At 60.1% G+C, this 133,944-nt stretch overlaps 6 protein-coding genes across 17 annotated transcripts; 3 read left to right on the forward strand and 3 right to left on the reverse strand.

Moving 5' to 3' along the window:
* Positions 1 to 34,343: 34,343 nt before the first annotated feature.
* On the forward strand, positions 34,344 to 50,506 carry TTC34 (tetratricopeptide repeat domain 34). 2 transcript variants are annotated; one of them, XM_047728153.1, is made up of 9 exons: positions 34,344 to 34,403; positions 35,117 to 35,942; positions 38,807 to 39,665; positions 41,067 to 41,292; positions 42,569 to 42,773; positions 43,957 to 44,123; positions 44,942 to 45,212; positions 45,993 to 46,207; positions 49,499 to 50,361. In XM_047728153.1, the coding sequence occupies exons 2-9, from the start codon at positions 35,162 to 35,164 to the stop codon at positions 50,024 to 50,026; spliced, it is 3,252 nt and encodes a 1,083-aa protein (XP_047584109.1). In that variant the 5' UTR covers positions 34,344 to 34,403; positions 35,117 to 35,161; the 3' UTR covers positions 50,027 to 50,361. The 2 variants fall into 2 exon arrangements, with proteins under 2 accessions (XP_047584109.1, XP_047584108.1); XM_047728152.1 differs by lacking the exon at positions 34,344 to 34,403 and having other exon boundaries at positions 34,914 to 35,942; positions 49,499 to 49,981; positions 50,224 to 50,506.
* Positions 50,507 to 54,825: 4,319 nt separating this feature from the next.
* MMEL1 (membrane metalloendopeptidase like 1) lies at positions 54,826 to 84,891 on the forward strand. 3 transcript variants are annotated; one of them, XM_047728027.1, is made up of 24 exons: positions 54,828 to 55,002; positions 56,959 to 57,125; positions 68,234 to 68,311; positions 68,986 to 69,045; positions 70,023 to 70,184; positions 70,442 to 70,522; positions 71,830 to 71,925; positions 72,268 to 72,386; positions 72,923 to 72,988; positions 74,354 to 74,488; positions 74,579 to 74,668; positions 77,759 to 77,895; positions 78,270 to 78,363; positions 79,604 to 79,732; positions 80,191 to 80,289; positions 80,772 to 80,855; positions 81,172 to 81,275; positions 81,553 to 81,611; positions 82,010 to 82,129; positions 83,026 to 83,159; positions 83,279 to 83,344; positions 83,877 to 83,972; positions 84,379 to 84,455; positions 84,543 to 84,888. In XM_047728027.1, exons 2-24 carry the CDS (start codon positions 56,969 to 56,971, stop codon positions 84,640 to 84,642), a joined length of 2,343 nt encoding a protein of 780 aa, XP_047583983.1. In that variant the 5' UTR covers positions 54,828 to 55,002; positions 56,959 to 56,968; the 3' UTR covers positions 84,643 to 84,888. The 3 variants fall into 3 exon arrangements, with proteins under 3 accessions (XP_047583982.1, XP_047583981.1, XP_047583983.1); XM_047728025.1 differs by having other exon boundaries at positions 54,827 to 55,002; positions 84,379 to 84,890; XM_047728026.1 differs by lacking the exon at positions 68,234 to 68,311 and having other exon boundaries at positions 54,826 to 55,002; positions 84,379 to 84,891.
* Positions 65,314 to 66,682, reverse strand: LOC125098842 (calpain small subunit 1-like). Its single transcript, XM_047728028.1, has one exon. It carries the CDS (start codon positions 66,614 to 66,616, stop codon positions 65,861 to 65,863), a length of 756 nt encoding a protein of 251 aa, XP_047583984.1. The 5' UTR covers positions 66,617 to 66,682; the 3' UTR covers positions 65,314 to 65,860.
* Positions 84,892 to 85,988: 1,097 nt separating the features above from the next.
* Positions 85,989 to 88,943, reverse strand: PRXL2B (peroxiredoxin like 2B). Of its 2 annotated transcripts, XM_047728235.1 has the most exons (7): positions 88,793 to 88,943; positions 88,419 to 88,623; positions 87,801 to 87,852; positions 87,225 to 87,288; positions 87,065 to 87,140; positions 86,668 to 86,786; positions 85,989 to 86,166 (listed from the first exon to the last, which is right to left on the reverse strand). In XM_047728235.1, the coding sequence occupies exons 1-7, from the start codon at positions 88,853 to 88,855 to the stop codon at positions 86,140 to 86,142; spliced, it is 606 nt and encodes a 201-aa protein (XP_047584191.1). In that variant the 5' UTR covers positions 88,856 to 88,943; the 3' UTR covers positions 85,989 to 86,139. The 2 variants fall into 2 exon arrangements, with proteins under 2 accessions (XP_047584191.1, XP_047584192.1); XM_047728236.1 differs by lacking the exon at positions 85,989 to 86,166 and having other exon boundaries at positions 86,678 to 86,754.
* Positions 88,944 to 102,191: 13,248 nt separating this feature from the next.
* TNFRSF14 (TNF receptor superfamily member 14) lies at positions 102,192 to 108,563 on the reverse strand. 8 transcript variants are annotated; one of them, XM_047727061.1, is made up of 8 exons: positions 107,875 to 108,558; positions 107,095 to 107,203; positions 106,554 to 106,679; positions 105,153 to 105,308; positions 104,875 to 104,965; positions 103,973 to 104,133; positions 102,920 to 103,097; positions 102,192 to 102,699 (listed from the first exon to the last, which is right to left on the reverse strand). In XM_047727061.1, exons 1-8 carry the CDS (start codon positions 107,941 to 107,943, stop codon positions 102,561 to 102,563), a joined length of 1,029 nt encoding a protein of 342 aa, XP_047583017.1. In that variant the 5' UTR covers positions 107,944 to 108,558; the 3' UTR covers positions 102,192 to 102,560. The 8 variants fall into 8 exon arrangements, with proteins under 8 accessions (XP_047583017.1, XP_047583019.1, XP_047583016.1 ...); XM_047727063.1 differs by having other exon boundaries at positions 102,954 to 103,097; positions 107,095 to 107,445; positions 107,875 to 108,556; XM_047727060.1 differs by having other exon boundaries at positions 102,954 to 103,097; positions 107,875 to 108,555.
* Positions 108,564 to 131,122: 22,559 nt separating this feature from the next.
* HES5 (hes family bHLH transcription factor 5) lies at positions 131,123 to 132,552 on the forward strand. Its single transcript, XM_047727353.1, has 3 exons — positions 131,123 to 131,241; positions 131,323 to 131,488; positions 131,569 to 132,552. Exons 1-3 carry the CDS (start codon positions 131,188 to 131,190, stop codon positions 131,847 to 131,849), a joined length of 501 nt encoding a protein of 166 aa, XP_047583309.1. The 5' UTR covers positions 131,123 to 131,187; the 3' UTR covers positions 131,850 to 132,552.
* Positions 132,553 to 133,944: the final 1,392 nt, after the last annotated feature.

Genomic DNA, 133,944 nt, shown 5'->3' on the forward strand with positions numbered 1-133,944 from the left:
TCACATGGTCCCAATTACAGCCACACCGGCCCCTTTTATTCCCGTCCGCGTCTCCCTCTGCCAGCCTCCTTTTTTGAAAGTCTGCATTATTAACTCCATGCTTGCGAGTTCCTGCCTGTCACAGGGCCGCGAGATGCTATCGCGGGCTGCCACGGATAAGGTTACCACGAAAGCATTTTATGGATTACATTTCGCACAAAGGCGATAGAGGGCATGATAGCGCAGAACCGGTGAGCTCCGCGGGCTGGAGGGGGCGGAGGTGGCTGGCTGGGGGCCCGGGCTCTCCCACTGGCAGCCCGAGGGCCGGAGTCGAGGGGGAATCGGGAAGCTTCTGGGGGGCAGAGAGGAACAGAAGGGGAGCAGCTGCGCAGCCTCAGCTGACCCCCGACGAGGGCGGCCCCGAGCGGGAGATGGGGGCCCTGGAGCCAGCCTCTGTAGGGCCACAAGCCAAACGGAAATCCTACATTTCCAGGCTGTCGAGAACGTCAAGTTTCCGTGCTCGGAGCAGGAAGCCCATCGCCGTGTGGGCACTCTGGTTACTGTGGCCCATCAGACCTCGGTCTGGCAAAAGGGATGTCGCTGATTAGGGTTTTTTTTAAGAGAAACTAAAATAATCACTAGTTAAAGAAAGCAGTGTTGTGGGGTTTTGTTTTTGTTTTTTTTTAAGTCTCCAAACCCGGAGACGGCGGTGCGGGGGGGGGGGGGGGGGTCAGGGACACAAGGACAAGGCGTCCCCAAGTTCTGCCCACTGCCTTGCAGGGTCTCTGGCAAGGGTCTGTCATCCTTGACCTTGACTTAGGGCCTGCTGCTAGTTTGGGGCTGAAAGCTAGAGATGCGTGAATCACTCACCCACCTTCATCTCCATCCTGCACACTGGCCAGCAGCCACAGCTTTTCTAGAATAGTCCATGGACAGGGAAGAAACTCTCCATGGGGAAGTCCCAACCAAGGCACCACTGGGTGGGACCCTCCCAGCACACATGCTCCCCAGAACCTCCACACGTCTCTGTCCCCTGAGGCAGGATGCAGATGCCTGGGTTATAGGTGGCTGTGGGCCCATCCCTCAAATTTCTGGCTCGTGGGCTGAGCTGTAGGACAGCCACAAGGTGAGCCCCAGCCAGGCCGCACACCCAGAAGCAGAAACCTTTCTCAGTCTCAGGCACCCGCTGTGCAGCCCCCATAGGCCCTGGACCCCAGCCCCAGCCAGCTGGCTCTGCCCGATGTCACCTTCCTGCAGCCTCTTCTCCGGAAGTCCCCAGGCCCACCCAGACATCGGCTCCAGGTCTGGCTTTCCCACCTGCGGTGTGAACTGTCCCTCTCAACCCAGAAAGGTGAGAGCGAGATCAGAGAGGGTCTGCCATGCCACCGAGCCCTGGGCCTGAGCCGGATGTGTGTTGTCCCAAAGAAGTCACTCCCCTCCTCCAATGTCTGTCAGAGACCTTTGCTGAATTTGGGCTCAGCATCCTGCCTGCCTCCTCCGGGCAGCCCCTCAAGAAGGAGTGGGAGTCCAGCCCCCAGCCGGGAGTGAGCCCCCAGCAGCCGGACCAGACCCCCAGCTCAGGCTGTGTCTCAGGCCCCGGCCTTCAGCATGGAGCAGACACTGCCCGGACTTAGCACAGAGCCTCCCCGGGCCTGGAAGGGTGGGAGGGGGTGGGGAGGGTGGCGAGGAGGCCGGACGAGGAGGCGCAGGAAGGCACAGTGGTCCTGGTCAAAAGCAGAAGCACGGAATAAAGGGACACAATGTGACATCAGGATGGCCGACGGGAAAGGCTGAGGATGCCGGTGCCGGCGAGGGTGGGGAGCATCTGCGGTTCAGCGCGGCGGGGCAGCCATTCTGGAAAATGCTTGGGGGTTTCCTTTAAAGTTAAACCTAAACGTGCCACAGACCCCGCCATTCCACTTGTAGGTGTCTCCCCAAGAAACGAACACGTGTGTCCACCCAGAGACACGTCAGTCAACGTCCCGAGCAACTGAGGTCATGTAACCCCACAGAGCAAGGCGCCCAGAAGCCCGTCCCCGGGGACCGAATCAGTGCCCCCGAGTCCCGCCCCCCCACAGCTGACCCTGAACGACGGGGCTGTGAACTGTGCGGATCCACTTAGATGCGGGGTTTTTTCTGTAAATACAGTGCAGTCCTAGAATGTACTTTCTCTTCCTTGTGATTTTCTCAGTAACACTTTCTTTCCTCTAGCTTACTTTATCGTAAGATTACAGTATATCACACGCACTACATAGAAAACACGTGTTAACCGACTATATTCCCATTAAGGCTTTTGGCAACAGTAGGCTGTAAGTTTTCGGGGGAGTCCAAAGTCATACACAGATCTCCACCATGCAGGAGGCATGTGCCCCCCAACCCCTGCCTGGTTCAAGGGTCAACTGCAACGATATAATGTATTAATATTCCCAGTGGACATGTGCAGTGGATACAATGTAGCATTGTCTACTCTGGTGTTGTGATAGAAACGATATGTCAGTATTCACCAGCTATGTGCGATGGATACAACGTAGTAATGTCTACAATGGACACGTGCTGGATACAATGCATGGATACATTCAGCCGCCAACTAGCCAGCAGAGCAAAAGGCGGACATGGGACACAAAGTTAATAGGCCAAGGGAAAGAAGCCAGATGGAAAAGGACGCGACTGTACTACACTCACCGATGGTGATAGGAATCAGACCTTTGCCTTGGAGGCTGAGGGGCGTTGTCTGCAAAGGATGGGAGAGAACTTTCCGGGGTGGCGCTGTGCTCTAACATGACCTGGCCAGGTGCTCATATGGTTATACATTTGTCAAAACTCATCTAACTGGACACCTCGACTGGGTACATTTTCTTTTCTTTTCTTTTTTTTTTTAAGATTTACTTATTTATTTTGAGAGAGAGAACGTGTGCGTGTGTATCCGCAGCGGCGGGGGACAGGGAGAGGGAGAATCTCAAGCAGATCCCTGGACAAGCGCAGGGCCCAATGTGGGGCTCAATCCCGCAACCCTGAGATCATGACCTGAGCTAAAACCCAGAGTTGGGCGCTTAACTGACTGAGGCCCCAGGCGCCCCTAACTGGGTACATTTTCTAATTGCGCTAAAATATACACAACTTAGAATCTACTATTTAAACCATTTTAAGTGTACAGTTCAGTGGCATTAAGCACATACAACTTAGGCGAACACCCCTGCAGTCCATATCCAGAACTTTCCACCTCCCCAAACGGAAACTCTGTCCCCGTTAAACACTAACCTCCATTCTCCTCCCCCAGCCCGAGGCGCCCTCTTCTACTGTCTGTTTCTATGAATTTGATGACTCCAGGGACCTTGTGAGAATAGAATCCTATAGGATTTGTCTTTTTGGGACTGATTGGTTTCACTCAGTGTGATTGTCCTCAAGGTTCACCCACACTGTGGCCCGCGTCCAGGTTTCCTTCCCGCTGAGGGATAAGCAGCAGCCGTTGTACGGGAAGCCCCCATGGGCTTAGCCGTTCATCAGTCAGGGAGCGCTTCACTTGTTCCCTCGTTCTAACTCCCGCGGGCCACGCTGCTGTGAACACGGGTGTGCAAGCGTCTGTCCCAGTGTCTGCTTTCGGCCACTGAGTGTCCACCCAGAAGTGGATGTGCTGGGTCACGTGGCAATCCCACCTCAAACGTCTTCGGAGGAGGCGCTATGCCGCCCTGACGGCTCTGTTCTACGTTCCCACTGGCGCGCGCACGAGCCATCCAGCTTCTCCACATCCCCGCCAGTACTTGCTCTGCGTCATTCTAGAACAGCCATCCTAATAAAACGCATCCTGATGGGCCCGTTCTAGCAGACGCAAGCTACGCCTCATGATCTAAAATTTGTAAAATGAAAGAGACACGACGAAACCACTGTCTTCTGTCCCTGCGCACCAAGAGGAGGGTGGGTGTCTGAATGCGCAGGTCGCATGGGAAGCCCGGGACCCTCAGGACGCAGAGGAGCGGGGATGTCTAGGCGCCACCGTGGGCATCTTCCTCAGAGAAGCTGGGCGGCCCGGCTGCCTCCTCTGGGTCCCCTTCTTCCTTTCAACACTCAGCCCTGTCGAGACTTTTCTCTGGGAACCACCCCCGCCAGTGCTCAGAGGAGACTTTCTAGTGGGACTGGGTAGGGAGCTGCAGAAATGAGGCTGACATGGCACTCTGTGCCCGTCCGTGTCGGACCATGGGGCCCTACATTCAAGACCACCGCCAGGCACAGCTCGGCTCGGCAGATGGGGGTGGGGGGGCTGCTCTGATGGAGAGACCCCTCCTCCGCACCAGAGACATGGGGCAAAGAGCAGCACCCAGGGGGATGGGGACAGCACCTTGGACCCCACAGCATTTGAAATAGAGGATTGCGGAGTTCCCAAACATATCTCCTCCTAAATTAACAATGAAGTCCCTCGGTTATGCGTACCCCACTGTGTGCCAACAAGGCTGCTGTTCTACAGAAGTCGTGAGCCGTGTCCTGAAGAAGCCTCACTCGGCCAGGTGTCCCTGGAGGGGACCAGCGCATCTGCGGGAGGTAAGACCACAGCAGCAAGTTGGCGCCACAGCTCTGCCCCAGGGAAACACAGGGCCTGCGACCACCTGCCTGCTTCCTGTTTTTAAGAATGAAACCGTCCCAAGGGTGCGATGAAGCAAGTTTTGGGAGCGCCCAATCCTGCACAAGGCTGTGGAGGCTCCAGGCAGGAGACGGCAGGACCCAGGCGTCCCACTAGTAGGATCCCAGGGTTCCTGTGTTTAAGATCTCTTTCGTAATGAACAATGTCTACGGCTTTTTTTTTTTTCAGTTGTAGAACAGACAAAAGCATGACATGTATTCCATAATGCTGCCACTGAGATCATGTACTCTGACGGCTGTGCTGTGTTCCTGATGTGTGTTGTTAGCCTGCTAAGGCATCACAGCCAAGAACCCAGATGGAGAGGCTTAGACAACAGACATTTCTTCTCTCACACTCGGGAGGCTGGACGTCCAAGACCCAGGTGTGGGCAGGGCTGGTCTCTCCTGAGGCCTCTCTCCTTGGCCTGTGGATGGTTGTCCCCTCTCTGTGTCCTCACACCATTGTCCCTCGGTATGTGCCTGTGTCCTGATTGCATCTCCTTTTTTCTTTGGAGAGAGAGAGAGTGAGCCCGTGGCAGGGTCGGAGCAGGCGGGGGGCAGAGGGAAAGGGAGAGAGAGAACACCAAGCAGGCTCTTCGCCCAACATGGAGCCCAATGCAGGGTTCAATCTCATGACCCTAAGATCATGATCTGAGCTGAAATCAAGAGTCGGACACTCAACCATCAGAGCCACCAGGCGCCCCACCAATCCCTCCCGCTCATAAGGACCCCTGTCCTATTGGATTATGACCCATCCTGACGACCCCATTTTAACGTAATGACCCCTTGTAAAGACCCCGTCTCCAAACACAACCCCATAAAGAGGTGCTGGGGGTCGGGACTCCAACATAGGAGTGTGGGGCGGAGGCCACCGTTCAGCGCCCACCTCGATGATTATGGTTTTTCTCTTTCTTCCTGGAACCTAGAAACACACTCTCTTGCCTCCTCTGCCCATTTGTATCATTGTAGCAGAGCAGCCCTTTCTGTGTTAAAAAGCCCAAAGCAAAAAATGGCAGAAACCACCACCAAACCTCCCATCCTGGGACCCCCGTCTCCCAGCCCACGTGCCAGGCCGGTCACACGACTGGGTTGATAGAAACCCAAGAGGCATGAGATCGTTGAGAGCCAGTGACATCTCTGCTGCCCTTCTCTGGACCACCCCTGGAAGCCTCATGCCTGGGTCCTGTGTTGCAGAAGGAAGCAGCCTGGGTCCCTGAGACACCCCCTGGGGACACCCATTAAGGGCCCCTCTGCCCCCCCCCCCAGATCTCATAAGACTGAGACATGAACGAGAAACAAACCTCGCCTGTGGTAAGCCATGAGAGTTTAGGGCTTACTTTGTTCATCTTCTATAGCCAGCTGGTCCAGAATGATACCCAAACTTAAACTTTACATAAAAAAAAAGAAAGAAAGAAATATTAAGGGATTCTTCCCAACCAGCTCTGAGATTAGACCCTAGATGCCACTCCCCTGTCCCAGACATTTCTGAAAGCATCGTGGTGGAGAATCTGGGTATCGTCAGCTCAGGCTGAAAAGAAAGAAACTGGCCTGTGTGAGCGAAAACCAAGCCCCACGTGGGACCCTCTCCGGGGATTCTGTTTCAGCTCTGTTCTCCATGATACAAACTCCCGATGGACCCTGATTAAGTCTATGTCTAGACCTTAAAGCTCCCATGTGGTCGAAACTATTGCTAAGGTAGAATGATAAGTGAGAGGTGAAGTCATTAGTGGAGCAGGTGCGGAGGGGGGAGGCGGGGAGGGGTGGTCAGCTGGGGGCAGTTCAGCAAGAGCTGGTGGCGTGGAGCGCATGGGAGATATTGCTAGGGTATGCCCAGCACGGCCTGGACGGAGGCACGCCTCAGGGCCTTACAAGGTTTCTGACTTTATTTCCACGAAATCAGAAATTCGTTTTCAGGCTGCCGGTCATCAGGATTGATAGCTGGTGGTTCTGAAGGAAAGTTCTGGATTTTCAGACAAAAAGAAGACCTAGAATTTTGCTGAAACTGCCGGCTAGCTTTTACAGGGCACTTCCCAAGTGTGGAGACCCTGTTCTACAAAGGTCTTGCATACACTCAACTCCCACAAGAGCCCTGAGAAGCAGGACTGTTGTCATTCCCAGCTCAGAGCTGAGGAGGCAGAAGCCCAGTCAGTCATGCAGGAGAGGCCATGGCATCCAGACCCCGCGGCCCCACTGTGAGTGCCTGCATCTCACTGTGCATGATGTGACGTTTGAAAGAGGTAGGTGAAACCGTTCGCAACTCTCCCTCCGCCCCAAGGCTCTGAGCGTGTCTCTCCACGCACTGCCTCGGGTCGTAGACGCGTTCGTAAAACACACCAGGAACCTTTTGTCAACTTAGTCCTCAGACAACTAACGATACGGGAGATCGACCTTTGGTACTTGCATTGTTTGTACCACAGCTCAATTTTGTAAATGACTATTTCATACTCAGCATTAAAGTACTTTTAATTTTGCTAGACTGTTACTGTGTATTACGGTACATCCCCCCTTCCTAGTAGCTTCAGCAAACCAATCCCCCCGGCCCTGGAACTGAAAACTTCAGTGTGTATATTTGAGATGCCCAAGAAGGTGAGGCGTGGACATGACCATGATCGGAGATTGGAGACATGTGGCCACAAACCAAAGAAAGCTGAAGGAGGCAAGGAAAGAAATCCCCCCAGAGCCTCTGGAGAAATGGGCCCTGCCGACACCTTGGCTTGGGGCTTCTGATTTCCCAAACAAAGGCTCTGCTCCCGTAAGCCCCAGTTCATGGTGATTTGTGACACTAAGATGTTAGGCCGCCCAAAGAGGAAAAGTAAGCACAGACCATAGAAACAGACCCACAGAGGATCCAGACGCCAGCGTTCTTAGGGAAGGCTAAACAAAGGCATATTTCAGAAAATAGAAAGTTTCACCAGAAATTTGAAATCTGTGAAAAATAATCAATGGGAATTTCAGAACTGAAAAAAAAAGTCTTCAAAAGAGCAGTAATACGGACACTGCATTTCTCAACAGATGTGACAGAAGCCGAGACATCGAGATGTTCTCTCTCATGGGTCGGAATGAAGGAACAGTCGACTAGAATTCGGACGCAAGGGGAAAACTTCAAACATGAAGACCAGTGGTTCCTCAAAATGTGAAACGCAGATCATGTACGTGACCAAAAATTCCACTCCTAGGTATACTCCCAAGAGAAATGAAAACATTTGTCCACGGGAGAATTTATACACAAATGTTTATAGCAGCTTTATACCCAAAAGCCAAAAAGAAGGGACAACCCAAATGTCCATCGATTGCTGAATGATGAATAAATGTGGTCTCTCTAGACAGAGGAATATTAAGCCATAAAAGTGCCAGTTCATGTACAAAATGGATAAACCTCAAAAACCGTACTGAAAAAGCCAGACACAAAAGAACACATATCATTGTACAAAATGTCCAAACCGTCGAATGTATAGAGACACAACGTAGATTAGTAGTTGCCTAAGGCTGGGGTGGGAAAGGAGGAGGGACTTTAAACAGGCAGGAGGTCTCTTTTTTGGGTGATGGAAATATTCTAAAATTAGACTGTGGTGGTGGTAGAGGTTGTATAATCCTGCAAAATATACCAAAACCCAGTCACACCATGAATTTAATAGTATGTAAATAAAGCTTAATAAAGTTGTCTTTAATGAAGGCCAAAAAAAAATTTGCAGACAAATAAAAACTAAGAAAACTGACACGGCAGCAACACACACACACCAACGCACACACACAACACATCACACACCATGATACATAGCATCACACACACACACACACATCACACACACAATCATAGAACTAACACACAACCACACACCATCACATACACACCAGCATACATACACACACACATAGATATTAAAAAGAGTTCTCAAGCAGAAAGAAAATTGATCCAAACTGAAGAAATGAAATTAAGTACAGAGACAATTAAATACAGAGAAAAGATAACCAGGTGAATAAATATACATGATTCTTGACTATATAAAACCACAATAGCATTTTATGGGGCTTTGTATATATGGTAGGATTAACATGTATCACAGCAAAAACACAAAACCAAGAGGGGATAAATGGAATAAGTTGTTTATTCTAAGATGTTTCCATGGTCTTAGGAGTGAGAAGTACTCAACTGTGGCAGATTTAACAAATCAAACATGCATGTTTTAATCTTTAGGGTAAAAACTAAAAGGAGAAGAAAACATCTATATCTAACAAAGTAATAGAGAGGGAAAAGAAGGAAACAACAGGAAATAAAAAGGAAAGAGAAAAACAGATTTGCTCCATAGAAAAACAACATAGTCACACGGTAGAATTTAAACCCCAAAATATAAGTAACTATATGTAAAAGTACTAAGTGTTCCAATTAAAAAATAAAGAATGCCATACTCTATTTAAAAAAAAAAAAAGCTGCATGCTGCTTGTGATACACTTTAACTATAAAGACTTGCAAATATTGAAACAAAAAGGATGGAAAAGGGGCACCTGGGTGGCTCAGTGGGTTAAGCCGCTGCCTTCGGCTCAGGTCATGATCTCAGGGTCCTGGGATCGAGCCCCGCATCAGGCTCTCTGCTCAGCGGGGAGCCTGCTTCCTCCTCTCTCTGCCTGCCTCTCTGCCTGCTTGTGATCTCTGTCTGTCAAATAAATAAATAAAATCTTTTTTAAAAAGGGGGGGGGATGGATAAATCTGTGACTTATAAAACTAGCCAAAAGTAAATTCAAGTTTTGATACAATAATATCAAACAAGGCAGCTCCAGAGAGAAGCAGCTGTGCTAGAAATCAAGGAGACGGTCAGTGAAGGTAAAACGGTCCCCCTTTCAGGAAAATACAATAATTTCAAATTTATATGCATCTAATAATATAACTTCAAAGCATATAAGGGAACATTGACAGATATAAGGGAGAAATGAACAAAATTTTAATGATAATGGGAAATTTTTTACCTACCTCAGCCTGAAACAGAAAGAACCAATAGGCAGAAATTCATGAAGAATGTATGAGTCTGAAAATGTAATTAAAATGAGGCTTCACAGATATACACCACCATACCCAAGAACTGCATGATACACATTCTTTTCAAGCACATAAAGAATATTAACCAAAGTTTATCATATTCGGAGAGAAAAGAGACCTCACAAGTATCAAGGCAGGGCCAGGATGAGGATAACAAAGACAAAAAAGATGAGGAGACATCGACTCCTGGTTTCTTGCAAGTACAGAGTGGGCACTGGTCCATGGAATTAAGCTGGAAATCAATTTATGAAGATATTAGAATACAGGGAAAAAATTATTATAAGGAAAAAATTCTCAGAAAATAATAGAAGGGGCTTCCTTAGTCTGACAGAGAGCAAAAAGCTTAGATCGTATATTAGGGAAGCACTGGCGAGGCACTGAAAGTTTTTCCCCAGAGATTAGAAATGAAACAGACATCTGCTCCTCCTGCCCTGCACGGAGATCCTAGCCAGTGTAATACGGCAAGAAAAAAAAATAAGATGCATCTGATTGGAAAGGAGGAAATAAAACTTCCATTATTTGCAGACAACATGACTTAATGTATAAAACATCTCTAAGAATCCACAGGGAAAAAAATATTTTAATGATCAAATAAATTCAGTCTGGTGTCTGGATACAAGGTCGATACATGAAAGTTGATCACATTCCCGTATGCTTGCATTGTGGTCAGCACGCGATTAGAAATGAGACGGATCACCCCACCCCACGTAAAACCTTGTTCAGATGTCCATACTGATTACCACCTACACACACACACAAGAGAATACGAGGTTTACGACTCCCATAATGAGGCTCTGCAGAGAGAGGTCCTGGCTCAGCTGTCTGAAAATGGCTGAAGGGGCTTGGAGAGGAGATGGGTCCAGATCTCTATGGTGGTTTGGCAGTGGGAGGGGGAAGAGCTCCCACATATGGCCTGGGGGTCACATGGACAAAGAGCAGTTACACAGTAAAACAACGAAAAGTGGAATGATATCAGTGACTTTAAAAAAACCAAATACCTAAGAGCAAGTTTAAAATGTGCACTACCTCTCACAGAACACTAGAAGACCCTACTTTACAAAGGTCACACGGAACCTAAAGAAACAGGATTATGCCGTGTTAGTGTGAAATACAGCATCGTCAAGCGTCTCTGAATTAATCAAGGATTCAATATTAATTTTTTATTTGCAACAGGCTTTTATTGGTGGAAGGTGACAAGCCAGGTTTTTTTAAGATTTCATTTATTTATTTGAGAGCAAGAGAGCACAAGCCAGAGGAGGGAGAGGAACACGACTCCAAACTGAGCCTCCGACCCACCGCCCTGAGATCATGACCCGAGCTAAAATCAAGAGTTGGATGCTCAGCCGAGTGAGCCCCCAGGTGTCCCGGCGACAAGCCAGACTTAAAGCGTACATGAAAACGGGCCAGGATCAGGAATAGCCAAGACAATCTTACAGGAGAACAAAGAAAAAGGACCTGCCCCACCAGACACCAACGTTTATTATGAAGCTCCAGTAAGTCAGGGGCAGTGACATTGGCACAAGGACAGACAAACGGACCCATGAAATAGACACATGAACAGTCACTTGGTGTAGGTCCAACACCATATTGCAGGGCAGCAGGGGAATATCGCTTCTTGGAGGAATGGTGCTGTGTCATCTGGATACGGAGAAGAAACCCGGACCTCCACACCGCACCACCCATAAGCATCGGCTCCTAGGACAACGTGAGCTCTAAATGTGAGAGGTGAGACCATCAAACTCCTAGGAGGGAGCACAGGAGGAAATCTGTGTGCTTCCGAGGCAGGCCGGTATTTCCTGAACAGAATACACAAACACCGACCACAAGGCAAACCGTGGACTGAAAGCAAACATAGCAAGTAGCAGACTCATATCCAGAACGTACACGGGTCATCTACAAACCAGCAAGAGCCAAAGGCAGCCTAGTAATTAAATAATTAAAGTGTGAGTAGGACTTGAACATGTTTTTCATAAACTCCCCCGTGTTGGTGAGCACTCCAGCCTGCGGCGCCCCAGAAGGCGCATACAGCAGCGTCCAAGTAGCACGACCGGCTGCAGCCCCAGGGCGGGGGGGCGGGGGCGCCATCCAAATGCCCATTAGCAGTAGATGCTAAGCCGTGGTCTAGAACGACGTGATACCGCGTAGCAGGAAGGGCGGCAGATCACAGCTCCGCGGGCTGTGGGTCTATGTCACAAACAACGCTGAGCACGAGGGTCCAGACACAGAGAGGCCACACCTGGGACTCCGTGTATATCAGGTTCAGAAAGAGGCTGCTCCAGGGTGTGCTGGGGGAGGTCAAGTGGTGTCTGCTCTGGGGAGGAACGTGGGGAAGTGACTGGGAGTGGACACTGGGGCCAGGTTGGGAGGTGGGGGTGCTCCGTCTCCTGATTTGGGTGGCGGTGTCTCCAGTGAGGCAATGGCAGCAACACTGGGGCAGCTCTGGGCATGCGCCAGGGCCTCGGTTTACACTAACAGACGTGGGGACGAAAGTCGTCATTTTTTACCCTCATGAAAAGGTCCGTCGAGCCCCATTCTAGGACCGTGGAAACCAGATTTATTTACATGAGTGGTGTCACATACCCCTGTCCCACCCTCAGTCCACGCAGACCCCGTGATTCCTCCCCGTGCGGGCGACTGCATGCCGTGTGCACCTTGTGTCTCCGAGTGTCCGGCCAAGAAGGTACCCGCCTTATTGCCGCGCGTGGTCACGTTTGGGTTTTTCAAATGCATCTTCAACTCTGCAGAGAGGCCAGACGGGCTGCTGCCTCTCTCCTCCGCACACAAACCAACGTGTCCACCAGGTTCCAGGGCTGCCTCTGGCCTCTGCCCGGGGGCACCCGAAACTGACTGGTCCAATAGCGGCATTTCCAGAACGACAAGGAATAAGGGAGCCCCTCCCGCCGGCGACGCCAAGGCTTTGGCCACAAGAGCACAGACAGAGGTAAGGAAGTCTCTGGACAATGCTGGCCGGCACCAGTGCAGGGCGAGGCCACCCCGGGGAGGCTCGTGCACGGGAGCCCCTCAGCACGTGCCTTGGACGGCGCTAATGGTAGCTCTGGGCTTTGTCCCATGACCGCCTTGCCAATAAGGCAGTGGACTTATTTTGTGCAGTTTTGATCTCTTCTCAGCCTTCAGCAACAAATACTTCCGCTTAAGTCCACAAACGCTTTCTGCAGTCATTCTAGGACAAGAAGCACACGCGAACACACGGTTTTATCCAGAGGTCCCTGAGCTTTCTTTGGAAAAGGTGCAAAGGCAGTTGGGCTCCAAGCCTGTATTTGACAAAGTCTCATAAAGATAGTGCCCTGGGGGTTGTGGAGACGGATCTCTGGGCCCCGCAGTCCTCCAGGCCCCTGTAGAACAAAATGATTATTATTTGCATAATGGGATTTCTGTGGAAATCATAATTAATCTTAAACTTCATAGAAGCAAATGTTTGTGGACCGTTTGCTCCCCCACTGTTTCCTGCAATGCCACGTCGCCGCCTGAAGGCCCTTTGAGGGGTGGGGCTGTGCGTGGCCCATGGCCAGGCCCCCAGGGAGCCCCCGGGAGAGGCCGGTGGGGCCCAGGGAAGGGCGCCAGTGGTTTTTCCATGCAGGACCCAGGCTGGCAGAACCCACGCTGGGGCTTCCGCGTGGCCCAGGCTGGCAGGGCGGCCGCCGGGCCAGGTGTGGGACCACAGCGGAAGGACCTGTGTTGGAGCGCGGACCTGGAAAGTACCTCCTGATGTCTCACGCCCTGAGGGAACATTTAAAGGGCTAAGGGAGCTGAACCCATCCTGGATAGGGCCGCTTGATTTTTCCCAGATGACCTCACAGATGGGGACTCGCCGGGTCCACCACCTCCGCCACAGTCCAGCTCCAGCTCCGTCCTCCTCCCTCACCCAACAGTCAGGCCCCCTGGGGCTCAGCCCTAAAACCTGGACTCCAAACCCTCAAGTTTGGAAATCGGAGCCCCCAGATCTCCCAGGCCGCACATCCCAGTCGCACAGCCCAGCCCCGGCCAGGAGGCCAAGCTTCTGGAAGGCTCCGGGTGGTGGAAGGCAGGGTGGGAGCCGCGTGCTGTCAGGGCGGTGCCCGGTTCGGGGAGAGGGCAGTGCGCACAAAGCCTCCATTCTCCTCGCCCGCTGCCCTCCCCAGCCAGAGAAGGGAGAGCCAGGCCAGATTTCCCGTGAAGGTTTCTGTCACTGCTTGGGCACCTCCCCCCAGCAAAGCCTCTTTGTCCCCCTGCTTCCTGGCCGGCCTCCATCTCTATAAACACCTCAAGCCCCCGAGGTCTGCGGTCCTTCCCCAGCCAGCACCAGCCTTCAGGCCTGGGGCGGGGGCGCCTCCTCCCGCTCTCTCTACCCAGGACAGGAGGGCATTTGGGGGAAGCAGAAACAAATCAGGCTTGGGAGGGTGGTGCAAGGACATGGACTTGACCCCTCCGTCCCTGCCCAGGGGCCTCACCTCTAAGACAGAATCAAAGTGTCTCCCTGGAGGCCATTGGAGGGTCCCGGAGGCTGTTCCCGGAGGCGTCCAGTTGGGGGCTTTGACTGACTCTGCTGGACAACCGTCCCTCCCTGGTGTGTGCGTCCCGTCACCCACACGCGGCGGCCACACTCAGCGCACAGGGGGCCGTCTGAACGCGGCGAACCACGGCGGAGAACCACACGGCGCTGAACGTTCCACAGCGGAGACCGCGCCCACCATCTGAGCAGAAGCAGGCAACGCGCTCCCAGCCGCCTGCTCACTCTGAGTGCCCACGGAGTTCCACGAGTACCGGTTTGGTGGCCACGGGAGCTGTCAGCAAGGAGGTGAACTCGCCAACAGAGCGTCCGTGTACAATGACGGTCGGCTGCGCTAAGAACCACTGGCTCGTCCACTCGAAACGGTGGATTGTATCCGAGGAGACTTCCATCTTGATACAGGACAACCAAAGGAAAAGAAAGCCGTGTCTGGGAGAAAGGAAACCTCCCCGTGGCGAGAATGCTCATGCTGGCGGCACGGGTCCCACAGCACCTGCCGGTCACCCCAGACCCTCAGACTTCAGGGAGGTCCTCCTCCTAGACGGCCCCATGGACACGCACTATCCCAGCCAACATCGAAGGGGGCCCTGCCCTCTCAGGACCGTCCCAGTCTGGACAAACCGTTATCAGTACCCTCTCGCGTGGACAGCAGGTCACAGCCCAGCATGGCGACGGTGCAGGAGGGGATGGGCACAGGGGTCTTTTCTCAGAAGGTGGACTTTGGCACAGACGCCACCTCGCTCCGCACCAGAGGCCACTGCTGTGCTCACAAAGGCCGAGCTGTGCCACGCTGCTCGCCAAGCGTCCAGCGGAAAGCCGGAAGGAGCTTGGTGCTGCGAGGGGAGAGAGGGGCCAGGGTCGCCCGTGGAGCTGCCCCTGGGCCCTGCCCCCACGCCCAGCTGGGCAGGGAGAGCGCGGAGGACGGTCACCCAGGGGCCATCTTCCTGCTGGCTCGCCGCAGCCTCGGCTGGCTCTATTAGGGAAAGTATGTTTTATTAATATTGGATATTAAAGTTTAATAGTGTGATTACAGCGGAAAAATGGGACTTCACCTTCGAGGAGTATTAGAGGATCCCGAGGAGAGCCTGCGTGTGAGAGGGACATCCGTCACGGCCTCACAGGACGGCTGCCTCCATCCATCACGCCCCGGGCGCCCCTCCACAGCTGGTCTGCTGGCCGCGCCGTGACTGCCCCGTGGTACCAGCTTCCACCCCAGGGGCTCTGAGACCCCCAGGGATGGCCGGAGGGCAATGCAGGCTCCCCAAGGCCCCCAAAGAAGGGGGTCCTGCTCAGCACCCTGCTCCTTGCTGCCCACCCTGGCCACCCTCCCAGACACCCCTCCTCCGCTTTCTCTGTGCGGAAAAAAACCGGCGCAACACGGGGGCCTCTTCTTTAGGGCTCCTTGCACAGGTGTGAGGACCAGAGGGCACGGGGAGTGCTGGGCCTGCTGACGGAGGATTCTGGGAAGTGGAGGGCACTGCTGAGCCCCAGGATCCCTCCCGCCACCACACCCAGGGCAGAGGCGTCCGGATGCGGACCCCAGGCCAGGCTCAGAGGCTGGTCAGCACAGCGCCGCCTGGACCCAGCAGCCCCCTTCTGCTTCCATGCTCTCCACACCTGCTGTGACACCTGCTCCTCTCCGCCTGGCACCATGGCGGTCCCACCCACCTGTCCCTCTCCTGGACTCCAGGCACCCAGCCCCACCCCCGACGCGCACCCAGCTTCCTTCTGCACAAGATGCTGCTGGATGCATGTTGAGGGGAGGGGGAAATTAATGAACACTTTGGGAAGACGCTGCAGGTGATCGACAGATCTGGTGACCAGGGACTGGCCTGGAGGTGGGGGTCCCAGCAGTACCTACACTCCCCAACTGAACACACAAGGGCCGAGAGGGCTAGGAAATGGCCGCGTGGCAGAGGGCAGACCCCAGCCCCTGGTGCTCACTCTCCAGCCCGCGTGGACATCACTAACTGACTGTCCGTCCCCGGCCATCCTTGCTGCACCCAACCTGAGCAACCAAGAGTGATCAGAGCGGCGTTTGAAGGAAATGTGGTCCGCAGCGCAGGGTGGGGCAGCCTGGAGTCCCCGGGTCCCCCCAGAAAGGAGAGAATGCAGATTTCACTCACCACCCTGCTCTTGGCTGAGCTCAGGGTTTAGCACAGGGCTGGCGCAGAGCAAGGGTTTAATACATGATCTTGAAAGACCACTCTGAACCAGAAAGGCCCCTTTGGGCTCAGGACCCAAGAGAACAAAGAAAAGTGGCTGCAGTAAGGATCCCACCAGGCCTCCCTGGCGAGCTGAGGTCACCTCGGGGCAGGAGCAGCTCATCCTGGCTCCTCTGGGGAGGGCTGGACAGAGCTGCTGAGAAGCCGCCCAGTAGCCTCCCAGGCAGGAACCATTTGCGCGGCTGCCGGGCCCTCCTGGGAAGGAGTTAGTGTAAAAAGTGGCAGAAGCAGTGACTGGAAACAGATCCTCCTGACAAAGTGCCCCGGGCAGTGACCTCACCCAGAAGTAACCACTTGGCGACGGTGCGTGGAGAGGTGGAGACCCCACCAGGCGCCCATCTTGTGCCCCGCTGGGGAGGGTCCTGAGAGCCTGGACCCCCAAGGGCAGAGCCAAGATGGGGCAGGGGAGGGGGCAAGTGTAAGGATGGGTACAACTGGAGTCACCCTCCAAGGAGTCCGGGGCGGGTGTCGCAGGGCTCACCCCAGCAGCTTTCCACTACACAGCAGCCCTGGGCCTCGGTCAGCCCTAGGGGGGACTCCGCAGCCCCGGAGCCCAGAGGCAGACAGAATGGGGGGCATATGCCCAGGAATGCCTGGAGAAACCCCGCGAGGCCTCAGACTGTGCCACCGCTCCTGGGTGCACCCCCGCGGGAGGTAACAGGGACGCACGGGAAGATGTTAGCTGACCGCGTGGCTCTTCTGTCACTGGGGGCCCCGCGGCCGTAGTACAGGAGGACTAGACCCAGGGGCACCTGCATCCCTGCTTTGTGACTCTTGGGGATTAAGGGGGACTCAGGGCTGGGGAGTGGCTGGCGGCCAGGCGGGGGGGACCTTGTCTCTTCCCGGATACTGTCGTAGATTCTGAACTTCATATTAGGTTAAAATTTTCCAATCAAAGGTAAATATCTTCACACATGTCTGACCATATCTGTCTCTGGCCCAAGAACGCTGTTCTCCCCCAAAACGGAGGAGGGCATGTGCGTTGCAGAGACACGGGGGTGGGGGTTCCTCTCTGGGTGGAAAATTGTATCGGACTCATGAGGATGTCACGAGAATTTCAAACACTGCAGTGCAACATGGTAGCCACTAGCCGGAAGGACAATTTCAATTTAAATAAATTAAAATAAATAAAATTTAGAATCCAGCTCCCAAGTCACACTAGCTACATCTCAAATGCTCAACACGCACACGGGACCACCCCCGGACCACGCAGCTGTGGGACACTCCCGGCATCGCAGAGTGCTCCGAGGCAGGGCTCCAGACACCCTCAGCCACCGAGGCAGTCTGTGCGTGCTATGGCCTCCAGCCGGCTCTCCTAGGGCTCTCCCACGCACAGTAGGACTTCAATAAATGCTCAGAGAACTGCATCCTCATTTGTACCCAGAGCTGGGCACAGTGGGATGTGGGAAGGAGGGGCTGGTCAGGGAGGGCTTCCTGGAAGAAGTGGAGCGTCAGGCAGCAGGGTGAGCAGGGGACTTGAGGAAGGACTAGAGAGGACAGTGAAGGCACCGGGTCAAGGGCCACAGCACAAACCTTGGAGGAGGTGGGAGCCCTCCTAGAGGACAGCACGGATGACGTTGGTGGTGACACAGACCCGGGGGGTGCAGGCACTCAGGAGAGGTCTCCGCGCCCCACGCTTCCCTGCCGGCAGCCTTCCCGAGGGTTCTGATGAGCAGAAACCCTTTCTTCAGGGAGGCTTGGACCCCACGGAAGTTGGAGGGGAGGGGTCGGTGCCGGACACAGCAGTCCGGGCCTCGTGGGGCCGCGCGTGCAGCATGGCCCTGGTGGGGGCGGGGGATCTTGGGGCCTTGGGGTCTCATGCCGCCACACTTCCTCCGCCCCGAGACCCCGGGCACAACTCCCCCCCGCCAGAGTCTAGTGACGGTTACTTAAAGCTCGAGGAGAAAATAATGCACCCAAAGAAACTCCTTTCCTCATGTTGTGTTTTTTATTTAATTTTCCAACGAACACCCTCTTTTATCATCCAAAACCGTGAAAGTAAATTAAGAAGAAATGGGTTTCTTTCAATTAGGCTCAGCGTTGCTTTGAGTAACTGCCTATAATTCTATTTAATGAAAAAATAAAATCATTATTCCACGTCTCCCCCTGCCCTGTCACAAGCCCACAGACGGGCTCCATTAGCGTGCACCGTAGATTTATTTAATTAGAAAAATATTTTGTTTTCTCTGATACTTTGGGAAAAGAAAAAAAAAAAAAACCCTCCAGGCACAAAATTAATCAAATCTGTTACCTGGTGGTTAATGGCTCCCGCCCGGGCATCTCTCTGTCCACGCAGCAGCTCCCACCCCTAGGTCTCCCCCCAATCTGGCCGCATACCACCCACGGGTCCCACCACGCCTGCCTGGCTGTGTCTGGCAAACTCTGACTCCAAGACCGTTGCCGCAGGGTGGGGAGCCCCCCCCATGGCGGTCACACGGGGAAAGGAGCCAAATTCTGCAGTCGCCGAACGCCAGTCCTCTGGGCGAGCGCACGGCGCGCAGGAAGCCAGAGCCCGGACAAACACGTGCTGCTCATTAAACCAGGGCCCCTGTGACCGCCCCGTCCCAGCCTGGCCCACCAGAGGCTCATCCGGTCCCCGGGGGCCCACACGGCGTCCAGAGCCGCCAGAGGAGCAGGGACAGGGACCAGCCAACCATACACAAGAACCTCCCACTCCAGGAGACTAATGACCCCACAGGGTGACCCCACCCACACCTCAGTGCCCTCGACTGCCCAGCAGGAGTGTATCCTGCGGGACATGTCCCTCTCCCTGAGGCAGGCCAGCACCTGTGTCCCTGAGGCCTCGGGGCCCCCTGACCTCTGTCTAGGCTCTCGTGCCCTCACAGGGCTCTAGCTTCTCACGACTCACATGCTAGGTCCCCTGCCCAGCCCGTGGGGCCACCTCTTGGGCTCTGTCCATCCTGAGTGGACAAGAGGCGGCCTACTCACAGGTCACGCAGTGCAGAGCCCGACTTTGGAGCACTGGTTCCTGCAGGAGAGACCTATGTGATCAGAACGAGGTGGCACAGAAAACCCAGCTCTCTGCGGTTTGTAGCCAGACCCTCCCCATCCCAACCCCCACACTTAGAACCGGCCGGGGCTGCCAGTTCGGGCTCCTGTCCAAGACCAGGGGAGCAGCAAGCTGTGTGGCCCTTTGCCCCGCCTACCTGCCTCAGTCTCCCCTCCCACACTACGGAGCAGCTTGAGGGGGCCCAAATACCTCGGTGTACATCGGCCCCCCGCCCAAGCTCAGGAGAACCAAGCGTAGATGCGAGGAAGGCAGCTAGCGGGGAAAGCAGGGCGGGCAGCCCGTCACCCACAGCCCTCACCCCTGTCCACGATGACATTCTCAGAGCCCAAGCCCAGATCCCCACCTCCCAGGCCCTGCAGATGGCTGAGACCCTGCCACCGCGAGCCTGAGGGCTCCAGCACCCCCGCCCTCCCGGACACACCTGGGAGGGGGCCTCCCCTGCGGAAGAGCAGGCTGTGCGTGGAACGCGGCCTCCCTCTGCTGGCGGCTGCACGCAATGACCACAGGAGGTAATCCCGGGAGGCCACTCTCAGGACCGCTGGGGATCCCGGCGCCCACAGGCCGGGAGGGTGAGGGCTGTGGGGGTTGAGGAAGCAGGCGGTCTCCACCCTCCCTACAAGGACCTGCGCTGGCTGTGGCAGGCAGAGCCGGCACCCGCTGAGCAGGCAGGCCCTGGGCTGCCCCAGAGGACAGTCTCCCTGATCCGCAGCAGCCCAAATCACTGGGAAGGAGACTGAGGCCCAGACAAGGTCAGTGATCTGTAGGTGAGGTCATGCTCGGGGAAGAGCCCTGCCTCTCCGTAGGTCACTCTCCGCCCCCGAACAGAGTCTTCCCCCACTGGCCAGACGGGGAAGCTGAGACATGAAGAACCAGGGTCCTCACTGGCCTTTCCTGCCCCCCTTTGCTCGGCAGGCTGCCCAGGGCCGGGCTGTCTCGACGGCGGTGCCCCAGAGGGCAGTGCCTGGCAATGGAAGGGGCTGAGGTGGACCTCAGACGCAGGGGCTGCAGTGCAGCCCTCCCAGCCCACAAGACCTCCTTCCAAAGCAGCTGGGGCAGGAGGCCGGGAGGGGTGGTGAGCGAGAGTCTCCAGGTGCAGGCATCTGGGGTTGGACCCGGCCCAGGGGTCCTCCGTCCTGCACACTGCTGGGCACCCCCCTTCACTGCTGCTCCCCACCCTGCTCACCCTTCATCAGCTCAAGGCCTGACTTCACCAGCGGCCCGTGTCCACACCCCCAACTTACACACTCCCACACCTGGCCTCTGGCCCCCAACAGCACCCCTTCCCTGGTGCCCCAGGGCCTGGCCATTCTATCCTGGAGCTGAAGGCCAAGCCTGGCTCAGAGGTTACAGCTTCTGGGTCCCACCGCACCGCCCCCACTCTGCCGCGCGGCCCCCTCCCCGCCCTGGGCAGGACCCAGAGCCCGCGCAGATGAAGGGCTTCTCTCCTCACCCCGTGAGCGGCTCCCCCTCCAGGGCCCGCCGCCGTCTCGGCAGGAATAAACAGCAGCCTGACTGTTTCTCTGTGCTGACGGCAAAGGCTGGGACATTTCTGCCCACTGGGCCGCTGTTCCCGGGAGGCTGGGGGCTGTAGCAGGAAGCTGGCTGGAGCTGGGCCAGACTCCGAACCCAAGGCAGAGCTCACCGCCACCCCGCCCAGCTGGCTGGGAGCGGGGGTCGCCACCCCTGCAGGCCTCCTGACCCAGACCCACAGCCCCACAGTCCCCGGGAGAGAACGACCCTCGGGGAGGAGACGGTCCCAGGCATCACCGACACCCCCGGGGAAAGCCAGGTGGGGCGGTGGCGGCAGCAGTTGGCGCAGAGCACGGCCTCTCCTGGTGACCCCGCGCCACCCCTGGACTCCCCGGCCTCAGCTCCGCAACTGGGAGTAGGGGCAGGAGGGGGGGTCCAGGCTTTGCCGGCCCAAAGCTTCTCCATGTGCGCTCCACGTGGGAAGAAAGACTAGAGAAGGAGGCACAGTGTGTGGGGGGACCCGCAGGCTCGAAGGGCCGCACACCTGCCAGCGCGTGGGCAGGACTGGACAGGCCCCAGCTCTTACTGCATGCCTGGGGCACACGCCTGCGCACGTATGACACACATGTGCGCCCGCGTGTCAACACGGGGATGTGCGTTGCACATACCATCCAAATGCTTCACATGCGTGTGCACACAAACCTTAGTGTGCACCGACACACCGAAGCGTGTGAGCACTCCCCCCACACACACGCACACACTCCCACACGTGGCGTGTGCACACACACACAGACGGGCACACGCACACACACTCACGGGAGCTCCTGTATTTCCAACGCTCTGAGAAGCTCAGGGCATCCCGGCTAGGAGGCAGGAAGGGGCTCATGGGATGGGGGCTGTGGGGTCAGAGCCTGCTGGAGGCAGTGCCCGTCTCCCCCAGGGCACCCCGGGAGGGAGGGCAGCACAGAGGCTTGGTGGGTGGGCCTGGGTCTCTGCAGTCTTTGCTGTGAACAGGAGCCCCTCGGCCCACAGCCCGGGGTTGGGCAGAGCAGGAGGGCTGCAGCAGGTGTGGCCCCACCGCTGCGCACACCCCTCACTCGTCTCGTGAAGGGCCTGGATGCCAGAGGGCCTTCGGCGACAGCTCCGAGGGAGGGAGGCCCAGGGAAGACACCGAGTCCCCCGCCAGCCCAGATGAGGTCGAAGAGGTGGTTTTGTTTGAGTCCAAGAATAAAAGGCAATCGGATGATTCTGATGCTCCCCAGTGTTGTGGGGTCAAGGTTAGAGCGCCGGCAGCTGGCCAGGGGCCCTCAATGCGGAGTGTGTGCCCTGTCCCTGGGGTCATGGGAAGGAATGGGATGGGGCTTCTCAGGGAGGCAACAGCTCACAGAATGGGGGCTTCAGGAACCCACAGACTCTGGCCAAGCAAGGCAACCCCGCTTTCCAGGACTCCCATACCCTGGCACCCATGACATCCCAGTATCTTTAGCTTCGACCTTGGAAGGGCTCCAGCGTACCGCCACGATACCAGCATTTTTTTAAATCCAGACCTCACCATTGACATCCTGAGATAGGGTCAGTGATTCCTTCGCTTGGTTCATCCAGAAAGACAGACCCACGTGCCGTTGCCTGGAGTCTGGGCTGCCCGCCGGCGCGAGCCACGGCCCCAGCCACGGCCCCAGCCACGGCCACAGCCACAGCTGCAGACGCTTCTCCCCAGGAGCAACTCCACCCCCGCTCCATGGATTTCCAGAAAGACGAACATGCTCTAGATGGCAGGGGGCTGAGAAGTCTGTCCTCACACTAGAAACCAGGGACAGCCCGCGACCAAGGCAAACCGGGCGGTCCCTCAACAAATAATTTAGAAAGAGCCCCTCACAGAGCAGTGATGAATCCTTCGCCCCTCGGTCCACGGTGCTGTCTGTGAGGCGGCGTCGCAAGACGGAAGGATGGGGTCTCTGAATCTGGGCTCTGAATCTGGGCTGACCGGCGCAATCCAGCAGCTGCAGCCCCGGGGGCCGGGGTGTTCCGTGCTTCGTCTCCGAACAAACTTGGCCTGCCTGTGGCAGGGTGAGACCTGGGTGCCCTGGCCTGCAGCCAGCCAGGCCCCGGACATGGAAGACCCCGCGGGACCTGCAGCCACCGCCCCCCCAGGCCCACGGCTGCGCAAGGACGTGCGAACCACCGACCGACCGGATCGTTTCAAGCTTCTGAGGTGGTTTGTTGTGTGGCTGTAGCTCCCGGTGCCGAGGGGATCTCCACGAGACAGAGCAGCCGGAGGCAGATATTCGGGGACGAGAATGCCCTCGCTACTTTCTAAAATACTGAGACTCAGAACAGCTTTTATGTTATTCTATGACATTTCACTTTTTTTCTTACTATACTCTTTCTGGAGTTCATTTATCTGCTTATACCTCGTTTTAGGATAATGGTGTATGTTTTTGCTCACTTTTGTAATATGCATGAACATTTCTAGATCTCAAATGTGGGAAATATTTCATCCCTTTGATTTTCCTATACATGAAACGGAGACGCAGTTCAGCACTACGCTGTCTCGGCGTTGCAGGGAATAAAAACGAGGCCCGCAGGACGGCCCTTCGGCTGTGGCTTTGCAGCCGCTGCTCTCGCGACCCCGACAACCCTCCAGACCGAGAGCAAATCCCTGGTGATGCTCTGCCCGACCCAGGCCCCGTCCTCCCGCCGGGCCTGGGGGCACGGGCTGCCCCAGGATCCCTCAGGTCCGAGCTACGTGATCCGACCCATTCATCTGACCTCTGGGCAGAGACCGAAGCCCAGGATAGGCCGGCAAGAGAAGGATCACCATGTCCTTCATTCCAGGGCGCCGGGGGCAACCAGGCTCCGGGTAGAGACACCTGCCACCGCTTCCCTGACTCAGAAAACCCGTCTCCCTCATGCTGCCCCCGGGTCCCACTTGCTTCCAAGGGGTCTTGCCTCTTATAAAGTTAAAAACCGGATCTTCCTCAAGCTGTTGATAACACAGAAACCACACTATTCTTTTCCTTCTTTTAAAATTGCAACCATCCTTTTTTAAAGAAGGAAGAGTCATTAAATTCATTTCAACATTTTAGACATTTATAAGGAACTGAATTTTATTTCCTTTTTAAGTTCTTCCACTCTCTGATGAAACAAACCTCCCGAGTACTTGTTAAGCTCTCACAATTCTAATGAATTAAACTGACGAAAACTGACAGAAAAATCTTGAAATTATCTTCAAATTCCAGGGCTGCTCACACACTCAGGAAAGTCCCACTCAACTCAAAGTTCCAACTCTGGATCATCCGTTAACATGTTCACACGAGAGGCATGAGGCCAGTCTGTTGGATCCCGTAATGTGCCGAACTCTCTTAAATTTGCAAGTACTTAAAATACCAAACACAGAACGCCGATTTCTAAATTCAGCAACATGACGTGCACAGGACAGCCTTGTTTCCGGTGTCATCTCTTCGCTTGATACCCATTCTCAAGGGGACAGAGATTGTCACTCCGCAGGGAAAGACGACTGGTGGGACCCCTCCTCCCTGCCAGTGACCTTTCTCATGACCCACACAACCGAGCTTTTTATAACCGCCAAGCAATGGACGTCAAACCTAAAAAGGGCTGCTCTCACAGTCGGAGCCCATGGGTTTAAATCGGTCAGCACTGAGTGCCCCTCGGAAAACCGGCCACCCTCATTCAGGCACGAGCCGCAGAGCCCAGCAGAGCTGCTGTCACGCTCTGGACCTCATGCACATTGGCCAAGAGATGAGTGGTGGTCGTAAGCCCCCAAGATTCTGGGTTTGGTTGTTCCAGCCCCGAATGCTTATTAGCACACTTCTCTTTGCTGGAAACGTCCTCCCAGCTGGCGCCGCGGATGCTTAATGCCGTCCGTGCTGTGGGTCAGCCCCGTGCGACTCTCAGACGTGGGTCCTTCCCGTCTTCCCTCTGTGGGATAGGACCGTGGCCCCTATGGGTAGCAGGACAGCTTCGAATCCTGCCTCTGCCCTCGGCTTAGAGTCCTGCTAACCGTGGCCGGGCAAACTCCCAGCGACAGGCGGTCGTTTCAACAACCGCACACTGTACGTGACAGCAGGGTCTCCCATACAGGATCCAGAGCACGGAGATCTAGAAGTCGGGGACAGGAGGTGTCTGGGATGGGCTGGGCTCAGGAATCCCAGCACCCCCACTTTGTCAAATGACGAGCACGGGACGGGGTATTTGACCCTGTGTGCCTCCCAAACTGGTCACACTGTTTCCGTGCAGCCGTTGCTGAGGACCTTAGCATCTCACCACAACCCTCCCCAAGCCCCGCAGCAGGCAGAGCTTCTCCAGCCTCCCGACGTTGGTTCAGCCGGTGGAACGGTGGGCCGTGCTCGGGCGAGGGCGGCCTCTGCCCGCCAGCTCCAGCAGAGCCCGCCAGCTGCGACCACAAGTGACCAGCGGCTGCGACACAGAGATGCTGGGCTTGTTGGCTCCTGCAGCAAAAGCTGTCCGACACGGACAGGTCCCGCTCCAGCCAGGACGGCCTTGGGACATTGGCTTTGGGGGAGAGAAAGCTCCCAGGAGGCTAGAAGCGTGGGACCCATGTCGCAACACAGCACAGTATTTCCTAAAACGATGGCTGAGACGACTGGGAAGGCAGATTTGCTTCGAAGGAACATGCGTCTCTGCGGGAGGAGGGTCCTTGGTGGCCCTGGCTGGCTACGTGTGCCCCGAGAACCCGTGGTCTGTTCACGAGCGGGCAGGGTGGGGACAGGGCATCCAGAGATCCTCGGACGGCAAGGTCAAAAGATGCAACCCTTCCTCAGGGGTAGAAGTAGGAGACTTCAGATGAAGACCCAGCTGGGGACACAGACCAAGTCGGGGAAGGGGCTTCGCGCCTTTGGTGAGGCACGCTGGCGGGTGCAGGCGGCCGCGGCTAGCTCTACGGAGGGAACGCATCAGGAAGGGAATGTGGGTGAGGCTTCCGGAACGGGGAGCTACCTCGACTCGGAACACAGTCCTCTTAAAGACTTAAGACAGAAGGATTGGCCAGAAGGCCACCAGCCTGGACTGACTGTTAAGGATAAAATATAACCACAGGCTTATATTATATATACCAGGCAAGCCAGTCTCCGTGGCCGCCAAAGAGGTGATCCTCTCAGGTTCCCTCGGACGTGGGCCTGGGCGCCCGGCTGGCTCGGCCCTTAGCCTCCGACTTTGGTGCAGGGCCCTGGCGTCCAGTGCCTCACTCGCTGGGGGTCTGCTTCTCCCTCTCCCTCTGCCCTCCGCCCCACTCGTGCTCGCGAGCTCACTCGCAAGTAAATAAAACCTTTTTAACAATGAATACAAAATTAAAAAATTATTTTAAAAACAGGGCCCTGTCCCCGGGGAGGGAGCAAGGGCCCAGCACATACCAGGCCCGTCTCGGTCGGGAGCCATAGCCAGACACAAGGCTCATCCTGAGATCTTGCTTGACGGCTTTCAGGGGTGGGAGAGAGAAGCAAACATTTCTGACCAAACATGACCAAACACCATGGCTGGCTCCCTCCTACGCACACCCCACGCCCATGGGAGAGCCTCCCGGCCCAGACCGCGGGTGCAGCCACGTGACCTGGGGGGTGGAGCACACCTGCCCCCCCAGCCCCAGTGGCTCCCCTCTGGTATCCCCCCACCCCACCCCCCTTTATCAGTCTCCGGGAGCTGCCGCAAAAAATGGTCACAAACATAATGGCTTAAAACAATCAAAATTCATTCTTACACTCTTGCGGAGGTCCGCAGTCCAAAACGGGTCTCACTGGGCTAAAATCAAGATACCGTCGGGGCCGGCTCCTTCCTGAGCTCCGGGGCAAGTCTGGGCCTCGCCTCCCCCACATCCAGAAGGGTGTGTGTCCGTTGGCTTGTGGGCCCGCCTCCATCACCACGGGCGGCCACATCTCTCTTCTCAGACTCTGACCCTGCTGCCCCCTGAAGACCTTGTCATGACCTTGGCCCACCTGTAACCAGGATGTCCCTCCTCTCGAGGTCCTTCGCCCGATGCCAAATGCAAAGTCCCCTTTGCCATGGAAGGGCACACACTTGCCGGTTCTGGGGAGCGGCCTGCGGACATGTTTGGGGCTCTCCACTCTGCCCGCTGCACCTCACGGGAAATCATCATGGCCCGGGAGGAGGCCACACCTTCTGCCTGGGGTCTGGGGTGAGAAGGCCGGGAGCTGCCCCTGGCTGAGCTGAGCTGACCCCAGAAGAGCGCAGAAGAGCCGTAGGCACAGGGCAGCCATTCGTCTACGGCGTCTGTTCCCGCAGGAGAAGCTGGCTGGTACGTCACAGCCACACGGTGAGCTGAAGAAATGCTACTATTTTAAAATATTGTTAAATGTTGAAGTTCTTTGAGCAGAAATCCCACATCATAGAACATTACACCCCACAGTCCCCTCCTGACATCCAGGAAAGGGGCTTAAGAAGAACCCCAAGGCCTCTCCCCACCTCCCCAGAGGCCCATGGTGATGACAGTCCCAAAGATGACTCTGTCATTAATGGGGCAGGCCCCTCACATGAGTCAGACCAGAAGGCTAGGGTCCCCGTGTCCTGGGGGGAGGGCAAGGGCTGTCTGCACGCCACCCACCAGTGACTGCAGCCCCCAGATCGCCACCTGTCCAGCTCTCCGGAGGGAACCTCCTCTGTTCTCCCCAGTTCTGGAGAGCTTAGAGCTGGAGCTGGGCCCTGGGCCGGGAGGCTGGGTCTGGCCTAGAGACTTCTGGCAGGGGCCTTGGATCCCCTGCGGGGTCTGAGGCTCTGAGCCACACTTGTCCCATGGCTGTACCCTCCCTGGCCTGCGAGGAGTGGGAGCCCACACCCACCCACCCTGCTCGAGACCAGGTGCTTCTCCTCAGTCCTGATGAGCCCACCCCTCTGGGCTGGAGAAGTGGGCACAGAACTTGTCTCCAGGGCCCGTGGGGACCCACAGTGGCCCTTACAGGAGGAGGGTGATCTGCCCAGCAGAGCAGAGGACGGGGAGGCTATGCAGAGGTGGGGCCTGGGACCCATCTGGGCCTCCAAGGGTTTCAGGTAGGAGGACAGGGACAGCTCGGGGTTTGGTGAGAAGCAAAGGGAGGGGTCTCCAGGTGGGCCCCATGTCTTACAGGACCCCTGACCGGCATGCCCATGTGGTGTCCTCCCCAGTGGGAGCCAGAAGTGTGCAAGATCTAGCTGGAAATGGTGAGCCTCCCTAAATTCATCAAAAAGCCCCCTCAAATATATTGTGTAGCTTTTTACTGGAAACCATCAGATTCTAAAATTCATATGGAAAAGAAAACCTGAAAGACAGGCCAACTCTGGTCCAGCAGGTCATGCGACCATGAGCTAACAACGGTTTCTTCAGCTCGTAATGGTTGGAAACTATCAAAAGACTAGAATTTTGTGACACGTGGAAATGATGAGATGTAACTGTCAGTGGCCATAAATAAAGCTTTATCGGCACACGGCCACGCCCACTGATTCCCTCCCCTTGGTCTTGAGCCCGTGGGACAGAGCCAGGCTGGCCGGCAATGTGAGCTCTTACTCTTGGGGTTCCCCCTTGCTTTGGACCAGCACACGACCAGACTTCGCCCGCTCCCCGGGGCTTGCTGGGTCCTGCTGTGCGCTGGGCTTCTCCCAGCACCGGGAAAACGGTGGTCAAGGGGATGTATCCCTTCCCTGGCGAGCTGACAATCCAGAAGGGGGTCAGACAGGAAAGTGCATGACCGGGTGGGCTTGGGATGGGTGGCCAGAGAGCCCCTCTGAAGGGCAGACTCCAGACACAGAGCTGAGTTCACTTGCCAGGCACGCCAGTCCTGGAGGGAAGGCACTTCGGGAGGTGGGAGGGGCAGATGCCAAGCCCCCCGGGACAGAAAACCCCTGGAGTCCAGTGCAGTCTAGAGGGGACCCAGGGCTCAGCAGCCAGCATGTTGCCGCCTCCCAGGGCCATTCTGCAGGAGCGGGGAGGGAGAAGGTGGGAGAAGCTAGCGCCGGGCATAGCACAAGACATGACAGGCGACAGGCGCTGGATGGATGTCGCTTCTTGTGAGCAGCGAGGCGGTCCGGGGGTGGGGCAGTGCAGGCCCAGAGGGTCCAGGGCAGGGCAGGTGCTGGCACCAGTGCTCTGCGTGGCGGTGACAGGCTCCTTGACCCGCCATCAGTCAGGCTCCCGTGGCCTTCCTCTGCACTGGCCTCGTCCCTGGAGCCTGCCCTCAGCCTGCACGGTGCCGGGGCCCGAGCAAGACCCCCTGCCCCTGCTGTCTCCTCTCACTCATCATCTGCCCCATGAGCGCCCCAGCCCTGTCCCTTGCTGTCCACCAGCCTCGTCCGGGCTGTGCGCACACCTGCCGGGATCTCTCTCCCCCGCCACAGGAGTCCGGAATAAAGGCTTCCTCGCCGTGTTAACAGTGCGGAATGATTTTGCTCTAACAGTGACCCGGGTCTCGCCCAGCCAGGCCAGACTCGCTCTTCCCGTCCATCCCGAGACCACTGTCTGAGCGGGAGGGGGAGGCTCTCTCCCCAGACGGCACTGGGCGGCCTGAGTCTTCAGCCTCACGGGGGGATGGCTCTCTGGGCACGCCGCCCATCTGCCACACGGCATGAAGGCACGCGGCGACCCCTACTAGCGTCCTGCTGGCCGACGTCACCCAGGCCACGGAGGCCGCTGCGTGGCGGGCACCCCTGCCCCAGGAGGGGCAGCTCCGGCTGACTCATTAATCTGACGCTGGCTCACGTGTCAAAGTGCACGCGATTTCTTGTAAAAATGATCTGGCTGCTAATTAGGCTGTTTATAACTTGTTCCCTGGTCACTAATGATAATTAACATGCAAATTAGCTCGGGGAGGGGAGGCTCTCGGGCCCCAGTTCATTACCCCGTTAATTACTGTTTGCATACTTAAACATCACAGATATAAATGGCAGCATTTAGTGTAATGGGCAGGATGATAATTATACCAACGACATTTCGAAAAGTCATTTCACTGTGTTATTTTTCTGTGTGATTAATGATTCTGTGCCTGGTTGATAAACTTCGTTGGTTCAAACCAATACAGGCTCTGTACACAAACCAGCCGGCAGGCTCGGCCCATTCATCTCCGCGCTCCTCCCTGTTGGCTCCAAAGTTTCAGAAGAAGGGAGAGGCAAAGGAGAAAGTTGGGCTGCTTTGGGGAAAGAAACTTTCCAAACTTCTCCTTCCCTCCCTCTACCTTCCTCCCTTCCTTCCTTCCTCCCCTCCCTGTCAAGTTCCCTCTGGACAACGGCAACCCAGCCCAACCCTGCTCTCCTGGAGCCAACATCCCAAAGAAAAAAGCCAACAACAGACAGGTGCGCGACGCCGGCTAGTGAAGCAGGTGAAGAGGCAGAGAAAACCGGGGAGCCGTTTTCGATGAGGGGGGTAAGTGAAGGTCTCTCTAGGGAGGGACCAGTGAGCTCAAACTTGAAGTGAGGGAGGAAGGCTAGGGGAAGAGGGGCCGGCTGTGCAAAGGCCCTGGGGCAGGAACAGGCTTGTGGAGGAACGGGTGGGGTTGGGTACAGCAAGGGGGCCAGGATGGCTGGGCTGAGGGATGGGGCAGAAACTGTTCATTTATGGACACCCCAGCAGTGTCCGTGAGAACATCTGAGGAAGAACCATTTCCATTGGCATATCTCAAATGTGCTCCTCCCTAAACCAAAGCTTCCCGCACAATAGCACCCCCAATGCAGGGTGGCCCTGGGCAAGCCACCACGTCTGCACCTGAGATTAAAGCAACCTAGGGCGACAGGTGGGCAGATGGGTGACAGGAATGGCAGGAGCGCTCCTCCCCTCCCCCGCCCTGTTGCATTATTGATCAGGAGATCCAATAGGAGGAGCCAGCCCGGTGACAGGTGTGGCGCCTGCCTGCCAGGTTAAGGGAGGGGTCCAGGCCTGTGGGTGGTCCGCAGCGAGGAGGAAGGTCCCTGAGAGGAGGGGGCCTCCCCACACAGCCTCCAGGCTCCAGAGGACGGCACAACTCCATCAAGTCCTGCCTGTCTGGCCACAGGGACAAGAGGCTGATATTTCACCTGGTGACAACCAGCTCCCCAGCCACCGCCGTCCCGGATCCCTGCCACTGTCTGGCTCCTGCTGCCACAGGTGAGCCTCGTGGAGTGAGGGAGGGGATCCTCAGAGTCCCGAGGGTGTCCCAGGCCCGGCAGCCAGGGGACTCTGCGTGGGCTCCCACACCCTGGGGGTGACAGGATGGTGGGTGGATGCTGATCCCGGAGAAGTGACCAGAGCCTTGAATGGCTGCCCAGCCAGGAGGCACCCTGGACAGAGCCCACAGTCACCTTTGGGGGGCATTAGGTATCGTCACAGGCTGTTGCTAAGGGATTTCCCTCTCTAATTGGGATTGGCTGAGACAGAATGTGTCTGCCTTCCGGCTGGGCACCTGGGGAAGGAGTAAGGGTCAGCCGGCCCCAGGGAACCCCAGGGGGACAGTGCCACCACTGAGTGGATGCTTGGGCCTGGCCGTGTTGGCCTCTCCACCCTCGTGTGCCAGGAGAGCAAGGCCTAGCCAGCTTGCCTCCAGGGTCATGCCAAGGGTCATGCCAAGGGTCCCCACCTGGGACCCCTGTGCTGGGCTCTGGCTGTGGTGGCAGCTCCTGGGCACCTGGGAAGCCCAGACTTCTCTCCTCACTGGGAGGGAGCAGCCTTCCAAGGCCACAGCAGGGTCTGCAGCCAGGGCCGCAGGGGTGAGGCAGCAGGACAGGGCATGGTCCCCACTTTCTGCACTGGGACCTCCCCTGGGGGAGCACTTGGATCTCTGGAGGGCAGGGGATGGGCAAGCCGTGAGTAAAGCACACCTTTTACGAAGAGGACTCCGAGCCTCGGGGCCTTTGTGGCCCAGAAAACATCCTGGGCAAAAGGTTTGCGAAGTTTCCTAATGAATTCGCCGCCTGCCGCAGCTGGGAGAACAGACAGTGGGAGCCGAATGGGAGACCTCGCGGCCGCGCCGCCCACAGACAGGGCGCAGGGATGCCCCGCCAACCCCGCCTCCCACGAGGCGAAGGTCACAACACTGTAGGGTCAGTGCCAAGGCTGAAGCCGACAGTCCACATCCCTAAACTCCTTCTGTTTCCAACTTCCCTGTCATCCTTTGGCTCAAACCCAAGAAAATTCTGGTAAGGCCTCAGAGCTTCCTTTCCAGCTGGTGGGGCTTCAGCCCAGAGTTGGGAGTGACTGGGATGACATCTAGAGCAGGACCCTGTGCTCCTGCTGGGGCCACGACACGGGTGCTCAGGTCCCTTAGAGCTCCCACTCCATGGCTGTATCGGGCTGCACAAGGAGTCCCGCAGGGGCACGCCTCTCCCTCCCTAAACCCAGCCAGGTCTGACAGCATAAACCAGAGCTACCTCTGGGGTGGGAGGACCAGCCCCCGAGGGCCCAGGCTTCACATGCAGCGGTTGTGGGTTATACCACAGGGAGACCCTATTTCCCCTAAAGCTGTGGATAAGACATGGACTCCCCCGACAAAGACCACCTGTGCTGTCCCGTCAAGGTCTGCTGGGCACAGCAGCCCGAAGGCACCATTCAGCACCACCGCCACCTGATACGGCTCAGAAACGGCAAGAAACCCTTTGTATAGGAAGTCTGCTTCCTTTTGAATTGGGATCACACCAAGGCCTCAGCAACACACGTCTGTGTACATGAGACCTACTCGTGGTCCTGCATCCTGAAACGTCCACCCTGTGGCAGGAAGCAGGCACCCTGGGGTTACCTGCGTCTGCCTGTGCTGTGCTCAGGTGGGGCCCGGGATCACAGGTGGTGACCCACTGAGAGCACCAGCCCATCTGGCCTGCGCTGCGGGTCTGTGGGCACCGTGTGCAGGGCACAGAGGCGGGGGGGCCCATCAGGGCTAATGTGATGCCAATGTCAGGCAGCCCTCCCTCCTGCATGCCCTGGGCCTCCCTACAGCCCCGTGGGGCAGCCCTGCTCCATTATGGCTTTTGCCTAATTAGGGTTTTTAAGTGAAAGTAATCAGTGAAAGTAATCAGAACCATGGGGGAGCTCTTAATAAACTGTCACCACCACGTTCACCGCTCGGGTGTTGTGCCCTTGTGAAAGTCAGGGAGCCCGGGCCTGCCCCCTGCACACCTGGATCCCAGACTCTGCCTCTGTGCCTGGTGCCCCCCAATGGGCCAACTGGCCACAGTCCGCGTCCCAGGAGACCTGGACCCTAGGAAGGACATTGGAGATGCAGCGGCCCTTACTGCTGGAGCCCCCCCACCCTGTCTCACGGCACCTGTGTTGCCCCCACTCTGCCACCAGCCACCCCCCCCCCCCCCGTTTCCCTGAGCCCTGCAGAAGGATGAGGGCTTACTGGGCATCTGGGCGCCTTGGCAGCTTGAACTGGAAGGGGCACTCCCCCAAGGCAAGACCATCTCTCCAGGGACATGCGTCGACCTTGCCCAGCGTCCCCCACTCCCACTCGCTGCCTGTGCGAGGCTCAGCATCTCAGCCCTAAGGGCAAAGCCCCTGCCCGCTGAGGCCTCCAGCCGCCTTTGCTTCTCACTGCTGCTGCTTTGGTGGGGGTGGCAGGAGATGGGGGGGTTCCCAAAACAGTCACCAGACGCTGCACCCTTCCTTGGCTACAGTGAGGGTGACCCCCCGCCTGCAGTCTCAAGTCACAGCCCCTCAGAGCCACCTTCTGGGCCGTGTCCCGAGGAGGTCCAGCCTCGGCTCCACACAGGTCGCCTGGGCCGGAGTGAGCAAGTCAGCAGGAAGAGGCTTGACGTGTGGAAACGTCCCCCTGCCGGGGTGTGGGCAGGAGCCCGTGTCGGGAGGCGACCCACGGGGGGGGGGGGGGGGGGGTCGGAGAGACCCACAGGAGCCCGGGCGGAGGGGTGGCCCGGGGCGGCCAGTTTCCCCGGAAGCAACCGACAGGTTGCACAGGAAGAGGGCTGGCGAGGAAGGGCCCCGAGAAGGCAGAGCTCAGGAAGGGCCGGGCCCAGGGGCTTCTCCCCCGCGGAGCTCCCTCCTCATCTGTGCGGGTGCGGAGAGGATGCGGTGAGGGCTGTCCTCGGCCGGGAGCGGCCCCGAGACCCCCGCAAACTCGGGGTCTCTCTTCCTTGCAGCTCCGCCTTCTTCCTCCCCGACCCTTCCCCAGCGAGGGCCTGCGGGAGGTAGGGCGGGATCTGGACGGGGCGGGGGCGGGGTCTGGGGCGGGGTCCGGGGCGGGGCTGGGGCGGAGGCCGGCCGGGGCGGGGTCCGGGGAGGGGGCGGGATCCGGGACGGGACAGGGCGGGGACGGGGCGGGGGCCGCACGGGGCGGGGGCCGGGTCGGGGTGGGGAGGGGGGGGGACGGGATTCGGGACGGAGCGGGGCCAGGGGCGGGATCCGGGACGGGGCGGAGACGGGACGGGGACGGGACGGGACGGGACGGGGACGGACGGCGCAGAGTCCGCACGCGGCGGGACCGGGGCGGGGCGGGGGCGGAGCCCGGCGGGGTGTTGACGCTCTCCCGGGAAACCGACCCCGGGCGGAGCTGCACCCACCGCCGCTCCCCACCGCCCGCCGCGCGCACCCCGCACGGCCTCGGAGCACAGGCGAGTGCGCGTGTCTGAGTGCACAGGCGTGCGTGTGTGTGGGCGTGTGCGCCCGCGTGCGTGTGCAGGCGTGGGCCGTCTCAGGGCGCTGGTGCGGGCGTCTGTCTCACGGGGCGTGCACTGGGCGGGGCTTGGGTGCCGGCACTTCGGGACCCTACAGAGACTGTCCCCGAGCGGGGCAGTTCATACTTCAGATCCGGTTTGGGAAGCGGGGAGGGGAGTGGCAGGGGCTGGTCCCCAGAACCAATCTCAGCGATCCCCTGACCTGGGCCTACGAGGCTCCCCACCCCCGGCCAAGAGCCAGGCAAGGGCGCCGACGTCGCCGCAGCCCCGCGCTTCCCCCGGAACGGCGGGCGGTGGGAGGTGGGCAGAGGCCGGGCCCTGACTTTGCGCGGGTCTCTAGAGCCTCGGAGCTCGGAGAAGGCGGCCTGTGTGACTTGGACAGGGGGCGGGTGGGTGGGGGCGTCCCACGTTCCCGTGGAGTCCTCTGCTGGAGGTGGTGTGGGGAGCAAGGGCCTGGACCCCCTGACCCCGCAGGCCACCCGGCTCCTCGCGTGGGCCGCCCAGCAGGGTAAGGGTCGCGTTCTGCAGAGGAGCCTGGCAGATGCGCCAGCCCCACGCGGCTCTTCCCGCCAGGGCGCTCTGCGCTGGCTGGGGTCTCCGTGGGGAGAGGTGGGGACTAACCAGCCCCCCCCCCCCCCCCGCCGCCCCAGGTGCCCGCGAGGACGAGACCTGGGCGGGTCAGGGGCGCAGCCGTAATGTCGGCGCGGGAGCTTGTGGCCTGCCTCTGCCGGGAAGGAGACCAGCGCCTGGCCCTGGGAGAGCTCCCCTTGGCCACCGCCTTCTACCTGGCGGCCTTCAGCTGCCACGCCCCCTCGGCCGTGCGGAGCGTCAGAACCGCCCTGGCTGAGGCCCGAGGGGTACCCGTGCTGGCCACCCTGGAGGCCTGGTGCCGCGGTGACAGCCAGATCCCCGCCATCCACTGGGACGGCATGGCGGTTGTCTCCCTGACCGGGACCCTGGCCTCCGCGTTCCTGGCCACCCTCTGCCCCGACCACCCCGCCGCGGTCCTGCACTCCCTGGCCAGTCTGCTGGCTCAGGGGCGCCACCAGGAGGTGGCTCAGCGCTGCAGCACCTTGCTGGATGCACGCTCCCAGCAAGCCCTGGAGCTCCAGCTGACCCGCGCCCTGGCCCGCGTGCTGTCCGGGGTGCAGGTGGACGCTGGCGTGGCAGACTATGTGCAGGCCTTTGCCTCCAGTGCAGACCGGACCGTGGCCTTCGTTCGCACCCACCAGCAGCCCCATCTCCCCATGCTGATAAGCACCCTGCAGGACCATATCTCAGGGCGCCGGGAGGCTGAGGACAGCATCCGCCAGCAGGAGGCTGGCTGCCAGGGACTCTTGGCAGCCCTGGACCCCGAAGGCACCTGGAGCGATGCCCTGTCACCAGAAGCCCTGCTCCGCAGTGGCCGGTATGAGGACTGCCGGGTGGTGTGCAGCCGGGCCCTTGAGTCTGACCTGACAGGCAGCAGACTCCCAGGTAAGAGTGAGGCCAGGGTGAACGTCGCTCCCGTCGTGCCTTCACAGCATGCTTAAGTCCTGGTTATGGTAGGGTGGGGGGTTGTTCCTGGGCTGGGGACACCACAGTGACAAGATGGACAAGCCCTGTCCTTACAGAGCACCCAAGAAAAGGAACAAACAAAATATGTGCTTTGAAAAATGGACCCTGCCAGGTGCTGCTCTAGCTGGGTGGTCAGGGAAGACTTCTTGGAGGAGGTGTCACTTGAGTTAAGGCTAAATGATTCCCAGCAGCAGAAACAGAACACAGGGTGCTGACAAGAGCCAGAAGATGCAGGTGCTCGCAAGAGGCTGAGGCACGCGATGCCACGTGCATGACAAGAGGACAGACAGTGTCTGTTTTCTGTGCACATGGGGTTTGCTGGTGACCCCAGTGTTTGTGTGTTGGGGAGGCAGGGATCAGACAGAGAGAACTAACAAGTGAGTGGGAAAATTTGTTTCTGGAAATAAGCTAGATCAGAAGGCCGAAGTCCTCCTACTATAAAAGGTACAAATAGGCTCAGCAGAGTCACCAAGAATCCTGAGCTCATGAGAAAGTAGGGTACCCTCTATGCCCAAAGCATAAACGTGCAGTGTCCTGTGAGCGGGGATACTGAGACTAGGACATCAGCAACTCCCGGGGGGGGGGGGGGGGAGGGTCTTCCACCAGAATGACCGGCAGAGACCCCCATGGAGACCGGAACTCCCAAGGCTACAACCTCAGGGAGCCAGTGTGCTGGGTAAGCCCTACCCGCCCCGCCCCCCAACTCCAGGAAGCTTGTCTGGGCTGCCTTGGCTCCGCAGCGGACAGGCCCACCCTCCCTAAGAGTCGCTGCATTAATTAGACCTAAATCACTTTTGTCACAGGGAGTCACCTTATCGCCACCATCAGCACAAACGTGGCTCACAACATGAATAAGTAAAGCCCTCTAACCGACTTTTTACAAACACAATTTCCTGTAACAAGTGTGTTCTAATCCCAGGGTTACTTATAAGGGTCCTTGAAAACACGGAAGAAACCCCGTGTATTTGAGAAAGTGCTCTGCCCTTCTCCGCAAGCAGACATTCAGGGACACTCTGTATGAAGACAAGAATAAGTACAATTTTAACTCGCATCTCCCATGGGTAAGCGTCCAGGCACCACGGCTCTCTCGGCGCCCGGGACAGCCATATCTCCTTCATTCAAGGTGCTTCATTAAGAGCTACTGCCGTAGGTGGAAATCATGGCCCTGGTCGTTTTAGGATCCTTCCAGCAAGGGGGCAAACTGGCTTGGCCTCCAGACATGCTGGGATCAATGAAATAGTGGGGTAGGCGTGATGCCGTGTGATCCTGAATTAAAAATTGTGACAGATATGGGAGGACACAAAATGTTATCCCATTGTTCCACTGTTGTTTTAATTTTAATTTTCCTGATTACTAGTGAGGCCAAGTTATTGAATTAAATTAATTTTAAAAATTTTTCCAATCTGGTGGGTGGAAAGTGGTATCTCGTTTTAATTTGCATTTGCATCATTACTATGATGCTGAACATTTGTCACGTTTCTTTGCCATCCGTGTTTTCTCTTATGGGAAATGCTTTTGCCAATTCTCCTATTGGATTTTTTTTTATTGATATGTAGGAATTCTTCAAATGCTCTGGGTATTAATCTTTTGCCCATTGTATATTTGGCATATATTTTCTACGTATTTGCTCTACCAGTTGTTACAAAGCTATACTACCCAATGCAGAAGGCTGCTGACTTAAGGGATTGATAGGAAGACCAATAAAACAAATTAGAAAGGCCGGAAACAGATCCATAGGCATCCAGAACTTAATATGTGAGAGAGAGCATCACAGATCTGTAGCGAAAGAAAAGGACCATTATTCAGTGGATGGTGCTGATTCTGGGAGAAAAAAAATAATTCCAAGTGGATTGTGTGATAGTTAAGTTTTATAGTTTCTAAAGAAAATATGAGAGAATCTCACTGAGATTTCTACGGACAGCCGGACTTCTTAAGATACAAAAAGTGGAAAGAGTAAAGGGAAATTTGTAGTATTTAATGAAATTAAAATTTTTAGACTTCCATTTCACCCATATCCAGAGAAAGCCCCCATCCTCACAAGCACACTCAGACAGCAAATAGGAGGAGGTGGGGTGGCGCTGTTGCTGATGGGAACCTCCCTGAGTAAAAACCCCCAGGCCCTGTTCCAAGCACTAAATGAGCATTAATCCATTTCATCCTCATGGCCATGTGAGTGCAGACCATTTTAAACCGCATTATAAAACAGAAAAGGAAACTGAGGCACAGTGAGATCCGGTAACCGGCCCAAGCCCCCGTCGTGTAAGCAGCAGTGGGTGTGCCTTTCCGGCTTTCCTGTACCTGCGGGCGTTCCCTGTTTCAGAGGCTAGCGTTGGGCCCCAACTTTGCCCCAAGAAGGCCAGAAGCAAAGATGCTGGAGTAGCAACCAGCCCCTCCCAAGGTCACAGGGTCAGAACCTCTGCACTGACCTGGGGGCACTGATCCCAGAAGAGGAAACTCACTCCGCAAATCCATCATTAAAGAGTAAGGAGGTTTCGTAACTAAATTTCCTTGTTGGCCAATCGGTGAGGTTGACTTTAAACCCATGGGACATAACACTGTTGGGTAGGTATGTGTACCACACCCACCCAGCTGTCCCTCCTGGTTCTGCTCTGTCGCTGAAGGTCTAGCATCACGATACAATGTCCTGGGCTACCGGGACACTCTAGGAAGATGCCCTGAGATGCTTCAGAGGGTCTAAAGCGCTGGACCGTCAGCAGCTGCTGGTGGCACCAGGGAGAATGTGGGCCTAGAGGCAGGACCGGAGCCTCTGTTTCTCTCCCCAGGTGAGCGTCGGGCTGCTCTGCTGGTCACCCGCGCAGCTGCGGCCTTATTTCTGGACAGTGGGGCCCAGAACCTGCTTCGGGACCTGCACGAGGCCTTCCACCAGAGCCCGTCAGAGGCGCGGAAGCAGTTTGAGGCAGTGCTCTCGGCAGGGGACCGGGAGCGCGTGCTGGCCCAGGCACAGGAAGCAGCGGACACGGGCTTCGCCCACTTCCAGGAGGCGGTGAGGAGCCGCGCTGAGCTCCGCGAAGACTCGGGCCGCGAGCTGCTGGCCCCAGTGACCCGCGCACTCCGTGTCCTGCTGCGCGCTGCACCGCCCGGGGTGCGCCCGGCGCTGGGCACTCGCTTGGCCGAGTGCCTGCTGCTGGCTGGGGACGCAGCGGGCGCCCGGGCGCTGTGCGAGCGCTTGCTGCGGCCTGCGCGTCCTGGGCACCGCGTGGACTACCGCGTCGGGGCCCACACCAGCGACCGCGCGCCCATTTTGGTGCTGCGCGGCTTTTGCGCGCTGCACGCCAGCGACGCAGGGCGCGCCCGGGAGGACTTCCAGGAGGTGGTGGAGCGCGGGCCGCCTCACCTGGGCAGCTGCGTGCGCGCTCTGTGTGGCCGGGGGCTGCTGAGGGTGCTGGAGGGTAGCGCGTTCCTGGGAGCGCTGGACTATGTCACCGCCTGCCGGCTGCAGCCCGAGGAGGCACTGCTCATCGCCAAGGCCTACGTCCCCTGGAACCAGAGGGGCCTCCTGCTGACCGTGCTGCGAGAAGAGGGCCGCAGGATGCTGCAGCGGAGGCCGGACCTGGGACTCACGGGCGCACCGGGCCGCCGGAGTAAGGCCGTGGAGATGGACAGCCCCGAGGCGCAGGAAGGGTAAAAACTAGCCCCATGCACCCCTGGGGCCACTGCTTCATCCTGGTCTCCCGTGAGGTAGCTAGGGGTGCGTGTCTTCCTTTTTTACAGAGAAGTAAACTGAGGCAGGAAACAGCTGGGATATTTCCCTGAATCATGGACAGCAGGTTTAGCACTGGAGCCTGCTTCTTAGGCCTCTCAATCACAAACAATGTGATGCTTTGTGGGCCTAATTATCATAGAAAATTAAGAACTTAAAAAGGAATGAAAAAATACAACCTTCCCATCGCCCCATAGGTAACGTTCCCTTCTGGTTGTTTCTCTCTGCACATGGGAGCTAAAATGGGTGTGAGCTCTATGGGCAACGTATGGCCCACTCTTTTCACTCAGTAGATCACAAACATTTCCTTTGCCTCTGGATTCCTCCTCGGGCAGCACAATCTATAGCCTGCCTAGCGAACCTGCCATCATTCCTTGTCCATTCCGAGAGCCTTGCCCTCTGTTAGAGCAGGAACGCCTCCACGATATTGTGTCCTGAGTGTGGACACAGAGGTGGGGTTTCCGGGTCATGGAGCACAGGCCTCTGTTAGGTCCTTGACTTCCTGACATGTCCGTATGCATGTCTAGCTACACGCCCAACCCTGATGTTCACTGGAATTTCTCTCGCAGCCTGATGGGTGCCCCTGTTTGGATTTGCATTTCTCTGGCTGCCAAGAGGTGACAGGAAGGTGTTTTAGCAAAGTTCAAAGCACTGAAAGGGGCGGGGGGGGGTGTGTTTGACGTCAGCTCCCCACCCTGCATGCAGGCGCGTGCAAACACACACACACACACACACACACACACACACACACACACACTTCCTCTGCCTGCAGGTCCGGCGATTCAAATTGCTTTGATGTGCTGGTGAGGAGGATTTCGTGTGCGAGATGGGTTCCTTTCTACTTTTGCCTCCGGGAATTGTCATTCCTGGAGGCTCCAGTCCCTCTCCCAGTGGGAGCTCGTTTGCACTCCCAGCGCACGGGGAGCATCCAAGTGAGGCCAGTGTGTTCTCTAACTCGGCCTACAACACACCCCTGAACCCTGCAAGGCCAACACTCTTGTCCCATTTCTACAGAAAGGGAAACTGAGGCAGGGTTGGCCTGTGGCCAGCCCACAGCTTCCACCTCCAACTGCAAAATGGTTGCCACACGGGTGGTGGGAGGATGCGGTGGGGAGCGAGGGCCAAGGGATCAATGTCAGAGAAGGCAGCTGTGGCTTCTGGAGACGGCATGTGCGAGGGTCCTTCCAGCAGACCCCAGGGCTCTGTGGCTAGATGGGAAGGAGCTGCCCGGACCAGGTGCCCGGGGATAGAACCTTCCTGGGCAGCTGAAAGGGGTGCAGACAGGGGCCAGGCTGGTTATCCCCCAGCTACTCTCTCCACAGGGATGCCCACGGTGTGTACCAGCTGGCCATGCTCCTGATGGAACTGGACCGGGAAGATGAGGCTTCAGGCCTCCTGGCAGCTGATGCCCTGTACCGCCTAGGCCGTCTGGAGGACACCCACAAGGCCCTGCTGCTGGCCCTCTCCCGGAGGCCCCAGGCAGCCCCTGTGCTCGTGCGACTGGCCCTGCTGCAGCTGCGGAGGGGCTTCCTCTATGACGCAAACCAGGTGAGGAGACCAGGGGGGTGGGGGGGGGTGCAGCATGGCAGGTGATGGGCCACAGCCCTGTGGAGGGCACAGGCCTCTGGGCCCCTCACTCTGCACCCCACAGTCTGGACTTTGGAGCAAGTCAATCATGTCCCAGCCCCAGGCTCTGCCACCTCCAGCAAGGCGCCCCTCACTTCCCTGACCCTCAGTCTCTTCGTCTGTGCCCTGCCCTTGTGGGCTGTCCTGAACTAGCTGGAGCAGGTATCCCAGGACCCAGCAGGTCTCCAGCATGCAGTAATTCCTTCATATTTGCTTTCAATATGTTATGAAGGAAAAGGGCCAAAAGTCAGGTGAGGACTGAGCTCTGTCCCAAATCTCTCAGTAAACTAGGCTTGGAGGGGACCCTGCCCAGGAAGGGTGGATGGCAGAGGGGTCCCCCGGTCCTCAAGTCCTGCTCGCCTCACCTCTCTCCAAGACCACTCTGCTCCCAGGAAAAGCAGAACTTCAACCGGATGTTAGGAGACCATCCGGTTGGAACCCGGGTCAGAAGGTTATGTTCCAGGGGAAGATGTCGGGCTTTGGGGCCTGTCAGCTTCTTCTGCTGTGCTCGGATTTGGGTTCCCGGTCTCCCTGCGCAAGGCCGCGCAGGTGGGAGAGGGGAGGATGCCCGGAACCCGCCGGTCCTTCTGCTCTGGGACCCGTGTCTTCAACGAGGGGCCAGCAGGGGCAGCATCGGGTCCCTGTGGGACCGAGCCGCTCGGAGAGCCGAGGGTGTGTCCCCCCCCCACCCCGAGTCTCGCTCCACCCAGACCAGCCACTGGTCCCAGCGCATTTGCTCCTCGCGCGGTGCCCTCGACCTCCCTACAATTTGAAAGCCCTCTTCCCCCGCGCTTCTCGTTGGATCTGCCGTGTGCAGGCCGGCGAAGCGAGATCTCCACCTCCATGCCACAGAGGAGGTCCTCCGGCTCGGGGACACTGGGATCCCCCACCCCAGGCCACCCCCAGCCCAGACGAGGGGCCCAGCTGCCCGACGCAAGCTCATACCTCCCGCCCTCAGCCTTCCCGGGGTTCAGCGCCCGCGACGCGCAATCCCTGTCCCAGAGCACCGCCCCCCAAGCTCCGCCCCCGAGCACCGCCCATGAGCCCCACCCCTGAGCCCCGCCCCTGAGCCCCGCCCCCGGACGCCCAGCTCGTGGGCCACGCCCCGTGAGCTACGCCCCCTCAAGGGGGAATGAGGGTGGGATGGTCTGGGGGTCCTGCACAGGGAGGAACCGGGTGACTGCCCTGCCCCTTGCAGCTGGTGAAGAAGGTGGTCCAGTCCGGGGACACGGCGTGCCTCCAGCCCACCTTGGACGTGTTCCGCCACGAGGACCGGCAGCTACTGCGGGGCCACTGCCACGCTCGGGCCCTGGCCATCCTGCGGGCGAGGCCCAGTGGGGCCGAGGGCACAGCCCACACCAGGGAGGCCATCGCTTACCTCTCTCTGGCCATCTTCGCTGCAGGTAGGAGCTGCCCGCCCGCCTCCGGGGTTCCCACCCTGTGCCAGGTACCTAGGGGCAAGAGAAGCCATGTGGGGCTCAAGCCCACTCTCGGTTCACGGGAGTGTGCGTGCTCTGGGGCCCCTCGAGGAGTACGCCTTGCCCCGAGCGAGGCCCTTGCTGTCCAGGTGAGCATGCTAAAGCGTGGGAGAGGGGTCAGACCGGCTGGGACCTGAACTGGGATCCTCCTGGCACCCTGGCCTGCCATCCCACAGCCCCTGGGCCCTGTGGGTAGGAGGGCCACACTTGACTATGGCCTCTCCTAGCTTGGCCCCCTCCACCCAGGAGAGGCTATGGTTCCCCTAAACCCTTTCTGGAAATAGTGGGGTGTCTCTGCATGGTGTCCCCATGTGCCCAGCAGACCCCCCCAGCACCATCCTGGGTGACAGAGCCTCTTGGAGTTGGGCCTTCTTAGCATGGGGTCATAGGGCACCCAGCTGGAGGGAAGGGACTTTCCCAAGGACGCACCCCGATTTCCTGGGGTGCATGGAGATTCAGAGTGCGGGCTTCAGATGGAGACACCAGGTGGACTCCTGGCTCCCCACCTTTCTCCTCGCTCACCTTTCTCAAAGCGGGTGACAGAGACGCCGGCGAGGGGTGGGAGTGAGGATCCCCTGAGCTAGTTCACGGACAACGCAAGGCTCGTGCCTGGGGCGGAGCTCATGCCTGCACACATTAGTGGGGAGGCGGGCATGACCCAGAGTGTGCGCTGTCCTGTCCGTCACTGGACAGACACCGGAGGGAGCGGGGTGGCGCTGTCCTTGGGGAGGGGCCTCTGTGCCCAGCATTCAGAGGGCTCCTCCCGGCCCACCTGGAAACTTCCCACCTTCAGCTGTTCCCTGTCCAGCCCCAAGGAACCGGCCCCCTCCCGGCCCCTCCTCGGCCTCACCTCAGATGTCGCTGCAGCGGCCCCTTCTCTTGGGACCCCTCTCTGACTGCCCACCAGCCTAGATGCCACCCTCACTGTTGGACTCCCTGTTTCCCATGGCCAGTGCCCCCAGGCAAACCCCAGCTGCCCTCCAAGGCTGTGTCTTGGCTTGTCTGTGAGCTCCCTGAGGTGGCCTCGAATGCTGAATGAGGGCAGATGCACCTCACCCACCGAGGCCCAGCAGCGGTCACGTCCCAATGCCACACCCCCTTCCTCCAGGGAGTCAGGCAGTTGAGTCCCTGCTCACCCGTGCCCGCTGTTACGCGCTCCTGGGCCAGAAGAAGACAGCCATGTTCGACTTCAACTCCGTGCTGCGGGCTGAGCCCAAGAACGCACAGGCGCTGTGCGGTCGGGCGCTTCTGCACCTGGCCCTGGGCCAGCAGAAGGTACCGGGGCCGCCCGCCCACCTGGGATGGGCAAGGGGGTTAGGGGAGGAACCAGCACGGCCTCCTTCCTTCTCAGCCGAAGCACAGAGAGAGCCGGGCCGGGCCGTCCTGAGTGTGGGACCCATTAAAACCTTTTCTGCTCAGACCTTTCATGGAAGAGGCCCGCTGCTTCCCGGACTCGGCACGGACTGTGCAAACCCTGGGGGCTACTAGACGCCCCCCTCCCCCCACTTAAGAAGACCTCAGCTGCCTTTTGGGTACGACACCCAGAGCTCTCTGCACAGAGCTGGTGGACTCACGCAGTCGGCTTGCAGGGACAGGGGTGGGAGGGGACCCGCGCTGTCCAGCCCCAGGCAGGTGCTTTTCACAGAGCAGGCAACCACAGCTGCACAGCTGCACAGGGGCCTTTCTCAGCCAAGAGCAAGGTCACAGGCGAGTGGCTGAAGCTGAGTGTCTGCCCTGAGGCCCTGCGCACAGAGGTGACCTGCCTGCCCGGTTTCTTAATGACGTAAGGGCCGGAGTGCAAGGGAGTGAGGACAAGCGGTCGCGGGAGCTGCTGAGGCGGGCGGCGGCTGCGGGCGCCGGCGGCCTCGTTTGTCCCGGCCCGTCGTGGGCTCTTTCTCAGTGAGAGCCCTTGGGTGCGGCCAGTGCTCCCTCCCCACAGCTCCAGCACCCTGGCCGCACACAGCTCACCAGGCTGTGCCTCCTGTCATAGAGGACAAGAACTGGGCCATCTGCCTCTTCTGGTGTCCCCAGCACCCGGGCAGATGCCCAGCGGGGACGATTCTGCCGCCCACCCTGCCCTCCTCCCCCCGCAGGAGGCTGTGGACGACATCCTCTCAGCTCTGAAGCTCGACCCTGGGACGGTGGTCCCTGAGGTTCGCTCTCTGAAGCCAGAGGCCCAGGCCCTCATCACCCAGGGCCTCTGGTCCCGCTGCCAGGCCCTGCTGAGCCAGCCGCTGGACACCGGGGCCACCCTCAGCGACGAGGACGCCCGGGGCCTCCTAGCTGTGGGGGAAGCGCTGATCAAAATCGAAGGTGGACAGCTGAGCGGACATATCCTGCAGGCAGACGTGCTCACTGCCATGGGTATGCCCGGCCCGGGTGTGGGGAATGTGGGTGTCTGCCCCAGCCCATCTCACTCTTGATTCTGTCCTGTAAAATGGAAGAGAGACACCCTGGATTCAGTGCCCCCTGGTGTCCTTTCCATCCCAAGTGCTGGTCCCTGTGACCTGGTCCCGGTGTGGGGCCGGGGGTGCCAGTGTTTTGAGCTTTCGTCCACCTGTGTACTTTTGCTTGCAGGGAAGACAGATAAAGGAGCAACTTGGGGGTTCATAAAAGGCCCAGACGCTTGGGGCTTCTCATAAACTCATGCATTTACTCAACAGCCGTTTACAGAAGGCCTGTGGACACCAGGCCAGGTTGTAGGTGGGCTTGTGTCAAGCCCCCGTGTGCCAAAACCCTGAGAAAATCCCAGTACTAATGTGAAAGGGGAGGGCTCTGGGCAGCCTGCAGTTCCCTGACCTGTCCCCGTCACCTCCAAGCCTGCGGAGCGCCCCTGGCAAGGCCTACAACTGCCCAGCGGCCGAGTACATGTTCACGCAGATGCTCAGGGCAGCCCCTCGTGGTGACCACAGTGAGTGTGCTCAGAGTCGTGCTGCTCAACCTGGGGTCATGCAGCTTAGGGACCCCCCCATGACGGGGTCAGCAGGCAAGCTGGGACTGGCGTGGTGTCACCATGTCCATCTCCCTGAGCCAACACCGAGCAATAGCGGCTCTGGCCGGCTTCCCAGCACGGTGGCCAGCGTCCCACCTCTCCTGCTGCCCGCCCCAGCAGCCCCCTGACTGTCCTTCCCGGATCATGGACAGGCAGCTACGAGGAAGCTGGAGACTGCCTGCAGAACGCCCCACAGACCACCCCGGGGTCGGAGGCGGCCCGCGCCCGGCGAGGCCTGCTCTGCCTCAAGAAGGGAGACGCGGCCGCCGCCGCGCGGGACCTGCAGCGCCTGGCCGAGACGGACGCGCAGGACCTCTGCCTCCTGCTGCCGCGCCTGGAGGCCTCTGAGCGGCAGCGCCTCAGCCAGGTGTGCTCCCCGGGCCCCGCGGCGCTCAGGGCTGCTCCGCCCTCCCGGATGCCCTGGTTTCAGTTGCGCGTCAGGGGGACAAGCCAGTCTGGCCATCCTAAACCCCAGCAACCTCTTGGCTTCTTTGCAGGAGGCATCCCACAGGTGACAGGGCCTGGGAGACAGGGCGGACCCCTCCTCAGACCTGGCTGAGCCAGCTGGGGGTACCTGCCCTTGCAGGAAGCCCACGCCCACCCCCAGGTCGGGCAGAGAGGGGCACCCACCGCCCCCCAGCGAGAGCGCGGCAGGAAGGCAGTGGGCTGAGGGAGGCATCAGGCCGGGCTGCTGCCTCTGGCTGGCTGCTCCATCGTTCCGCTGTCTGTTCAACAAGAACATACTGGCCACCTTCCACCACCCACTGGGGAGCTGCTGCCCCAGCCTGTGGGCCTCGTATCAGGGCAGACAGGGTGAGGGTGTCCTTCTGAGTGTCCTGGTATCGAGAAGACCCTAAATCAGGGCAGTAAGGAAACGAGGTGGCACTCGAGGCGAAACCATGAGGGACAGACAGGCCAAGGTGAAGGCCTGAGGGAGGAAGAGAGTTCAGAAAGTTCAAGAAACAGGCAGAACGTCGGTGCGGCTGGTGTGGATGGAGGAGGGGGTGGGACGGGTGACAGAGGCCTCTGGGCCCCATAGGACAGACCAGGAGGAGGAGGGGAGGAGGACAGAGGGCAGGAGCTCCAGCAGGTGGGGAGGAGAGGGGATTCCCCTGAAGTGGCTGCATTTCACCTGTGTGGAGGGCCGGGAAAGGACCAGCAGGAAGAGGTGGCCACCAGCACAAACCCACCTCGGAGTGGGGGCGGCTCAGAATCAAACCCCCTGTGGTGTTGGGCAGGCCCCCTACCTCCTCCCGCTAGCATGTGCCCAGGACTCTAGGGGGTTCTCTGGGGACCCCCCGCAGAACAGAAACCACACTGGTGTTCCAGCCACGGAGCTTAATAGAGCAGGTGGCTGCGCAGGCCTTGGACAGAAAGAGCCAGGACAGCCCTGGGCGATGCAGGGGGAACGGCTGCCACCAGGGGAATGAATGGGTCATCAGGACCTGGTGCTCAGAGGAGTAGAGCCCTGGGGAGGGGACTGGCTGGGGTCTCAGCACGGAGACTGGATGGTCTGGTTCCCAGGACCACTTCGGTAGAGTCTCTGAGCCCTTATGACGGGGCGGGGCGGGGGTCCGAGACAGGAGGAGGGGTGCGGGGCGGCGGACCGAGACAGGAGGAGGGGTGCGGGGCGGGGGTCCGAGACAGGAGGAGGGGTGCGGGGCGGGGGGCCGAGACAGGAGGAGGGGTGCGGGGCGGGGGTCCGAGACAGGAGGAGGGGTGCGGGGCGGGGGTCCGAGACAGGAGGAGGGGTGCGGGGCGGGGGTCCGAGACAGGAGGAGGGGTGCGGGGCGGGGGTCCGAGACAGGAGGAGGGGTGCGGGGCGGCGGACCGAGACAGGAGGAGGGGTGCGGGGCGGGGGTCCGAGACAGGAGGAGGGGTGCGGGGCGGGCGTCCGAGACAGGAGGAGGGGTGCGGGGCGGGGGTCCGAGACAGGAGGAGGGGGGCGGGGGGGGGGTCCGAGACAGGAGGAGGGGTGCGGGGCGGGGGTCCGAGACAGGAGGAGGGGTGCGGGGCGGGGGTCCGAGACAGGAGGAGGGGTGCGGGGCGGGGGTCCGAGACAGGAGGAGGGGTGCGGGGCGGGGGTCCGAGACAGGAGGAGGGGTGCGGGGCGGGGGTCCGAGACAGGAGGAGGGGTGCGGGGCGGGGGTCCGAGACAGGAGGAGGGGTGCGGGGCGGGGGTCCGAGACAGGAGGAGGGGTGCGGGGCGGGGGTCCGAGACAGGAGGAGGGGTGCGGGGCGGGGGTCCGAGACAGGAGGAGGGGTGCGGGGCGGGGGTCCGAGACAGGAGGAGGGGTGCGGGGCGGGGGTCCGAGACAGGAGGAGGGGTGCGGGGCGGGGGTCCGAGACAGGAGGAGGGGTGCGGGGCGGCGGACCGAGACAGGAGGAGGGGTGCGGGGCGGCGGACCGAGACAGGAGGAGGAGGCGGACGGGGTTCTCCGAGCGGAGAGGAAGGACCCGGCGGGAACGCGGGCTTAGCCGGGGCGGCGCGCAGGGTGGTTTCCACGGCGGTTGAGACCCGCTGGGCCGTTGCCGGGCGACGCGGGCCGACCCGGAAGTCAACCGGAGAGGTCACGCACCGCTTCCGGCGCGCGCCCCGCCCCTCCGGCTTCACTGCGCTTGCTCCGCGGCGGTCCTTCCGAGATCCGGGCGGCGCTCGGAGGTCCAAGGGGCTTGGGGCTCCGCTCGCTGCCGGCGCCCGAGGCTCGGCCCTCCTGCTGGCGACCGCGAGTGTGACCCGCCGCAGGGCGGAGGGACAGGGACAGCGGGGAAGGCCGGCCCCGGGACCCTCGTCCGGCAGCGGGGAGCCAGTGCGGGCTCTGGAGGAGAGCAGGCGCCGGAGACACGAGGGGACGGCCTGTGGTGGGCTGGGGGAGGGGACGACCACCATCCCCGGGAGAGGAAGTGAGCCTGGGGCAGAGGAGGCCTGTTGGCTGGGCCGCGCCGACGGGGGTCCGGCAGCCCCCAGGGAGGGAAGGGCGAGGTCGGACGGTGCCCGCTGACCTCGGACTCCGCCCTGCGGCATCCTCGGAGGTCGGGACTGGGTGGCGCCCCCCACAGCCCTCGGCACCACGCTCCAGTCCGGGGCGCGAGCACAGCGAACCCCAAGCCCTGGAGGTCGTGCCGGCAGATGCTAGGGCGGTGGCCCGTCGGCGGCGCAGCCTCTCCCCGCCGACTCGGCTCTGCAGGGTCTTCCACTCCCTGCACTGAGAAACCCAGCCATGCTCCGCGGACCCTGCCCTCCGGACTTCGGGCAGAGGAGAGGGTCCAGGGACCGAGCTGGGCAGAGGCGGTGCGGGCTCCTGCCCTCAGGGCCAGGGCAGCCTTGGCAGCTGCCCATCCGTGGGCCTCTGGGGAAGGCAACCGCAGAGAAGGGCTGAGACAGGGAGGAAGGAGGGAGCAGCTCACCGGATGACAAGCAGTAGGGCTGGGGGTGGGGGGACAGTGAGGAGGAGAGGGGAGTCCAGAGGGACCCCATCAGAGCTGGGCTTCCAGGGTGGTGGGGTTGCAGGACGTGCCCTCTACCCTGTACTTCCACTCCCTCGGAGGAAGTGGGCAGCGCTCTGCACAGGTCAGGAACAGAGGCCAGCTGGGCAGGGGAGGGGCCTGTGTCTCTCCGGGCTGTCCCACACTGCCTCCCTCTGTCCCCTCTGTGCAGGCTGCAGCCCAGGAAGCCAACACCCTCCTGAAATCGGGGCAGCCAGAGCAAGCACTGGGCTACTGCTCACTGGCAGTCCTCGCCGGGAGCAGCAGTGCCCATCACCTGCGCCTGAGGGCCACCTGCCTGGCTGAGCTGCAGGAGTTTGACCGGGCACTGGAGGACCTGAACCATGTCCTCCAGGGGGATGTGCAGGACCGTGACCTCCCGACGAAGGTGGAGGACCTGTGCTCCCAGGGCCGCCTGCTGCTGAGCCTGGGGGATGGGGCCAGGGCTGCAGGGGCCTTTGCCCAGGCTCTCAAGCTGGCACCCACCCTAGCCCAGAGCAGCCTGTGGGAGCGGCCAGGTCGGGGCCCCACTGCCAAGGCATTTCTGTGCCATGGCCAGACCTGCCTAGAGGAGCAGCGCTATGCAGAGGCCTGGACGGCAGTGGAGAGTGGCCTGCTGGCAGACCCCGAGCACAGTGGCCTGAGGAGGCTGAAGGTCAGACTCCGGAGGGAGGCATCCTTGGGGTGCCGGCTCCACTGACCCCATGCTCTCGAGGCCTGGATGTGGGCCCCTCCGGCCATTCCACCCTGGATGGGCTCCTGAGCCACGGGATACAGTGGGCCTAACTGATGTAGCTCAGACTCCGTGGAGGAGAGAGACACCCAGAAACGCTGATGATAGTGTATAGATGGTGTTACCTCATCTCATGGCAACAAAGCTATAAATCAACCTTTTAGAGTTCCCTGCGTGTGAAACGGCTCTGGGGTCCAAGAGGAGATCACAGCTGGTCAAAGAAAGTTGAAGAACTAATCATAACAAAACCCGTGCAGAGGAGCACTTGTGGGATGCTGCCCTGGCAGGCCGGGGGAAGTCCGGCCCCAAGCAAATTACCAAGCGATGGGAAGAAAGCGAAGTACATGTTCAGTTCAAGAAGTTGGAGAAAGACAATAAAACTAAAGAAATCAGGAGATAGGAATTAAGGATAAAAGCAGAGATTAATAAATTAGGAACAAAAGAAGAATAAATACAAACTCTGGTTCTTCAGAAATAAAGTAGATGAACCAACAGCAGCTCTATTGAGAAAGACGGAGGAAGCACAGGGGCCATCGAGTTCACGGCAGTGAGCCCCGTGCACCTCCTGACAGGCAGATGGCGCGGCTGTGCCGGCTCTCAGGGCAGCCGGTGCCCTGGGAAAAAGGTCTACACTCCCACGTCTGGAGGTCCCCAGCGGGCTCGGGGCCACATAGCCCCGTGGCAGGACAGACCATGAACCTGGCGTTCAGCCTTTAGTAGGGTCTCAGGGTGGGCTCTCTGGGGTTTCGTGGGTCACTCATTATTGGCTAGTTTGAAGCAGAAGAGTGGGAATGGGGTCTCCGGAGACTAGAGGCAGGGTCATACAAGCAGTCAGTTACCGAGATAGCCGAGGGCTTCCTGAGGGGGCACCCCACGGATGTGAGCAGCCCACTTCCTTCTCTGGTCGTTTTGCTAACAGCCGTGTCCTACAGCTGGCAACACACGTTTTCCAGATGGGATGTTGTTTGAAACGGACACCCTGGCAATTAAAAGCTTGATGTCAGGCACAGCAGAGACACACAATTTTAAAGTGACAAGGACAAAGTAACAAACAGAGGAAATTAAAAACATCATAAGAAATTATGTTTCTCAGAGCAAATAAATTTTGAGGCCTGGATGAAATGAATTGGTTCCTAGACAAATATTTAATTAAACTCATCAGAATAGGCCTAGGGCTTCTGCAGGACAGTTGCCAAGGAGGAAAAGAGAAGGTTGTCCAGGAGCTTCCCCTAAAGCAGCCTCAGTTCCAGATGGAAAAACCTGTCAACCTTTAAGGAACAGTCAATTCCAAATGTCTCTAAACCCCTCCAGGCCAAGAAAAAGAAGCTTCTAAGTTCTTTGTGGAAGAAAGCATAATCCCAACCAAAAGGAAGCTACAAACCAGTCTACCCGGGTCAGGCAGCATGTTAGTAACACACCCAGAGCAGCACACACAGGAATGCAGGGATGGCTCAGGAGCAGGACGCACAGCCCTACAGCTCATCACGACCAGAGCCTGGAGAAAAGAAGTCCCGTGATCCCTCTTGGGGACTGCGGGGGAGGGGGGCGGTGCACGATCACATGCGAGAAGTCCTCCCTGCACCTTTGAGTGCCTGCTTGGTTCTGCTAGGGAGGTTCTGGCATCTCAAGTTCGTTAACGGTAGACCCCAGTGCAGAGGGCACACAGCCACGTGGCCTGGTGGCATCACTGCCAGCCGCTGGTGTACGCCTACTCGTTAGCTCCGGCGTCCGTGGTGGGCATACCCCCAGCAGTAGGGCCAGCCCAGCCCAGAGCTGTACCCCCTCCACTGTGGCCCGACCCCCTGACTGCATTCCCACACACAATTCGCAGGTCCCAGTGCGGATTAGCGGAATCCTGCAGTTATGGGGGTGCATGTGCCAGATCCTGCAGGACCAAGTTCGCACCTGAGCCCCACACCCCAAAGATGCTGAGATGAGATCCCTTCTGTGGGTCTAGAGTCAATGGGTGAAGGAGGGGGTAGTGGAGGTTGAACAGAGCCAGCGTTCTCCCTAAGACCATGAGGCTCTCAGGATTTATAGAGAAAGAAAAGGCAAGTCACCCACTGGGGAGCCCAGCTGCATCCACTGCAAAGGGGCTTGGAGGACTTGGCGGTTCCAGGTTCTCCACTTCCTCTGAGCCCCTCCGAGGTCCAGGGTCCCATTTCAGTGCCCCAGTTTTTCATTAGAAAGTTGGTGAGGCTCTAAGTGCAGCCGACATCGTCACTGCACAGCTCACAGTTAAATGCCGTGTTTGAGCCCTCACTACAGCCCTGTGCCTGTCGCAGGGGCTTCTCGGGGGCCACGGAGCCCTCCGACTCCCGGGCCGTGACCCAAGCTCGTCGTTCTCTTCCTGTGTGTGCTCCAGGACGTTTGGGAGAGGCTGCCCCATGCCACAGCCCCTGTGGCCACTGCCACTGCCTGAACAGCCATGTGCGGTGGCACCTGAGCTCCCACAGCCCCTGATTTGGTGGGCACACCACAGCCCCCGTGGGGAGATCACCCCACACCATGACTCTCCCTTCCCAACTAACACAGCCCTGCAGTCAGACCCCAGATCCATCTTTGAGCGTGTGGTGATGGGGACCGCTCTTGGTACCAACATATGCATCAGTCAGGGGCGCTTTGGAGACAGACCACACCAGTGATTGACATAGTGAGGGTTTAATAGACTCACTCGTTAGCCATGAAGGTGTCAGTTAGGTACCTGGTAGAAGGAACTCCAGGGACCATGGAAGTAGCAACTACAGAGTTGGAAGTCGGATGACCCAGCCTCTCCAGACACTGTCGCTGACGGCCCTCAGCTTGGTGACCATTGCCCCACGTCGTACTTCCTGGCCACACCTTTGTGCCTGGCATTGTGCCTCCCTCCTCTCATCTGACTGGGGTTGGCTTGGGGGCTCAGGGACAGTCAGACCACCCCAGCCCCTTCCCTCCTGGCCAGGATACCCAAGGCCCAACATCAGGAAGCAGGTGTGTAGAAGGGGTGTAGAAGGGAGACTCCCCCGGACAGGACTCTCACCCCAGCTCTCTGAGTGCTCCAGAAATGCCCAACTTCCTCCAGCCTTTCCCTTCTCTGAGCCGGGCCCCCCATGCCTGCCTGCCGCACGGATGGGCAGACCCAAGGAGAGATCTGAATCCTGCCCTATAGAGGCCCAGAGACAGCTGCCAGATGGGGCTGGCCTCCATGCAGAGGACAGCAGATGGCCCACAACTGTCCTGCCTGGCGGTGGGGGGGCGGTGTGTAGCAGGAGAGGGCTGGGCCCAGCAGTCAGGGGCAGGTGTCTGCTGGGCCTGAGAAGAGCTCCCTGCCCATAGCAGCAGTGACCGGGGCTAACTCCTAGACCTGCCCTGGTCCCAAGGTTGTTAAGGGAGGTGGTAACCCCCTCCCCACTCCCGTGGTGGGCTGGGCCTCCAACTTCACATCTCACATCTTTCGTCCAAGCGACAGGGAGGGGTGAGCAGGGAGCGTCCACCAGCCCTGAGCTCACCCAGGAGGAAAGATTAAAATCCACCCTCCAGAGTGTCCCAGTCAGCAGTGGGACTGGGACTCACTGCATCCAGGGACCTGGCTGGGGCTGGATGTCTGGAGCTCCTTTGCTGGTTTCTCTTGGCTGCCAGGTCCCTGAGCACTGTCTTGCTTGCCCCCCACCCCCCGAATGGACAAGCTCAGCACCTCGGCTCGCCGGACTCTCGCTTGCTCACAGCGTGCCTTTCGCTGACAGAGCTGCAGATGGAACTCCTGAGCAGGGCTGGGGTGGGAGAAGCGGGCTGAGCTCCAGCCCTCCGCCAGCATCTGCATCTGGGCAGGCTTGTGGCGGCATAAGGAGAGGCGCTCTGGCAGGGCTGAGCTGCCTGCGGAGTCGAGGGCCACCACGCCCCACGAAGCAGTTTCTGGCTGGCCAGGCTGGTCCCTGGCCTGCCCCAAGCGCCCCAGGAAGAGCCGTCCTGGCCTCTTACTCCCCCAACCTCAACTTCCTCCCGTTCCAGGACAGCAGCCCAGGCAGCCTCCAGGCCAGGCTACCAGCTCCTCGCTCTGGGTGGGGTTCCCAACCTTCGGATGGGGTGGGTGCCAGGAGGCAGACAGTGGGCTGAGTAGAGCCTTGCCTGGGCTCTGGGGGTCCTGTCTGGTAACCGCCCCCGCAGAGCTGTCTTCCTCCCAGGGTGGGGCCAAAAGGAGAGGCTGCCTGAGCAGGGTCTGGGCACCGACGACCCTACCCTGTCACCCTTCCAGAGCCCCAAGGGCCTGGGGGGACCATTTGTTCCATGGGATTCTGAAACAGAAGCAGAACTGTGCTGATACTCAAGCCGGGCCTGAAGAATGGAAACCTGGCTTCTGGCGGGACCTGCTCTGCCCAGAGTCCCCAGCCCCCATCAGCAGGGCACCTGATTCACTCCCAGAAGCACTGGGATGCTTCTGTGTCCAGAAGGTTCTCTCCCGACCCTCACCTCTTCCAAAACTTCCACCAGTCATGGCCCCTGGAGCCCACCAGTCTCACTAGAGAGAGAAGTGATGAGATCCCCTAGCAGGGGCTTTGCAACCCCTGTGGCCAGTGTAGCTCTCTGGTCCCTGGGTCTCGGGCAGGGTGGGGAGAAGGGTCTAACCCTAACCCTTGTGGCCCCTTTGGACTGTAGAACCGAGGAGGGAGGAGGGGTCAGGACCGCAGGGAGCCCTGTGCTCCCTGAGTGGCCCTCTGCCCCCTCCCCCGACACCAAACCCAGATGGAACGCCCCACCTGTGCTTGGAGTTGTTCCCTGTCTCCAGGGACCCACGTCTGCATCACAAAGGAGGCCGGAAGCCTCAGTGGGGCCCCGCCTGAAGCCACTGCTCTCCGGCCCCTGGGAGCCCTCCCACCTGGCCCCTGCTCACCGAAGCACTAGGCCATCCCGACCCAGCCTTCTGAGACCTGCCCGTGGGAGGGCGGCCGTTCCTGAGTGACCTGGAGGTGAGCCAAGTGTGGGTCCAGCCCACAGGCCAGCTTCCCTAGGCAGCACCCGGGTGCTCCCGACAAGCACCCAGCCTGTCCCCCGGGGGCCGGGCAGAGTGTTTTCCGCGCAGCCCGGACCCTGGGGCAGGCATCCCCACACACACGGCGTTTTCCTCCCCGAAGGAACCCCCTTTCCCTGGCCAGCCACCACAGACCCCTTTCCTGATTCTCTAGCGCTGGGCTGGGCGCTCAGCCCTTGGGAGGAGACTTAGTGCGTGCACCTCTCGGCCTTAGCGGGTCCCTGGAAGCCCACAGGACAGGAGTGAGGGAGTTCACTAGTTCTGATGGGAGAAAGACCACACTGGTAGACCGGGCCGCGGATGGCCGGGCCAAGGCTCAGACCCGTCCAGCTGAATTGATTCAGCCAGCAGATGGTGGTGGACGGCTCGCGGGCACCACTCTGGGTGCTGGGGGCCCAGGAAGGCCAAGCCCCCCGCCCCCATGGCCCAGACATTCCCCTCGGGGAGGGGGACAACGGGGACAGAATAGGCACAGAGGCTGAATTGCCCATCCAGTGGCAAAACCGCCATCAGGCCTGGGGTCAGCCTGGCTCCAGTGAATACGGACCCAGGGAAGGCTTCACTGGGATGGTGACCTTGAGCAAGGACTTTTGGAGAGTGAGGGGAGAGCAGACAGGAATCTGGGGGAAGGACAAAACCCCTGAGGCGGGGTCTGTCTGGGGGTGTGGTGGGGAGGACCAGAGTGGGTGCAGAGAGAGGTGACTAGGTCCCCGGGGATCCTGAGATCAGAGCCGGCCCAGCTTCTCTGCTCAGTCAGGTCATGGGCCTGGTGACCCCTGGTGTTGGCAGGGAGGAAACTCTCCCCCTCCCGCTCCCAGGCAGGACTAGGGTTGCCTTCCTCAGGCGTCTCCCCAACTCCCCACCCAGCCTGGTGCAGGGTAGGCGCTGGGACTCCATAGCAGAGGTGTGGTGGGCGTCGAGGACCCGGAGTCTGCCTCGGGGAGGGGCAGCCCTCTATCCTCCGCCCCAGACGCAGCTGTCCGGGGCGGGGCTCTGCACACGCACACACACGTGTGTGCATCCTCACACATGCACACACAGAAGGCCCACGCATGCACACACTTACGTAAGGGAGAACACCCAGACCCCAGAGCCTGTGCCACAAGCAGCATGCCCCCTCTGCACACCGTGGCAGCCCCGAGTGTCCACCACCAACGCCCACCTCCTGGCGTGGTCCCTCAAAGGACCAGGCAGGGTCCTTTGAGGAAGGGAGGCACGGGAGCGGCACACCCCCCAGGTGACCGTTAGAGCTGGTCTGCCTGTTCCTGCCTGGCCTTCTGGTCACTGCCTGCTTGGGCGCAGGTCCTTCTGGTCTCCCCCACCCCCCATTCCTGGGCTCTAGGCAGGAAAGGTGGGCAGGGGGCCCAGAGGCTCTCACCACCTCCCAGAGGGTTTTCCTGACCCGGTGTCCAGGCCCGTTGATCCAGGACTCCCTCTCCCAGCCCCCGGCAGGCTCCATAGCAGTAGCCATGGGAGCTGGGCTGGCTGGGTCCCTAGGGTCCCCCTGCAGCTGTGAGCAGAGGGTCCCCTGGGCCTCCCCTTCAGAGAGCGGGCGTGGAGAAACTGACCTTGGCAAAAGCTGCCACCATGGCTGGCGCGCTGGGCACCTGCCCCCCCGTTGCCTCGGGCACTCAGGACTCTGGCCCAGGGTAGGTGCTGCAAGCCAGAGACACGGGCTGCGCCCGAATGTCCTCGGGTGTGGACTTGGCAATGGGAAAGCCAACGTCCTCCAAGGACCAGCACCTGCTCCCAGCTAGGATCAGGCCTCCCAGGCTCGGGCAGGGCATCAGGGGCTCCTCACACATCTCCCCTGCCCTGGTGTCCCCACCCTGGCCAGACACAGCCCCGGCCCTTGGCCTTGGGGTTTCTCAGCTGTGCACTTTCCCCTGGCTAGAGACTTGGTGATGGGGAAGCCTGAAAGCCCAGTAGGGGTGGTGGAGATTGCCGGCTGTTCGGGACAGAAGCACCGAGGCTTCCTGGAGGGGGGGCTGCTGCTGCTGCTGCTGCTGGTGACAGGCGCCCTGGTGGCCCTGGGCCTCCTCTACGCCGCCAACAGCAGAGGTAAGTGAAGGCGCCCCCCCACCGCTACCTCCCCCAACCCTGATGAGCCAGTCTTGTCAAACTGGGCAGGGGGGTTCTGCCCTGGGCGCTGACAGGCAGGGGTCGGGCAGCCCCTACCAGAAGGCCCTGTCCAGGGCGGGCTGGCGCTGGCGAGTTCTGCAGGCTCTGCGCTGCGGGTGCTGCGGGACTCCTGAGATGCACAGACCAGGTCTCCCGCACCGTCCGCGCAGCCCCCTCCCCTCCCGCAGTCATCGACCGCGCCCCACAGGTCACAGTCGGCCCAGCCCAGCGCAGGACTCTGTGGACACCCCACCCCCGGCCCATCCCCTCGGCTCACCTGTGTCTCGGCCGCTGGTCGGGAAGGACCTGCTGGGATTCCAACCCCCACCCCCACCCCCACGCCCACTGGCTGAGGGTTGCGGCCTCCCGGACCGGCTCTGCTTACTGTGAGATGGTGGGAGGGGTCAGCCTGGGGTCCCAGAACGACGGGGCGTGGCCAACACTGCCTCTTCTGCTCCCCTCCCCGGCCCAGCCCCCCGCCCCCTCCCCGCGTGGTGGCCGTGGAGGGGCTGTGCCTGGCTTGGGTTGGGGGAGGGGCGTGCAAGCCACGCCCCCTGCTGCCTTCGGGCACCACCTCAGGCGGTGCACTCCGGGGTTCACGGGACTCAGGAGAGGTGCTCCCCTGGCACTCTCAACAGTTGGGTGTCACAGCCTCTATCCCTAGAACGTTCCCCCACTGGCTGGGCCAGGGCTGTCTGCTCTGCGGTGGACCCTGCGTCCATTGCTAGTCTGTGGGTGTGACCGACGTCCCAGCCAGGGCCACTCCCAGCCTGTGCACGTGCCTGCGGGCCCCTGTCAGCTGCTCTGGTCTCTGGCCCGTCAAGGTCTCCTGCAGGGTAGATGGGCTCTGCTGCATGGGCAGGGGACAGGGAAAGGTCCGCTGGCTGCACGGAGCCTCGGGGAGCCCAGACCTCCAGGAGCCTTTGTTCAGGGCTCACTGGGCTGGAAACACCTTGGTTGGAGGCTTCCAGAGGACGGCCCCGACCCCTACCCAGTCTGCCTTCTTCTCCTTGTGGTCTCCTAAGTACAAATGGGGACTCAGCCGGGGCTCCTCCCTCCAAACCCCGTGCCCCCACCCGCAGACGTGACCTGCCAGCTCATCTCGCCCGGCCCTGGTGTCCACGGGGGGTTTACACGCAGCATTGCTGTTTATGTTCAAGCGCTTTCTCACTCCCATGAGGATCTTTTCCACTGACTCATGAGTTATTTCAAAAAATTTTTTTAATCAAGATGCATGGAGATCTTCCTAGTTACCCTTTTTTTTATTGGTTTCTGCGTTAACTGCGCTGTTGTCGGAAACCGTGGTTTATGGGGCACTGACTCCTCGGTATTTGCTGAGTCGCTGCAGGACTAACCCATGGTCCCCGCTGCCAGCATCCGCACGAGTGGGGGAGGACGCCTGACTGTGACAGTTAGATGAAGCCGGAGATGCAGGTCCCTCCGTGACACCAGTCAGGTCTTCTCCCTGTTTGGGATTTTTGTGTGTTAAGTCTTGTGCTAGAGAACCGTGCTGGGTAGCCATTTGCCCACGTTGAGGCTACGCTGTTGTGAGTACAAATCTAGAATTCACGTATCTTCCAAGACCCCGCATGGCATAATGACCCTTTCTACCTTGATGCCGTTTGCCTCAAATTCTGTTTCATCTGGTACAAGCCTGACTCCCTGGGCCCGCTCGCTTAGCCGGTTTTCTTCCATTTTTCTTTCGAACGTTGTGTGTCTCCTGCTTTCGCTGTGTCTCTTGCAACAATGCATAGCTGAACTGGGGTCCTTGTCTCTTCCCTGAAGCAGAGTCTCTGTGCGTTCACCATGATTACTGCAGAGTCTGGTTTTTCTGTTGTGTTCTTTCATGCTTCTCACACCGCTATTAGTTTGTTCTCTGCTCTCCCAACGCCAGCTCGCAGGTTTTCGATCCTTGTCCTTTAAGGGGTTATCTTAGATTTTTTTGTTGTTGTTTAAATAGTTGTTATTTTAAAAGTCAGAGATGAAGCCTTTTCAGAACATCAAACGTTTTTATAGAAATTACAGTGGGCGATAGAGCCCCTCCTGGAATCCTGCTCCCACGGGCAGCGACAATCACTGTCCAGCACAGAGGCCAGCAAACCACGGCCCGTTTGGCAAATAAAGCTTTATTAGAACACAGCTGTGCCCACTTATTCATGTACTGTCTTTGGGTATTTTCTTGCTATAATTAAGTTACATAGGTGAGACAGGGTCTTTATGTGACTCACAAAGCCTAAAATACTGATTACTTGGCCCTTCACAGAAAAAATACTGCCCACTCCTGGATGCGTGTGTCTTCCCGTCCAAGCCTTGACTATGAAACTTTTACTGTTGCCGCGGGATGGCGAGGAGGCATTATAAGGTTGTGAACACCCAGGCGTGCCGGCTGCCCCAAATCTCCCTGTGTGACCTTGGCAGGTTTCCTTCATGCCTCTGTGCCTCAGTTTCCCTACCTGTAAAGTGGAACATAGCATAGTACATACGTTAGAGGCTTCCTTGAGGGCCCCGGGTTTAATACATCAATAACACTTAGAAAAATGTCTACGTCTGTCATGCTGTTCGCGATCAGATGTCATAGCAAAATGGTGCATTTGGTCATTTCCCAGGGTGGTGGTTGACATGCTGAAGGGAAGGCAGATTGATTTCCCTACGCCAGCGAGGTCCTGCCTGCCCAACAGCGGTGCATCTGTGCTTTGGGGTAAAGCCACCGGCATCGTTTACGGTTTTCTCCTGAATATTATTCACAGCTAAGCTCTCTGCCAGGGTCCAGTTTCCTCGGCATGAGCAGCCGCCCTGTTCAAGAGGTTTCCTCTTTTACCGTCAAATTATCTCATTACGAGCCTGTCTTTACCCGTCTCCAGTATCAACCTCTTGCTCATAAGATAGATTTTTAGCTCGTTGTGGGACGCGGCTTGAGGGCAAAGTAGTAATAGCTCAGCAACAGCGCTCACTGCTGACTCCCGTCCGCGCGAGTCTGTTCCAAATGACATTTCTCAATCTCGGAGTTCTTTTCCGAACCTCTCTGGTCTTTTCTCCAAATAATTCCTGAGAAGTGACCAGCTTCTACTGTCGCACAAGTAGTGACACTCGCTGTCTCTGTCCCGAAATCTTCATCTGGTGAACTTCCCGTCCCTCTGAGCTCTGTTTTCTCTGTCTTTGGTATTATTCACTCTGACCGTTGAGGCATCAGGCTGTGAAAATTCATGGTGTTCATTCGGCTCTAGAGAGGCTGCGCTCCCCGAATCTCAGCCGGGATGCCCCATGTTTACCGTGGGAAGCGGCACACGATCTTTCTGAATGTTGGGTCTCTCCCTCTCTCCCATTGTCAAATTCTGATTCTGTGCGTCCTCGATCCCCCGTCCCATCCCCTGTGTCTCTGGAGAGTTTCCATCTCTGACTTTATCCTTCTGAGTCAGTCACTCTGAAGCACATTCCATCTCCCTAAACCTCTCTTCCCCCATATTCTATCTGCAGAAAATTTCCCCCAAAACCCTGCGATAACTTGGAACCCATACACTTTAGGACACTGCCTTTTCTCACACGTATGAATTAAAATGTTGATTGTGCTTTTGCAAAATGTCAATTCTTCAAAAATACATCTGAATATTTCTGTACCGCAGTGCAGGCAAGGTTTAGACAAAACGCCGTAATCAGAGGGGTAAGCTGTCACTCCGGTTTCAACCAGCAAAGGAAACTGCAGCTCAGGGGAAAAATCCACTTTGGGTTTTTTTTTTTTTTTTTTATTTAATCTCAGTGGGGGCACTGGGTGGCTCAGTGGGTTGAGCCTCCGACTACTGGTTTCAGCTCAGGTCATGATCTCAGGGTTGTGGGATGGAGACCTGCCATGGGCTCCCTGCTGAGCGCAGAGTCTAAGAGTCTTCCTGTCTCCCTCTCCCTCCTCTTCTGCTCCTCCCCCCACTCATGGGCACTCCGTGTGTTTGTGTGTGTGTGTGTGTGTGTGTGTGTGTGTGTGTGTGTGTCTCTATCTCCCTAAAAAAAACAAATAAATGGGGGCTCCTGGGTGGCTCAGTGGGTTAAAGCCGCTGCCTTCAGCTCAGGTCATGATCTCAGGGTCCTGGGATCGAGCCCCACATCGGGCTCTCTGCTCAGCAGGGAGCCTGCTTCCTCCTCTCTCTCTCTGCCTACCTCTCTGCCTGCTTGTGATCTCTCTCTGTCAAATAAATAAATAAAAGCTTAAAATAAATAAATAAGACGTATTTAAAATGCGTTAATATCAAAAGTAAGCAGGTGCAAAATTAAAATTTGATAAATAAATAAATAAATAAATAAATGGAATCCTTAAAAAATTTAACCTCAGCTACTACATTCTTCTGTGTTTCTAGAATTTATAATTTATTCTTTCACAAACTTATTCTTTTTAATGTTTCACAACCTTGTTTTCAATGTTTTCTTTTACTTCTTCAATATACTTGGAATATTTTCTGCGTCAGGGAGGTATTGCTGCCGCACAAGCACCCAGCACCCAGGAATGAGAACAGCCCTCGTCTGTGGGGACAGCCCTGCACACCCGGGGGGGCGGCAGTCAGCTGCGCCGGGTTGGGCGACTCTGTTCCACATGAACTGACACCCACCCCACACCCCTGCCCCAAGCACCAGCAAGCAGGCCTGGGCAGGTGCCTCTGCTGGCAGAAGTCTGAGAGGACAGCGGGAAGCACGCAGGCCTCCTGGGGTCTAGACCCAGAACTGGAATAGTGTCCAGGAGCACCACTGCCACCTCATTCTGTGGCCAAAGCAAGCCGTGCGGCCAACCCACGGGCAAGAGAGGGAGAAGATGTCCTCTGGCAAAGGCATGGGGCAGAGCGGGGTCTGGATTTGGGGCCATCATGCCCCATACCTTCGGATCAGAGTCCCCAAATATAAAATCCTTGGGGATCACGGTTCCGTGTCTGTTTTGCTCTTGTGGGAGCTTGTCTTGGCGTCAGCGTGAATCCATGCTCGCCCTGGCTGCCTCTGTGGGGACCCTGTCTCTCGGGCCAGCAAACTTCCCTCGAGAGAACTTGTGTGTTTGTTTCCATCGAGCACCTGGGGAGGCCCCCAGCCTGCGCCTGCTGGAGCTAAGTGTCTCACCCTGAGGTTTCCTTGGCCACACAGTGCTGTGCTGTCGCACCCACAGCCACATGACAACCAGCCCACCTTCCCCAGGGAGGAGGCTCTTTTCCACCTGTCGGAGATTTCTGCCGCCTTCTTTTTTGAGAGACATGAAGAAGAGACAGAGGGAACATAAATTATTCATGTCAAGGCCAGAAGAGCAAAACTTGCAGAAAAAATGTCAAAAAAATTTTTTTCAAAAGATTTTTTTTAACATAGAGAGTCTATGTGAAAATAATTCACGTATTACAGAAGTTATGGGAACAGAGAGAACGAAGAGTGGATTCTGTGTCAGTGGGCATTAAGGACAGCTGCTCCCATCTGGACTTACAAAGTAGGAGGACATCCTTCTTGGGGCTTCCTCTGCCGTCTTTCCCACTGATCCCATGTTAGCACCATAGGAAGCTTCATTTCTATTCGGCCTTTGTGTCAGAAGGGCCTTGCTGTTTTGCATCCCAGTTAATAATTGGGGTGTCTGGGTGGCTCAGTCAGTTAGGCATCCGACCCTTGATCTCAGCTCAGGTCACAATCTCGGGATCGTGAGAGGGAGCCCTGTGTCAGGCTGTGTCTGTACTGGGCGTAGATCCTGCTTAACGTTCTCTCTCCCTCTAGCTCTGCCCCTTCCTCCCTAATAATAATAATAATAATGTCCCACAGGTCCTATATTCTGTGTTCCAGTGGTTTTAAAAGTAATTTAAAAGCTTCTTAGAATAGCTTCAGGCTCAGGCAATATTACAAAGATGGCACAGTGCGGTATGACCACTCCAGCATCCCCTGTTAACATGTGCTCTGCTCACTGAGATACATTGTTGCAAGTAATGAACTACCATCACTATCTGACAATTAATTAAGGCTACATTTTGTTCTGATTTCCTCTGTTCATCCCTCACACCATCCTGTCCCAGGATCCTGCGGGACGGCACATGACATCATTCATTAAGTCTCCTTAGGCTACTCTTGGCCATGATGGTTTCTCAGACTTCCCTTATTCATGATCTTGATAGTTTTGAGGGGTCCTGGCCTTGTATTTTGTGGAATGTCCCTCGGGAATTGCCTGATGGTTCTCTCCATGATTAGACTGGGGTGATGTGTTTTGGGGAGGAAGCCCGGAAGTCAGGCATTTTGGGGAGGAAGCCAGGAAGTCAGGCGGCCACACTTCCGGTGACTGATCACTGTTGCTGACCACAAAGCCTTCATTCGGTTTCTCCACTTCCCCCCTTTCCATTCTGTCTCCTCGGAAAGGAAGCCAGCGGGGGCAGCTGGCTCCCAAGGGGTGGGGAGTTAGAACCACGCCCCTAGACGCAGGGCACCTACGGACACTCTTTGGAATTCTTCTGTATGGGGAAATCTATCAATTTCCCCCACTTCTTTATTTATTCAATGATTTATTTGTGTCGGCATGGACTCATGGACGTGTATTTTATGCTGTGGATTATAATCCAATACTAGTGTATTTTGTCGTGCAGATGGTTGCAGCTTTGGCCACTGGGGGTTCTGACCCACCCCCATCACAGTGGCTTGGGGATTTCGGAGGGGAGGGGAGCACTTCCTTGGTTTCTAGCCATTGAGATGTTCCAGGCTCGTCTTGTATGCTTTCTGCCCACCGTTTCTCCAAGGATCCCTGGTTCCTTTTATAGGGTAACAGTGTTAGAAGCCACACTCGGGTTACTAGGTGTGATCATCACTACCGGGTCACTGCGGGCAGCCACTCTCAGCTGACAGTGGGAGGACGTGTGTGTGTGCACACGCACGCTAACCCACGTGTACACACATCATCTGTAGCGCTTCTCTGTGCAACCCTCTGTGTCTACATCAGTCTACACAGGGGCTTCTAACCCATTGTCACGGGCATCATCCCAGCCTCCCGCCCTGACTGGTCCAACCTCCCGCTGCAGTGGTGAGGAGTCTGGCCATCTGCCTGCCACTTCACACTCCCTCAATCCTAGTGCTCATGCCTGGCATTCCCAAGGGACCAAGTCCACCAACGACCGTACAGCGTGGCTGGACAGCTCCCCTGCCTTGGGTCTTATGTGCCATTCAGGGCCAAGGTGACTTGGGTCAGTACCCTATCCTCACCCCTTTCTGCTGAGTTACTGCATACACGTGGGATGCACTTTGGTTCTTGTGTTCCGTTCCGTCCTGGGACCCGAGACCACCTCAGTGATTTTCACACTTGTGTACATTAAGCTTCTCTCTCTGCGCTGCAGTTGTGTGGGCTTTTGCAGATACTCCAGACACCTTATCCCACTCCCTGTGGCCCCACAAAACAGCGCACTGCCCGGGAATACCCCTCATGCTCCCCGTTCTCTGTCCACCACCCCTACCCCTCACCCCTGCCAAATGCCTGGCGATCATTGTTTATCGCCTCCGTAATTTTGCTCTTTCAGAATGTCGTCTACTTGGAATCACACTATGCAGCATTTTGGGGTGGCCTCTGCACTTAATAGTACACACATAGGATCTATCCGTTCATTGTTTTGTGGCTTGATGGTTTCTCTCTTGTGATTGCTCAATAACAATGCCATCGTGCGGATGTAATGCAGTTTACTCATTCACTCCTCCATTGAAGGACATCATGGTGTCTTCTAGTTTTTTGGGATTGCAAACAAAAATTCTATAAAATTCACACTCAGGTTTCAATATGGACGTAAGTTTTTGAACCAGTTGGGGAAACACTTAGGAGCGGAATTGCAGGACTGTTTGGTTCTGTAAGAAGCTTCCACACTGACTTTTGGCGGGGGAGGGCTGCATTGTTTGGGGATTTGGGGATGTTTTCCTCTGTTTTGTCTTTTTCCTTTGTGCCGTGGTCTGGATCACCCACGGTGACACGGATTCTTTCTTGTTCGGTGTGTTGTGAAGCCTATAAAACTAATTCTTCCATTTATCTGGGCAGATCCGCTTCCCGTCTTCTGTACCAGACCCTTTACTGAACTGTCATAAGCACTGAACGTTTTGTCTGCTATCTGACATCTGGTCACCGGAGTCCACGTCTTCAGACTATCTAGGGCTTTTCTTTTTTTTCTTTTTTTTTTTTTTTTTTCAGAGAGAGCAGCAATCAGGATGCTTTTATTTCCTCCTGGGCCTGGAAGGCTGAGAGCAGAGTACAAATAAAGGCACGGGGGCGCCCGGGCCTGTTCCGGCCTAGTGTTTGGCTGCCAGGGTGGTGACTCTGAGCAGGTGTGCCAGAGTGTGTAGAGTGACCCTCCCGGAACCAAGAGAATGGCCCCTAGGGTGTGGAAGCAACGTAAGGGTTGGGTTTAGCACAGGTGCATGAGAGGGGTTATGGAGTGGGTGTGGGATGGGTATGTCAGGGATGGGGTGACCCTCGGGACAGGGTGTGATAGTCTCAGAGCCATGGGTAACTCGGGGCATGGCACGTTGGGGCATGTTGGGTCCTGGCCATTGACTGAGAAGCCAAGTGCCAAGGGCTGGGGGAACCAAAAGACCTGCGGGTCAGCAGGATCCATGAAGACGAGACTGCAGCCTGGCTCAGCCCTGGGAGAGACGGAGGAATCCGAGGTGACTCCCATAGCAAGGCGATGAGGGGGCAAGTCTGGGGTTCCCGTTCAGGAATACATTGTCAGCTGCAGCCACTCCTGGATGTTCACCTGAATTTGTCCAGTGCCATCCTTGTCAAGAGATTTGAAGGCCCGGAACATGGCGTCCAGCCTGACCAGGCAGCTGATGAAGTTGTCAAAATCCATGTTCCCTCCTTCATCCGAGTAGCGTCGGATGATCATGTTGTAGAGATGTTCATTCAGGTGGAACACTGCTGCCTCAAAGGCCCCTGGGAGTTCACTGCTGCAGATGGTACCTGAACGTTCAATGTCAAACTGTTTGTAGATGGCCTGCCACTTTTTAATGTTGTTCCATAAGTACTTGAATTCTTGGAAGCCCAACTTGCCGGTGGTGTCTCTATCCATCACGGCCACCATGCTGCGACACGTGTCAATGCCAAAGCCATCAGCTTTCAGATCAGGGTGTCGGGTTACGACCTTATTGAGAATGTTCATGAGTTCTGTGGCGCTGACTTCCATGTCATCTCCAGCAAGCTGGGCAAAGAGCCTCCGGAACTGCCGGACCTCCTCGCTCTCATTGGCCTCAATGTTGGAGTAATGGGTGCATGGAGGCGGAGGCTCTGGGTTGTACTGTGCAGCTGCCTCACTGATGGCACTAATGACCCCGCCCAGAATGCGCATGGCAGTTCCGCCACCGCCACCGCCTCCTCCTCCTGCTCCGCTGATCAGGCCTTCGATCACATTCCCCAGGCCCCCGCCTCCTCCTTCACCGCCTCCCTTCAAGAATGAGTTAACCAGGAACATGGCTGCAAATTAAGATTCCGATCCTCCGGTTGGTCGGTCCGTCCGTCCTGCTCCCCGGCCTCTGCCCGCGTCTATCTAGGGCTTTTCTGATGATGGGTCACATTTGCTTGCTTCCTCTTGTGGGGAGATATCTCTCGGCTTTCCTGCCCCACCTGTGCCCTCAAGGAAGGTCCTGTGAGGAGGACCTGGCAGGTGGGGATGCCGCGTGGAGCCCCACCCCCGGTGCCAGCTCACAGCCTCTGCCCTCACAGGCTCCTTGCCCAGGGGAAGGCTGCCACAGGCCACTGTCTCTGGGGAGCGCACCTCCCTGTCTGGAATTTGGCTCTGTGGGTTTCCTGCGCACCGCGCTCCGGCAGGTCGGCAAACCTCCCTTTTTCGCATCCGCAGCTTGTTCCCCTCCCTGAGGAGGGAGCCACAGTCTCCTCCAACTGTCCTTATCCTGATCAGAAGCAAAAATCCCTTCTCCTCCTCATCATGTCTGTGGCCAGAGCTCAGACGTCCTGTCCTTCCTGTTCACTGTCCTTCCTGTCCACTGTCCCTGAGGGGGTGGCCCTTTGGGGTCCAAGGTCTAGTTCTTGTCCCAGGGCTCTGGGTTAACGAGCCTGACAAACACCTGTGGGACAGCCATGCCTTGGCACCGACTGACCACTTCATTTCCGGTTGCGATCAGCACTGTTCTCCTGTGTCCGCGGGGCTGGGCTCCCTGAGGCAGGACCCGGGTCGGACTCTGTATCTTCAGTGCCTGGCACTGGGGTTGGTAATCGACAAATGTGGGACTGACGGATGAACGATGGTGCGTGGAAAGAGCAGTAACAACGGGCAGGGGAGAAATGCCCACCCCGCTCAGACCCCATGTTTCATAAGCATTCCTTCCGAAGGCCAGGACCCCGGCGAGTGTCCCCAACATTTAGGCAGCTCCCTGCACCCTCTGCAGTCTCTGACCTGCGTGAGGCCCTGTTCCTTCCTTCCCACCAGGTCTCCGTGTGCCTCCCTAGTGGAGGAAATCATCCACAAGCCAGGTCTGTAGGTGGCTAGGCCAGGCATGCCCTCTCCCCAGACCTGCTTCTCCCCGTCCCTCCCCGTCACCCCTTCCCCACCCCCACTCCAGGTAGAATTGACAACCACTCAGAAGATCCTGATGCTGACCAGGCAATGCCCCGATCCTGTGCAGGGGAGGGATGGAGGGAAGGTGGCCAATGGGTCAGAAAGTGAAAGTGACCTCCTTTCCCCGGAAATGAGCCTGTTGTTCCTGCCTCGATAGGACTCCAAGACTGTCCACCTTGCACGGTGTGGCCCGTGGCCCCGAGATAGAAGAGGAAGTCAGAGGGGAAGGAGGTCCTGCCTCAGGAACCCTCTGGCCCCTGGCAGATAAGGGTGGGGCGGGCTGGGTGGGTTGGCTCTGGAGAGCAATGGGGTGGGCAAGCCAGCAGGGCCCCCTCCCCCACATGTGTTCTGCTGGGTGACCCTGGTGACCAGGCCAGGCTACAAGGAGGCAGGCAGCAATCAGAGCACCTGGACCCCAGCCCCGCAGCAAGATGCCAGGCCCGCCCCCAGCAAGCCCCAAGGTACCCCGTGGTGGGGCTGGAGGCCAGAGCTGAGTGCTGTGTTTTTCCCTAGGGAAGCAGCTGACACTCTTTCCTAGCCGGCTTTGCTTCTCAAAGGAAGAGAAGACCATTGTAAAACGAAAACCCCGAGGTAGCTTTGCCTTCCCTATCAAAACACGGCCCCAGCAGGTGGGCTGGAAACTGGGCCTCCTGTGGGCTGGGCCGCTCCGCAGTCCAAGGTGTGCAGCTGGGGAGTGGGAGTTAGAGTCCCAGGGCCTCCAGAGTCCCATAGAAAGATGGGACAAGACAGGGGCACAACCATGAGCTGGATGCAAGGTGTTCCCTGGGCTCCAGGAAACCAGCATGAGTTACCCCCAGGCTTGGGGTGTCATCCCTGAGACTGCACAGGTGCCCCTTTATACAAACAGCTAGCCCCACATAGGGGGTGTCAGGGGACCACAATGTGCAGAGATGAGCTGCACGGGCAGGGTGCCTGGAGGAGGTGACGGGTGAGAGATGGCTGGCAGAGAGACAGGAGGGCAGAAGGGCCAGCTGCAGTCCTGGGGATCCAGAGAAGCTTTGGGGTCAGTGGAGGCAGAAGGTGTCAAGAGGCTCCCAGTTCCCAGCAGGACTGACACCGGCATGAGGCTCACCTCACTCTAGGCCCCGTCCTGGGCCACCTGGGAGGACTCAGGTCGTAGGTTGGACTGACCCTGGGGGGTAGGGGTGGTCTGAAGCCTGGCCCTGCCCGCCCCAGCAGACTGACCCCGCCTCGCCCCGTCCTGCTCTGCCTCCCCTCTTGCTCACCACGCGTCCTGCCCACAGCCATCCAGCGGCCCAAGGAGATGAGCGAAATCTGCACCAGCCCCGGTTGTGTGACAGCAGGTGAGCACCCTTCCTCCCACCTTCCACAGCTTTGCCCGGGGTCGGGGGCTTCCCATGATGCTGGCACAGGCCCCCCAAAGGCCCAGCAGAGCCACCTCCAGATGTGGCACGGGGGCTGGCAGGCGGACCCTGGTCCTGCTTGCCGGTGGGGCCCCTGCAGTGGGCTAGGAAAAGAGGGGTACTCCCACTTCCCATCCCCGCACCCCCAGAAGCCGCCTGACCCCTCCGAGGCCCCCGTGATGGGGTGGGAGGTCGTGCTGGGCTGGGTCTTCTTGTGGTTACAGAAAGAAAGGTCACATGAACATACGAGTTTCCTCCCACAAATTTGTTGTCAAATTGGAGTCCATACGCTGCTATTTGCAGACTGAAAAGAGTGAAAATGGCCAGAGGAAACAGCAATGAAAACTCAGAAATGAGATTTTTCTGACCACGTTGGGGGCGTGGACAGGCACTCAAGCTGGTGCTTCCTGCCAGGCTCCAGAAGGGACAGAACGCAAGGGACAGTCCCAGATTCGGGGAGCCGTGGGGGGAATCCAGTCTGGCCGCCTCCGCTGAGAGCCTGCCACCGGGAGCCCCAGACCCCACCTACCCCACACACTCGGGCTGCTAGAGGCCAAGCCGTCTCCTCTAACCGCAGACAACCCCGAGTGGTGGGTAAGAGCCCCCGCCCCCACAGACACACCGGTGAGTGAGGGGGCTCCAGGACCAGGGCCCCCAGCAGAGCACCTCCTGGGCGCCCAGACTGCGGGTGTCCCAGGTTTGCAAATGTGGACATGAGGAGCAGAAAAGTCCCAGGGTCCCAAGTCATGTGATTAATAAGTCGTCGCCTAGAACTTGAATTCCTGCTTCCGAACTCACGGAGGCTCAGAGAGGGCGACGGACACTCCCGGGGGCACACAGCCAGGATCAATTACCCAACAGTCCACCAGCCACCTGTAACCAGGTGCCCCCTCCCTCCCCACCGTCTCCACGAGTAGCTGCCAGGATCCTCCAGAACATGGACCCGTCCAGGGAGCCCTGTGACGACTTCTACCAGTACGCGTGCGGAGGCTGGCTGCGGCGCCACGTGATCCCCGAGACCAATTCCCGATACAGCGTCTTTGACATCCTTCGAGACGAGCTGGAGGTCATCCTCAAAGGTGAGAGCAGCTGCAACCTTGGGCCTGGAGCTGGGGTGAGGCTGGGCATCTGCCCCACTCTAGGGTGGCCATGGGGCCAGTGGGACCAGCTGCTGGGCCTGCCTTGGTCCTGCGGGCACAGGGAGAAGAAATCCCCCTGGATAAAGGCCTGCAGGGACAGATGGACCACCTGTCACTGAATGGGGGGAGGGGGCACTGCGACCTTTGACCTGGCTCTCCCTGCAGCCGCCTCCACCATCTTCCTCCTCTGCCCACAGGAGTGCTGGAGAATTCCACCAGCAAGGACAGGCCAGCTGTGCAGAAGGCCAAGATGCTGTACCGCTCCTGCATGAACGAGAGTGAGTGGGGGACAGAGGGGTTGCAGGGTAGGGGAGGTGCTCCGGGACCCACAACCCCTGTAGCACAGCATGAAGGGGGGCACACCACTCAGGAGTCATGCCAGAGGGGCTGTGCCCCCCATCGACCACTGGGTCCAAGCTCCCCTGAGGACACAGCCTTGCTACCAACTGCCTGTGACCCTGTCTACACCCTGACCCCAGCCTAGGGCCACACCACCCAGGCAGGGGGAAAACAGTGAGGGGCCCACCTAGAAGCCCCGGGGAAGGTGCACACACGTGCACACGGATGTGTGTGTGCGCGCACGGGGGTGCATGCGCATGGATGTGTCTGCGTGTGTGTGTGTGCTTGTGAACTTGTGCATGAGTGTGTGTGCATGTGGACATGTGTGTGCGTGTGCATTCATTCACGTGGGTGTGTGTGCGTGTGGTTGTGTGTGCACATGTGCATTCGTTCACATGGATGTGTGTGCGTGTGCGCGCGCACATGGATGTGTCTGCATGTGTGTGCATGTGGACGTGTGTGTGCATTCATTCACGTGGGTGTGTGTGCATGTGGGTGTGTGTGCACGTGTGCATTCATTCACATGGTTGCATGCGTGCACACGCTCACTGGTAAAGAATTAGCACGATACTTGTGAAGGATGGTGAGGCGGACTTTATTTGGGGCCGTCCAGATGGGCGCAGGGCCCACCACGGTGGGATTTTCCCTGGGGAAACAGTGTGGGGATTTCTAGTCCAGGGGCAGGGAGGGGTCTGTGGACAGAAAATTACTAGAATGGGAAGTTGGGGTGGGGGCCTCTGGCTAAGCTGGCCTACAGGACTGCTGCTGAAGGCGGGTCAGGGAGAGGAGACATCACCTGACCTGCCCCGAGGCCCCTGCGAGCGTCCCCACCTCCATCTCCTGTGTGACGGAAGTTCCCAAGCTCCCAGCCAAACCCTCGCTGCCCCGGAGAACTTGTTCACAGCCTGTGTTCCATGGGCCGTGCTGCTGGGACTCCCCAGGGGCCCCCACCCAGGCCACAGTGCCCAGGACTGCCCATGGGGCACCTCTGGGGGCACTCCCGGGCCACAGGGCCTCCCCCAGGCTGGCTCGTCCACCCACGACCCTCATCCTGCCTGCCTGCCCGCCTGCTCTCACCGAGCCCCGGGCGCCAGTCGCAGCTGTGTCCATCAGGGCCCTCTGTGTCCGACGCTGCACCATCTGACGGGGACCAGGCGCAGTGCCAGGGAGGCGGTGTCCCCGCGGGCCCATGAGAAGGCACACCCCCGCTGCGCGTTTGGGTGAGTGACCCCTCCTCGCCTCTCAGGCATCATAGAGAAACGAGACTCACAGCCCTTGCTGAACATCCTGGACCTGATGGGCGGCTGGCCGGTGACCATGGAGAGGTGGAACGAGAGCACAGGTAAGGCCAGGGCCGGGCGACTACGCCCGGGGCTGCTCATAGCTGAGCCCCTCCAGGCTCCTGCAGGCCAGCGTGCCCCGGGCCAGTCGTGCCCCCCCTGCCCAACCCCTCAGGAGCCCTCCCCTCCCTGCACAGGGGCCCAGCTATTCTCTGGGCCCCGTTGAGGGAAGCAGGTCCCTTGAGTTCCTCCGCCCCCCGGTGCCACAGCGTCCTTGCCACCACAAGCCAGGCAGGAGCTTAGGAGGCTGGTCCCGACGGGATCCGGGACCCGGAGTCCAACAAGGGCCTGGCTGGGACCCCAGGAGCCCAGCCAGGATCCAGCCCGAGGTGCTGACCCCCCAGGCCCCAGGTGGGAGCTGGAGCAGCAGCTGGCGCTGATGAACGCGCAGTTCAACAGACGCGTCCTCATCGACCTCTTCATCTGGAACGACGACCAGAACTCCAGCCGGCACATCATCTACGTATGATCCGTGCGGGGGGCCGGGGAAGGCTGGGGCCCTCGTGCCTGTCTGGGGCATGCTCAGGGCCGTGGGGAGCCTGCCGGGGCTGGCTCTGGGGAGCGGGTGAGCTCCAGGGGTATTCCCGAGCCCTGCTCCTGTCCGTGTCCTGCTCGGGCCCTGGTCAGGGAAGCTGGCCTGTGTGCCAAGCCATTTCTTGGGGCCATCTGTCTGGGGCTCTGGCACCGGGGCTGGAAGGCTGAACTCAGAAAGCCCCCATGGGCCACAGCTGGGCCACAGTGCTCCAGGAGGGCAAGGGTGTCATGGGGCCACCTCTGGGCCCACCTTGCCGTCCAGCCCCCGCCGCCCTCCACCCATCCCCCGAAGGGCAGGGCTGGGACCTCAGGGCCCACACACACACCAGCATGACCCCGTCCTGGAGGACCCCGTGTTTCCACCGGGCCCAGTTCAGGGGGAGCGGAGGGAGCTGCTGTCCTCCTCAGCCAGGCTGTGGAGGGACCCCAGCTCCTCGCCCAGCTTCACCCCCTCTGTGCCTCCAGATAGACCAGCCCACCTTGGGCATGCCGTCCCGAGAGTACTATTTCAACGAGGGCAGCAACCGGAAGGTGAGTCAGGCTGACTCCCGGCTCCCCCGGCTCTTTCCTGCAGGTCCCTCTGCCCTCCCACCCATCACTTCAGAGCCCACCGTGTTTGGGCTTCCCCTCGTGACCCCTTGACCCTCGCCACCCACATCCCCTGTGAGCGCCTGCAGGGGGCTCTGAGGCCTGTGCACAAGCTAAGCTCTACCTATGGCGTCATCAAAGGGACAGTCCCCAGGCATGCCCTGCCATATGTGGGGACAAGCTCAGCTTGGCCCATAACCCCGCGGGTCACACCCCGCGTGCCTGTCGCACAGTGCAGGGCTGCGGCCGCACTGCGGATCTGCTGCGAGAGCCCACTGAGATCTGAACACCAGCTACCCCAGCCCAGGCCTGCCCCTTAGGCGCTCAGCTCCTGAGTCAGGGGAGGAGGGAGACGAAGAGCCAAAGAGGGTAGAAGGAAGAGCCAGGCAGCAGCCTGTGACAGGCAGAAGTTGCAAAATGACCCACGGTGGGGAAGCGGTACAGTGCGCTTCCTGGTGGAGGGTCCTATGAGCTAGGCTGGGAAGGATGGGCCCAGCCAGGAGAAAGGCTGAGCGTGGCTGAGAGAAGAGCCCTGGGGTGGGGCAGTGGCGCTGAGAGAACCAGACCAGGCGGCTGGAGCAGGGGCAGGGCATCCAGACGGCCTCGTGCCGGGCAGCACGGACTGGACAAGGCAGCTACACTGGCCTTCTGCCAGAGGACGTGCCCCGTGGCTCCTCTGTGGGATCAGGGAAGCCCCTCCCAGGATGGGGTCCCAAGAAAGCAGGTCCAGGAGGGGCGTCCATCCTCAGTACCCACTTTGTGACCCTAGGGCTGAGCCTAGAGAGGGAAGCCCAGTCAACAGCCCTGGGCCAGCCCCAGGCCTTCATTAAGCACCTGTTGTGTGCCCAGCACTTTACACACAGCCACGAAGCCAGACAGAATAGGTCCCTGGTCCTGCGGGAGCCCAGGGGCCCGAGGTTGTCGGGCTGGCAGGGGTGGACAGGGGTGGAGCTGGAGGGCGCTCCGAGTAGGCAGGGCGTGGGCTCCGTGTGCCGGCGACTGTGCAGGTGCAGGGAGAAGGTCCGCTCCCACGGGCCTCCAGCTCCCGCTCAGCCAATTCTGGGAGCGTGAGCAGCAGCAGAGGCCCGGCCTGGGGGACGGGGCAGGGGCTGGGGCTTGCGGGGGGCAGACAGTCCGGAGACCCTCATCCCGGGGCTCACGGGCCCTGCTGTCACTGCCAGCTGAGCTTGGCCCCTCGAGCCTCCCGGGGGCCTGCTTCCTGTCATACGCCCACCCCCACCCCACAGAGAGCCCCTCGGGGGCCAAGGCGGCGAGGCCGCCGGGCTCCGTTCCGGTCCTTTGGCGCAGGTGCGGGAGGCCTACCTGCAGTTCATGGTGTCGGTGGCCTCGATGCTGCGGGCAGACATGAACCTCCCGGAGAACAGCTACCTGGTGCGCGAGGACATGGCGCAGGTGCTGGAGCTGGAGACGCGGCTGGCGAACGTGAGGCCGCGGCCCGGCATGGGGCTGGGGGGGGTGGGTGGGCCCAGCTGCCCCGCCCCAGCATGACCGCCTGCCCCCCCCACCGTGCAGGCCACAGCCCCCCAGGAGGAGAGGCATGACGTCACCACCCTGTACCACCGGATGAGCCTGGAGGACCTCCAGAACAAGTTTGGCCTGAAGGTACGTTCCCGTCCCCCCACGGCCCCCCATCCGCTAAGCCTCAGAAGGATCCCGCTGGCACACACGCCAGGGGCGTGCTCACACTGGGACAGCAGGTGGCAGCTGGGCTGTCCAGGGCCACAGGGCCCCCATCTATGAGACGACTGCAGCAATGACTCCACTTTTCTGAGCAGGAAACGAGCCTGGGAGCATTGCTGATTAACCCGAGCCAGGGAGACACCCACCCAGAGGTCTCGGTGCCCCACCGACCCGCCCACCCCAGACTGAAGGCTGCCCCACACCACCACACCCTCAAGCCCTCCCTCCCTGCTGGCCAGGCTGGGAGCTGGGAAGAGCCAGAGCGAGGGGAACACCCCACCCAACCCCAGACTCTGCTGGCTGGCCACCCTGAGCCCCCAGCTTGTCCAGCAGCCCCCCTCAGGAGGGGCAGAAGTGCGATGCTAGCCATCGCCGACCTTATGGTGGAGGCCAAGTCAAAGGGTGGAGAGGGTGGGTGAGGACAGAGCCGAAGTCAGAGGGCAGAGGGCCTGAGCAGGGATGGAGCCAAAGTCAGAGGGAAGAGACGACGGGGTGGGGGCAGGGATAGAAACCAAAGCGCCTAACTCCTGATCAGAAAATGCCGTGTTTAGAGCCACAGAACAGAACAGGAAAACTCAGGGGACTCCTGCCCGGGGCTCATGGCACTTGGTGTTCCGGAAGGCTCCATGGTCCCCGGATCCTGCCCTCTTCCTTGGCACGGGCTCCCAGTGAGGACCTGCTGTGGCCACCCCCTCAAGACAGCCCAATAACTGGCCCACCCCCCAGCGGGCACTTTGGGGGGCCAGGCCCTGCCCTGGCACCGGCCACATCCAGGAACCGTGCAAGCAACCCCCCCACCTTGCACCCGCGCTGCCGTGCAGGCCGGGAGCGAGAAAGAGCAGGACTGGCAGGTGTCAGAAAGCAGGGAGAGGGTGGGACAACGGCAGCCAGGAGGGGCCACAACAGGCACCTGAGCAGTCTTGGAGGAGGGACCATCTGGGACATGCAGCCCAAACAAGGGGCAGCAAAGACCAAGGTCCTGAGGCGGGAGCCGCAAGGCCGCTGGAGGGCAGATGAGGCCCAGGAGGTGACAGGGTGCACCAGGCCAGACTTCCAGGGCACTGGCCTTGATGCTGCGGGAGAGGGGTCTGGGGCACCAACTTGACTGACACTGAGGACCAGCCTGCGGCATGGCCCGGGCAGGAAATGGGGGCTGCTGGGCCAACTGTTCGCAGACACGGCAAGAGGGGGGCTGCTGGAGCCATATCAAAGGTGAACCCCGCAGGGTTTGCAACTGTGCTAAATGTGGGGAGTGAAGAAAGAGAACTCCAACGGCCCGCAGGTGCCATGCCATGGAGATGGCATGGGAGCAGCCCCGGGGATGTTCTGGGAGCCAGGCCTTGGGGCGTCTGGTGCACGATGCACTTATAATGTTTAGACTTGCCTCCCGTGAGCATGTGCACACAGGCCTTACTCAGATCAGAACCACCACAGACACCCCTCCTCTTGGCCCTGCCCCTGCCCTTCCCCGAAGCAGCCACCATCAAAACTTCTCCCACCACAAGAACCAACATCAGAACCAGGCAAGTTGGCTCATTTGCACAAGGCCTCTCTCGCCCTGCGTTTTATAGGTGAGCCTCGCCGTCCTTATACCCCATGTCACTGGGCATCAGGCAAGTTTCCCTCATCCTGGCTGCTGTGTGATCCATTCTGGGAAGGCGCAATTACGCCCCTGCTGTACTCTTTTTAGACCTCTGGGTCAGATCCCATTCTGCGCTCTTCTGAGTAAAGTGGCCATGCTCATTCTAGTGCATGTCTTTTGGGGTGCACATGCGTGCCCTGCTGTCAGGTGTCCACCTAGGAATGAGATGGCCAGGTCGCAGAACACGCGTACGTCCATCTTCAGCAGACCGCGCCAAACTTTCCCCCTGCGTGCAGAGTTGCTGTCCCCAACAGCAGTGTATGGAATGTCCTCGTAAGATGCCTTACACATCTCTCGTCAGATTTACTCTTAGCCGTTTGGTTTTTTTTATACTGTAATGAAGGGCCTCATTTTGTAACATATCTTCGTATTTTTTGTCGTTGGCATACAGAGATTCTGACCGTACACACGGTGGTTTTACTCAGTGCACTCACGAGTTCTGACAGTGATAGTGATGGTGCGCATCTTATTTCCTTCCTAAGAGAAGAACCTGCCCCAGTCCGCCGTCTTCCTGTTGGCCGCGGACACGTTTGTTTCTGTGTCGCAGCTGTCGCACGCAGATCCCCTTCATCAGATTAGTGAACTTACCTTCTGCTTCTAGTCCACTAAGAGTTTCTATCCTGAATTGATGTGACATTTAACAAATATCTTCCTTTCTGCATCCATCAAAATTAGGGTGGGATTTTCCTGCTTTATGTCATCATCAGAGTGAGTTACAGGATTCAATTTTCAAATATGACACCAAACTTGAAGTGCTCGATTAAATGGAATTTGACTGTGATGTATTCTCCATTTCATGTAGGTACAGATAAGTCCTAATTCCTAAGATTTTCCTTAAGGCTTTTGTATCTATGATCATAAGTGATACAGCCAGTTACCTTCTTTTTGTGATATCCTTATTCTAGTATTAAGTTACTCTTGGCTTCATCATTCCAACAGAGAAGAGTTTTCTCTTCCCCTCTCTCTTCTGGGAAGTTCCGGGAGGATTGGCAGTATGTCTCCTTTAAACGTCAGATAGCATCCCCTGGAAGAGCCGGATGAGTATGGAAATGTCTACATGGGAGTATTTCAAATTAAAGATCCATTTATTACATATAAGACTGTATTGGCTACTCTGTGGTCATTTTGCTAAGTTGTGGGCTTTTTTCAGGAATTTTCCCACCACACTGAAGTTGTTAAATACATCGGCATAGTCTCTTGTCACAGTCTGTAGGCGCTGTGCTAATGTCACCCACCCTTCCCCTGATTCTGATCATCTGTGCCTTCTCTCTTGTTCTCTGAATATTCTTTGGTGGGAGCTGGATTTTCTGGATGCCCAGGAGCTATGTCTACCTCTCTGTCTCTCCCTCTTCTCTGCCCGCCTTCCGCAGGGGTTTAACTGGACGCTCTTCATTCAATCTGTGCTGTCCTCTGTCAAAATCAAGCTGCTACCAGATGAAGAAGTAGTGGTCTACGGCATCCCCTACCTCCAGAACCTTGAAGACATCATCGACGTCTACTCAGCCAGGTGAGGACCCAGGGAAGGGCCCAGAGGCTTCAGCATCCCCGCCTCTGTCCCCCCCGCCCCGCCCCTGCAGCTTCTCCTGACAGGAGAGGACTCCCGGGGGCATTTACTCAGGGAGTGAGGGACAGGAGCGGGTCAATGTTCGTGGCCGACAGAGCCTTAGAGAGAGATGCGAACCCTCCTCGAGGTGTCTCAAGCGCCCGGGAGCAGATAGGCTGGATCTGGGGCTTGTCCTCGAGGCTGTCCCCACCACCCTGCTTGCGGCGAGCTCTCTGCTTGGCTCAGAACCTGTCGACCAAGAGCCCATAAGACCAGTAATCTCTCTGGGCACATAGCATGCCCCTGTTCCATACCCACGCTCTGCCCCCCACCCTCAGGACTGTGCAGAACTACCTGGTCTGGCGTCTGGTGCTGGACCGCATCAGCAGCCTGAGCCAGCGATTCAAGGAGGCACGGGCCAACTACCGCAAGGTGAGACCCCGCAGAGGCAGCTCCTGCTCTGTCCTGCCACTGGCTCGCTCGGTTTACGGTACGGAGCGCCCGCTGTGGGCCAAACACCAACGTCCCCCCTGGGGTCAGAGCCATGAAAGAGCCTAACGAGGTACCTGCCCTCTGGGGACCGTCGACAAACTAGAAGTCCGCTCCTTCAAAAGCGCAAGTAGAACAGCAGGAGAAGGGACAGGACAGAAGAGCCTCTCTGTGAAGGTGACGCTGGAGACCTTGAGAAGAGAGTGATGGGGGCAGATCCCCAAGGCAGGGAACACCGCGGGGCCACGTGAGGGAAAGGACAATGAGGTCAGGGAGAGAGATGGGGCCAGCAATCACGGGACCGATGCAGGGGTTCCCCACGCCCTGAAAGTTGCCGAGGCGGTAACAGTGGCACCCACAAGCTGGTGTCCTGCCGGCACGGTCATTCCGGCTGCTCTAGAGGTGGAGTAGGGTACAGTCAGGGCAGAGCAGGGGACCCACTGGGAAGCCCTGTGGTCTCGGTGGCTCTTCTGGGACAATGATCCGAGGGGGCATGGAATCAGAGTGGAGACAGGTGCCATCATCCAGGTGGGGTGACAGGTTGGACCAGGACATCAGCAGCAGACAGAGGGGCCTACGGCAGACAGTTGAGGTACAAATGGGGGAGGGGGCAAGGGAGTCAGGGGGACTCTGGTTCTTTGCTAGAGAATGGGATGGGCAGAAGTCCTCCAGCGCATCAGGAAAACATGGCAGAGCAGTTGGGGGCAAGTCTGGACCCCTGCTTGTCATGCTGGGTTGGAGACATGACTGACTAAGCATCTCCTCTCTGGTCATGGGAAAACTGGGGGCCGCAGAGCTGGGGGGCTTGCAGCTGAGCTGGATCAGGCCCCCAGGACCTCCAGCGTCAACACGACCCTGTGCTTTCGGGTGGGGCTAGAGTCCTTGTGGTCAGAATCTGGCCAGACAGCCAGGCCAGGGTGGCAAGACCAGGGGCGAGGAGGCACTGGGGGCTGAGTCGGGCCCTACCACGCCCCAGGATAAAGGCACAACCCAGAGCCTGGGTCGGGAGCCTCCCCCGAAAACTGCGGGCTCCGTCCTGCCCACACCTGTGGCTAGCCCTCAGAGGGGGCTCTGAGTTCCTCTGTGCCCCCACTGGCTCCTGGGCTCCCCGAGGCTGAGGACAGGGAAGCAGGTGCTGGTAAAGGCAGCAGAGAGTGAGTGTGACTGTGACCGGCCGCCGCAGGCGCTGTACGGCACGACGGTGGAGGAGGTACGCTGGCGGGAGTGTGTCAGCTACGTCAACAGCAACATGGAGAGCGCCGTGGGCTCCCTCTACGTCAGGGAGGCCTTCCCCGGAGACAGCAAGGACTCGGTGGGTGCTCCGTCCCTGTCCATGGTCCATGGCCCGGGTCCAGGTGCTTCTCCCCGCAGGGACGCTGACCCACTGTGGCGGGGGGGGGTGTCCCAGCCCCACGTGGTGACTCCTGGCTCCCGGGGTGGTCAGCCCAAGGGCCCCCCAGATGCCCGTGTGTGCTCAGGGATCTTAGGAGCTCACATGTGCCCGGCGCCCCTCCCATGGGGAGGCCAGAGGCCCTACCCCCAACCTTATAGGCCTGTCGGGGAAAAGGAATGGATCCTACAGGCTCGGAGTCCAGGGGTGGGCAGGTCCCAGGCCCACCCAGGTGAAATATCGACAGCCATGACCCCTGCCCCATGGGGATCATCCCTCATCCCCACCCCAATGCCACAGCAGGGACGGGGCTCTGGACCCGACTCCTGCAGAGACCCCAAAGCTGGTTGTGCAGGACAAGGGCCATGCACTCCCCCCAGGTCAGAGAGCTCATCAACAAGGTGCGGGCGGTGTTTGTGGAGACCCTGGACGAGCTGGGCTGGATGGACGAGGCATCCAAGAAGAAGGCCCAGGAGAAGGTGGGCGGGTGGCTGGAGCCCCGAGGACTTCCCGCCAGGAGAGGGCAGCCCCAGCGTGGGCTCCCAGGGTGACCATCATCACACCCGCTTCATAGATGAAGACACCGAGGCTAGGTGTGGCTTGCCCAGAAAGAGGCTGTGGGCAGAGGCGGGACCCGAAGCCAACTATGGGAGACCCCCCGCAGCACCCCGGGAACAGGGGTGGGTGGCCATGGCCTCGGAGCAGAAGCCCCTCTGGGCCAGTGTGACAAAGGGAAGCTGAGCCCCTCTGCCCAGCCCTCACCCCGTCACACCCTGGCTGGCTGTCAGGCAGACCTTCTGCCTGGCGCTGAGTTGGTCCACATCTGTCCCCATTAAACCTCCCCACAGCTGGCATGGAGGGCCACGTCCCTGAGCCCCTTGCCCACAGGGCAGTGCAGCGAGGGGCAGAGCCAGGGTCCCTGTGGTGGGGCAGGCACAGACTGGCCGGATGTCCTCCCCAGGCCATGCACATCCGGGAGCAGATCGGGTACCCAGACTACATCCTGGAGGAGGGGAACAAGCATCTCGACGACGAGTACTCCAATGTGCGCCCCGCCTGCGGGCCCAGGGGCCTTCAGAGCCTCCCTGTCCCCTCACCCCACCCCTATGGGCCCCCGACCCAGTCCTGCGAACCAGGAGTCTCCAGGGCCCCCGCAGGCGGTGCCGGCACTAACCCGGCCCCTCCCTGGGTGGGCCCCTCCGGAGTCAGACGGGGAGACCCAAGCCACCAAAGGCCCCCTCCCCCACCCGCACCCAGAGCCCGCTGGCCTCGCAGGGGACTACCGGGCCAGCGCCACGGCCTGTCCCCAGCCACTCTTGGCCCCTCCCTCAGCCCCAGCCGTGACCACCCCTCTCCCATAGCTGAACTTCTCTGAGGACCAGTACTTTGAAAATGGTCTTCAGAACCTCAAGGCTGGAGCCCAGCGGAGCCTCAAGAGGCTGCGGGAGAAAGTGGACCAGAACCTGTGAGTGGGGACGGCACACGGGAGCCAGTGGGCTGAGGATGGGGCCAGCTCGGGGCGGGGCGGTGCTGGGTCCGACTCAGAGCCCACCGTGCCTTTGCTTTGGGGCTCGGGGAGGATTCGGATCTGTGGACTGCCCAGACCCCACCCTGGCTGTGGGCGACGCTGGTCTCATGGCACAGCCACTGTGACACGGGCCCAAAGCGAGGCTGAAGCCAGCAGGGGGGCTGGAGGGAGGGCTCGGAGACACGGGCTCCAGGAGACCGCCTGTTCATCACAGCTGGATCATCGGGGCGGCCGTGGTTAACGCGTTCTACTCCCCAAACCGAAACCAGATAGGTACGTTCATGCCCTCTGACCGACCCAGCCCCTCCTTCTGGGGGGAACCTCCAGCCCGTGCCCGGAAGGAGAGAACCTCTCCCCACCGTAGGAACATCACCCATCACCCCAGCTGTGGGGACGTTCCTCTCCTTTGTCTGTGAGCGGTGGGGGGTTCTGAGAGGGGGCTGCGCACCCCGCCCCAAAGGCAGCCGAGAACCATGGGAAGAGTCTGGATCTGCTGCGCACAGGCCCTGGCCCCTCGGCTCCAGGCCCTGACTTTCTTGTCTGGAACGTGGGCCTGTTTGGAGCCCCGCCTCCTGGGCCACGGGGTCCCAAGGCAGGAACCCCAGGAGGGCCGCCCCAAGCTGGCCCATGGGGGTGCGCGCGCTCAGGGCTACCCCCCTGTCCCCGAGCAGTGTTCCCCGCTGGGATTCTGCAGCCTCCTTTCTTCAGCAAGGAGCAGCCCCAGGCCCTGAACTTCGGGGGCATTGGGATGGTGATTGGGCACGAGATCACTCACGGCTTTGACGACAATGGTAGGGAAGCTGCGTGGGGTGCTCAGAGCGACGCGCCAAGTCACACACCCACGCACTCCTCCCCTCTGCACCGAGCCGCAGTCCCGGGAGGGGACTGAGGGACAGGGCCCTTGGGCCATCCAATCAAGCCCTTTAGGATTCAGATGGGGACACTGAAGCCCAGGGCATGGGAAGGACTCGCCAGGTCCCCAGGGGAGCTGTACTGGCAGGACAGGTCTTGAATGGCAGGTCCCAGTTGGGCCTCTTGCTCTAGGCAGAGCCATGGAGGAAGGCACAAGGGCCTGACCCTGCACCCACCTCACTCACTGGCCCTCCCTGCACCTGTGACATGGAGACAGGGACACCATCGCCCAGGTAGCTCGAAGCCGTAGGTCCTGCCCTGGAGCCTGACCGGTGTCATTCCTGGACAGCCAGCATCCTCCAGCCTAGAGATGTACTGACCTGATGTTCCTGCCCCGCACCATGGGCTCGGGACACCTGCCTGGATCTAGTGGCCTGTGACTGTGCACACAGGCTCCCGCTGCAGCCCAACAAGGCTTTCCCACCGGACTTGACCACTTGACCTTTTGAGGGCAGCCTCTTGTCCCCCGCAGGACCACATGCTCCCCTTACCTGGGGTCCAGACAGTTTGGACACCCCAGCAAGGATCTTAAACCCTGAGACCAGACAGCCCAGGCCCTGACCTCGGGGGTGGCACGGGAGACTCCCAAAGCCCCCCTCCCAGGCCCAAGCAGCCCGGTGACATCGAGCTGACCTTTCAAGCAGGCCAGTGTCCTTCCGGGGCCCGCTCCCTGCTCACACGCGCGCTCTAGCTACCGGGGCTCCCCGGAGCACGTGTGGGGAGGCTGGCCCTGGGCAGGGACGGCCGTGTGGGCAGCCCACCTGTGCCCACCCAGGCCGGAACTTCGACAAGAATGGCAACATGCTGGACTGGTGGAGCAACTTCTCGGCCCAGCACTTCCGGAAGCAGTCGGAGTGCATGGTGCGCCAGTACGGGAACTACTCCTGGGATCTGGCGGACAACCAAAACGTGAGCGAGCCCCGGCCGTGCCGCCACCCCCGGAGGACCCCCACCCCAGCCCTGGGCCCCGGGGGAGGCAAGGCGGCTCCGGCCACCACCCCCTCTGCCATCCCGGGTCCTGTGCACAGGTGAACGGCTTCAGCACGCTCGGGGAAAACATCGCCGACAACGGAGGGGTGCGGCAGGCATACAAGGTGGGTCCAAGCAGGGGCCCCTCAAGGACCGGTGCCTCGGTGAGGCAGAGACGGTGCCCTGCCCAAGCCATCGGTCCTGGGAGGCAGCGGGGCCCAGCGGGAGCTGGCCTGGCCACAGGCAGGCAGGCACCTGGCTGTTCTGCCCACTTTTCGCCCCGAACTTAGAGGAGCCTTTGACCTCTGAGGAAGCCGCTGTCCATCTCCATGTGAGACAGTGACACTCCCCACATACCCACCGGCCGCGGCAGCACCCCTACCCCTGCAGCCCCAGGCCCTGGGCCTCGGGAGCTCATTCCGGGTGGGTCCTGCATGGCCGTCTGCCCAAGCCCAGCCAGCGGAGCCTGAGATGACCTCGAGGCCATTAAGGAAGGAGTGACCGTCTCTGGGGGTGCTCAAAGGGCCATAAGCGGCAGAAGCAGGACCTCCACCAGGAGTAGTAGGCCTTGGCGCCGGGACTCCAGAGTCCCTACGGGCCGGTGTGCCCCCGGGAGCGAGGGCAGGCCTGGGCCCAGCTCCTGTCTGGCACCTGCAGGCTTACCTAAAGTGGATGGCAGAAGGTGGCAAGGACCGGCAGCTGCCAGGACTGGAACTCAGCTACGCCCAGCTGTTCTTCATCAACTACGCGCAGGTAGCAGCAGCCCCAGTCCCCACCCGCCGGCCTCCGTGCCCCCCGGGGAACCAGTCGGAGGGCCTCCACTATAGGATGCTTCCAGGGGTGTGGAGAGCGGGCAAGCCAGGCAGAACCAGAACTTACAAGCCTGGAAAGGTTCCTAGAGGAAAAGGATGGCGGGGATTGGAGCCCCGGGGGTTCGGATGGAGCTGGGGTTCCCTTCCCCGCACCCGAGAAGGGGCAGCCTGGGACAGGCGGGATGCCCTCATGCCTAGAAAGAAATGAGACCACAGGCCCGGCCCTGCCACCCCAGGCCCGCCCCAACTGCTCCTGGATCCCCTCAGGGCCCCCTTATTCCTCCGTCCCATCCCCCCAGGGCTGCCTTTCCCCCAAGCCCGCAGCCACGCCCTTCCTGCGCCCACAGGTGTGGTGCGGGTCCTACCGGCCCGAGTTTGCCATACAGTCCATCAAGACCGATGTGCACAGCCCCCTGAAGTACAGGCAAGTAGCCCCCGCTACCCGCGGGCAGACCCCCACCCCCAGCCCGCGCACCCAGGGAGGCCGGCTCAGGCCCCCGGTCGCCCTCAGGGTGCTGGGCTCGCTGCAGAACCTGGCGGCCTTCGCGGAAGCCTTCCACTGCGCCCAGGGCACCCACATGCACCCGCAAGAGCGCTGCCGCGTCTGGTAGCCATGGGCGAGCCACACTGCGTGGCCCAAGCGCACCCGCCGCCCGAGGCCGGGCGTCCCTTCCGTGCGCCGCCGGAGCAGCGGGCGAGGCCAGCACGCATCCCGCCCCGCGCCCAGAGCGCAGCCGCGGCCCCCGGGAGAGCGGCGCGTCCGGGGCCCTCCGCACTGGAGGCCAGGGCTGCTGCGCCCGGCCCCGTAGACCTGTTTAACTGTCCGCACCCGCTCTCCGAAGCGACCTTGTCAGCTGTCCATGCGCTTCAGCCTTGAGCTAAGTAAACGCTTCAAAGAAGTCAGTGGCCTTGTCTGTTCAGGAGGGCCCCGGAGGCAGTCAGGGTGGCAGTCCCCCAGGCCAGAAGCACTGGCTGCTCGTGGCCTAAGTTGTGGCCTCGGGCAGAGCAGCAGCCAGGAGGGGAAACAGCAGGGTACCATGTGGACGGGGTACCACTCCTGCTGACCGTCCCCGGGGCCCCGGGCTGTGGGCACAGCAGTGACCAGGATATCTCCAAATACTGGCCCTCTGCAATCCCCCTTTCAGAGGGGAGGAAGGGCTGCTGAGGTTGGCAGGTGGGCCAAGGGGACTAGGGAGCCACAGCTCAGAACTGAGACCAGCTTTTATGTAACTAGAGGCCAGTGGAGGAGTTAAACCTCACAGGGACATTGTCACCTGCCCTGGGTGTTTAAATGACCCCCCAAGAGAAGGACTGAATGGGCAGGGGGGATAAAGTGGGAGGAAGCTGGGAGGCCAGCTAGGAGGTCACTGTGGTCACCAAGGCCAGGCCAGGGGGGACGGGAGGTGCTGAGACGGTCATCTGAACCCACCAGACGGGAGAGCCCCTGACAAGGGTGGCGGGGGCAGGTTTCCACTCTGGACACGTTAGGCTCCAGTGCCTGTTGCACGTGCCAAGGAGTGGCACTGGGGGAGCCAGGTGAACCAGCTGGGCCAAGACTCCCCCCGGCCCGCCACCCCCAGCAGGGGGCAAATGACCCATGCCATCAGGGAAGGTTCTTCGTCTCCCTAAGTCCCACTGTCCACCACGCCCCAGCAGCTGGACGAGACCACCTCCTCCCCGGAACCCAGCAGACATGAGCACTGAGCCCGACCCCTCCAGGCTGGGCTCTCTCCTGGGGAGTTCCCGATCCCACCCTTAGCTCCCGCACCCCAGGCCTGTCCTCAGATCCCTGACTCTCCTGTGCCACAGGCCTTACATCACCAGGGAGGCTGCAGGGGCATTTCCAGCACTCCCCACGTCCTCCCAGGGAAGCCTGCGGACCACTGACCGCCCTGCTGGCCGAGGGGGTGGCGGGAATCAACAGAGATAGAGGAGTCAAGGACTCGGGGCTCAGAGCCAACGAGGAAACCTGGTTTAATGCTCACGGCCATCCTGGGACCCAGCAGAGCTTAGTGCCCCAGTCCAGCCGTCCCGGGAAGACTCTTCACATCCGCTCCCAGCATGCCTGAGCCAGCAGCTGCCTCGAGATCCCCAGAGGCCTCAGGGGTTCACCCTGTGCACACTTCTTCGTCACACTGTGGAGCAGCAGAGGCCCCGTCAGGCCGGCCAGCCATCCCGGAGTCAAGGGCAGCTGCTCCCACCCACCAGCTGTCTGGGGCCCAAGTGCTGGACACTTCCCTCATTCGGGCACAGGAGGCCAGCCCCCAGGACCTCACTGATGCTGGCTATGGTCACCTGGGATGAGCCCTGCCCCCCCCCCCCCCCGCCACTGAGGCTTAGAGGACAGGCGGCTTGTCTGCCCCGCACCCCTGGGTAGACGACTGTCGTCTGGGGAGGACCCTGCTGTGCCCACGGGTCCAGCCAGCCTGCCCCCGGTTCCCCAGTGCTCTTAGCCTATTACCCCTCTGCAGACTGGGGTGACAGTGACATCCTGGGCTGCCACGAGCGCAAAATGACCTGAAGCCTGCAAGGTCCAGCCTAACACCTGGCCACACCCAGCGCTCAACCCAGGGAAGGTGGGTGTGCGTAACGGGCTGTTCTCAGCAGGCAGTGCCCGCCCCCAGGCCCAAGCTCACCTGGGGCAACTCACTGGCACAGCCCTCCGCAGAGAGGCCCAGGGCCTGCAGGATGCGCTCCTGGGGAACATAGTCGCCTGGGGACTTCTGAACGAAGTGTAGCAACACTCTGTCACCACCTACAGCAGTGGGAGGCAGTCAGGGTACCCCTGCAGGCCAGGAGGACAGGGCAGCCCTCGTTGTCCGTGACCCCACCTGGCTGTCCTGACCAATGGGCCATTCTGACCACGCCCCACCCAGCTAAGCCAAGAACCTCGTCACCCCACAGAGAAGACTGGACAAGAGAAACAAAGCCGAGGAAGGGAGGAGGAGGGTCAGGGCACATGGCCAACTTCAGCAAGGCCTTCCCACCCCGTGGGACCAGGCACTGGTCTCTGACACCCCTTCCCCAGCCCACCTTTGGTAACTACCAACAGCCCTCCGCTCTGTAGCAGGTCCCCAGACAGGTTCCCCTGGATGCCGACAGCTTTGGCCTGGAGGGAGGGAAGCAGGTCCAGGTCAGCCCTAGAGGGAAGTCCCACCACCCCAAGTCCCACCCAGCCTTGGCGGGCACAAACCTTGAGGGCCACATCACGCACGGGCTTCCCCAGGGCAGCCGGCACGATGCTCAAGCTGTTGTACCTGCGAAGGGACAGCTGGCTTGTTCAGGCTCTGGCTCCTCTCTGAAGCCCCAGCGCCTGTCCCCAGACTCTACACGGTGCACAGACCACTTCACGCAAGCGAGCTTCACCTCATCTCACCAGGGACTCAGGGGCCCTGGGGCAGCCAGGCCAGCAACCGGCCAGAGCTGGAGGGCACCCAGCCCGGGGTCAGCAGGTCTGGGGCCCCACAGAAGATCTGGGGAGGGTGGCCTGGCCCCCAGGCTGGGCGAGCGGGGAGGAGGTGGCTCAGCTTGTGCCACTAATCAGGCAGAGTGACAAGCATATGACCCAGGCACTGGAGGGGCTCTGATGGCTCCAGGCCCCCTCTGCAGCCTGCCCGGGCTTGATCTTGGGTGAGAAGCCGAACCCACAGTACTAACAGCCCCCAGGAGACAGCCCTGCAGGACCAGCTGAGCAGTGGATGCCACCAGAGCTGCATGCCCGGGAAGAGGCCAGCAGGGAGAGGGTGAGGAGGCAGTGTCCCCCACTCACCGCCTGAAGCCCAGCTCCTTGTAGAACTGCTTGCTCTCATCCAGGTAGAGCTCTGGAAAGCAAAGGCCCCAGGGGTGCTCTCAGGCCCAGCCACCACCTGGCCCACCCTCCTGCACCCGGCCCACGTCTGCCTTCTTGCCCAGCCGGGACAGGGAGGAGGAGAGAGGAGCAGAGGGGAGCTGAGTGTCCCCAATGCTAGAGAAGGGATGGAGACCCAGAGGGACAGAGAAAGGGAGGAGCGGGACTCATCTGGACCTTGCCCCTTGACCCAGAGCTCTGGGAGGGCAAATCCTGAGAGCCAGGGAAAGGAGGCTAGCTGTGTGGGAGTGTGGGGGCAAGCAGCAGCCTTGTCCCAGCTGCTGCTTCAGGCTCCTGGGGAGGAGGTGAGTACCCAAGGCCAGCGTCAGCACCAGGCTGTGCCACTGTGCCCAGCGGAAGGGGCGTCATGGTTGGAGGAGCGGGTAAGGGCAGCAGGTGGAGAAACAGGGAAAGACGACTGGAGGTCCTGGAGCAGGAAGGGCCAGGGCTGGGCAAGGAGGGGATGGCCAATGCCCGAGCTTGAGGGGGCGTCTAGGGCAGCTGGCCGGCTCCAGCTGTGGGAGAGGAGAGCACAGGCACCTCCTGAGAAGTAGCCCCCGTCCAGAAACTCCTGCAGGCCCAGGGCCTCGGGCCCCACGCCCACCAGGCGCACGCCGTGCCGGTCCAGTAGCCCCCTGAGGCTGCTGAGGTCCCGGGCGATCCAGCGACACACGGAGCAGCCGAAGCGCCGCAGGCCGGCCACCACGCACGCCTGCTCGCGCCACAGACTCCGCAGCTCCACTGCCTGCGTCGGGTGGACAAGGGGTTCCGCTGGACCACTGCCCACGAGCATCCGCGCCCCCAGCCCCACCACGACCCACCCGGGGCCCCGACGCCGGTCCAGGATGCCGTTGCCATGGCGCACGGGCAGGTGCCAGGTGCCCACCCGCCGTCCCGCTCTCGTCTGGCCTCACCTCCCCGGTCACCGCATGCTTCAGGACGCACGCGCCCACGCGGGCAAGGTCGACAGCGCTCATGTCTTCCTGCCACCCCCCTCCCCTGCGCCCCGCTCCGCCGCGACCTCGCTACTGGCCGGCTTAGCCACACCCCTCCCCGCAGGCCACGCCCCCAGCCCGCGACCCAGTCCCGGCAGGCCTGCCGGCCCCGCCCCACCCCGCCAAGTGACGTGTTTTGCATATGCATAAGCCGATCGGCCAATGGCGTCCCTGCGATGGGGGAGCAGCGCGGTCGGGCGCGGGCACGCGGTGCGCCTGCGCACAGAGCGGCGTCGCCAGGGCGCGGCCCCGCAGGGGGAACCGGTTCTGCGGGGGAGCGCGCGGGGTCCGGGGTCGGAGGTCCCGGGGCGAGCGGCTTGCCGGGCAGGGTCGAGGCGATCGGAGTGAGCGCCCGTGTCGCGGCCCTGCGCGCCCGGCCGCGGTCCTGCGGTCCTGCGGTCCTCGCTCTTACTTCGACCTGAGACTCCCCGCGCACGCCCCGGTCCCGCAGCGCCTGTGCGGGTGTCCCCCCGCCTTAGCTCCGGGACATGGCCTCCGGGCGGCGCGGGCCCGGGATCGAACGACGCTGTGCTGCGGCCGCGCCGCTGAGAGCCCGGTCACCCCCGATCACCCGGTTTACCGATGACGGACGGTGACACCGGGGACTTCGCCCCAAAAACGGCCCCCCGGCGGACGTCCGCCCTGACCCGGGGCTTCTGCGTTCGGCTCGCTCCCAGGTCCCAGGGAGCCTCCAGGGCCTGGACCAGGCTGCAGAGCCAAGAGGGCGGATGCCTCCACTGCGGCGGGGAGAGGGAGCCCCGCCCTCCATATCCGGGCCCAGGACAGGGGCTGCTGCCCTCCTTGCAGGTCTGCGGATGGAAGGTGCCAGCCGGCTGGAGCGGCGGAGGGCAGGCGTCCAGCCCCCGTCTCCCACGGACAGCGTTCGTGTCCGGTACTAAGGCAGGAGGGGCAGAGAGACGAAGGAGACCACCGGGGAAGGAAGAATCCGGGTCGGCCCACGGCTCCAGAGCCGGGGAGTGCAGCCCCCAGAGGCCAGGAATGGTGCTGTGAGGAGGGGGCTGCCAGCCCTGGGGAGCGGGAACCCCACAACGGAGGCAGCCAGTTTCAGGGACAGCCCTAGAAGGAGGAGGTCAGGGACCCTTGCATCTCTCTCTAGGGCTGCTGGCGCTGGAGCTTCAAGGAGGCTGCAGGCAGGGGAGGAGGAGACGGGTTTGCCGCCCCAGGCCGGACCGAGCAGGGGGCCCATGGGCGTCCTCGGAGACCGACTTTACCAAGGCGACTGGAGGCCTGGGAGTGGGCCTGGGGCTTTTACTGAGTGGTGAGCAGGAGAACGCAGCCCCTGCCCCTGGGATCCCCGCAGCCACCCCCAGAGTCCCAGCCTCTCCGAGTGGGTGGGCCTCAGCACGCCCATTGCAGAGGTGGGGTCTCACCCGCAGGCCGAGTCCCAGGTCAGAGTCCCACAGGAGCGCGTTCCCTCCGCACGCCTCGCTCCGGGTCGCTGCTCATTGTTTCAGAAGGACCCGAGGTGCTCACGGGACTCCTCCCTCCCAGCGGGCATGGGGTCACCCTTGGCAGGCTGGGCGATAGCCCACGCGCCCCGAGAGCATGAGGCGTGTCCCTGGCCTCTTGGAGCAAAGAGGGGCAGGTCCAGACCATCTCCAAGGTCACCCTGCTCAACTAGTTCAACCCAGTACCCGCAGAGCGGACGTCTTGACGGTCCGGCAGACCCCCTGCCCCTGGCCTTGCTGGTCCCCGGCCATCCGGCAGAGGGAGGGTCCCCACGAAGGGTCCCAGCAGGACCCGCAGGGGACGATGGCCAGCGGGCCGCTCGCGGGACACGAAGCTGCCCCGTGAGTGCTGGTCGGCCAGATGGGCAAGCGAGGGGGGAGTCGGGCGCATCTCAGGCCGGGCAGCGTCCCCTGTAAAGTCAGACTCGGGAACGGGGCCGCACGCCCCCCTTGGACGTGGTCTGTTCGGCGATCTGTCAAGTGACATCCAGTGACCGTGTGGAAATGAGAAGGCAGACTGCGGCCGTCCTGTGTGTCCCTGGTGACAACAAGGGGTGACCGTCCAGGGTGGGGGCTCCCTCTGACAGGCCCTCGGGTGTCGGGGCATGGCCTGTGCTCGTGGGGTCTGGTGGGTCTCCCAAGGGCCTGGGTCCCGCCAGACCCCCGCCCTGCCTCGGAGGCTGTGCTGGGTTGGTCCTGGGGACCGGTCAGCCCCCACCCCACCCCCCCGGGACTTCACCCCTGCCTGCTTCCTTCCCTGGCACGAAGGCTGTCCTCCTCAGTGTCCCCAGGAACTGGGATTAGGTAGTGACCCCCGGGCCCATGGTGCCAAGGTCAGGACAAGGAAGGGGCTCAAGGTCGGTCCACGCTGGGCCACCAGCAGTCAGCTACTGAGGGGGTGGTTCCTGGTCCTGGTGAGGGCTCGACCTCAGGATCTGATGGGGACCTGCCCGGGGCCCGTGGAACTGGATACCCACAGCCGGGTCGGGATGGGTCTGCTGGGAGGAAAGCCGCCACAGGTAATGGATTTGCAGCCTCACGGATGAGGGAAGTCAGAGGGTTTCATGCCCATCGCATGAGCCCCGGGGCTGAACGGGGACGTGGGAGCCATGGGGCTCCAGGGGAGACTCCTCAGGACACGTCCCATCTGAGGCATCAGCAGGGGTGCGCTGCCTCTCGCCAGCCCCCCCGCCTGCGTCTTGGGGCCCCAGGCACGTGGGGGTCCCCCACCCCAAGCTGCCCACAAGGTCACCACCTCGGGGGGCCGCAGTGGTATGGGGAAGCCCAGGTGGGGAGAGCCCCTTCTGCATGGGGAGATTAGGGTTAGGGTCTGAGCACTGTCTGCACTCCAGAGACCCGGGGCCAGGCCCTGTTGCTTTTTCTTTTTTTTTTTTTTAATTTAAGGTTTTATTTATTTATTTGACAGAAAGAGAGAGAGAGATCACAAGCCGGCAGAGAGGCAGGCAGAGAGAGGAGGAAGCAGGCTCCCTGATGAGTAGAGAGCCTGATGTGGGGCTCGATCCCAGGACCCTGGGATCATGACCTGAGCCAAAGGCAGACACTTAACGACTGAGCCACCCAGGCACCCCTCTTCTTCTTTTTAATAATTTTTTTTAAAGATTTTATTTACTTATTTGACAGAGAGAGAGATCACAAGTAGGCAGAGAGGCAGGCAGAGAGAGAGGAGGAAGCAGGCTCCCTGCTGAGCAGAGAGCCCGATGCGGGGCTCGATCCCACGACCCTGAGATCATGACCCGAGCCGAAGGCAGAGGCTTAACCCACTGAGCCACCCAGGCGCCCTGCCCTGTTGCTTTCTGAGCCCACTGACCCACCTGCCCGTCTGTGAGATGGGAGCAGGAATGAACCAGCCCAGCCCCATCCTGGGGACAGGTGCGGTGTGGACAGTAGGTGCAGCTCAGGGAAAGCAAAATGTCACTCTCACCCTGGGTGGGAGCACTGAAGGTGCTCCCCCTCCCACGGGGAGGGATCCCTCGTGCTGAGCTCTGCTCAGGAATGTGTAGGTGGAAACCAGCCCCCCCATCCCTGACAGAGGGCACTGCGTGGGAGACGGGGTCCTTTGGGGGGCCGGTCACCCTGCTTCAGTAGACGCTGTGACAGGGAGCAGGAAAGCAGGAGGGCTCCTCTTGTGGCCTTGGTGCCGGTGCTGGAGGGGAGCAGCCGGGGGGCTCCCCGGGTGTCAGGGTAGCCGAGGAGACGCAGACGCACAATTGGGAGGGGGGGCAGCTCTACAGCAAAGTCAGGGGGTCGCAAGGGACAGGGAGGCCAGGAGAATCTCCTCAGCCAGAACGGAGTGGGGCTCACTGAGTGGGGCAGGAGGAACTGTGCCCACGGCTGTGCCTCTGTGGTCCCGCCTGGTGGCCTCCCCCTCCCTTTGCGAGCTCTTCTGCCTTGTGGTCACCTCCTGCCTCCTGCACAGCTGGCCCCGCGCCCCTTTCTCCCATCCCTGTGGGCTCCTGTGGGGTCCTGGCCATAGGCAGCTTGACCCCGACAAAGCCCGGGAGGGACAGACTGAACCGACTGCAGCAGCCAAGCCTCCCTCGTGAAGCCCCAGTTTCTCTTTCCCTTTCAATTTAGACGAGGCAGGTTCCGGGTTGAATGCGAGCTGGGCCTGCTGGCAGGGGTGCTGGGACAGCAGCCAGGGAATGAGGGGTCCTGAAGAGGGACATGGAGCCTCCTGGAGGCTGGGAGCCGCCCCCCTGCAGCCGGGCACCCAAGCCTGATGCCCTGAGCCAGGTGAGTCCCGGAGCCTGTGTGTGTGTGTGTGTGTGTCCGTGTCCCAGCGCTTCCTGGTGTCCCTGTCCTGACTCCCGAGGTGCCCAGCTCTCTCCGCGGACCCTGCCCTGGGCTCCATCTGCTCCTGATCCCACATGGGCTTTTGTCCCCCAGCATTGTCGCTCTGGGCTCACCCAGCCCCTGGCCCCTGTGCCCGTGCCCTGTTCCCACAGTTTGGGAGATCAGCTTGACATAGGCCACACCCACCAGCCCCTGATGTGCTCCTCCAGGCCAGGAGCCACCTTTGTCTCCAAGCCCTGCTCACCTCCAGCCCTCTGAGCCTCTGCTTGCCCATCTGTAGGACAGGCTTGTGGGTACCTACCATGGGCTGGGTGACACTGGATGGACCACGAATGTAGCGTGATATCAATGACTGTCACACTGGGAAGTCATTTCTAAATTGGAGTTGTTTTGCTCAACAAATTAAAAATTAATTTTTTTTAATTTTTAAAATTAAATTTTATTTTTATTTTTGTTTTTTTAATTTTTAAAAATTAAAAATTACTTTTTAACTTGTCATCAAAAAGTATATTTTGAGGGGCACCTGGATGACTCAGTTGGTTAAGCCTCTGCCTCAGCTCAGGTCATGATCTCAGGGTCCTGGGACTGAGCCCCATGTCAGTGCTCTGCTCAGCGGGGAGTCTGGCTTCTTCCCCTCTACCCCTCCTACCTGCTTGTGCCCCCCGCCCCGCTTTCTCTCCCTCCCAAATAAAATAAAATCTAAAAAAATAAAGAGTATACTTGGCAGGATGATTTGAGAGTATGTAAATATCCTGTTTCTCTGGAAACTTTCTGGGAAATCGGGACAAGCAAGGACAGCTGCATGGATGAACATGTTTGGGGGAGATACTTTGCGGCTGTGTAAGCACGCTGTTCTCGACTGCTCTTGACTGAACAAGGGTGATCAGCTGGAAGCAGGAGAACTCCCCTTGCATTCATTCATTCGCGCGCCATCATGCATTGACGTCATGGAGGGCTTTATGGTTCCACTTTTATCCACTGAGTTTTAATCTATTACTCTTACATGTTTTGGTCTCCAAATTGTCCCAAATTTTTCCAGCCAGAGACCCTTTATCCTGGCTTATGGATTTTTTTGACTTACTCCTACCAATCCATAGCTCTCCATTAATTTCTGGCCCAACAGAATGTGCCCAGCTCTCTGGGTCTTACCCAGCCCCAGTCCTGGGAGTAGACATTTCCCCAAGAAACCCAAATTATTTTTACAAAGAATGGATTTTTTCAATTTTATTTAAATTCAATTAATTAAAATATACTATATTATTGGTTATCAGAGGTAGAGGTCAGTGATTCATCAGCTGCGTACAACACCCAGTGCTCATTCCATCACGTGCCTCCTTAATGCCCCTCCCCCAGTTACCCCATCCCCCCACCCACCCCCCGCTCCATCACCACTCAGTATGTCAGCCTCCCTCTCTATTTTTATCTTATTTTTCCTTCCCTTCCCCCATGTCCATCTGTTTTGTTTCTTAAATTCCACGTATGATATTTGGTATTTGTCTTTGTCTGACCGACTTATTTCACTGAACATAATACCCTCTAGTTCCATCCACATGGTTGCAAATGACAAGATTTCTTTTTTTTTTTTTTTTTTTTTTTTTTTTTTTGGTGACTGAGTAATATTCCATTGTGTATAGACACCACATCTTCTTTATCCATTCATCTGTCAGTGGACATCTGGGCTCTTTCCATAGTTTGGCTATTGTGGACATTGCAGCTATGAACCTTGGGGTGCACGTGTCCCTTCGAATTACTATGTTTGTATCTTTGGGGTAAATACCCAGTAGTGCTATTGCTGGGTCGTGGGGTAGTTCTATTTTCAACTTTTTGGGGAATCTCCGTGCTGTTTTCCAGAGTGGCTGCACCAGCCTGCATTCCCACCAACAGTGTAGGAGGGGTCCCCTTTCTCCGCATCCTCACCAACATCTGTCGTTTCCTGACTTGTTAATTTTAGCCATTCTGACTGGTGTGAGGTGGGATCTCATTGTGGTTTTGATCTGTATTTCTCTTATGACAAGTGAGGTTGAGCATCTTTTCACGTGTCTGTTGGCCATTTGTATGTCTTCTTTGGAGAAATGTCTGTTCATGTCTTTTGCCCATTTCTTGACTGGATTTTTTTTTTAGGGGGGGGTGTTGAGTTTAATAAGTTCTTCATAGAGTTTGGATACTAGCCCTTATCTGGTAAGACACTTGCAAATATCTTCTCCCATTCAGGAGAAGGTTGTCTTTTGGGTTTTGTTGACTGTTTCCTTTGCTGTGCAAAAGCTTTTTATCTTGACAAAGTCCCAGTAGTTCATTTTTGCTTTTGTTTCCCTTGCCTTTGGAGATGTGTCTAGCAAGAGGTTGCTGTGGCTGAGGTCAAAGAGGTCGCTGCCTGTGTTCTCCTCTAGGATTTTGGTGGATTCCTGTCTCACATTGAGGTCTTTGTTCCATTTTGAGTCTATTTTTGTGTGTGGTATAAGGAAACGATCCAGTTTCATTCTTGTGCATGTGGCTGTCCAATTTTCCCAACACCATTTGTTGAAGAGACTGTCTTTTTTCCACTGGACATTCTTTCCTGCTTTGGGGAAGATTAGTTCACCATAGAGCTGAAGGTCCATTTCCGGGTTCTCTGTTCTGTTCCATTGATCTATGTGTCTGTTTTTGTGCCAGGACCATACTGCCTTGACGATTACAGCTTCGCAACACAATAGAGCTTAAAGCCTGGAATTGTGATGCCACCAGCTCTGGCTTTCTTTTTCAATATTCCTCTGGTTATTCAGGGTCTTTTCTGGATCCATACAAATTTTAGGATTATTTGTTCTAGTTCTGTGAAAAATGTTGACAAAATTTTGATTGGGATTGCATTCAATGTGTAAATTGTTCTGGGTGGCATAGACATTTTAACATCTTCATCGGCATTCGTAGTGAATAATCCTTTTAATGTACTGTTGTTGGATCCTCTTGGCTGCTATCTTGGTTGGAAATTTTGCATCATTGTTCATCAGGGAATTGGTCTGTAATTCTCCTTTTTGGTGGGTTGTCTGGTTTTGGGATCAATGTAATGCTGGCCTCATAAAATGAGTTTGGATGTTTCCCTTCCATTTCTATTTTTTGAAACAGCTTCAGAAGAAAAGGTATTAATTCTTCTTTAAATGTTTGGTAGAAATCCCCTGGGAAGCCATCCAGCCCTGGATTCTTGTTTGTTGGGAGATTTTTGATGACTGCTTCAATTTCCTTGCTGGCTTTGGGTCTGTTCAGGTTTTCTATTTCTTCCTGTTTCAGTTTTGGTAATTTATGTTTCGAGGAATGCATCCATTTCTTCCAGATTGCCTAATTTGCTCTGGTATAGTTGCTCATAATATGTTCTTATAGTTGTTTGTAGCTTTTTGGTGTTGGTTGTGATCTCTTCTCTTTCATTCATGATTTTATTTATTTGGGTCCTCTCTCCCTCTCTCTTTTCTTTTTGGTAAGTCTGGCTAGGGCTTTCTTGGTTTCATTAATTTTTTCAAAGAACCATCTCCTCATTTCATTGATCTATTTTACTGTTCTTTTGGTTTCTATTTCATTGATTTCTGCTCTAATCTTTATTATTTCTCTTCTCCTGCTGGGTTTAAGCTTTATTTGCTGTTCTTTCTGCTGCTCCTTTAGGTGTAGGGTTAGGTTGTGTATTTGAGAGTTTTCTTGTTTCTTGAGAAAGGCTTGTATATACTTTGTATATACAAGAAAGGCTTGTATATACTTTGTTTCTATATACTTTCCTCTTAGGACCCCCTTTGCTGCATCCCAAAGGTTTTGAAAAGTTGTGTTTTCATTTTCATTTGTTTCCATGAATTTTTTAAAGTCTTCCTTAATTTCCAGTTAACCCATTCATTCTTCAGTAGGATGCTCTTTACCCTCCATGTATTTGAGTTCTTTCCAAATTTCCTCTTGTGGTTGAATTCCAGTTGCAGAGCATTGTGGCCCAAAAATATGCAGGGAATGATCCCAATCTTTTGGTACTGGTTGAGACCTGATTTGTGATGTGCACTATTGTGATCTATGTTATCTATTCTGGAGAATGTTCCATGTGTGCTCGAGAAGAACGCGTATTCTGTTGCTTTGGAATAGAATGTTCTGAATATATTTGTGATGTCCTTCTGGTCCAGTGTGTCATTCAACACTGCTGTTTCCCTGTTGATCTGCTTAGATGATCTGTCCATTGTTGCAAATGGGATGTTAAAGTCCCCTACTATTATTGTACTTTTTATCAATGTGTTTATTTAATTTTGTTATTAATTGTGTAGTATAATTGGTTGCTCCTATATTAGGGGCAAAAATATTTACAATTGTTAGATCTTCTTGTTGGATAGACCCTTTAAATATGATATAGTGTCCTTCCTCATCTCTTATTATTGTCTTTGGTTTAAAATCTAATTTGTCAGATATGAAGATTGTCACCCCGGCTTTCTTTTGATGTCCATTAGCATGATAAATGGTTTTCCACCCCTTCACTTTAAATCTGGAGGTTCCTGTGGGTCTAAAATGAGTGTCTTATAGACAGTATTTTTTATTTTTTTTTATTTTTTATTTTTTTATTTTTTTTTAGACAGTATTTTTTAATCCAATCTGATACCCTGTGTCTTCTGATTGGGGCATTTAGCCCATTTACATTCAGGGTAACTGTTGAAAGAGATGAACTTAGTGCCATTGTATTCCCTGTAAAGTTACTATTTCCATAGATTGTCTCTGTTCCTTTCTGGTCTATGTTACTTTTGGGCTCTCTTTGCTTAAAGGATCCCCCTTTAGTATTTATTGCAGGGCTGGTTTATTGGTCACAAATTATTTTAGTTTCTGTTTGTCCTGGAAGCTCTTTATTTCTCCTTCTATTCTGAATGACAACCTTGCTGGATAAAGTACTTTTGGCTGCATGCTTTTCCTCTTTAGTGCCTTGAATATATCATACTGGTCCTTTTTGGCCTGCCAGGCTCCACAGATAGATCTGCTGCCAGCCTTATGTTAAAGACCTCTTGTCCTGAGCTGCTTTCAGGAATTTTCTGTTTGTCTTTGAAATTTGCAAGCTTCACTATTACATGTCAAGGTGTTGACCTATTTTTACTGATGGGGAGGGGGTGTTCTCTGTGCCTCCTGGACTTGAATGCTTGTTTCCTTCCCCAGATTAGGGAAGTTCTTGGCTATGATTTGTTCAAATATACCTTCTGCCCCTCTCTCTTTTTCCTCTTTCTCTGGGACCCCAACTATTCTAATTGTCCCACTTTCTGGCATCACTGATCTCTTGAATCTTCCCCTCATAATCCAGTACGTATTCACCTCTCTTTTTCTCAGTTTCTTTATTCTCCAACGTTTGTCTTCTGTAGCACCAAGTCTCTCTTCTGCCTCATTTAGCCCAGCAGTGAGGGCCTCCATTTTTGTATTGCATCTCAATAATAGCTTTCTAAAAAATTTTGACCTGATTAGATTTTAGCTCTTTCATTCCTCCAGTAACGGATTCTCTCGTGTTGTCTATGCTTATTCAAGCCCAGCTAGTATCTTTGTAATTGTCGTTTTGAATTCTAACCCCGATGCCCTACGTATCTCCACAATGTGCAAACCCCAGCTGTCAGGACTGCCTTTTGCTCTTTGTGGGATGAGTTCTTCCATCTTGCCGTTGTGTCTTGCAATAAGTGGTCACTTTTCTATGTGTGGAATTGTAGCGATTCTCTCCATAGATGCCTGTTGAGGTCACAGGTGTTCAGAATGGTTTGATAACTCTCTAGCGGAATTCCAGGGACTGGATGAAATTAGGGTCCCCCTACTCATCCACCATCTTGCCTCTCTCTCCTGGAGAACGGATTTTGGAACCCAGCCTGAGGGGGCATGCTAATTGTGCTGCAGTGTCATTGCTTCTGGGATTTCACAGGGAATGCTTTAGAAAGTGTGCCCCCACACCTCCCTAACTCGCGGGTATCACATGCACAGATGCACCGAGAGACGTATGATCACAAGGTCACACCGAGAGCTCCAGTTCCAGACAAACCACAGTTTGCATCCCTCTCTGTTCCTGACAGGAACTCAGCTTCCTTTGTCCAGAACTTGTTTGCTCGCTGGCTCTGTCCTAGCAGACACAGACCCTTGTCTCAGGACTGCTGCCGTTATGAGAATCCTGACAACTTACGAGTTCCGTATCTCCTTGCCATTTTTCTTTAGTCCAAACACCATTCTCCAGAGTTGCATAGGTTCGTTTTCTTTTCTCTTGGTGGTTGTTTTGTTCATTTGAAATACGGTTTTGTTCATTGAGTTTCAATTGTTTTACAAGTTTGCATTCAACCCTTGTTGATTCAATCTGTTGTTAATGCCAAAAAAATAAAACTGCCCATTATTTTACCAGCAAAAATGGTTTCTTTGGGAATTGCAATCTGAGACCAACAGGCTAAAGGGAAACTCTGCACGCACAGAGACCGAAGCAGAGGCAACCACAGAGGGGACCGTGTTTTAGAGGAAAGGCTGCTCTCCCACAGTGCTGAGGGAAATGGTCGGAAATGTGACCTTTCATTGGCTGGGCTGGGACAGTCTCTCATTAGCTGCTATGACATTTCTCATTGGCTGAGCCGGGACTGTCATTGGCTGCACTGTTGCTGGGTGGGAGGAAGCTTTCCTTCCTCGCTGGGGCGGTGGACCAGCAGCATCCTCCTGCAAGGTCTGCCTCTTCCTGCCAGGTCATGGACCCCAGTGCAGCCCCTCCCTGCCCCACGGGGCCTGGCAGTAGAGGGCAGGCCTGGGCATGGTGCCGGCCGGGCTGGCTGCGATCACCGCCTGCTGCCCCGAGGCAGTGCCCGGCAGACCCCGCAGGCGCTCCTCCGGCCCCCACCACCGCGCCCACTGCTCGCCCTATGCCCTGGATCGCAAGTTCTAGAGTGTCACCGCGACAGCCCTCGTCCACCGTCTGCCGCAGCCAGACCTGAGTTCCAAAGGGTGCAGGAGGACGGCCCAGTGCCGGGTAAGAGCTCATCAGCGTCCAGGACACCCACCGGAACCAGACTGCGCTCCGCCCTCCCGGCCTTTTGGCAGGAGGAGGCCCGTGGGACTGGCTGGCGGCCACAGTGCCCGTTCAGCGGGACTCTTGCTGTGCTGCTGGAGGAAGCCCCCTCCCTCTCCTGCACACCAGGACCCCTACCCCTGAGAACCCAGAATTGCCCGATGAGAGCACACTCCTCAAGGGTGTGGGGCTCAGCGTCCCCCCTGGCACTGGAAGGGCTCAGGACTCAGCCAGAGACTGAGGGAGCAGCGAGGCATGCACCGGCCGCCCCGGTCTCCATTTTCCCGTGGCGGGGACCCATGTGGGGGCAGCTCCAGTCCTGGGGCTCCAGCAAGGAGATGCCTGCCTTGCCTCCTGCCTGCACCAGGGAAAGGACTCCCCGAGCCGGCAGGGTACCCTGAGCTCTGGCCTCCTGCTGGCCGGGGGGAGGGAGCTGGGAGCAGAATGAGCTGCTCAGCTCAGTTCTCAGGCTGACTCAGGCTGGACTCGGGCTCGCTGGCCCGAGTGGCCCTTCTTCACTCCCTCAAAACCCTGGGCCAGGGAGGAGCCAGAGGAGAGGGTGTCGAAGCAGAAACAGACCCGGGGTAAAGTGGTCATGAGGAGGGGTGGAGTTTGCAGAGGGGAAGCCAACGGGCCTGCAGGACGGGCAGCCACAGGGGGCTCAGGGCTCCAAGGGCTGCGGAAGAAGGGAGAAGAACAGTGGGGAAGGGCTTGCAACGGCTGGGATGTGGACCTGCAGCCGGGCCTGGTAGGCTGAGGGCAGAGCTGTGGGGTGTGTCCCTTGGGGCAGGAACAGGCCTGTCCCATCCTGTCCCATGACTTTCCTCCAGAAACCTCTGACCCGTTCACCCGTGGACTGGCGAAGAGGGGCCGCGTCTCGGGCACAGAAAATAAATGCCTCTATAGAGTCCGCGGGCGCATCTGTCGAGGACGTGTGACCGGGGCATGTGTGGTTCCCCTGTCCCCAACCCCATGTTGCCCCCGCCCCCGGTGTTCCTGCAGTCCTGGCTGAGGCACTGTGCTGCTCTCTGGAGCCCTTTGGGAGTCCCCTCTGTGGCCGTGGTGAAACCCTCAGATCGGTGATTCTCAGAACGTGCCTGATGGGATGGGGGCAGGGAGTGCACAGAAGGACTGGAAAGGGCTAAAATGCGGGGCGGCTCGGAGCCGGTGCACGCCACGTGCGGCTTGTAAAACTGTGCTTGGGAGGTTGTGACACGTTGAGTTCTGTGGTGCCCTCAAAGGTCACGAAACGGCTGAGATGTGACCAGCACCTCACCCGCACCTTCTGGGCTGGAATTCAAGCGTCCTCCTTGGTGAGCCCAAGGACACCTGGGCCAGGCGCGCTGCTCCAAGGGCACTGGGACATCGCGCTGGTCCTCGCTGCCCAACCTCATGCCATGTAGACAATGGGATGAGGCACTGTGGTGGCCACAGTGGCCATGGGCAGGCAGGACAGTGACCTAAGTGGACCCTCAGGTGGGACTCTCTGGGGGCGCTTTGGGCGGATGGGTGATGGTTAGAGCGGCCGCATCCAACGCAGGGAATGTTGAATGAAGGGAGGGAGGCTGCACTCTGAGCCCATCCCTGGACGTGACCCCTTCCCGAGGCCCTGGCCTGGGGCCCCCCGCTCCCGTGAACAGCCCAGCGCTATCTTAGAGGACAGTGTGTGGCCTGCTATGCTCACTGTCACTGGGATGTCACTGGATTGGGGATCCTCAGGGACAGAGTGGGGACTCTGCTTCAGAAACGAGCCGAAGGGTGTCTTGTAAGACAATTCTGGGACCACGCCAATCCCCAAAGTAAGGACAGTAGCAGACTGGAATGCACTGCTGAACTAGGCAGCGAGGGGCGCCGCGGGGCGGGCTACAGGGCGCGGGGAGGCTGTCCCGCCCAGGGACGCGGACTTGCCGGTGTGCAGAGAAGGGTGGTCACGCCACAGGCTGGGAAGCCTCAAAACTCACTGTTCAGGCAAAACTCATCTGTGGGCGGAAGTTTCAGGAGAAACAGGGTGTTCCCATACTCTCAAAGCATCTGCAAAGTACAGTTTCTAACAACAAATTTTAAAAAATGTTTATTGGTTGAGTAATCTTAATCCCATTGAGAAACCATTTATGGCCTGTGTATCACACGGGATTCGTGGTCCTGTGTCGCCGTGAGGTAGGTGCCGGCAGGCCCATCCTGCAGATGGGCAAGCTGGGGCTTAGAGGGCTGGGGGGTGAGTGGAGCTTGGAACCAAGAGTGGGTTGTGGCTGGGTCTCCACCTGCGTGGAGGTGAGGGGGGACCTCTGGGCCCTTCATGAGATGGATGGGATATGGGTGGGGTCCCCAAGGACCCCTGAGCAGGGCCGGTTTCGCTGTGTTGGGTAGAGTATGAAGTCAGCCCAGGGAAGGGCCCCTGGGGACCTGGCACCTTCTAGCAGGCACAGCCCAGGACGGCTTGGGTGTCTGCCTCCAGGATCCAACGATCCGTAAGTGGGTCATTCCGTCCCAGGGGACATGGACATTGTCTCCTCCATAGCCACTGTGGTGACGTCTGGTGGGGCCCGCGGGACCTGGACGGGCAGACACGGCATCCCCTTCTGTGACCAGCTCATACATCCAGCACCGAGATGCTGCCCGCCCCGCGTCCAGCCGGGGGCCCTTGTAGTGCTCAGGGTCAGTCGGGCTTCTCAGGCAGGACAGGGGCTTCCCCTCCCAGGTTGACCTGGTCTCACTCTAAGGACTCAGGGCTCTCTGAGAACTGGACCCCCCCACCTGCCCCAACAGCATCACCTCCATTGGGCCAGTGGGGGATGATCCGGGATACCTGGTGAGATACTCCCGCCTTCGTGGGTCCCCCTGAAAAACAGAGTCACGTCGGGGTCAGTCTCGGCGGTCTCACAGCGACGGGGCTGGAGGGACCAGAGCTCCTGGCTTCTCCCTGTGTGGTCTTCCTTGAGAGAAGGACCCTCTGGGAGAAAGGCCAGACCCATGTGGACAGGGCTTCTTGCTGGACTTGTCCAGATGGGGGAACAGGACATGGGACAACGTGGGGACACCTCCTGCCCGAGTCTCCAGCTGCCAAACCCTGTCCCTAACTCACTCCAGTGTGATGTCACCCAGGGAAAGGGAGTAAGCACTTCACAGAGGACGGTCGCCCACCCTTCAGGGAGCAGGTGCCCCAGAATTGGGAGAGAAGGAACGAGCGCTGGCCCCTGGCCAGCCCGCTCAGAGCCTGGGGCCCTGAGACGTGCCTGCAGCCTGGGGGCCCCGGGGTGAGGACCCAGGACACATTAGCTGACAGTGGCCCGAGATGCTGGCTGACCTTTCCCATTTGGACTCTACTGGGTGCCTGCTCCCTGTTGGGCAAGCACAGGGCTCCCCAAAGGCCAGAACCAGGTCTACAGAGCCAGGGCCTGGCCCGATGTGGAGCCCAGCGCAGGCAGTAAGGAATGAGTGAAGGTTGTGTAGCCTCTGGGGGGACTCGGCCTTGCCCACGGCAGGGCTGCTGGGGCCCCTCCAACCCAGCCCTGTGCTCCCCCCATGCTCTCCGCCTGCCCTGTGCTTCTCTGTCCGAGGGCAGACAGGGCCTTGGAGTTCATAGTGGGGAGTGGGCATGAGGAGTACACGGCAGGGGGTTCCTGGCACAGGGGGCCCTGTCTGCCTGGCCCTCCGCCCCCAGAGATCCCATGACACCAGGACTCCCACTCAGCGGGAAGCACCCCCAGGCCGGCACAACCCCCCAAGAGGAGCCAAGGAGTCCCGGAGACGCTCCTGCCGGCTGCCTGTGCCCATCAGAGGGAGAGAGCCAGGAGACGCCCCGACGGGACCCAGCACGCAGCTCACCAGGCGTCCATCTCCTTCTCATCCTTATCCCGAGGACTAGGAGGCAGAACACCCCTGCGGCTACACAGACGCTGCCCACCACAGCGGGCAGCAGGGAGGAGCACGTGACGTCTGAGCTGCTGGTCCCAGGCTCCGCTTGTGTCTGCAAAGGGCCGTCGCACCTAGGAGAGAGCAGCAGGGAGGGTGCGAGCTGCTCGGCCAGGGCCTGGCACTCAGAGCCCAGAGGGTCCCCGAGGGAAGGCGGCTGCCCGTGGCGCGCGCTCCGGCGGCTCTGGGTGGGAGTTCCCTGCTATGGACAGGCGGAGGGAGGGAAGAGGTGGGAAAATAGGGATGCCCAGGGAGAGGGACGGGGACAGGGATGGGGTCAGAGGAGACAGGGCAGAGAGAGCCCAGATCAGGGGGGCACAGAGGGATAACCTGGGAGAGGCAGGATGGTGAGAGGACCCGCCCCTCCCCCCAAAGCAGCCACATCTGGTCACCCCAGGTTCCCCTCAAGACCCAAGGATGAGCATTTGGGAGTCCTGTCACCTTTCAGGTTCCCTGAGAACCTCGTTGACAGCCCTCCCCTGACTCCAGATTTGCTAGGAGCCCCCACAGCCCTGGCATCTGAAGGTACCCCAGAACCACAGGCGCCCCAGAAATCTGGCAGCACCTCCCTCCAGATCTGCCCCAGGAGAGAAGGTCCATCCTTGGCCTCCGGGAAGCTCACATCAGCTACCATGCTGGGGGCGTGAGCCACGGGGTCCAGCAGCTGCTGTCCTGGAGGCCAGCCCATGAAGGGGAGCAGGGGGAGCCCTGGAGTTTCTGCTGGAGGAGGGCCCTTATCTGCCAGGGGAGCGTGGAGGAGCCCCCCACCCCGGGGGGGGGAGACACGGAGCCGAGACCACCCCAGGGTCACCTACGTGCTCCAGGGCTGGCACTCCTCCAGGGTCCCACTGGGTGAGAAGGTCCCAGGAGGGCAGTCTTCACACACCCTGTCCTGCCACTCCGTGCCTGGGAAACAACAGGGCCAGGCAGAGGGGAGGCGGGGGGCCCCAGCTAGGAGGGAAACTGGGATCCCCCCCCCAACACACATGGGCTTGGGTCCAGGGTCTGTCTTTTCGGAGGGTGCCAGGGACCAGGCCGCTCGGGGGCTGAGCAGAGAGGCCAGGGGTCGGGGCACCCAGGGTCTGCTGCTCACCTCTGGACTGCACCCTCTGGCCAGGTCTGCAGGGCGTGTGGGGACTGCACTCTGCACAGTCGTCCCCATCCTCACTGACGCAGAAGTGGCCCTGGTCACAGACGCACACTGTGTTCTCTGTCTGGGAGCACTTCTGCCTGGTCACCAGGCCCATGGCTGAGACCCAAGAGAAGGAGCTGAGAGCAGCTGCATGGGCTGCCATGGGCAGTGCTGAGCCCCCCATCCCAGGAGGAGACCAAGTAGAGGCCTGGACAGCAGCCGCAGGCCTTTGGGCTCCTGTCTGTGGTCTGGGGACGGGTTGGTGACCAGCTCCCTCAGCCCAGCTTTGCAGCCTGCTGTGTGTGTGTCTGGGTCCAGCTGTGCTCCTGCTGGAGGACCGGCCAGGTGCACGCCCTGCTCAGCCCAAAGCTGGGCCTGCGGGTGCTGGACACAGGGGTGTGTGTCCCAAGGGGCTCTGAGGGACAGGAGCAGCAGCAGCCGGCTGGACAAGGAGGAGCTGTCAGGAGGATGGTGAAAGGCTGTCCTCAGGAGGGGAGCCAACCCGACGGGAAAACAGCCTCGTCCCCGCTGGGGAAACGGCCTCGTCCCCGAGGGGCCCACACAGGAAGTGAAAACCACAGTCGGCGGGGGGGCAGTCCCAGAAGGCAGGTCCCAGCCCTAGGCCACCCATGCCTGAAGACCCTGCCCCTCGGGCAGGTCCCATGCTGCAAACTGGCTAGTCAGAGCCAGGTGGACGGCGAGAGCCCCTTCCCCAGCCGGCAGCGGGGCTGCGGTCATGCCGGGCCTGGGCTCAGCCTTGAGCCCCTGCTGAGGGACAGCCTCTCAGCCATCCACACCCCAACCTCTGCCCCATAAGACAGGTGATTCCTTCGGGGCATCGAGGATCTATGGGTGAGCCGGGGACTCCAAGACCTTACCCCTCCCTTACCCCGGCTAGACCCAAAAGCACTGAGGCTTCTCCTGGGTCCTGCCTTTCCTCCTGGGGCACCTCCACCCCAGACCACCTGGCATGAAGAATACAAGGGTCTGAATGCTGAGCCACAAGCAGGGGCCCTCAGGGGTGTGCTGTGGAGGTGTGGACACTGAGGGCAAACAAAGTACAGTCCCCCAGGACCAGTGGGACGGGCGAGGCAGGACAGGACCCGTGGCTCGGGGGTCCACGTGACAGGTTCAGGGTGATGGGCTCCCCGAGCTCTGGACAGTGCAGCAAACAGGGTGCTGACAGTGCTGGCCCCCGGGAGGCAGGTGTGGACAGAGGTGCACGTCCCTGGAAGGGTTCCCGTGCAGACACCTGTCCTACAAATGAGGTGGGATGCGGCACAGCGGTCCCGACCCTGTGGGTGCCCACTGCAGCGGGCCGTGGGTCCCCAGTGGGGTGGCAGCTGTGGCCAGGGCTCCTACCTGGGTCACACACTCGGCACTGTAGGCACTCGCTCAGGCCATTGAGGTGGGCCGTGTAGGTCCCCGGGTCACAGGGGGCACACACCGTGCCAGTCAGCTCCCCACAGGCCTCCTTCACCCGGTAACCTGTGCCCAGGGGGAGCTGTGTCACTTGGGCCTGGGGAGGGCCCTGCGGGAGCCACCCTGCCTGCCACCTTGAAGCCCCCAGCATGCCCTGGGACTGAAAGCCACCTGAGCTGTCCCCCACACCACCCTTCGTGTCCTGCTGCCTCTCACCCAAGAGGGCAGAAGGCAGTGGGAACATTCTGGAAGGAGGTGGAGGCCTCCTGGTGTCATGTGGGCATGACTGTGCCCCAGTGCCTGCTCTGGGCCCCGGCTTCTGGCCGTAAGTGGGCCAGCTGGGCCCCCAGGCCACATCCCTGTACCTTACAGCTGCGAGGGTCCTGGGAGGGAGAGACTCAGCCCTCCCCGTCTGTACCCTACCCCAGGGCTTCGGCTGAGCCCGGGCACTGGAGCTTCGTCCCTCTGGGGCTGCACCCACCTGGGCTGCACTTGGGACAGCATTCAGAGCCCACCGGGTACTCCTCCTCTTTGCACGGGGCCATGGCCAGAGCACAGGGGAGGAACCCCAGGAGCAACAGGTACAGGGCCTGCAGGACACAGGATCAGCGCTGGAGGGGAGGGGCGGCCAGGGCTGCCCTTGGGGCCTGGGGCTCACCCCCGTGAAATGGGGCAGCAGCAGCCCTTGGGGAGCCGCAGGGTCGGAGAAGGACGGTCAGAGGAGTCCCCGGCCTGGCAGCGGAGACGGGGGGATTCGGGCCTGACGGGGAGGGGGCCTCTCTGGGGGACTCTGGTTCCAGGGCTGACTCTGTCGGGCGGCACCGGAGGCTTCCTGTGGAGTACCGTGCAGCAGGGTCAGGGAGCCGCCCTCCTGCACAACTAAGGTTTTATCTAATCAAGTGTCCGGCCAAGCTGGGGTGGAGGGCGGAGGAGGTTGGCCAGGTTCCCTGACGACCTGCTTCCGGTGAGCAGCCTCCAGGACTGGCCTGAGGGCTGGAAGGCGGGGGTGGGGGAAGGGTGTCCACAGAGGACAGGAGCTTGGCTTCCGCCACTCTACTCCCCCACTCTCGGGGATCAGGGGACTGGGCGCCAGGGGCTGGGTCAGCGCAGAACGACAATGCCCATGTGGGACCGGGAGCAGATGGGGCCCAGGGCAGGGTCCGCGGAGAGAGCTGGGCACCTCGGGAGTCAGGACAGGGACACCAGGAAGCGCTGGGACACGGACACACACACACACACACACACAGGCTCCGGGACTCACCTGGCTCAGGGCATCAGGCTTGGGTGCCCGGCTGCAGGGGGGCGGCTCCCAGCCTCCAGGAGGCTCCATGTCCCTCTTCAGGACCCCTCATTCCCTGGCTGCTGTCCCAGCACCCCTGCCAGCAGGCCCAGCTCGCATTCAACCCGGAACCTGCCTCGTCTAAATTGAAAGGGAAAGAGAAACTGGGGCTTCACGAGGGAGGCTTGGCTGCTGCAGTCGGTTCAGTCTGTCCCTCCCGGGCTTTGTCGGGGTCAAGCTGCCTATGGCCAGGACCCCACAGGAGCCCACAGGGATGGGAGAAAGGGGCGCGGGGCCAGCTGTGCAGGAGGCAGGAGGTGACCACAAGGCAGAAGAGCTCGCAAAGGGAGGGGGAGGCCACCAGGCGGGACCACAGAGGCACAGCCGTGGGCACAGTTCCTCCTGCCCCACTCAGTGAGCCCCACTCCGTTCTGGCTGAGGAGATTCTCCTGGCCTCCCTGTCCCTTGCGACCCCCTGACTTTGCTGTAGAGCTGCCCCCCCCCCAATTGTGCGTCTGCGTCTCCTCGGCTACCCTGACACCCGGGGAGCCCCCCGGCTGCTCCCCTCCAGCACCGGCACCAAGGCCACAAGAGGAGCCCTCCTGCTTTCCTGCTCCCTGTCACAGCGTCTACTGAAGCAGGGTGACCGGCCCCCCAAAGGACCCCGTCTCCCACGCAGTGCCCTCTGTCAGGGATGGGGGAGCTGGTTTCCACCTACACATTCCTGAGCAGAGCTCAGCACGAGGGATCCCTCCCCGTGGGAGGGGGAGCACCTTCAGTGCTCCCACCCAGGGTGAGAGTGACATTTTGCTTTCCCTGAGCTGCACCTACTGTCCACACCGCACCTGTCCCCAGGATGGGGCTGGGCTGGTTCATTCCTGCTCCCATCTCACAGACGGGCAGGTGGGTCAGTGGGCTCAGAAAGCAACAGGGCAGGGCGCCTGGGTGGCTCAGTGGGTTAAGCCTCTGCCTTCGGCTCGGGTCATGATCTCAGGGTCGTGGGATCGAGCCCCGCATCGGGCTCTCTGCTCAGCAGGGAGCCTGCTTCCTCCTCTCTCTCTGCCTGCCTCTCTGCCTACTTGTGATCTCTCTCTCTGTCAAATAAGTAAATAAAATCTTTAAAAAAAATTATTAAAAAGAAGAAGAGGGGTGCCTGGGTGGCTCAGTCGTTAAGTGTCTGCCTTTGGCTCAGGTCATGATCCCAGGGTCCTGGGATCGAGCCCCACATCAGGCTCTCTACTCATCAGGGAGCCTGCTTCCTCCTCTCTCTGCCTGCCTCTCTGCCGGCTTGTGATCTCTCTCTCTCTTTCTGTCAAATAAATAAATAAAACCTTAAATTAAAAAAAAAAAAAGAAAAAGCAACAGGGCCTGGCCCCGGGTCTCTGGAGTGCAGACAGTGCTCAGACCCTAACCCTAATCTCCCCATGCAGAAGGGGCTCTCCCCACCTGGGCTTCCCCATACCACTGCGGCCCCCCGAGGTGGTGACCTTGTGGGCAGCTTGGGGTGGGGGACCCCCACGTGCCTGGGGCCCCAAGACGCAGGCGGGGGGGCTGGCGAGAGGCAGCGCACCCCTGCTGATGCCTCAGATGGGACGTGTCCTGAGGAGTCTCCCCTGGAGCCCCATGGCTCCCACGTCCCCGTTCAGCCCCGGGGCTCATGCGATGGGCATGAAACCCTCTGACTTCCCTCATCCGTGAGGCTGCAAATCCATTACCTGTGGCGGCTTTCCTCCCAGCAGACCCATCCCGACCCGGCTGTGGGTATCCAGTTCCACGGGCCCCGGGCAGGTCCCCATCAGATCCTGAGGTCGAGCCCTCGCCAGGACCAGGAACCACCCCCTCAGTAGCTGACTGCTGGTGGCCCAGCGCGGACCGACCTTGAGCCCCTTCCTTGTCCTGACCTTGGCACCATGGGCCCGGGGGTCACTACCTAATCCCAGTTCCTGGGGACACTGAGGAGGACAGCCTTCGTGCCAGGGAAGGAAGCAGGCAGGGGTGAAGTCCCGGGGGGGTGGGGGGGGGGCTGACCGGTCCCCAGGACCAACCCAGCACAGCCTCCGAGGCAGGGCGGGGGTCTGGCGGGACCCAGGCCCTTGGGAGACCCACCAGACCCCACGAGCACAGGCCATGCCCCGACACCCGAGGGCCTGTCAGAGGGAGCCCCCACCCTGGACGGTCACCCCTTGTTGTCACCAGGGACACACAGGACGGCCGCAGTCTGCCTTCTCATTTCCACACGGTCACTGGATGTCACTTGACAGATCGCCGAACAGACCACGTCCAAGGGGGGCGTGCGGCCCCGTTCCCGAGTCTGACTTTACAGGGGACGCTGCCCGGCCTGAGATGCGCCCGACTCCCCCCTCGCTCGCCCATCCGACCCCATGCCCGCTGGGAGGGAGGAGTCCCGTGAGCACCTCGGGTCCTTCTGAAACAATGAGCAGCGACCCGGAGCGAGGCGTGCGGAGGGAACGCGCTCCTGTGGGACTCTGACCTGGGACTCGGCCTGCGGGTGAGACCCCACCTCTGCAATGGGCGTGCTGAGGCCCACCCACTCGGAGAGGCTGGGACTCTGGGGGTGGCTGCGGGCACCCCAGGGGCAGGGGCTGCGTTCTCCTGCTCACCACTCAGTAAAAGCCCCAGGCCCACTCCCAGGCCTCCAGTCGCCTTGGTAAAGTCGGTCTCCGAGGACGCCCATGGGCCCCCTGCTCGGTCCGGCCTGGGGCGGCAAACCCGTCTCCTCCTCCCCTGCCTGCAGCCTCCTTGAAGCTCCAGCGCCAGCAGCCCTAGAGAGAGATGCAAGGGTCCCTGACCTCCTCCTTCTAGGGCTGTCCCTGAAACTGGCTGCCTCCGTTGTGGGGTTCCCGCTCCCCAGGGCTGGCAGCCCCCTCCTCACAGCACCATTCCTGGCCTCTGGGGGCTGCACTCCCCGGCTCTGGAGCCGTGGGCCGACCCGGATTCTTCCTTCCCCGGTGGTCTCCTTCGTCTCTCTGCTCCTCCTGCCTTAGTACCGGACACGAACGCTGTCCGTGGGAGACGGGGGCTGGACGCCTGCCCTCCGCCGCTCCAGCCGGCTGGCACCTTCCATCCGCAGACCTGCAAGGAGGGCAGCAGCCCCTGTCCTGGGCCCGGATATGGAGGGCGGGGCTCCCTCTCCCCGCCGCAGTGGAGGCATCCGCCCTCTTGGCTCTGCAGCCTGGTCCGGGAGCCAAGCCGGCAGCTCCCGGGTGTCTCAGAGCACACTAGGGGCCCAAGGCAGGCTGTTGGGGTGCCGGCACTCGCTTGTCCTGCCGCACCGGTTTAACCTCCCAACCCGGCCATGCTCCTCCTCAAGGAGGCGGCTGAGTGTCCCACTGGCTGGGACTGGCCGACATGCACCTCACAGTCACTCCCTAATTCCATTTGCAAGGGACCCTCCGGAGGAGATCCTGGGCAGCAGGGGACGTCACAGAGCAGGAGCACCTGAGTTATCACTGGGGAGTGAGGCAGGAGGACGAGGCTGGGGACAGGGCCCTCCCCCTCCACTAGGTGCCCCTTGCTGGCCGTCACCTGCTAGGCCCTGCCTTGCTCACTGCTGTGCCCCAGGAATCAGCATGTCTGAGACTCCCTGGGGTCCCGCACCCCATCTTCCCTGGTGGGTGAAGTGAGCCCCTAGCTTGGGGCCTCTCCTCCCATCGCCCCTTGTGACCTGGGTCCCGGGACGGCCCCCCGCTCCCAACTCAGCCTGATTTGTGCCCAGACACCCACGGGGCTCAAGCTGGATGCCTCACCCTCAGACTGCAGGGAGGGCCTGGCCGCCTGTCCCACTGCCTCCCTGTGACCCCCGGTCAAGACAGTGCAGGGGAACCCTGGGAATCCCCCAGCCACATTTCCCCTTTCTTCTTGAGGCAGATTTCCCGGGGTCTTGGGGGGTAGGAGAGAGATGGTGAGGGCTTGAGCCGGACCTCGGAGCAGGAGCGGGGCATCCTGAGACCCGGCCACAGCGGCGCTCCCTCCTCCCCTCTGCATTCAGGCTACCCTCAGTGCCCCCCCCCCGCCCCGGTCGGTGTGAGCTCCGGGCTGGACCCAGTGCGGTTCAGAGGCAAAGCAGCCGGGTCCTTCCCTAAGCAGGGAGCCCCATCTATGAGCCAGAGATGAGTCACGTGGTGAGCACCTGCTTAGTGAGGGGCAGAGGCTGGGCGGGAGGAAGGGTGCGGCCCTGGGGATGGGGGAAAGGACATCTCTGAGAAAGAAGACAGTTGTGTAACATGGCTGGGAGTGCCTGGGGTCCATTCTTGGTGAGGCGGGGGGCTCGCACAGCGCAGGGCTGGCCGGGGCCCCCTCCCACAGGGCCACCATGCAGTCTTCAGGCTCGTGGGGGGCAGACAGAGCAGACAGGAGGCCGATGGGCCAGCTCCCGGGTTGGGCCAGGTGGGAGCCCTGAAAGGCAAGGGACAGGGTGGGGAGGATGCAGAGGGGAGGGTGGGGAAAGGGGACACCGGAGACGCCTGGAGGCAGAAAGCCTATAGGAGGCAGCTCCAGCATCTGTGGAGAGGAGGGTGGATGGAGCAGACCCCACAGCATGGCCTCATGCCTGCGACAGAGGGGAAGGAGGCAGGGTTAAGGGGTCAGAGCAGGGCCAGAGGGTGTGCAGGGCGCCTGGGGACTTCCCAGACGTTGAGGGGTCGGCTCCTGGGAGCAGAACTGGGGGGACAGTCTGCCCCAAGCTCCAGACCGGGGTATCCGTTGCTGACCCCCATCCCCCTGCGCCCCTGCGCCCCCCAATGGGAAGACCCTCCCCTCTCACCCAAAACCAGGAGCCTGGAGGTAGCCGCGCCTCCCCCCACCAGCCAGGCCCTTCCTCACCCGCCCCTCCCCAGGCACCCACACCTTCAGCCCTCTCTCCACTGCCTGGCGGTAGCTGGGGCACCTTTCCAGCAGCAAATCAAGCCGTGTCTGCCACTCCCACATTGTCTGGGGCCTCGTGACCACGCGCCTCAGGCTGGGCTGCTTAAACAGCACACATCTGTTTCTCCAGGTTCGGGACACAGGAAGTCCAAGATCACGGGGCCAGCAAGGCCGAGGGTCTTGGCAGAGGCCTCTCTCCTTGGATCACAGACGCTGCCACCATGCCATGTCCTCCCACAGCCTTCCTCTGCACACACACTGTTGGAGGTGGCCAGAGCTCACAAGTCCCCTCCTCTTTGTTTTGTTTTGAAGCCATCTCCTTGCCCAGCCTGCAGCCCAGGGCAGGTCTTGAACCCAAAACCCAAGATCAAAACCTGAGCTGAGATCGAGTCGCTGTCATGCAGCCCTAATTTCCTCCGAGAAGCCCTGTCTCCCGCTGCAGTCACGGTGAGAGTGAGAGCCTGCACACGGGAATCTGAGGACACACAATCCAGGGCAACCTCCACCAGAATGTGAGCTCCTGAGGGCAAGGAGCTCTGTCCCCTGTCACTGCTGCGTCCCTAGCAGGAGGCATGCAGCCCAGGCCCATGGGGACACGGGAAGCGGAGGAAGCCTCCCATCCGTGCAGAGTGGCCCACGCCATCAGCTGGGTTAATCAGTGACGTCACAGCGTGTCCGCATCTCCAGGAACACAGGCCACATGCTCACTCAGACACAACAAAGTCACTGCCAGGCCACGGAACCACCAGCTGACCCTGGTGGCTTGTCACACACATAGCCTGTGCCTCGCTCCATTCCGCTTCTGACGCAAGCAAGGCATGTTAATACCCGGGGTTCGTGGGACACGCAGGTCTTCAGGGCCAGTGTCCCCAGCAAGGAAACAGGGTGTCAGGACAGCCGAGACAAAACTGGCGGGCACCACATAGACAAGACCACGACAGCTTCCTGTCTGGCAGGACTGGCATTCGCAACACATCCCAAACAAAACCAGTAACCATGGAATGTCATTCACCGTCCAGCTGGTCCCCAGAAGTCAGCCCACGTGACTAGCAACACGTGAGCAACAACCCCACCGGCACACGGGGACCTGATCAAAGCCCTGATTGGCACACCTTAGCGGCCAGTCTTCAGGGGGGCCCTCTCAGGGCGCTGAAGACAGTTCCTCAAAAGTGCTTGTAGAAACCGCGAAAGGCACGTAGGTGCCTCCGTCTGGGAAGCAGCTGCCTTCGGCCCAGGTGGTGATCCCGGGGTCTGCAGGGATCAAGGGATGGAGTCCGGCTCCCTGCTCGGTGGGGCGTCTGTTTCTCCCTCCGGCCCGTCCCTCTGCTCGTGCTCTCCCTCAAATAGATGAATGGGATCTTTGAAAAAAATAAATAAAAAATAAAAGTCCCCATATTTAAGCACCAAAATGGCAACGCTCTCAGGTCCCCTGTCTCTCCAGGCGCTTTGCACGATGTCGATAAACTTCGCTTTGCCACCCCTTGTCTGGCCCACCTCCTCGTTCTTCAATGAGCGCAGGACTAAAGTTCTGTAACATTAAGACACCTGGTCAGGAGCTCCCCGCTCCGGGCCGCCGTCAATGCACACACAGCCCCAATCCCCCGACACACCCTAAACCCCATGCCCACTGCCCCTGGAGTGATCCCACGCCAGCAATCCCCCAACCTCACAGCGTGGGCATGTGCCGGGGGGTCCGACTGCCAGGCGTGGAGTGTCTGTTCTTCCAGTAAAGTTGCTGCTTGGGGAGCAGGGCGTTCTTTGTCAAGCAAATGCTGATCACCTAGGGGTAGCTCTGGGCGGCCAATGCACCCGAGGACCCAACACCCACACACACAGGCCTCCAGGTGTGTATGGGACACATGGCACACAGCCCCACCGCAAGGCCTGCAACAGGCATCATGAATCCCGCCCGTGCCGTGCTTCCCTGCGTCCTGGAAAAGGTCGGGCCTCCTTCCGCTCAGCTCTGGCCGAGGACTAACTTCCCCTTTCTGCTTCATTCTCTTCTGCCTCGTCTGGGTTTTTCATAACACCATGTTTCCCTTTTACAAGAAAAAGCCCGAAGGGCAGATGGATTGACATCATTGCTGGTGAAGGCTGGGTCGCCAGGTCGGCCCCAGGGGAGCCCGCGGGTTCCCCAGAACACAGCCCTGCCCGGCAGCGAGGACAGTTCCTGTCTGCTGTACAGCCTGCTCCCCACCCCGCTGGCTGGTCTCCCCACCCACGCCCCTGGCGCCCCAGCCCTCAGCCCCGGGCTAGGGGCTTGGGATTGAATCCGGGCCAGCGTCGGCCTGAGGGTCAGAACACCCACACTCACGCCAGCCAGAGGGAGGAAGCAGCATCCCTCACAGATGAACACAGATGAGCCCGTACACGTTCCCCGCACCATGAGGGTCACTGAAGCTTGGTGACAGCATGGTTGACCTTGAGGACATGGGGCTCCGGGAGCTCAGCCAGTCCCAAGAGGACAGACGCCCTCTGAACCCACTTGCACAAGGGACCTGAGTCGTCACCTTCCTAGAGAGCGCAGGCACCAGGGACTGGGGAGGGCAGGGGCTGGGGTGTCAAGGGGACAGAGCGTCAGATGGAACGTTCCGGAGACAGGCAGCAGGGACGGGGAGTATGCTTCACGCCGCACACAGCTAGCACGGTGGCTCTCATGCATGTGTCACAGCAGTTTTTTAAAAAAGATTAAAAATTTTTAAGAGAAAGCAGGAGGGACCCTCGTGTTGCTAGAATATTCTCTAGCTGGCCAACGTCGGCGTCAACATCTGCGTCAAGCCTGTACCATGGCTTCGCAGGACGTCACCCATGGGGGAACCAGGCGAGGACACATGGGGTCCCTCCGCAGGATTTCCTACAATTCCTTGGGAACGGCACCGAAAGAAAAGCCTCACTTAAAGACTAAGAGCTGCGGGCCCCACGGGTGTTGTGCACTTGTGTGTGGTGTACGTGGTTGGGGGAGGAGTCCCACAACCCGGGCCTCAGCACCCTGCTCGTTGCCACACAGGAAACCCCTGAGGCCCCGGGTGCCCACGTGGCAAGGTTCCTGCCTGCCCTGGGAAGCTACGGTTTCTTTCCCAGTATGTTCCACAGCCGTGTTTTCTCCCTGAACTGTCATAATGAAATGAAAAGTGTAACTCTACTTTGCCTTTCTCTTCTGTTTCAACAAGGTCACGGGATGTCGCTTTACACAGAAAAGCACGAACACACACCGTGAATGTGGGTGCGCGACGGTGGCAGGAGGAGTTGCACTTTGCTTGCTCACGGACCCCCCCAAGCAGTGCCCACGGGGCAGCCTCAAGCCCCCACCCACCTGTGCCTGGATGGCAGCTGCCTGCTGGGGTGGGGACCGGGACCCAGGGGATGTGTCCCCAGGCCTGCGTCTCTGTGTCCCACCAAAGATATGACTTCTGGGGGACCCCTGACACTGCTGCTTCAATATCCAGCAGATGACAATGGGCCCCGGCCAACTGTTGATTAGGAAAGCCCTGGTTAGTCCCAGAGACAGCCCTGGGCCAGGGGAGGAGGAGCCTTATTCCAAGCCCAGAGCTCCCCCGCCTCCAGGAAGCAGTGCTCTCCTGGGCCCACATTTACAAGGCTCCTCCTGCACATGGGGCTCTCACACGGCGGTCCAGCCGTCCCACCCACACGGGAAAGGTGTGCTGCTTCACGGGTAACTGGAACACTGTGGAAGTCGGGGAGCACCCAGGGGCCGGCTAATGGGGGGCAGCTCAGGGCCCCACCAGCCGGAGCTGCACCTGTCAGGGAAGCCCCAGCGGCCTCGACCTGGCGGGCCACAGGCAGCCGTGGTCACCACCCGAGCAGCGACCCATGATCTCTGCGTGTCCCTGCCTGGAAGAGGTCACAGCAGGGCTGGTGTTTCCCCATAAGGTGACTTCCCGGCCCCGCCGCCTCACTTCCCTGCCTTTCCTGGAACCTACCGGAAGACCCGCCCAGGCCTGGGCACTCCCTCAGTGGCCGTCTCCCCCGGGGCAGGGACGGGCTGGGCCTGGGTCCGCAGGGACCCGCCGCCTTCCCCTCCGCTGGGGTGACAACTCGAGCCTCCAGGAGCTGCGGAGGCCAGCGGCTGCTGGGCCTTCCCCACGGCGGGGTCGCAGGACACCAGGGGGCAGCAGAGCCCAGCCCTGCGCTCCGTCCCCCGGAGGCGCCCGCCCGCCTGCCCGCCTCCCCGCAGCCACCTCGGAGGCGGGGAGCGCGTGCTTCTCCCGCCTCACCCCTCCGAGACGGCGCGCGGGGCCTGTCGGCTCAGCGCGCGACCCAGGGTGGGCCTGGGACCAGGCAGCCTCTCCGCCGCGATGCCGCTGGGGGAGGCGGTGCTTGTCGCGGGAACAAACGCGGGGCGATGTCTGGGGCACCGGCGGGAAGCGCGCGGGGCACCCCCGGCACAGCGCCAGCCCGGTTGCGGAGAGGCCCCCGCCCACCCGGATCCCCCGTGCCGCCGCCGCAGGCTCCTCCGCGAAATGGGGACACTGAGGCCCCTGCCCCCAAGCTGCTGCGACTTCGGGGCCCACGACTTGGGGGGCTGGCACACTGCCTGCCCCACGGGGGCTCAGAGTCAACGGGAGACATCCCGAGGCAGCCCAGGGAGGAGAGGAGCCGCCGCGGGCTCGGCACACCCAGAGGGTCTTCCCGGTCGGCCTGAGCCGCGGGCGCCGGCTGGGACTTGACCGCGGGTCCAGGAAAGATGCCGGCGGGGCGGGGCGGGGCGGGGCGAGCGCCCCAGGAGGGGGCGGATCGGTCCGCGCAGCCTGGGCGGGGCCCGGACTCCGTCCGCCTCGCGGGAGGGCGCAGGGGCCCCGGCAGGGCTGCAGACCAGCCCCTCTCCCAGCTCCGTGGTGCTGCAGGCACCGCCACCCTGCCCGCCCGCCCCATACACCTGAAGCCCCGGGGTACGGCTCCAGCACACGGCCTCGCCCTGCCAGCGCGCGGCCCTCCCACTCGCCCTCCTGCAGGAAGCCTCCCGTCCTCCCGTCTTCCTGGAAGGCACGGAGGTCCCGCGGCAGGTTTGGCTGGGGTGACCCCGCAGCCGTCCTAGAGCGCCCGCGCACCCCCTCTGCAGCCTCCGCGCGCCCCGCACCACCCCAATCACGACCACTTACAGACCTTGTAACACCCAGAGCCCTCGCCCCCAAGACCCCTCCTTCTAGCGGCCGCTGACGGCACCCGGCCCGCAGGCTGGGCTGCCGGGAAACAGGAGTGGACACAAAGTGTCCAGCCAGCCCAGCCTTCTCCTCTGGGTCCCAGCGGCCTGGCAAAGTCACGGCCTCCTTGAGAGCGGGGGCTGCACTCGCTCGCCGCTCTCGAGTGGCGGCAGGACTCTGAGAAGCGCTCTGCCGTCTGGCCGGGGTGTCCCTCCGCGCCTGATGCGTGCAAGGAATCGCCCTGCCCGAGGTCCGCTCAAGGTGCTGGCGGGGCTGCGGGGGCTGCGGGGCTGTGGAGACTGAGCCGGGCAGGTGAGCGGTCGGGGCAAGCAGGCGGGGGGCGGGGGCTGCCCTGGGGGACACCCCTCCTAGCTGGCGCCCCCAGACCCCAACCTTCACCAGCCCGGGGCGACGCTCACCCGGGATGTTGGCCCCTGTCTCCACGCTGTCCCTTCTCCAGCTCAGGGCTGGGCTGGTGCCCGCAAACTTCTCAAACAAAAGGGAGGCCAGGGAAGTGGCCCAGGGCGTCTGCCAGCCCCGCCCCGACCCTACCCCCACCCCTAACCACCGGTGCCCCAGACTCCAGCCGATCTTCATTCTGGGGGTGAACAGGGGCTGTGCCTGCCGCCAGGCGCCCAAGGCTGGAGGGTGGTCGGAGGCGGTGGAGGCGGCTGGGTGCTGGTAGGGCCTTTATGCCGAGCAGGGTGGTGGGGCCTGAGGCGCGCGTGCCTTCCCACGCTCTGCCGCCAATCAGCAGCCAAGCGTGGACAAAGAACAGGCCCCCCCCACCACTGCCCCCCCCCCCCCCCCCCCCCGCTGCTGGGCTGGGATAATGATGCCCCCGCCCCCAGCAGGTGGGGAGTGTGGGGGGAGGGGGAGACACGTGGATCCCTAGCTGGGACTTTCCCTACCACCAAGTCCCTGCTATCAGACCCTCCCAGAGCAGCCCCAGAGGTCCAGCTGCCTGCCCAGGGAAGCTGTGGTCCCTGGGGGCTCAGCTTCGGGACCCCACGCTCCCAGCACAGGTCAAAAGTAGCTCTCTGATCACTGCCTGCTCTCAGGAGCCATGCTTGGTCTCTCCCCTGGGCCTCTCCGACCCCTCACACATGACGGGTCTTCAACCAGGCACCTGCTGGGCCTGGCCACACTCACCAGGGGACGAAGGCCGCTGCGGGAGCAGTTTGAGATGTGGGAACAACGTGGAGATGGCACCTCAGAGACGGGGAGCTGACCAGCACCGGTGCCCCTTGAGTGTGCCAGGGGCACTGCCCCTGGAAAACCCCAACCTCATCTCGCTTTCGGAGAGGCCAAACTCCAGCTGGCCACCTCTTCCAGGAAGGCCCTCTGAGCTCCTCCTCCATCCGACAGTCTGGTACTCACATAACAAGGTCATCATCGGAGGTGCTCAGACAGTTCATTTCCCGGGGGGCAGGAAAGGCATGAGTTTCCCACCCCAGCATTCCTGGGAGCCAGTATTTTTATTTTTTTTATTTTTTTTAAGATTTTATTTATTTATTTGACAGAGATCACAAGTAGGCAGAGAGGCAGGCAGAGAGAGAGAGGAGGAAGCAGGCTCCCCGTGGAGCAGAGAGCCCGATTTAGGGCTTGATCCCAGGACCCTAGGATCATGACCTGAGCCGAAGGCAGAGGCCTTAACCCACTGAGCCACCCAGGCACTTGGGACCCAGTATTTTTAAACGATGGATCTCAGGAGGCTTTTCCACAAGCCCAGGGAGGAGGAAAGGCCATCCCGCACCTCAGAGAGATAGCTAAGTTCGGGGTGGGGGCAGTCTTGCCAGCCCTCTGTCCCTACCACACTGCCTGGCAGGATGCATTGGCGGGGCGGGGGGGGTGGGGGGAGTACCGTGCAGCCAGGCTTCGGAGCAGGGGTGCCAGGAGGGGATGAGGCGGGGCTAAGGTAGGTGGCAGGGGGAAGGGGTGGTGGGGCTGGCTGCCCAGGGTGATCGAGAGGCCCAGGGGTGGTGCCAGCCTGGGGCAAGATGGTGTTGGGGAGGGGCTGACACGTGGCTCCCCAGCCCCGGTCCCAGGGACCTCCTGGGCCCTTTGATGGTCAGCAGGCAGGCGCTGCCCCATGGAGGCTAGCTCTGCTTGGGGGCGGCCAGGTAGACCCAGGCTGCCCCTCTGCTCGCCCCGCCTGCCTCCAGGCCCTGAATGTCTGGGAGCCTTTTGTGGGAGAGCAGCTGGCGGCCGGCCCTTTATGTGGGGCTGTGGGAAAGTCGGCCGGCAGCCTCTCACACCCTCTCCAAAGCCCGGATTATCTCGGGGCCAGCAGGACACCCTCTCAAGGATGCCCCCCCCCCAGCAGGGGTGGGGGTGGGCCCCCCCAGAGGTCCTGTCTACCAAGCACTGGCCCCGGAGTCCCTCAGCAAGGAAGGGCCCCTGAAAGCAGAGCCCCTGGGACACCCGGCTCCCTGCCCCCCACCAGCCCAGCTGCCTAGACTCAGAACTGCCCCATGCCGGGAAGGGCCTTCGAGGAGCTCCCACCCACCTCACCCCTCCAGCTCATCCAGGCCTCTGGCCTTCATGGGGATGATGACAGGAGAGTTCGAGAGTTCGCTCAGGACTGACAGGCCTTTCCCTAGCCGCTGGCAGCTGTGCCACAGCTGGGCCAACCTGCGGCAGGCCCAGGGCTGAAGTCAGACTTGGGGGTCCTGAGGGACCCGAAACGGGGAGGGTGTGGCAAGGAACTATGCACGCGTTTAACACCTACTGCATACCGGCTGAGCAGGGCACATCATCTTCCTGGACCCACTCAGAATCCTGAGGGGAGACAAGACAACAGTTCAGGGGCCAGACCTAGGCCTAGCTCTCGCGTTGTCTGGGTGCACTTTGGCCCCTGAAAGCCACTCCAGCGGGCAGCTCCCAGGGGCCCGGAACTTGGGCAGGGATCATGCTCCAAATGAAGTGGGGTGGGCCAAGGCAAAGCAGAGCCCAGCGCAGGGGCGCTGGGGCGACAGCGACGTTAACACCAGCAGCCTGTGGGGGGCGCTCCTGAACGCTCTGCCTTCACCCGCTCCTTCCTCCTCTGCACCTGCCTCACACGGACTGCTACTGGCCCCATGTTACAGATGAAGAAACTGAGGGCCAGAGAGCCCAGCAACAACGCAGCGGCACTGGATCAGCACCCCAAGCCCACAGCCCTAGCAGCTCAGAGGGCCTCTGGCAGGAGCACCCCGGGGCAGCCATCAGAAGGGGCGGAGTGGCAGGCATTCCCCTTTGTCCCTTGGTTCGCCAGCGGTGCCAGGCCTGGGGCGCAGGGACTGCTGAGGGCTGTGGGAATGGGAAGGCACTGCCCGGGCCAGATGTGCGACCCTCCAGCATGCGGGTCGGGAGCTGCTGCTGATGCCCCAACCTTCAAAGGCATCCTGGGGGAGCCCCGCCTGGCTCCCAGTGCTCCCCAGATGGCCTCTGGGCCCAGCGCTCTGCACACAAAGCCAGCACGCGCCTTTTGTGCCGGATGAATGTTGAATGTCCGCGGCAGGCAGGCGCAGAGTGTGGGAAGCCACCCGGAGAGACCCTTCCCTCCTGCCCAAATTCTCCTCTGGCTTGGGGGCAGGCAGGGCTGCAGAGCTGCAGGCCTGGGGTCTGCCACCTCAGCCAGCGTGCCCCCCCCATCCCCGGGCCTCCCTGCATGGTGTCAGACTGGCAGGGCCCCGCACCCAGTGAGACCACCGAGACCCCCTCACGCCCTGTTTCACACGAAGAGAAACAGGCCCGAGGGAGCTGAGGGGGCTGTCCGCTCTTTCCCTCGAGGGAGCTCCAGGGAGGGTGGGGTCTGCCCCACGGGGTCCGAGCCCAGGGGACAGGCGGGCGCTCACTAGACCCTCCTGGCTAAGGCCAGGAGCCACCTCAGTCCTGGGGGATGGGGCAGGAGACTGAATGTGAGGTCACTGCAGACGAAGGAGACAAGCAGCGTAGGAAGGGCCAGACTCTGAAGGCTTCGCCCACCTCCCCCACACCCTGCCCCAGGGCCAGGCTTGGGCCTCTGCCTAGCACCCAGCAGCCACTTAAAAAGGGTAATTATTGCCCAGCAGGGGGTGGGCAACCTTGGTCTCGCTTCCTCCCCCAAGCTGGAGGCCGACCAGGATCCCGGGACTGGCTGGGCCCCTCGAGCCTTCCTCTGTGAACTCGGCATTGGGTCCTGCGGGGTCTAAGGAGACCCCCAGCCCAGCGGCTGTAGGGAGTACCAGGTGTGCCCAGCGGGCCGCTGCTGAGCCTCCCTGATGGGTCCCTGCGCCAGGCTGGACCCCTGTACCCCCAACGGCTGGCCCGACGACCGACTACCATTACAATGGCGGGGGAGAGAGTCTGTGGGGTGTCGGAGCCCAGGCAGGTACCCAAAAGGAATGTTGATGAAGTCATCTGGAGTCTGGACAGGGGTCCTGTGGTGGGGGCAACAGGGGGGGGAATGTCCAAGGATCAGTGAGGCGTGACCCTGGGGAGCACGGAGCCTGAACCCTCATCTGCGAGCCTTCAGGCCCCCACAGTGCCTGGGAAGCAGAGGGTCCCGGTGGGGGTGGTTCTTGGCTCTTTTAGTCATCCTCAGACGGGAGGGCTGTGTCAGGGTGTCTCTCTGTGACACCCACACCCAGAGCTGCTCAGGCCCTCTCTGTTTCCCCCAGCAGCTTCCCAGGTAACTAAGCTGCCAGAGCTCCCACCCCCCCACCCCTGCCACCCCCGTGGGTCACTTTGCCTTCTCTTGTTCCATCATTTGTGCGCAAATTAGTTGCCCTCCCCGAAGCCTCTGCTGCTTGCCTGCTGCTGATTTGGGTGACTTGAGCAGGCGGCTGGGGGGACTCTTTAACCACCAGCCAGGCCAACCCTTCAACCATCAGATGGGGAACACGAGGCCCAGGGCAGGCCAGCCCAGTGTCCAGCGCCCACAGGCTAGAGCCTGGTGGAGCAAGGGGGTAGGACCCGCCAGTCCAGGACCCAAGTGGCAAATGGGGTCAGATTGTGCGGGAAGTGAACTTAGGGAGAGGGAGCTGGGAGCTGCTCTGAGGGCCTGGGCTGGTCCACTGAGTGTGAGGGAAGGTCCCCCACCCCCAGCCTAGACCCCGGAGGAAGCACAGTGGTTGACAGAGAGGCTGAGTGACTGACGGAAGCAGGACCAGATCCAGGAACCTGCTCCCGCCCTTTCTGTGGGAGAAGCAGCCGCCATACCTGCCCTCCCCCAGGCTCCAATCTGGCCTCAGCTCCCAACGTGCAGCTTGGAATGGACTGGTCCTCGGTGTCCTTGCCCGTGCAAATGGGTGCTATGACGCTCAGCCTTGGCACAGCGGGGTCCCACAGCAGCCCCCAGAGAAGCAGGGCAGGCAGGCACGGGCTCCCCCATGGGGAGTGAGGATGGAGGTCAGCACCGTGCAGACAATCGACACGGAGCAGGTGCCCCCCTTCATCTCCGGGACAGGCCCAGGGGCGTCAGGCTGACCCGCCCCCCTGCTCCCCGCTGCCTGGGATCGGGAGGGCAGCCCCCGAACCGCAGAGGGGTGTGCCTGGCGCGTGCCCCCAACGTGTTACTCATGGACGCTCAATTTGAGTTTCATGTCATGTTTGTGTGTCACAAAGTATTTCCCTTCTTTGGCTCTTTTTTCACGGCTTTAAACACGTGACTGCATTCTTGGGGAGCCAGACACAGCGCAGGGCCTGATGCGCACCCCCGTGCTCAGCCTGATCTCCCCAAATCTCAGGCAGCACTGCTGTCACCACGGTGCACAGGAAGCCAAGGCTCCTGGCGGGCTAAGAGCCCCATCCTGGCTCTCCCAGCGGAGAGACACCCTGGCGGGCCGCTGGCAGCCTGGCCCCCAAGAACCAGGCTGGGGTCCCCACGCGCCCCTCCTGCATGCGGTTTATGCTGGCCTGCGGTTCCCACACTGTGGCCAGGGTGGAAGCGTGCCTGCCCCACCCCACCCCGCAGCATTAGTGCCGGGCTCTGCTTCTGAATGAATGGGGGCGGCCCCGGGGGGCGGAGGGGGGGACGACTCCCAAAAGACCATCTGGCTCCGCGTTATAATAGAGCAATAAAGGGCTTGTCTGCCTTTCAGAGGTTGGGAGCGAGCTGCTCTCTGACACGGCAGGGTTTTAACCAGCTTTGGACTGCGACCTGGGCCTGCCCCCGGCCGCTGGGGGGGTGGGGGCCACGTGGGCCAGAGAGGCCCCTAATCCGGAGGGGCCCATGAGACTCAAGGGCCCCGCGCTTTCCCACACCGCCCGCCTCTGCACGTCCACCCTGCTCCTCTTTCCGCTGGGGAAACTGAGGCCCCGGAGGCTGGGGCTGGTCAAGCCTAGGGTCTGAGCTCTCCCAGCTCAGGGACCAGAGCATCCTCCGTTTAGGAACATGGGGCCTGCTCTGGCCCACAAAGCCTGGGGTCCCCAAGTCTGGCCTGGGAACTTGGTGGGACTGCTGCTCATGTGTGATCCCACCCCCGCCATGAAGGGCGGGAGCCGCTGAGACCAAGGGATGGCCTGCCCTCCCCCAGTCAGGCTGCAGGGTAGAGCCTGGTTTGGATGAGCTGAGAGAAGGGGTGAGTGCAGAGGCTGGAGGCACCACCCCCACTGTCCAGGGGAAGAGCCAGCTCACCCCAGGCCCCCAGGAGTAAGGACGGAGGCCAAACTCACAGCTGGAAGCTGTCCAAGGGCAGCTTCCGCAGAAGGGTTTCAGCCCCCTGGAGCACAGAATCTGATGGAGCCGGCTAGTCTGTGACTCCATGTATGAGGCCCAGCCCAGCCCACCTCGTGGGTACTCACACGCAAGGACTCTTCCCTGCTCAGAGCCCCTACTCCCTGGGACCCCGCCATCATGGAAGGAGAGGTGTGTGTACAGACAAGGGTATGTGGAGAGCCTCGAGCCCCTGACTTGGTGACCCTGATTCAGTACACTGGCCTCTGTTCAGGTGAGAATCACAGGCAACTCCAAGCCGTCAGTCCCAGCAATGGGGTCTCCTTCTGGGCCAGGCCAAGTGGGCCGGGAGGGGCGGGCACTGGTCTCCTCTCAGCAGTGCCCCACTCGGCCACCTTTGGCCACCCTTGGTCATCTCCAGCAACCTGGGACCAGTGACTCCATCAGGCGGTCTCGGCGGGGAAAGCCCACCGCACAGAGGTAAAGTGAGGCGCGGGAAAGTGCAGCCCGTGTCCAACATAAAGCCAAGGGCAGAGCCCAGCCTCAGCTTCGACTTGGCCCCACACCGACCCCCCAATGTCCCTGGTAAGCACGCTCAGAGAGCATCGTCCCGGGCTCCCGCCGCCCCCGCGCACTACCGAAATGCACAGGAAACCTTCTGCGGGAGCCCGAGTGTCTGTGTGGGCGGGACACTGCGGGAGCCCAGCACAGAACCAGAGGGCCACGGGCACGTCACAAATGACAGGGTACTGCCCCCACCCGACAGTGCAGGAGACAAGCTGTTGACAGGGCTCCCCCCTACGCCCCCCAGGGCCGAGGTCCACCTGTTCCCGACCAGGGGGCTCAGAGCAGTGCTCAGCCCAGCATGAACCTTCTTCCACTCAAGGGCCTCTAACACCTGGGCAGCGGGACGGCGCTGGGAAGGAGTGACCCAGCTGGGACACCTGAGCTGTGTCTACGCACTGACCTGCCAAGGAGAGGGGGCCAAGCTGAGGGGCCAGGGAGCCAGGGCCAGGCCCTTTATTCCCGGAGCGCGGGGCACACTCTGGGATGAGATCACACAGGCGGGGGAACCCCTGCCAGCCAGACTTGGAGACGCTGGTCCCTATTTCAACTGCCCCCCACCCCGCCAAGCCCGGATCCCGCCATTCTCTTTGCCTGGCAAAGTGTCTGCCCTTCCTTATCTGGAACACACCCGCTATCCCTCCAAGGACTGCTCAGGCCTCTCCTCCTCCAGGAAGACCTTCCTGGGCACCCCTATCTCCCCCTCCATTCCCAAAATCCACGGCTCTTTCAAGAAGCATCAGTGCCTCCGCCCTCCGCCCTCCACACCATGCCGAGCCCAAGTGTGCGCATGCCCTCTTAGAAACCACAGCAGGGTCTGATGCTCACTCCAGAGAATCCGGGAAACAGAGGCATAATGGAAACCAACCCCTGTGTGTGTCACACAAACTAAGCAGTGTGTGTGCCCCAAACCACCAGCATTGGGGAGCTTTCCCTCGACTTCTCTGCCAACGTCAAGTGTGCGTCCAGCCGGAGTGTTGGTCTGTCTTAGATGTACACCTCGCAACGTTACCCCCTACCTGTGAGGGTTTCCTGCCCCCCCGCCCCTGGGTGGAGGCCGGGCCTCAGGACCCTCTTAGCCCCGTGGGCCCCGGTGTCTGCGCCCCTGCAAGGGGAGGAAGCCCTGCAGTGCGGAGAGGCGGGGAGGGAGGAGTGAGCGCCTGTCTCTGTGTCCAGTTCTTCGGTATGGGACAGGGGTGCAGGGAGCTAAGGCCACGGGGACTGGGGCTCCTCCTGGCCGGGAGGTGGCCACTGCCTCCAGGGTACCCCCAAGCAGAGTGGGGTACACAGCCGCCAGCTCCCACAGTGCACCTTCGTGGCAACAAAGGCAGTGCGTGTATCTTGTCTGTAGGCCCCTGGCGCCAATGGGAGGAACCCAGTGGCACCCAGCTCCCGGAGGGCAGGCACGGGGCGGGGGGTCCCTCACAGCATTCCCCGGTCCTCCAGCCACTTTCTTAACCAGCTTCCAGAAGGCCGTGCAAACAGGGCGCGTGGAGAAGGGCTGTGCCCAGGAAAGCCACACGGTGACCTCGGACACTGCAACCTCAGACTCGGAGACCTCGGACATGGTGCCCTTGGACACACGGCGCTCTCGGACACGGTGCAGCACCCACTGCCACCAGCACGCATTCTGGAGTCGTTGGGAGACTTCACTCGCGGTCTGTCTCCAGGCCTGGCCCATGGGGAAGGCGCAGGCTCCAGGGCCAGCGCAGGCCTCTCCACGTTGCAGGGACACCTCACGCCTGACCTCCAACCCCCGGTTATCAGGGTCACCCTGTAGCCCGGGCAGCACGGGAGGGAGCTGGGCGCTATCCCAAGGCGCGTCTCCCATGCGGGCACGGTGTTCCCTGGGCTCCCACTGAGCAAACAGTCGGCCTCCTTTAAAAACATCTCTGTGGGGGCGCCTGGGTGGCTCAGCAGGTTAAATAAAGCCGCTGCCTTCTGCTCAGGTCATGATCTCAGGGTCCTGGGATCGAGCCCCGCATCGCAGGGAGCCTGCTTCCTCCTCTCTCTGCCTGCCTCTCTGCCTAATAAAATTTAAAAAATAAATAAATAAATAAAACCATCTCTGCGTATCGTGAAACAGGCCTCACGTGAAATTCGCAGTTGTTCCCGCTAAGGGCACGGCTCCGGGCGTGAAGCACAGTACACTGTCGTGAGCCCGTCCCCACCGTCCGTCTCCAGGACGTTCCATCTTCCAGACTGACGTCTGCCCCCAAGAAACACTAGGCCCCCGACCTGTGGCACCCACCCCGCCACTTTCTGTCTCCGCGGATCTGACTCCGGCAGGAGCCACGCGTGCGGGGAGTCCCGCAGGGCCTGTGCTGTGGGAAGCGGCTTGTCTCACTGAGCACGATGCCCTGGAGCTCCGCCCCTGCCCCTTCCTCTCTCAGGCTGGATAACAGTCTGTCACATGGAGGGACCCGGTGCTGCACCTCCGTCCGTGCACCCATGGACCCCGGGGCCGCTCCCACCGCTGGGCCCTCTGAGCACGGCTGCTGGGGACGCGGGGGGCACAGCGCTCAGCCCCTGCACCCAGGTCTTCAGGGCGCATGCCCAGAAGACGAGCTTCTGGACCACGTGGTGGCTCCCCGCTGGATTTCTGGGGAACCCCACGCCGCTCCCACAGCAGCCGCCCCATTTCACTTTCTCCGCAAGTGCTCTCCTCCTCCAGCCTCAGGAGCTAATGCTCCTGGAGCCCTCCCGCCGCCGCCCCCCCCCCCCCCCCGCAAGCCGCCTGCTTTGCAGTCACCCTGGGGTTGGGGTGTCATTCAGAAAGGAGTTATGGTCCCAGATTCCTGAATTCTAGTATAATCAGCCCAACTAGGGGGGCCCCCACTTCCGTAGCCAGGCATCTTCCCTCAGTGGCTGAGGCTCACCCCAGACTTACTGAGGTCTCCAGGGTGGGGGGCAGGACAAACTCTCCCTCCCCCTTGAAGTCCCAGCTGGAGAAAGGAGCCCCTTCCCAGCTGCTGGGGGCAACCGAGTCAGAAGATCTGACCATCCCCTGTGTTCCCGGGTGCTTCTGCACCAAGCCCACCAGCCCGGAGCCAGCCTCAGCCCTCCCCCCACCCGCCCATCCGCATCCCCCTCCCCCAGGCCTGGTGGGCCAGCCCGCTCGGGTGGTGTGAGCCAGGAGCCCAAGGAGTTTCCCACACTTTGGCCCCATTCATAGTGTTAAACGGCCCACAAAGGCCAGGCGTGTGCCTTGGAGGGCTCAGAGCTGCCATCTGGCCCGCACGCATGGAGGGAGCCAGGCTCTCTCCGGCCTCGCTGGGACTGAACACCGTTCATCTCATAACTCCCACAACTGGAAAATGCACCAAAGCTGCTCCAGCTCAGGGGGAGGAGGGAAGAAGGAGGCAGCCCACTCACCACCCTCACCTCGGGCAGGCCACCCGGGCCCACTGCAGTGGGTGGGCAGCTGGAGGGATGGTGGGAGCTGGACCACGTCTCCTGCACGTGTCTCACTTGGACCAAGAGCCAGCTTGGGGAAGGGGGTGAGGGCAGGACACAAGCCCTAGCCAAATGCTCCTCTGACGCAGGAAGAAGTGAGGCAGGGAGCGGGAGGGCCTGGCCTGAGGACGGCCCTCACTCGTGGTCAGGGCCCTGGGACCCCCTCGTCTAGCAGCCAGGCGCTTAGGGCACACGTGGACTTGGGCTCGTCTCTCGCCAGCTGTGGCCAGGCCGGAGTGGGTTTGGGGCTTGCTCCCTGCCCTGCATTCCCCAAGCCCTTAGCTAAGCAATTTCTTGGTGCTGAGTCCCTAGCTTTGAGGGTGTGGCCAATGGAGACAGAGGTGACAAAGTCATCCTCTCCCTCCCCACCCCAACCCACCCCTAGGGAGCCCATAAACAAGCAAGGGACACACCAAAACATGCCCACTGTCCAGCATGAGTCCCACTGGGCTGCAAAAATGGCCCCAGGGAGCATCCTGGGTCCCGCGCGTGGCCAGCAGGACCTGCCAGCCCACACCCAGGCTGCGGGTCCCCGTCAGCATCCAGGGCTGTGCGGCAGAGCCTGTGGCTTTGGCACGTCCATCCCCAGCTTCCTCAGGTGTCCCCTGCCCTTTTGCAACAAACTAGAGCCACACGTCTGTAGTAGGGCCCCATCTGCTTAGAGAGGAGCCCCGGCCCGGGGTCTCCCGCCTCCCACAGCCAGCCCAGGGCCTGGGTCCCCTTCAAGAGGAGTGCTGTTAGGAGGAGGAGGGCTGAACAGGGGCTCTCTATGCTCCGCCTTCAAAGTCACCTGAAGCTTCCCCTCTGGAAGCTCCCCAGCCTAACACACCCCAGAGGGTGACCAGCTGGCCCACAGGGCAGCCCTGAGCTGGCTCCCAGCCACTCCTGTCATGACACCATCCTGCCTGCTTCCCGCCTCGGCCCATTGCTGGGAAACCAAAGGCTCCTTGTATGCGGTGGGGGTGGGGGAGGGGGAGGAGGGGTTTCTGGAGCAGGTCCACCAAACAAGCCAGTCATAGCTGTGGGTCCCTGCCAAGACCCCGGCAGAGGGGGGAGATCTGACTGGACCCTTGTTAAAGCCCTGCAATTTCCAGCCACACCTGGACCTGTTCCTGGATTCAAACTCTGGCTGACGTGCCCTGATGCCACCTGCCAGTTCTCAGGACAGAGGTTCCGCCTGCCCGTTGAACCTGACTGGGTCCCGCCCTGCCCCCAGGAGGAAGCCCCAGCACCCCCCCCACCCCCCACCCCCGCCCAATCCCTGTAGGACTCCAGAGAATCAGAGCAAGATGACTGCTCTGGGCAGAGGGAGTGCTCCCGGACGACCAGGGTAGGGCTGGCTGTCCCCAAAGCAGCTGGGGGACCTGGGCTTGGCTGGCCAGGCACCAGGATTACCAGTTTTCCCAGAGAGGCCCTAGGGGGCTGTCTGAGCTCATGAAGCATCCGTGTGGGCTCCAGGCCTGTCCTGCTCTGACCCCCATGCCTACCACCTGGCACCCTTCCTCCCCACCCGCTGGCAGAATGCCCAAGGAAAGCAAACCCCACACGTCCCCACCAGGCTGGGCAGCGGCCAGCGGGCAGCAGAGGCTCCCCCCACCCCTGTCTTGTATGTGTGGTGACCACACACGTGTGTCAAGCACACCCCTGGGGCCCTGGGCTCTCCTGTGCTCTGCGGACCGTGTGCTCGTACCTCCTGCAACATGGGGCAGGGTGGGGCCCCAAGGAGCACCGGCTGGTGCAGGGCACCCCAGATGCCACTGCCTGACAGGCTGCTCCCCGGAAGACAGGGTGCAGCAGATCCTGGGGGGAGTGCCTCGGCGCCAGACCCCATGCTGGGCACTTCAGGCGCTCTGCTACCCTGAGTCTTCCCCAGGCTAAGCCACGGAAGCAGGCAGCCCGTTTTCCAGCCCTGAAGAAGTCAGGTGACAGCCTGGGACTTATCACCTCAGCCAGCAGGTCTGATTCCAAAAGCGTGGGTCCCTCTTCCCCCTTCCACATGCGTACAGGAAGACTGTAGCCTCCTCCATTCCACCCGCCCTGGCATGGGTGTGGGGTGTGCAGCAGGTCCCCGTCAGGGAGGGTGCCCAAACCAATGGAAGCCCCCAACTCATTCAGTGGAAAGCTGTTCCCGGCCTAGCCTCTGCCAGCCAGCGGCCGGAGACCCCGGGAGAGGCGAAGGGGAGGGGAGAGAGGGGCCCGGGAGGGCACCACTCTTTCCTGCTCCCCCCCACCCACCCCCGCCCCTTATCCCCGAGGCCTGGGAAAAGACAGCATATTGAGGCGCGGGGCTCCCAGCATCAGGCCCCGGGATGCTAATGAGGGCGAGCGCGTTCCCACAGCCCGGACATTGTGCGGAGCGGCCCACCTGCTCCTCGGGGAGCGCCCATTGTGCCCGCGCCAATTCACAGGCAATTTAGCGTGCGCTAATGGGCCGGCGCCTTTGTGCGGCCCGCCCGGCCATTGGCCGCCGAGTGTGGGAACGGCCGCGGCGCCCGGGCTCCAGGCGCCTGCCCGCCGCCGCGCCTATATAGGGCCCGCCGGCCCGCCGGCCGCCACTGCCCGCTCGCCCGCCGCCTCTCCGCGCCAGGCATGGCCCCCAGCACCGTGGCCGTGGAGCTGCTCAGCCCCAAAGAGAAAAACCGCGTAAGTGTGCCGCCCCGCGCCCCGCGCCCCGCGCCCCGCGCCCCGCGCCCCGCCGCCGGCTGACGCGCGTGTCCTCCGCAGCTCCGCAAGCCCGTGGTGGAGAAGATGCGCCGCGACCGCATCAACAGCAGCATCGAGCAGCTGAAGCTGCTGCTGGAGCAGGAGTTCGCGCGCCACCAGCCCAACTCCAAGCTGGAGAAGGCCGACATCCTGGAGATGGCCGTCAGCTACCTGAAGCACAGCAAAGGTGAGCCGCGCCCCCCGCCGCGCCCCGCGCCCCGCCCCCCGCGCCCCGCCCCCAGTCACCGCCGCCCCGTCTCGCCGCAGCCTTCGCCGCCGCCGCCGCCGGCCCCAAGAGCCTGCACCAGGACTACAGCGAGGGCTACTCCTGGTGCCTGCAGGAGGCCGTGCAGTTCCTGACGCTGCACGCGGCCAGCGACACGCAGATGAAGCTGCTCTACCACTTCCAGCGACCCCCCGCCGCACCCACGGTGCCCACCAAGGAGCCCAAGGCCACGGGCACCGCGCCCCAACCCGTGCTCACCCCCGCCAAGGCCACCGCCGTCGCAGCACGCCAGTCCACCTGCGGCCTCTGGCGGCCCTGGTGACCCTGTCAGCCTGGCGGGTGGCCACCCCCGAGGACCGGAGGGCCGGCCAGCCTGCTCCTCTGGCCATCCATCTGTCCCTCCTGGGGCTTGGACAGGCCCCCTTCTCCGGAAGGCTCTCTCTCCAGGCTGGCGGGCCAGCAGGAGGGTCATTCTCAAGAGAATGTGCTTGCAGAGTCCTTGTCACTTAGGACAATCAGGGCCCACCTTCTGCCAAGTGTCTGACTCCATGGGGTTGTTCTGTGTTTGCATTTCAGCAAGTGACTTCTGGGAAGTCCCCGCCGCCTGGGGTTCTATGATATTTGTAAGTGTCAGGAGCTCGGTCAGCCGGTGCCTCCACGTGTAGAAGACTTCCTTCAGGGCCTGCTGTGTCCGGGCCAGGGGGCCTGGCGGGCGGGCCGTGCCGTGGGCACATTTGCCTTTTGTGAAGGCGGAACTCAAGGTGTATCCTCATAGGAACGAGCGTCAGCCTGGATGGGCACGGAGGGGCCACACGAAGCCGTGGCCACAAGGCCCCTGCGCACACTCGGTTGTCTAGCAGAGGCTCAGAGTGGGCTTTGGGGGGAGGGTGGGGGTCTCCACCATGATCCTCAAAGGGTCCCTGTGTGTGGGTGGGTGTGTGTGGGCAGGATCTGAATTCAGAATTTGAACCGCCGGTCCCGTGGGAGCCCACGGGCTGGCTCTGCAGATTTCCAATAAAACCTAACCAAGCAGCCCTTGGGTCTGTCTCTTGTGCTGTACGTGGGTTCTTGGCAGCCGTGGCGGTGGGGGCGGTCTGCAGGGGCGGAGGAGGCCACGCACCATCATGATCCCCAGCTGTGGGGGGAGGTGTCTCTGCCAGTCACCCTCTGGACAAGGCAGAAGTGCTGGTCCCAGCTGAGGGAAGGTAGGAATGAGGACAGGAGGTGAGCAAGCAGGGGGGAGGCAGGCCGGAAGAAGAGCAGGCCCCATAGAACCCAGAGCCCATGTACAGCAGGAAGGAATGCTGGAGTCATGGCCCCTCGCTAGCTCCCCTCACTAGCTCCCGGCTGGGACAGGGCAGGGGACACTAAACTGACAGCTACGGGACTTTCCATCTCCGTTCGGCTGAAGGGGATGCAGAGACCCTGGCCTGCAGGGGGCCCTCCCTGCAGCAGAAGGGGTTCAGCTGGGCCACACCACACGGAGACGGTGTTTGCCTCCACCCTGGCCTTCCAGCAAGGCCAGCAGCCCCTGCCCCCGGAAGAGCTCCTGGGAGCAGCCGCTTGGCTAGTCCACGGGTGGCTCTCCCGCCCTCTGTGCAGGCCGACCGCTTGCCAGGGCCACGAGAGGCAGGGCTGGTGACGAAGTCGCCAAGGACAGTCCCTCGCCTCGGAAAGGGCACCTATTTTTAGGCAGGGTACTGGACACTGGTTGAGTCCGCAGGAGCCTAAAAGGGCGCAGGCTCCCCAAGGGACAAACCCACCCATGTTGAGGGGAGGGGAAGGAGCTGGACACGGGGACAAAAGCCTTTCATGCGTCATTGGGGCCGTGGGGCCCAGGCCTGGCCGTCCTTCCTCTTCAGCATGCCTCGCCCCACTGCCCTCTGGAATCCTTCAGTCCACTCCGAGCGGAATCCAAGGCGCCCTCTCCAGGCCAGCCCATCGCCTGCCCCACGGCTTTCCCCTGCATCCCACAGACTTCCTGCCTGTGGGCAGGCGTGTCAATGAATGGGGAGGGGGGTGTGCCTCCTGGCCAGGCCCACACCCCCCCACCCGTGGCCCAGGGTCCTCGAAGCTCCAGGCCTGCGTCCTCTGGGACCAGGCCCTCTGCACTCTTCCTCTCCAGGCGCCCCCACCCCTTCGGCACCCACCCCTTCGAAGATATTCGCAAGGCTGCCTCTCCAACGCAGAAGCCCATGGCCCCCTCCCCCCATCACCCCCTGGAGCTCCCAGTTTCTGCTGCCCCACAGGCCTGTGCTCCGAAGGCCTTGCCAGGGGGCTGGAGACGCGTTCAACAGAGGCTGAGGTCCAGAGGTAACCAGTCCAGAGTCACCTGGGAGTCCGTTGCCAAAGCCACCTTAGGGACCCTCTGTCTGCCACCAACACTGTCTGGGCTCTTTTCCTAAAGCGCCTAGTGC

Source organism: Lutra lutra, chromosome 4, assembly GCF_902655055.1.
Source record: "Lutra lutra chromosome 4, mLutLut1.2, whole genome shotgun sequence".
Classification (NCBI taxonomy): Eukaryota; Metazoa; Chordata; class Mammalia; order Carnivora; family Mustelidae; genus Lutra; species Lutra lutra.

Excerpts from the sequence above, each read along its gene's own strand:
- TTC34 (XM_047728152.1), top strand. The coding sequence starts at position 35,162 with ATGTCGGCGCGGGAGCTTGTGGCCTGCCTCTGCCGGGAAGGAGACCAG. Across the intron at positions 35,943-38,806 it reads GACAGGCAGCAGACTCCCAG|GTGAGCGTCGGGCTGCTCTG; the intron begins GTAAGAGTGAGG and ends TTCTCTCCCCAG. Across the intron at positions 46,208-49,498 it reads AGCGGCAGCGCCTCAGCCAG|GCTGCAGCCCAGGAAGCCAA; the intron begins GTGTGCTCCCCG and ends CCCTCTGTGCAG.
- MMEL1 (XM_047728025.1), top strand. The coding sequence starts at position 56,969 with ATGGGGAAGCCTGAAAGCCCAGTAGGGGTGGTGGAGATTGCCGGCTGT. Across the intron at positions 72,387-72,922 it reads CCAGCCGGCACATCATCTAC|ATAGACCAGCCCACCTTGGG; the intron begins GTATGATCCGTG and ends CTGTGCCTCCAG. Across the intron at positions 77,896-78,269 it reads ATCGACGTCTACTCAGCCAG|GACTGTGCAGAACTACCTGG; the intron begins GTGAGGACCCAG and ends CCCCACCCTCAG.
- LOC125098842 (XM_047728028.1), bottom strand. The coding sequence starts at position 66,616 with ATGTTCCTGGTTAACTCATTCTTGAAGGGAGGCGGTGAAGGAGGAGGC.
- PRXL2B (XM_047728235.1), bottom strand. The coding sequence starts at position 88,855 with ATGAGCGCTGTCGACCTTGCCCGCGTGGGCGCGTGCGTCCTGAAGCAT. Across the intron at positions 88,624-88,792 it reads AGCATGCGGTGACCGGGGAG|GCAGTGGAGCTGCGGAGTCT; the intron begins GTGAGGCCAGAC and ends CACCCGACGCAG. Across the intron at positions 86,787-87,064 it reads GCTGTTGGTAGTTACCAAAG|GTGGTGACAGAGTGTTGCTA; the intron begins GTGGGCTGGGGA and ends CCACTGCTGTAG.
- TNFRSF14 (XM_047727060.1), bottom strand. The coding sequence starts at position 107,943 with ATGGAGCCTCCTGGAGGCTGGGAGCCGCCCCCCTGCAGCCGGGCACCC. Across the intron at positions 105,309-106,553 it reads GTGCCGAGTGTGTGACCCAG|CCATGGGCCTGGTGACCAGG; the intron begins GTAGGAGCCCTG and ends CTTGGGTCTCAG. Across the intron at positions 104,134-104,874 it reads GAGTGCCAGCCCTGGAGCAC|GTGCGACGGCCCTTTGCAGA; the intron begins GTAGGTGACCCT and ends GCTCTCTCCTAG.
- HES5 (XM_047727353.1), top strand. The coding sequence starts at position 131,188 with ATGGCCCCCAGCACCGTGGCCGTGGAGCTGCTCAGCCCCAAAGAGAAA. Across the intron at positions 131,242-131,322 it reads GCCCCAAAGAGAAAAACCGC|CTCCGCAAGCCCGTGGTGGA; the intron begins GTAAGTGTGCCG and ends TGTCCTCCGCAG. Across the intron at positions 131,489-131,568 it reads CTACCTGAAGCACAGCAAAG|CCTTCGCCGCCGCCGCCGCC; the intron begins GTGAGCCGCGCC and ends GTCTCGCCGCAG.